The sequence below is a fragment of the Oryzias latipes genome, chromosome 4, assembly GCF_053564925.1.
Source record: "Oryzias latipes strain Hd-rR chromosome 4, Olatipes_Hd-rR_3.1".
NCBI classification, from domain to species: Eukaryota; Metazoa; Chordata; class Actinopteri; order Beloniformes; family Adrianichthyidae; genus Oryzias; species Oryzias latipes.
This window is the reverse complement of record NC_136240.1, coordinates 30,074,567-30,190,275: the sequence shown is the minus strand read 5'-3', so window position 1 is coordinate 30,190,275 and position 115,709 is coordinate 30,074,567. Positions and strand designations below refer to the sequence as shown.

The following is a 115,709-nucleotide window of genomic DNA, read 5'->3' as shown; positions in this document are numbered from 1 at the left end:
TGTGAATCAGAAGTAGATGAAAAAATGCCATTAGACAAAGCTTGTAGGTCTGACATGGAGGTTTCTACGGCAAGTCACAACCTCCCTGCTCCTCTCTATTCTGATGCATCCACTTACAAAAAATAAATTCATGTATATCTTTGTTTTGTTTTTTGTATGAGATGGAATCTGACTCTAAAATGTCTGGCTGGATATCTCTGATATTCCTCGCCATTTTGTTGCACCGTTGATAGCGGGAGTGAGTTTAAACAAAGGCATGATGGGAAATAACCAGCAGCGTACTTTCACACCCGCCCACAGGTCAGAGGTGAATTCCTAATAAACTACTGCCACTCTGCAGAAACTAAGTCCTAAAAAATTACACCGATTTTTTAGATTTTCGCCAAAAGTCGTAATTAAAAGACCACTAGGAACGCTTTTACAATAGATCAAAGATGATCAGAGTGGACCTTAAAGAGCCAGTTGATCTGATTTTTTCCTGAGCAAAACCTACCCGGAGCTGCAAAATTCACTGTGTACGAATATACACTTTATTTAGGTTTTTGGGTTACTAAGCTATTCATTTTTAAGATGTAGTTCTTAAATATTTCAATGACTGAATTGAAACAGTGAAATCTTCTAATATATATTTAACAATATTAACTTTTTGACAACAGTAAATGTAAAAAGAAAAGTAAAAGACAACAAAGTAAAATAGGACATTTTCTGCCATTCTAACGTCTGGGTTTATATTCTTTTCTCAAAAAAACAAAATATAGTATATAATATTTTGTTAATGAGCCTTCTGCACCTGTCGACAGGTATTTTGGCCCCCTCCTCATGAGCAAACTGCTCCAGATTTCTCAGGTTTGACGGGTGTCTTCTCCAAATGGCATGTTTCAGCTCCTTCCACAATTGTTCAATGGGATTCAGATCTGGGCTCATAGAAGGCCACTTCAGAATAGTCCAACACTTTTCTCTTAGCCATTCGTGGGGGGGGTGTTTGGCTGTGTGTTTTGGATCGTTGTCCTGTTGGAAGATCCATGACCTGCGAATGAGACCAAGCTTTCTGACACTAGGCAGCACATTTCTATCCAGAATGCCTTGATAATCTGGAGATTTCATTTTACCTTGTACAACTTCAAGACACCCTGTGTCAGATGCAGCAAAGCAGCCCCAGCTTGTTGGCCCTGTCCTGGGGGGGGGGGGTTGACAGGTCGGGGCTGAGGCCTGAACAGAGCTCTCCCAGGGGTGGTGCCTGGGGGCGGGGGCCGGTGCCTTCTCCGGGAGCGGCGGCGCTTTCAGGCTCCTCTCTCTCTGTGTGGGGTGGGTAGTGTGGGGCCTGGGGGGTCGGCGCTTCGGGGGATGGGACCCCTGGGCTGAGGAGACCTGAGTCCTATGCCAGGGGGGGGGGCTGTTTGACCACCGGGGGACAGTCTACCAGCTTTCCCCGACTTACCCCTTACCTCATATAATCTTTTATTAGGGCGATGGGGCGGGGGATGAGTTCTCTGGCAAGACCAAGAGCCGGGGATCACATCTGAGCCGGGGGTGTCCGTGTCCCTGTGGTGTGGGTTCTGGTCCTTGCCCATGAGCACTGGGCCTCAGGGGCAGGGACAACACTTCTTCAAGACCCCCTCTTCCACTGGGTGTCCTCCTCCTGGGCAGGGATGGCTGGTCCCTGCCTTGCTCACTCCTTGACCAACCGTGGGCCGGGTGGGTGGCTGCCTGGAGCGCGGGGCGGGTCTCCCTTGGGGGGGTCCTGGTTCGTACCCGGGGTTGGGGTGGGGGGATGCCCAGAACTCCTGGGTGGTGATGAGGTGCTCGTCTGGGGCTGTGGGCGGTCTTCTGGGGTGTGGTCCCGCGTTGGGCCCTCCCAGCGCGGAGGGGGCTGCTCTCCTGGTTGGGCTGGAGCATGCACTCTCTGGCCCCCCACATGCCTCCCCTGCTCTTTGGCTTTGGGTCCCCTGCTGGCCCTGGCCTGGGTGGCGGATGTGATCGCTCTGAGGGCGCTTGTTCTCTATCTGCTGCTGTGCGGGTGTTGGGGGGGGTTCTGGCTGGCGCTGCGGTCGGGGTCTTTTACATTCCATCATCCATTTTAGAACATAAACACTCACTATGTACACTCCATACATGTAAATATAATTATATTTCAAGAGATTTGCCTCTAAGTGGCGATAAGACACTGTTGTGCAGCAGGAATTATAAAATGTACTTATTCTAATAATAAACCACTGGGACAGAAGAATAAACCCTTTCACAATGATTTTGCTCAGTAATTTAACATGTTAAACATCTAAAAACAATTAACTTAAGTTAAACTTAATTAACTAAGACAAATCAACCAAAACTACAAATCTATTTTTTAATTCAAACATTTGTTTAAAGCCAAAGAGCCAAAATGGATAAAGGAGCCTCATGTGGCTCCAAATCATAAAGTCGCAGACACCTGGTCTATAGTAAACTTGCTATATTCACATTTATTTAAAAAATAAAATTAAGTGTACTAACTTTTGCTAAGTGATGATGGCCCCATAGTGGGTAAGATGTAATTCAGACGGTCAATATCTGTAACTAAAGTTTAAACTATTTAGTTAGTCCCCCTGCACTTAAACAAATTCATCTTATTTTTATTGGTGAAGTGTGTTGTTTCATGCAGATCTCTGAATAATTTTTCCCTAGATCCTTGCAATTATTTTGTCTTTTTAAAACATAAATATGTAATCTAAACTAAATCAACGAAAAATCTGATACAGTCTTGGATATATTTAATAAATTAAAGTCAAGGTACAAAAAACAAAAACAAAAAATTGTACATTTTGTTCCTCCCACACAGTTCTTCCATTTATCTTAGACAAACACTGGTCAGTTTCTCGTTGCAAGCTAGAACCACAGAACAGATTTGAGGATCAGTGGTGAACATCAGGACATTCATAGATTCAGAATGGAGCCGAACGGCTCACTTCAGACTGGACTCCTGCCTCAGGTGTTGCGTTTTGCGTGGAGTCTTTTGGTACCTCTGTCCACTCTGAGTTCATTTGTCCCTTTAGCCCCACCCACCACTAACACTTACATGCTACATGTCTGCAGGCACCTTGGATAAGACAGAAGGGTTAAGCTGAGAACAGTGATCTCTGGAGCTGTAAAGTAACGTAGGCGCTGAGTGTTACACGTCGTCAGCCGTTTCTGCTGATTCACTAAACAGTGTATATTACAGTCTCAGGTGAAATGAATGAGAACTGAAGGGTGGGGAACGTGGGCTCTGGGAAGGTTCTCCCTCAACTCTTGCTCTTCTCAAAGACAGTGACTGAAATGGGCGAAGGGAAATCTGGGTGGCTCATCACAGGGATTTTGTTATCAGTGCCATCAATAACAGAAAGCCTGGAGGTCAAAGATTTTACCGACACGACGCTGTGGATCGCTGCGGCTGAATGTGCCGACTCAGTTTGCGGCGAAGAAATGAACAAGATGCTTCAACAAAAGAAGAGAGGAAGAAGATGCATTGGTTCTGGTAGGTCCATTATAAGTGCACTGAAGAAGTGGAAAAAAAAAAAAAAAAAAGAGCCACATTTGCTCTCACACATACAAGCATTCATACACTCATATACTCAAAGTGTTCAGCAATAACTGTTAATATGCACAAGTTGATTAATATTTTTGCACAATTACAGTGACTAAGCGGTCCACTGCCAAGTGAACCGATCCGTCCAGAAGCTCAGCTCTTTCTCCTCTCGCTGTCAATTACTGGGATTGCTCCGTTTCCCCTCAGGCGTCGCTCCAGGCAGTCCCTGCTTCGCCTTAGGGAGCGTCTCCGACGCAAGGAGACTGCAGTTTGAAAACGGGGATCTACAGTTCCTTACACAAAGAGTTCGGTTTGTACTTGGATTAGTCCAAACGTTGTCATCTTCTTTGATTCTTACACCAAAGGGTCCTCTTTTAAAAAATACCTAAAAGTTCACCAAAAAAAACATATATTTTGGCAAATGCTGAGATCACATGGCCATAAATGGGAATTAACAGTATTTGACTCATTTTAAACAGCGGACTCCTCCCCTAACCATTGTTCCTTCACCCCCCCCCCCCCCTTTTTAGCAGCAGCAGGACTAAGAACCACTGTCTTTCTATATGTGCATACATATACGTTTATATAATGTACTTTGTTTACCATTGAAATTAATGTAAAGTATCTACGTACAATATTACTACCATTTCAAATGGATGCTAAACACCAGGAAACAACCTAGGAACCACAGGAAGATCTAGACAGGCAGAAAGAGTCGGGTGTAAAGGGGGGGGGGGGCTGTAAGGTACATGCTGCTCAAAGCTCTTCCAGCAAAACCTCTTCCAAGATGGAAAAGAGGGGGTAGCTCTTATCACGGGAAAACAATTGCAGGAGAGAAGGTGGCTGCTCTGGAGCAACCTGGGGTTGAGCGTCTGTTGTTCTAATGGCAGGTCTGTGCTGGAATGGTTCCATACTTGGTCCAGCGGCTGGGTGGATCATCGTTACAATCATTTCATGGTGGATCATGGGGATCGAATTGTTTGGCTGTGGCCTCCACTTGCTTTGCGCTGAGATCAGAGGTCGCAGGTGAGAGTTTCCAGGAGTGAGTTTCAGTAATCGGCGGCGTACTCTGTACCGTGGAGACCTCTGCACAGTAGTGTGAACTCCTTCACTATGTCCTTCACCCTTCTCTTGTTCACCCGTTCTCTGCTTGAGGTAGAGGAAAGCAAACCGTTACCACTACACCCATGAACCTGCTGCCACAAGCCTGAGAAGTTGGCTGTGTCCAAATTTGAGAGCTGCTTTCCTCCTGGGCTGCATTTGAAAGCTGCTTACGTCACCGCGGCGCGACAAGTGCTGTCCAAATTCAACGAATACAGCCTTGATTTTCTTCGATTTTAAGGATTGGTCTGGTGTATCCCTCTGTGCTGTCCATATAGAAGATGCATTGCGGTCAAACCTGGAGATTTTCTGACAATAATGGTGGACTGTGAAGCGGAACCCGGAGTTGGAGATAATTAAACATTTTTAGAATTACACCTCCAAGATTTAAAGTTGGATCAAATAAGCCAGGAACATTTTGAGCTCCACGCCTGGTTTACTAGTCCTCTGTGTTTGGGACTCACAGAGGACTAGGCGACATGACATTCGCCGATGTAACGGCTGGAATTATCGAACGCCTAGACTCGTCCAATTTCACAGCCGGTCAACCCGCTCGACGAAGGACCGGGTTAACGTCGCCCGCAAAGGCTTCGGCCGTCGAAGGATGCAGCCCCTCGAATTTGGACACAGCCATTGGTACTGAAGCAAGTGAGCAAGGATTCTGCTGAGCTACCTGAGTATCTGCTGGGAGAAGTTGACTTTCTGCTCAGTGGTGATGCGTGATGATGGGAATCCAGGAGGCTGCAGCACTTCTTTCAGCCACACAGCCAGCAGGGAGAAGCAGTGCTTGTTCAGGCTAAACAGCACTTCTGCAAACTGGTCCATGAGACTCCGAGAAGCTCCGCCTCCAATTCCCTAGAGAGGTGAGAGAGAAAGTTCAAAGAGGATGCACCGCTATGAGGTCAAATTAGGATCAGCTTAGAGGCCCACTCCAATGAAAAATGGGTTTTTGGTGTTTTTAACATGTTCTTGTGGCATCTTTCTGATGATGTAGGTCATATATAAAGAAATTACGCTTAAATTTGCATTTCTGAGTATTTTTTTATTTAAATTGTTGTAAATCTGGAACAGATGAAAAAATGTTGTAAGAAAAAATGCTTGGTGGTTGTGGTGTTTACTACCACAACCACCTGCTGTAGTGAGTCTACTACAGCAGGCCACAAGCTCCCCGCACTGCTCCATTCTGATGATCCACTTGTAGACAATTTGCTCAATGTAGGTCTTTGTTTTTATCGTCTCTGGCTCAAAACTGCACAGCTCCACTATTGCGCGCAATTTTTGTTGCACCAGTAATGTTAGCCTGGTGCTGTGAGGGGCTGTAAGCCAGCAGGAGAACGTGTGGACAAAGGGATGATGGGAAATGAGAAAGACTTACTCCATGTCAACAGTCTCGCCTACGACTCAGAGGTGAATTTCTAATGAACTTCTGTCGCACTAAAAAAACTGTCCTAGAGAGCCTCGCGGGATTTTGGGATGTAGCCTAAAAACAGCATCATATTAAAAAGATCACTGGGAACGCTTTGAAAATAGATCAAAAGATGATCGGTGTTTGTCCTTCAAGGGAATTTTGAAAAACTAAATTTTAATTTTTGAAAAATAGACATGGCGAAACTGGGAAAATAAATGAATAAATAAAAAAGGTTAAAATTTAAACACTATTTTAAACTCTAAAGTACACATTGCAAACTTGAAGGAAATATTGAAAATTTGAAAAAGACAATTTTAAATTTGAAGAAATACTGAAAACCTAAATAAAAAAACAATGTTAAACCTAAAACTGTAACCAACAGAGAAAAAAAAGTTAACTTGTAATAGCGGCTGTTTTGTAGTTTTAATTTCTGCTTTTTGCCAGGTTTTAAGATAAAATAGATAAGATAGGACTTTATTGACCCCCGGCTTGAGGAGTATTTATTTTTACTCCTCAATTAACGGTTTCCGGTTTTGTTTTCGGTGTTGAACCTAATGTTCTATTTGGGTGGGGCTTTGAGCCCCTTGGATAACGGGACATGGTTGACATGAAGATTATGTCATTTCCGTTAAAGAACAGCGTCTGCTGTTTGCGCTGCCTGTGTCATCCCTCCTCGGATGAACCAAACTTTGGGAAGGCATTATTACTACTGTCTGGCAGTCTTATTTTTATTATTTTTACATTTTTTCTGATCTGGATTTAAGCCCAGACACTGCCCTCCACTCATGGAAGTGCAGCCTGAATTAAGGAAATCATAAGCAGATTTGAGCATTTTAAGCTACAACAGTCCCAAAAAGCATTGCGGCCTGCAGATCCATGTATGCATTGATGCTCCTCACCTCCAACACAGCTTGTATCAACAGTTTACCGTCTTCCTGCATCACTCTGGCGACTGGAGGCACATCTGAGCAATGGGGCAACAGTTCGGTCTTGGGTAGAAACAAACAAATTTAGAGACAAACCACTCAAAAAAACCTGCAGTGTTTCAAATTGAGAGTGCTTACAAAGAACAAGCACGTCGACTTGACGGTTGGAGCTTCAGGAAATTTGAGTGACAGAATTCCTAGACAGAAAATAAAAAAACGAAAGGAGCTCCTGAGTGCTGCAGCAGCAGATTTCCAGACTGTACTTCGGTCAGAAGGGCAGATATTTGAACAAACCAACAGGGAAGGAGAATGTATCTGTGCAGATCTGGCGTGCACTTACCACAGTGGAACACCGCTTTCACATCTAGACTCTCAGACAAGAACAAGTCGGGCTTCCGTTTGAGGGCCTGCGAGGCAGATGAAGCCATTAAACAGAGCATGCTTCTGTCAGATTGACCCAGCTGGTCCTGCTTCAGCACATTCCACTGCATACGCTCCCCCTCAGGTATCAACTATACCTGCTAAGCCTGGTAACCAGATCTGGTACCAACAGATGACCAGATCTGCCTACCAGGCTGTGGTGCTCTCTCCATCGGTTTAGGAAAAGCTAAACCCAAACTCGTCCAGAGATACTTCAGCAGCTATAACAAACATACTGCAAAAAACTCAAACTCAGAAAGGATTTGCTAATTATATAAAACTGCGGGCAACAGTGATTTCGTCTGTTTTTTTCTTCTTCATCCAAATCATTATCGTTTGAGACTTTTCTTGTTTTTGGTTGACTAGACAGAATATGCAACAGAAGTGTGTAATTAACATGTGCAGATAAGGAGAAAGACAACTCATTTCATAATAATGAACTCATTCAGGATGGAGGAGAGGAGAGAGGAAAAGAGATGAAGTCAGATCTATCCAAAGATAGAAAACAAGGGAAGAATGAAGACAAAAGACAAAAAATAAAAAATTAAAAAAATAAAAGAGCCATCAGCCAATTTGTTCAACTGATTAATATTAGCAGAATATTAATGCATGTGGGCTCTGATTGGCTCTGGGCTGGAATGACTTGGCTTGGGCTCAGAGGCTAAGCAGTCACCTGGTGCCACACTGTTGTTGCCGTTTCATCTCGAGCAGCAACAACTAAAAGAATCGGATTTACACAAAGGATGAACGGGTTTCAAATTGAACTTCTCACAAAGGTGCATTTAGAAAAATTCAAGGATCATGACTGAGAAAGTACACAACTCTTCAAAAAATAAGAATACTTATGGTACCTTTTTAAAAAAAATAAGCACTTCCTTCCGATCTGATTGCAGTTTCTGTTATGCTACGTTCACGCTGAGCATATGATGTACATCCTTGAAGGCGTATTCGATATATATGGTGTTCCTAAAGGACAAGCAGGGAGGGGCAATTTCTTCTTCCTCTTTTACTTATTTATCTATTTATTTTTTACTGTTTACCAGCGCATGTCCAGCCCCTACAGTTAGAAGAAGCTCGGTGTGACATGTTGATGCGGTGGAATTCTTCTTAATCTTACTCCAGGTTCTTTCTCCCTCAGTTTTGTTCCAACATATGAAGGATTTGGTGTCATAAAGGCCGCTCGTTTTGTACATAGAGCCCAAAAACGGTTGTAGAAACGTGTGCAGCAACAGAAGACCGGGACTTACGCAGACGTGAACGCGTGTTGCAGAGGGCGGCTTTAGGATTACATCACAGGCTAACCTCAACAATCGGGTGAGGGTTTAACATAAAAAAATCAGTCAAAACCTAAGATCTTTTTGTTAAAAAAAACTATTGCTTCTCTTTTGGTTTGGATTGTTTTTATCTGGTAAATTCGCAGACTTGGGACTTTGTGGAAGGCGACTGTTAGTGTCAAGTGTTTGAGGCGAGACAAATGTCCCGGTTTCAAACGTTTCCCTCAAGTGCTTCATTCCACTGCCTCACACGTGTGACAGAATACCCGAGGGGCCATTAACCAATAAAAGAAAAGAAGAATAAAGAGTAATAGAGAAGGACAGAGAAACAGGGAGAAACTAGAAAAAGAGAGAGAAACCCAAAGTGAATGAAATAAGAAACCAAAAACACACCTGAGCTTGGAGTTGCATAAATGAATCAACAATATCAGGATGATCCCTGGGTCCTATAATATAATAAAGATGAAACTTAAGAAATCATAAGAGAATAGGAATAATATACAAACAGCAACTTAATAGATTCAACAGTCATGTGGAAAATAAAGAGAACTCAAAAATATTTCTTTGAAAGAATTTACACGTGAGTAAGGAACAAAGAGGAAGGGCGGAGGGCAATATGAAGCTTTGGCAGAGTCTTGGAAGAGGAGACCAACCAAAAACAAACAACAGGCAGAAGACAGAGACATGGGTCTGTTTGGAAATAAACTCAAAGAGAAGTAAGGAGAGAAAAAAGAAGAAACCTAAAAAAAGAAATAAAGCAAAGGTGGCTTTGGAGTGGGAACCCAGGAGGCACCTCTGTTACTGTTCCAGTTTGAAGGAAAACACCAAACCTGAACCAGCCATCCTTCCCCCTTTTGTCCAAACACAAAACAACTTCTCAGACTTAAACAAGTTTATCAGACAAAGGGATTAGATCAAAGGGGCCACTAAAACACTATTTTCCATGTGGAAGCTGGACACAGACTACATGATATTTATTAATAGACGATCTCCTGTAAAACCCTCCAAACCAGTGAATCCACTGTGAGATCCCAGACTTTGTGTTTCATTCTGATTTCTGCTGGAGGGGCTTTAGCAGGAGATTTAGAGAGAAGCTGAACAAAATGTCTGTTGCGAGTTCCCAGCTGAGATCCCTGCTCAATACGCCCATCCAACCCTCCAACGCGGCGCCTGTCACCAGCATCCAGGGCTGGTTCAGAGGGCAAGGCAGTGGCTGCAGACGCATTGAGCAGGACCTCTGTCAGTTAAGCTGCCGGTGTCTGTGATAGGACTGTCTTGTTCTGATACTGTCTACTGATGGGCACCGAAAAAAGCAAAAGAAAAAAGTGCTCAGAAGCAGGAGGAGAGCCGTGACAGCCATCACATAACCAGTCAAAACGGAGGAGAGGGGGGAGAGAAAGTAAAGGAGACGACACAAAGGGAGGGGAGCGTCAGACAAATACCCAGAGTCCACTTGAGTGACCCATTAAAGCCCCATAATACAGTCAGTGTCAGCAAATGCTGACTGAAGCGATGCTCTAGCGTTGACAAAGTTTTTGTTATAAAGGAAAAAAAAAAGAATCTTCGTGCAATTTAAACATCTGCATCATTCAACTCAGTCTTAACATCAACTTAGTTTTATAGAAAGCAGCTGTGTAGAAACTAACATGGAATAAGCAAACAATGGACTGACAAAAATGAAAATATTCAACAGCATGTGGATTGCAAAGGTTTGCATTGACATATACCACAACAGAGACTTTGATACAACAAAAGACATAAAAACATCGAGGCTCCATTTAATGTGTTATGAGAGCAAACTCTGACTGACCCGCGGAGAGTTCAGTCATTTTTATCCTTTTTCAATTTTCTTGTTTGAAGAAAAGCCTTTTGGCAGCAAATGAAGATAAATATCCCAACAAATAATAGAAATCCAAAATTAGAATTCCACTTCATAAATACATTTTTGAATATTTCTTCTCCTTGCACTTTATTTGCTTCACTTCAAAAAGACCAAACTTTTGGACTCATCTGAAATAAAATATGTTTAGAAAACGTTGAGCAGAACCTTTCCTCTTTTCAACACCTACCCTGCTGGAAGATGGACAGTGTTACCGAGGTAACCAGTTCAAACAGAGCCTTGATTGGTGGGAAATGGTCCACCTCACTGGCAAAGATATGGACCATCTGAAACAAAAACACCACAAATGTTACACAACCCACTTCACTGAAGGCCAAATTGTATGGGGGTGTCTAACAATCGTGTTTATCGCGATTAATTAAATACAGACAAATAAACGCATAATTCTTTTTTATAATGTTCATCTTATTTTTAATCTATAACTATTACAGAAAACAAGGGTCCAGCTGTTTAGTTGCATTGACGTTGACGTTTTATCTGAACTTGACTGAAAATGTATCTTATATCGCTCTCAGTGCACGTCTTGATGTCCCTGTAAGCCGTGTGTCGCTGCTGTGATGTCATCAAGGTGCCACAGCTATTATCTATTATGCAAGGCAAAAAGCCTGACGAGGTGTTCGTTATCATAAAAATACTGTGGATTTGGATTGCTTTAGAAAAAAATAATGCACTCTGGACCTGATGTTTTGTTTTATATTTTCTTAGTTGTTTAATTTTGAGAAAAATAACCCTTGTTAGTGTAAAAGTAAAGGTTGGAGTCTGTTATGCTGGAAAAACTTTTTAAGCAACTTTTTCAGTTGTATAGTTTACTGTACCATAATATCTCATAATGATAACGTCATAAATCAAAGCAATTATTAGGATAGATTAAAAATAGATTAATTTGACTGATTAATTGATTACAAGTCACGAATAAAAATAAAAATAAATCACGCAAAAACATTAAATCGCAAGACAGCACTACTATTTGAACAATATTAATTAGTATTAAGTGCAAAGGCCAAACGACCCCTTCTCTGCTCCACTCCGATGAATTCACTTGTAGACAAATAGATCTGTGTACGTCTTCACTGTCCTGGACTAAGCTGGCCTCTGGCTGAAAACTCTAAAGCTGGATAGCTCTGATATTGCTCCCCATTTTAGTTGCACCGCAAATGTTAGCTTGGAGTTGCTGGAGGCTGTAAGCTAGCGGGAAAGAGAGTAAACAAAGGTATCATGGGAAATAAGGAAAGGCTGACTCCTCTTCAACATTTCTGCCTACAGAAGAGGTAAATTGGAATTAACTAAAGCCGCTCTGTAGAAACTATGTCCTCGAAAACGACATAGCTTTTCTTGTTTTTAGGCTAAGAACTGCACAATCATAATTAAAAGACCACTGGGAGCGATTTTACAATAGATCAAAGGAAATCAGAGTGCAACCTTAAACAGTGACTCTGTTTTGTTTTGTTTTTCTTGAAGAGGACTGCGTGCACAACCTATGGTTGTAAGATCGCTGCAGAATAGATGGGGTAAATACCCAACTTCAAATGCAAAGAAACTATCAGACAAACAAGCTAAAAGCTAAAGAAAATGAAGCAAATAGATCACAGTTTATGATTATCAGCTTTCACTCTGGTTCAGTTATTTTAGATATAGGATTTTGACAAAGCCCTGTGTTTATGTGCACAGTCTGAAAGTTGACCTGTCGTGTGAGATCGAGGGCTGAGGCCTGGGGAATCGTGCTGTACATCTGCCCAAGCATCTCACTGAGCTGAGACACCATGGGGCCAAACTTGTGAAGAAGAGTCTTCACCGACTTCTCAAAGATGGCACAGACTGCCTGTGAACATCAAAGAAAAAATGCATTTTAAAGACTCTGAAAAACACGGCAGATAAAGTAACAGAATGATGTGAAAGAATAGAATGATTTAACTGGACATGTTACCTCCACAACCTGGGAATCATTGAGCCACTTGCTCAGTACCTTCTGTATGAGAGCAAACACCTGCTGCAAAACCACAATCACCTGAAGAAAAAAAAACACAAAGTCCCTTTCAATGTCACATGTATACATAATTTTATTGGATGCTTTCAATGCTCCACAGACAGCAATGCCTATGATGAGGGCCTCATACAGGTTTCTCATGTTTACTAAGTAAAACATGTAGAGACAACTGAATTATCTCCTCTGCAGTCCATGCAGTTTCCAGACCAAGCCAAAGAAAAGATATTTGGAAACTGACCGGGTTGGGTCCAGGTGAGGGAGGGGGCTTTTCAGCAGGGGGCGCCGTTCCATCTGCTGATTCATCATCCTGCTTGCTGATGTCCAGAGTAGTGAAGAGATTTGACAGCAGCCCCAAGATGTGGATAATTGCCAATTTGTTTGCAGGGTTAGGCTGAAATAAAAACAAGAAAAAAAAAACGTTTGAAAATCATCAGTGGTGGACAGAGAAATTTTTATACAAACACAGGTTTACTTCTGAGCTAATTAAACAGACTGACATACAAGCTAGTTTGGAGCTTCTAATGGCAGAAGATGTCTGAGAGCTCAGACTTTGCATTTCTAGGCGCCTTTATTACAGAAGTATTTTTCTTCCGATTTGGCAAACTGAAGGCAGTCTTCACTGGAGAAACAGCGCTGAGGAGATTGATTGCTAATCTGTTTTCCAGCGGGGAACCACTGTAATTCTGAATCTTTCATTATAATGGGGGAAGTAAACAACATTGGTTTTAAATTACACAGTTGGACCAGATATGGATCTGTGCACTGTGCCTAAAATAAAATAACCACAGCTTATTTTGGTTGTAGGAATACATTTTTACAGAAGCTTTTTACAGAAGATTTTACCTGGACATTTGTAGCATCTTTGTTACCCGAATACGAGGGGAAAGTGAAGATGTAAGTACAGGGCTCGACATAGCCATTTGTCCGCTGGCCCGGTCCTGTTTTTCGAGCAGTGCGGACCACAAGACTTTACTTTTCACTTGTCCGCTCGGGCCACTAAAATATTTAACGGTTTATACATTATTCACCTTTTTCAATAAAGTAAATTTTGAGAAAACGTGTAGATTTACCTCGTCTTCATAATTTAGTTTTTCTGCTAGTCCTGTGTTCAGACTTCAAGGGTTTCTATGGGAAACCTTTGATCACTTCTCCTTCTCTCCCGCCTGCGCGCGCTCGGCTTTCACTGCCGAGCACCACGCGGCACGCGCTCACTACTTTTTTTTTTTCAAACTTTATTGAATGTTACAATTCAATACAAAACAATGTTAAACAGCAACAACGAAGGCACAAGCCAGTGGGTTATTATTACATTTGATTATAAATCCGACACCGTCACTGAAGAGAGACTGAAGCATGTCAGAGATGTGGAAGACATGGCAGGAATAGATAGGAATATGTTGGATGGAGTAGTGGGTATAATTAGTAGTATGGACAGCAAGATATTTAATGAATGCATTGAAGATGAAACTGTATGCACTAAGCTTTAAGCTGAATGTCAAAGAATCAAAGGCAACTCAAAATACCTGAATCTCAGACTCAAATGCAGTATAATGTCAAACTACTTAATTTTGTTTTTCTTTACAACACTGTAAGCAGTAAGTATTTCTAGTTAGCTGAATGATCTCAGTTAGACCTGCACAATATGAGGAAAACTCGCGATATGCGATATCAGAGATTAAAATTGCGATAACGATATAATTTGCGGTATATAAACAAACAGCAAAATAACCAAATAACCATTCCCAGTTTAAAAATTATACTCCAAATGACCCACGTTGACCCAGGTTACAAACATCTAACATAACAGGGCTCCATCTGATTGGTCAACAATGTGAAGGCGTCCATCCGATTGGTCAAATGCATTAAGGGATTTATTTGATTCGTTAAATGGTTCAAGCTGCCATTAGATTGTTTTAACACATTTAAGGTTTATGATTTATTGCGATATTTGCCGTTAGAAGCACCATGAAAACTTCTGAACTAGTGTTACCTACTACACTGCAGTGCTCTCTTCAAAACATCTGAAACAGACTAGAGCAGATTTAAGTTTGATATGGTCTATTTTCAGTCATTGAAAAGTGTAGAAATAAGTGATGTCACCAGAATGCACCAAATTGTACCATATTAAAAGTTTCCGGGGGGGCATGCCCACAGACCCCCCTAAAGTTGCAAGCACCTGCGGAGCGGCGGGTCCCGCTATGCGCGGTGTCGGGCCAGTAACTTTCAGGCAGGGCCAGTAAGTTTCAAAAACTACTGGCCCTGTGGGCCAGTGCAAATTTCTGGGCTATGTCAACCCCTGAAGTAGCTAAACTATGGACAGCTGTAGAAAGGATAATACTAGCATGTTCTTTGACTGATATGCAGGTATTAAGATAGTCCAGTCAAGCTAAAATCTTTAAAAGGATAGTTTTTGGGATACTAAAAATATTAGATGTTAATAATCATCATGTCAGATCTTTAGCTTTATTACCATTTAAAGGGCCTGTATCATGCAAGCTGTATCATGAGCTTTTCAGTGCATTATAATGTTAATTTCTCACAATAAAACGATCACCAAAGCGGTATTTTGAGCACCAGCCCCTCCCAAAGGAGCGACCCACACAGAGCGAAAGGTGGCGCCTCAGAGATTGAGTCGTCTTAGTTTCAGGTAGGAAAAGAGCCAGAATAACTCAGATTTCATTAAAAAAGTGTTCTTTCGGGTGCCAAATGTAATATATCATCAAATATATATGGATATAGTTTACTCTGAATGGCTTCAAAAAATGTATGATATGGACTGGATAAAAATAAAACATTTACCCTTTTTTTCCCCCGTGTTGGATCCTTATTTATTTTTTTACTATGATTTCATCATTCTTACACAGCAAGAGGTCATTGATTCAGGTTTCTTTAAATTTCTTTGTTGGCATAACCAGAGTCCTATGACATTTCCAATCATGTCACAAGGACTGTGATTATTCTTGTCTGTGAAGAGATGGAGAGAACACCGACCCTTGAGCCACAGGGGGAAGAAGACTGCAGTCGTTGCCCTTTACTATTTATTTAAAGGGCATTTTGAAAATCTCAGCCCAGCCCAGTTTTGAGATATTGCCAAGCTTACAGCGCTTCTATAAATACTTTAAACTTAATATCAAGAATTGATGTCACTAGAGGAGGTTTTTAAGGATCAAGACATCAGTATTGTTCTGCAGGATGCTACTTCGACAAACACACGCACATTCCCCAAGGTGAAAAGATTAATTAGGCTTTACTGGCAGTGCTTCAACACTGTTATCTCTGTGGTGTTGTAACATGGCCAGAAGGCTGAAAAGAGGACTGCCACGCCCTGAAAGGGCCACGTCTCTTGCACTGTTCACACAGTAGGTCTCTCTCTCAGCTGAACACACCCACAGCATGCACAAATCCTCCACAACAATATAATCAGAGTGGATTGAACCGTGTTCAGAACCCGTCGCATTAGGCACCAGCCATGATGCAGCATTAAATTAGGTTTCTCCACTAGGTGCCACTATCTTTAAACAGAGCACCTGACTGCTCTGTCTGATGTAATGCAATCACATAAATCCTAAAAAAAACACACGAAAGAAGAAGCAAAGATGAATAGGATAGCATTTGATTATGAGGAGAGTGAAATGAAAGAAATGAACAAACACAGGCAAGTGGAGAGATGACAAGCTTGATCTGAATTGACGTCTGTGTTCATCCCATCCAGGATAACAGGACAAAAAAAGCTGGAGAAACTCTTCTCTGTTCCACCAAGACTAAATATCTGACTATTTTTAGATAAGATCAACTCCAAATTTAAATGATCCCAACTTGACAGACTCAAAAAAGGTAAGCTCTATTAAATATGACATTTACATGGAGTTCAGACATTTCTTTTTAAATGGCTGCCCGCTCAAACACAGCGGCATGGAGAAGTGATTTTGTGAAGACACTTCCATTTAGTGACATTTGCACTGTTGCTACTTCTGCACAAATCACTTCCAAGTGATATAGGGTCAAATCCAATCTGGTTCTGCAGAGAAATGATCCACTGCAGTGATACCACACCGGCACACAGCCTGCTCCTATTGGCCAGGCTCCAAATGTGCGTGCACGGTGTTTGTGCGAGTGTGCATGTGTGTTCTTGATCAGTTGGTGGACTGACCGTCTCATCTGCTAACTTCTCCAGTTGCTGAATGTAGGGGGTGATGAGAGAGTGGAGGTTCCTTAGGATGTCTTCCACAGGGAGAGCAGAGAGCAGGAAGCCGAGGGCCTGCATCAGCCACATGCATTGACTTGTCTGTGGAACGAGATGATTTAGAAACTCTTCTGACAAGTATGAAGCTTTAATCATTAAATATGTTTGCATAAAATAGACATTTAAGCAACAAAGACCAAACTACAAGCAGTAAACAAATTAGAATGAGAAAATTAAAGCAAAACATCAACATTTCACCACTTTACTTCCCACTCTGATCATATTTTTTTTTCCAGTGGTCTTTATGATTATGCTGTTTTTAGCCAAAATCCAAAGAATTGTCTTTTTCTAGGGTAAAGTTTCTGTAGAGCGGCAGCAGTTCATCAGAAATTCGCCGGTAACTGTTGGCCCACTTCTACTTCCTGTCATCTGTCAGTTTACATGCTCTCCTGCTAGCTTACAGCACAGCACAACACAAACCTAGAGTAAGCGGTGCAACAAAAATGGCGGGCAGTAATGGAGCTATCCAGCCGTACAGTTTTGAGCCAGATACCAATTCAGACCAGGAAAACAAAGACGAACATGAATCTACCGTAATTCCCGGACTATAAGCCGCTACTTTTTTCCTGCGCTCACAGCCCTGCGGCTTATTCAGTGACGCGGCTTATTTATGGATTTAATTGGCGGCCGCCATGTACGGACTTTCGGACTCAGTGAATGGTTTGAATTCTTTATCTAACACCAAGCACAAGTCTTTTGTTTTTCAACAAACTAAGCAGCCAAACAGCATGGACCTCACTTCAGGTCTTAGACACTTCAGTCATGGTTCAAAAAACAAAACACGCATGCCCGGCCGCATCCCAGAATCCTTTGGTGCCGTTAGACCCAACGTGCACGTGATCGCCGCTACAGTATGATGCAGCTTTCAAGTTAAAAGCAATCGTTAAAAGCAGCGTGAAAAAATCCACCATCACCAACGGGATTGGAAAAGCCGGTCAGCTGCGTGACGGAGAGAACAGCGCATGTGGGAATAACATTAGCCTTTATTTTGTCGGGACACGACTAGAAACACAAATCCACGTGATCGTTTTAACGGTTTCTGAGGACTGACCGGAATTTTGCATTGAAAAGCTCACAGCCTCCGTGAGAGCTGGAGACATGTTCTCCTGGCTGCTCATCACATAGAGCTGCGGGGCCGATGGCAGTCTGAAGGCTCCCACACGTAACAACGCATCCACCCCTCATCCACAAAACGTACAGTTTTAAGTCCGATTGCTCTGCACAGACACGATTTCCTCCTCCCTGGAGCCGCCCTGGCCAGAGGTGAGAAGATAGGAAGGGGAACGCGCGGGGCGAGCGCGGAGCTCAGAGGCATCCGTGGAGCTACAGTGTTTGTTGTGGAAAGAAACTTCTGACGCACGCGCCGCGCTGAGGCGCGCTTTTCAGTCGCCGCTGCTTTATTTTACTGTTGTTGTTTTTTTTAACCAGCCCTATTAGTACCATAATGCTGCCGCGACACAAGCGGAAGGAGAGCTGTTCCTTTTCACCCCTCCATGCACTGCTGCTACTTGCTCATTCTTAAACACGTACAACAGTGTGACGACCCGGGCGTTGGCCCCGCCTTTAGCCCCTAAGACTCATGGGAAATGGGGGATCGCGGATGTAAATTTCCTCATCATAACTGAGGGATGTAATGTTGATTATATGGTTACTGTTTGTAATTTTATGTGTGATACCTAGATTGTCAATAAGTAAAAGAAACTAAAAAATAAATAAATAAATAAATAAATAAACCATAACTGAGGAACTTGTGAACAGAATAGAGCTCCATGCTGTTTGGCAGATGTGGGCCAACTCACATGCATGAGCCTGAGGCAAAGCTGACTCCTCCCACAGTGTGGTGATGAACCTTACCCATGCTGGGAGCTTATGTATGTTTAAAAATAGTTAAACACGTGAAAATGGGTGGGAGCGGCTTGTAATCGGGTGCGCTTTATAGTCCGGAATTTACGGTATTTGTCTGCGAGCTTGCGTATTGCCGACTGTAGCACCTATGTCACAGCTACGAACTTTTTCAATCTGGATTTTTTCATTTGCTACTGATTCACAACAATTTGAATAATGAAATCCTCAGAAATGCCATTTTGATTTTCTTTATATATGTCCTTCATCATGGGAAGAATGCTAAAAGGTCCTGTTAAAACCACCAAAAACACAATTTTTATTAGAGTGGGTGTTTAAATTGAATTTACAAACTAAATATAAACAAAAGATTGACACACTGACCTTGTGGATTTGTTTTATGAGAACCTCCTAAAAATAAGAAAAAATAAGCATTAGATCACTGAATTATTATTGTGAGTGTAAAAAACAAGCTGCTTTACTATCTCATTCTTTATTTCATCACATAAAATAGAGAGCAGTGATGTGTAAGAGTGAACAAACCTGAGAAACTGCTACTATGTTGGTTGCGTAGGGTGGCAGGTCATATTTGCACTCCCTGCAGATTTTCTTGAGTGTTGAAACAGAAGAAACAGAAAGGTCTGGGTTTCCTAAAGCTTGCAGCACTAAGGGCAATACGCTGCTGAGCATAACCGGGTGGTCTGCCAGCCATTCAGCAAGGGCACCTAAGAGGGAGAGCAGCCATTCACAGACGTCGTCAGATGAACAACTCTACTTCTACAAACCACAAATGCTTTTAAACCATCTAAAATGTCTCACCTATAGTGAACATCACTGTGTCTGCTAACTGGACATTGTTGATGCTGATTCTGGGGATGAGTCCTATCAAGCCTGGTATTACGTCAGAGTAATTCACATCTATCGTCTCTGCGATGGACTGGAAACCATACAGTAAAGCTTCGGTGTGCTGCAGAGGGAGAAGAGGTTCAGCAACAAAAAGAAAGATTGTGACAAAAGAGAAAAGGTGACGAGGAAAATAAGTGAACTCAACAGGTAATCGTTTTGTAATCTTTTCTCCAACTGCTGGGAAACTGTTTTGGCATCTTACTTGTGGCGATAGAACAGAGCTGCTGTTTTTACAACACAATAGGACTGTGACGCACAGCAACATTTAATGATGGCTGTGGGAAACAGTGTAAACAGTCCTATGCTGTTCATAATTAAATAAATAAATATGACCTCGTGCAAATACACAATCAACCAATAAATCTCTCATAAATATATAAAAAGATCATGAAATTGTGAAAAACCTGCACACAGATTTTAAATCAGCCATTATATTATTCAATTTATTTCATTTTTGATTTAAAAACCTGTTCATTATTTTAAAACAGCATTTTAAAATATTAATTTTAAATCATGTTGAATATTATTATAATTCTGTCTTTTTTCAGAAGCTCGGATTTCAAAATCAATATTTTCCAAAGTATCTTTGTTTTTTTTCACGTTGCTGTTTTCCAGAATGACTTATTGTTCATGAAGACCTTTACCAGCAGAACGAGTCTGTCTGTCAATCAAACCAGACAAGGCGGCGACACTTTTGTGATTAGCTACTCCTTTACTCAGAGATAAGCAGCAGCACCCTAACTACATCGATCGAAGATGCTTCAGCCAACCTGACGGAGCAATTAACACCCCTCAACACTAGGGCCGGTATGCACCTCAACATATCCACAGTGTTGCCAGAAATTGGGCAGTTTTGGTTCTAAATTTGTGGATAAAAATGGCTTTGGGCGAGTGTGCATAATGCGGGTGATTTTGTGGTTGGTTCGGCGGTTTTCATTTTCTCGTGAAAATATAGTAGTGGTATAAGTTAGCCTGGGTGGCTGTTGGAGTTCCACTAAGCTTCTATGAACTGGAGTTCCATGAACGCACCATGCCGTGTGTGGGAGGAGCTACCAGCTAATGTTTTTAGCCTGATAGCCACACGTGGAGCGGTGTCTGTGATAATCTCACTTACAATGCATGGATGCACAATGCACAGGGAGAATGTTAAGAAATCAGGTGTATTTATTTTAAATAGTTCTACATGATAACAATGTTTCCATGTTTGAGTTCATGAGATCATCCCAGAGTGAGTCTCTGCTTCAGCTCCTGCAGTGAAACAGTTGATGATGGCCGTCTCAGCGGTTTTGTCCACTTCTATCAGAGGGTGCAGCGCAATAGTGTGTGTGTGTATGTGTGAGCGCAAGTTAAGGGCGTGTTGCTCAGTTCGCCAGAAAAGTAATAATAAAAAAAGGTTTCCTCCAAATGAACAGACTGGTTCTTTTATTAACCCGCTGTGGAGGCTCAGAGGGTTCGAACGGGGAAGTGAACCTCAAATCGAACCCGGGATCTCCGCTGCGTTTTCCGACCACGGTCAGAAACGTCTTCGCAGGAAAGGTTTAACATTTTCCCCGAGAGGGAAAAATAAAATCAGAGGACTTGATTTATAATCATTGTCTCAATGAAAATGGAAAAATATCATAGGGTTCAGGAGGCCCAAGCAGGCTTGTTCCTCTTTCTGCAGCCGGTCTCTGTCTGTCTGGCCGCCACACAGTCTAAGGCACGATGTGACGTCAGACTGGATCTGTGAGCACAGACAGCAGAGCTGTGTTAGCTGCAGAGCAGAGAAGAATGAACGAATGGCGTGAGAACAAGAGTCAGGAGTGTTTCAACAGGGGCTTCAAGATGTGGACGACCGGAGCTCCTTAGTGGTTTGGTCCACACAAACCCTCAAACTACAAAAACTGAGGTGTTTGCATCTTCTGCAGCAGACAGATTGTTGGTCTCTATTTGATCCAAAGCCGTGCAGATATCGCTGAAATATGCCATCTCTCTGACTGGCACACCATAGAGCGGGTATCTAGGAATACGAGTAGATTTCCAGGGATCAACCAATGTGCGTTTAGAACCCGCCCACTTTCTCTGATTGACAGACAGACGCATTCTTTTGTTTTTGTTTTTTTGCTGAAAAAGGTCATTAAGAAATAAGTCATTCTGAAAAACAGCAACATGAAATAAAAACAGTCACTTTTGAAAATATTGATTTTGAAATCCGAGTTTCTGAAAAAAGACAGAATTATAATATACAACATGATTAAAATGAATATTTTAAAATGCTTTTTTAAAATAATGAACAGGTCTTTAAAGCAAAATGAAATATATTTGATAATATAGTGGCTCATTTAAAACCGGTGTGTAGGTTTTTCACAATTTCATGATCTTTTTATATATTTATGAGAGATTTTATTGGTTGATTGCGTATTTGCATGAGGTCATATTTATGTAACAGTATAGGACTCCATAACAGTGCTTCAGCCAACAGCTGAGCTCCAGGCCAGCATGTTAGTCAGTGGAATCAGTTCAATCTGTTAACAAAAAAGTTCAAGATGTGGATGGAAATCAGACGGATCCATGGTTCCCGCTTTGTTTTTTGGGTGTGTGTGTTTTAATACGTATTTTCACTATAGAACAGTTGTGCACTCAGTCAAAAGGCAACCCGATTAAGCCCCAAGGGTTACAAAAGCCTTTAGTCTCAGCATCCACCAGCTATATGCTTTTAGTATCGTAAAAGAACTGAAACTGCAGTGTGTGCCTCTCACCCACCTGCCATGACGTCGGCTGCTCCGTATTAGTCAACAGTCTGCCTAGTTTATCATACAGGTTACTCAGCAGCTCTGCTCCAAGCATCTCGTATACATACATGAGTGTGTCGGAGATATCCACCCTGAAAAGCAGACATCCGCACACAGACAAGCTTAGGGGCATGAATCCTTGAACCTTATTTGTTCATCAGTTTGGCAGGCAGATTTTGCCTCCTCAGCTGCCAGTCCAGATAAGGGTCCATTAGCAAAAGATACGTTCATTTGCTGACCAGTCATCCTGTCAACATATCATCTCTGAAACACTTAGCAGCAACTGAAAACACAACCACACACAGCAGAACCTACCAGGCAGTCCACAGACTCACACACAATGACAGCTGTACCTATAAATCCTGAATTGCTCCTTTTCATCAGAAGACCAGGAGGCGTACTCCTGGTCAGAGGGGAATTGGGCTTTGTGGAGGAGAACATCCACCAACTGGAAATACACCGGCCTGTAGACCTGAAGGTACACCGCCTGCTTCTCGGACTCAAACGACATAATCTCATCCTGAAAAAAAGGGAAAACCAAAATAATAGAATGGACTTGACAAACAATTCGTTTATTTCATGTGTGTTTTTTGGCACACTGACAAATCTGACATCATTGATATGGATTGCTATATCATGTAAAGTATATCCTATTTGAAACTGGAGAAGATGACAAAAGGTGGAGCCAATAAGTATTTGATCTCTTGCTGATTTTGTAGATTTGCCCTCTGAAAAAGAACTCGATAGCCTGTCATCCTAAAGGTAGATTGATTTAAACATTGAGAGATAGAAAATCACTATGAAAATCAGGAAATCAACTTAAAATAATTTATAAACATTTATCTGCATTTCATTGAAGTATTTGAACCCTTGGTTGCCTTAGCTGTATGTTTTAAGGTCATTATCCTGTTGGAAGACCCATCCACGAACAATTTTAAGGGTCATGGGTAGCATTTTTCTTTCTCCAAACATGACAGGTTGGGTTTATGCTAAGGAGCTCAGTTTTGGTCTCATCTGACCACAGCACCTTCACCCAATTCCTCTCTAAATGATGAAGGTGTTTCATAGACTGAATTTAACAAAGGATAGCATATTTTAGGCATATTTTAACATGTCTTACTTGTAGCGTGTACCAAAAAATGAGTGTGAGGGAGCTGGTGGTCTCGTTGACTGGATAGTGACCAGGGATGCCAGTACAGAACATGATCATGTTGACTAAGGCCAGAAAGCTCTGCCAGTGATCCACTTGCTCCAACAGAGTCCTATGGAGATGAAAAGAAAAAAACGAATGATTCAGGATTGGAGGAACAATCCCACAAGGTACATTTACGACTATATTTGATTGGTTTGGCATTGAAAACTAGCTTTCCTTACTTTAAACCTCACTTTATTTTTCCAAATGGGATTTCATGTCCCATTTATTTGTAAAGATGTAAAGTAATATTGCTGAATGTGGGTTGAATAAAGCTTCTTTTATCATTTTTTGGTTTCAAGTTCTATAAAATATGGATCCCCTATGTCGATAATGACACTACGGTTTATAAATGTTTCAAACTTTGCATACATTCATTATGTTTCTATGAAATCCAAGCCACACACAAACCTGGAGTGGTTCTCTCCCAGTGTGACAGCAATTCGACAAATACCGTGGCAGGTTTCCATGTCTCCATTCTGAACAGCTGCTCTGAGCTGATCCTGGAGGGCCAGCACTCGAGGAACCAGTTTCAGCAGAGTGTTTACATATCTATGAATCAACACAAACACATCACACACTTAGCATGATCCGATTAAGACCCTCATGTGCGAAAAGCATTGACTTGAGATCAAATCTGTCTCAGGCAGCAAAGGTTTTGATCCAACACAGCCAGCCTAAAAGCTCCACATACCTTTAAAGAAACCAGAAAAACTATTCACAGCTCTTTCTCACCACCACATTGCTGCCAGTTTTTATTTTGTCTTCTTCCTGCTGTCTCAGCCTTTTATATTTCTCGCTCCGTGAATAAAAGAGGCTCTGCGACACTCTCTGACACAGACCGAAGCCTTGATCTGCACGTGTGATGACATAAGCCATCACTTGTCCTGTTATGCTTCATGACAGCAACGTGCAGGGATGAAGGACAGAGAGCACACTTCCTGAATGTCATAGAGAAGGTAAGTGTGCATGTGAGTGCTCCACACACAAACCATACTACGTCTTTGGGGAGTTCTGTGGTCTACAGGAGGTGTGGTATCTCTCAGGCGAATATCAATAAGGTTACTTGAATATTTATCAATGGCACAGCAAGGTTGTGAGATCTTAGCAGCATTTGGAACAAAGCTAATTTAACATGTGCAACAGGATTAAAATGTTTTTATATAATTTCTTTGATGTAATTGTGTTGCAACTGATAATACGTTTCCTTGTGGCATTGTTTTTTTATTTATTTAAACATTTTAAATGGTGAAATAAGGTTTATTTTTAGATACTGGTGATATTTTAGCTATATGAACCCTTCAGACTTGAGGCTAAAGATAGAGCAGATGACTTCTGCACGACTTTTTTTAAAACTTTTATTTACCTGCAGGCCATCGTCTGAGCTAAAATTACCGTTGAGTGGTCCTGCATTTGAGATACAAGTTTCTCATTCAGCTTTCTGAGCATTCCTTGGAAAAAACCTTCTTCTCACTTAAGTATAATATTATTGAATCAACCCTATATCGAATAATCCAACACCTGTGCATGTTTTCTGCAACATCTTCTGTTTATCAACAGTACGAGCAGTGCCAGAAACAGCCTTTAAGTTTAGCGGCTGAGTAAATGTATGTGCACGCAAATGTGCGTGCACTTGTACATTCATGCACTCTGAAGATTGTTAATTTTTAACAAGGGTCCTTGAGATGGAGGTCATGCACTCTCAGCTCAGGAAAGGAAGCTTTGATTTGGATGCTGCTGTGATCAAAAACAGCTGAATGAACGGCCTCTATATTTATATTCCCGTTTCCACTGATAAAAAACGACATTCCCAACATTCTAGAGAGCACAACAGATGCCGTCTCCTCTTCAACAACTCGTGTGACCCTCCTTCTGCTCCTGTCCTGCCATCGTTCCTGCAACTCCTCTCTTTTTCGTCTCACCCTCTCCCTCCCCCAACGCTCCTCCATCTCTGCTTCCCTCTGCAATTACTGCAACACTCAAAGAGGGGGAAATAGGTTGCCTGGCAACAGGATGCAGCTGGACCAATAACAACCCCCAAATGAGTTGACGGTAATACGTTTAAACGGAAAGAGAATACAGGAGACCAAGGAAGAGGGCTAAGAGATGTTAAGAGTTGAGAAATGTAAGAAAGGTTGACGGGAACAAACAAGGATCAAATATTTTTACTGAAAACGACGGAGCAAAACTTTCAATCGACCTGTATGTTTCTATTCTAAATCAGAGATAAACACATGAAAAAAGCAATGTACCTGAATAAGAGTCATTTGTGCCCCTGCTGCAGCCTCTGAGGATGTGATTAATGACACAATAAGGACCTTTGAAGAGCCTCACTAATGCACGTCAACAAACACGCACATGGTACATTGCTGTGATCAGCTTCCACTGACACAGAAGGGAAAATATACTGAAATTAGGTCTTAAAAAATAAGACGTCCAAAGACGTAAAAATTTAAGAAGAAAGCCCACAGAGAAAGTTCCATCTTTATCTTTACTGTTAATTATATTCACAAGAGCTGCTTGGACGCTAATGTCCGGATTTGGCGGCAGAAGTGCACCTCCAGAGGTGAGCAGACCAAAGTCTCATTTTTTAACACATACATTTTCCCTCTGCCACCAGCTTTGTCTCTAAGGGAGGGGTAATGGGCTCTTGCCATGTCTGAATCAACCGGGGCATGATGACATCTCTCCCTAGCTTCGTAACCATAGAAACGGCAGGCAATCGAGAATTGCTGCTCTCCTCCCCCGGCTGTCAACTTGCCCTGTTTCAAACCCTCACTCCCCGCCTCCCTTCTTTCTTTCTTTCTTTCTTTCTTCCATCCATCCTTTTCTTCTTTCTTTTATCCACTCTTCTGCATCTGTGAAGCTTTTCCAACATCAAAACTACCACTTTTCTTGCATTTTTCCATTAAGTTATTTTTCTCCCCTTTGTCTTTGTTGTCACTCCAGTTTAACTCATCTCGTGACAGAAATAGTAACCTTTAATGGCTTCATATTCATCTCTTACCACTGAACCTTTGTATGTTGAGTTTGTACATGCGTGTACTTTACATGCGTGTGTACATGCGTGTACTTTACATTACCTTTGGGAGTCCGGTTGTGAAATGGCGTTGACTATGGCCTCTACCGCTGTGTCGAAGAGCTCTGGGTCAGGCAGCGCACCAAAACAGTCATGCACCAGGCCTTCACTCTCGCTGAGGGGCACATCGAGCTGTACCCATGATGACAAACAGCGCAGCACGCGAGCTTTAACTGCCCCGGGGCTATCGGTCCTTCTCAGCAGTTGTTGCAGTAGGGGACAGACCGACCCCCACTCTCTCGCCAGAGCTCCTCGGACCTAGACAAGCAATTATAATTGGGGTATACAAATCACATTCAACAATGTGTATTTTCAGCTTAACGACTTTAGAAACATGCTATTCCTTTTGTTTAAATGACAAAATTCAGATTTAGCTTTGAACAAAAACTAAAATAAAGATAATTATAAGTAATTTGCACAAAATAGGGTGAAAAAATCTTTTCCACATAAGTGTTATGATGAAGACTTATTCATATCTACATTTAAAATAGGTTCAAATTAGTCCTAATATAGCCAGAGATTAAAGACATTAGTGTTATGATGGCAAATGCACGGCGAACGAATGAAACTGTTGCCTGGAAACATACCTGCCCCTTTCGGTACTGTGGCAGGCGGCTGGTCTGGAACTCCTCAGGAAGGACTGTGAGCAGCTCCAGCAATGCCAGGCAGCGTGCCCGTCCATCCACGCCTCCCGCTTCCTCCTGAAACACCCGCACCATCTCTGCCACCGCACCAGGCCAGGCCTCTGGCATCGTGTTAAGTGCCAAAGAAGCCAGCGCCACACACAGTCGGGTGAGCACCATCTTGGAGCCAGAGGAGAAGCAGGCGATCTGGGAGAACAACTGGCTCTTCAAAGACTCATACTGATCTGTGGGGATATCTGACCAGTACCTCGATATTTTGGTGTGGAGTGCACTAGCTCCAAAATACTGGATCTCTGGCACCTGTGAGAAAAGGTAATGGGGGGGGGGGGGGGGGGGGGTGTAGCTAAATAAATTTGTTTGATTTTAAATGTACAGTTGAGTATGAGCAGATCCTGTACCTTATCGGGGCTCAGTAGAATCCAACAGAATTGCCAGGCCTGAGGTGAGATTTGGGCTTGCATTAGCCATTTTTGAGCCAAATTCTTGTTTTCTATATTGGGATCATAGTACAACTGGTGGAGGGCCTGGGGGGGAAAACGAAAGAAAATATTAAAACAGCCAGACAATCTGTGAACAGAACGGGCCAGCAAGGAAAAAAAAAAGTTCTTTGGGCGGACACAGTGGACAAATTCCCCCTAAACCTAAGTAGATGGCAGAGGACAGAAAGCAATGACCTGAAAACAGCACACTGAAATAGACAGCTTTTAGTAGTTCGAGTGACGGAGCACGGGAGAAAAAGAGAGGATCAAACCAAAAAGGTCTATGTTGACTTAAAAATGAAAACTACTATCAAACAAAAACCTTGAAATTATCTGTCCTGTGAAGACAGTTATACACATTTTCATATTTTGAAAAATAAAACCATTTGCTACAGTACAAAAAAATAGTCAAAAAGCATTTGATCTAGGCCTGCACAATTTATCGCAAATTTATTGTTATCGCAATTTCAAGCTGTGCAATATCCAGAAAGCAAAAGTTGGCGAACATCGCAATAAATGGTAAACCTTAATTGTGCAAAAACAATCTTATGGCAACTTTAACTATTTAATGAATTGAATTAATCCCTTTATCCATTGAACCAATCAGATGGAGCCATTCACATTGTTGACCAATCGGATGGAGCTTTTATATTAGATGGTGCCCTCCTAATTAGATGAAGGTCATTTGGAGAATAATTTAAGGTATTTTGACTCTTATTTAAATTAAATTTTGCAGTGAAATGGAAATGTTTTTGTTGTTTTGGCTATTTGTTAATTTATTGTGTGTTATATTGTCATCGCAATATTGATCACTAATATCGTGAGTTTTCCTCATATCGTACAGCCCTAATTTGATCCTTAAATTTAACCCTTAATACTAGTTTATATCAGCAAACCAGTAAATCCTTTTTTATTTCCTTTTCATATCCCCTCCTTTTGAAAACAACATTACAGCAAGAGAGAGGAATAAATATATAAATATGATCTGTTCCTTCAGGAGAAGGAGTATCAGGTTGTATACTCTCTCCATGCCAACCTTCCACTAGTGCATTTTTGTCTCCACTTACTGTCTGAGATTAACACAGCTAGCTAGGTGTTAATGAGCTGTTTCATTCACACATCCAGGAAAGAAGGAGAGCTCAAGGTCCACGTATGTTATGAAAAGCAGAAACGAAAGGTTTGCTGAATGAATTCAAACATAAATACCAGATGTGTGTACATCTACTGCAATGTCTGCAGTTCTGAAGAAGAAGAAAAAACATCAGGGAGACTAAAAGGACAAAAAAAAAAGAATGCTGTTTTGCCAACATTTGGCATGTTTTTCATTGCCATGCTAAGATCCTAAAAGGCTTTGGCCAGAGGCTAGTGTTGTTTATGAAGCGTTACTCTGCCGTTGTGATATAGACTTCAAAGCAGCAGCAAATCATTACTGTAGTCCACTGTGTGACAGCCAACCAATCCTTACCCGATTGCAAACAGTGTTGCATGTCCACATTGATGCTGAAAGCCCAAGACATGAAAAGCCTGTTTCTGGTTCAACCCTAAAAACTCAACAAACAATGGCTTTTGTTTACTATTAGCCCCCTCCAAACTAACTTTGGGTAACTATAAAAATCTCCTGGCGTTTGTTTTTTTTAACAACTAAACCAATACAAGATGCATATTTACAGAAGGCAGCATCTTGCAAAAGACTCTTCTAACTGCATAAGGATGATATTCTCAAAAAAAGACTGTGGGGGGGGGGGGGGGGGGGGAATTGGTTTTCATTTTCAAAAGTATTTTCAAAAGTTTTGCTACTTTGAGGTATAACTAAGCTCTTATTACTTAATAACTTTCTTGTTATTCCAAAGGCTCTGTTAGCAAAAGACACTACACTGCTTAATGAATACAAAATTGGAAAAATATAAAGTAACAGATAGACAATTCATTAAACGTGTTCCTATTTCATAAAGAAAGATCACATAAATCCCTTTTCTCTAACTTCTAAAAGGCTAAAGTGTAAAACCAGAGACAAACAAACCTTGGTATTCATATATAGGAGGTTATGCTCATGTGAATGTACATTTAAAGTCATCGATCCTTGAGAAGGCTACTCTCAAAGGTGTTATAAAGGTAGTACTGAGTACAAAGAGTAAAATACAGAAATCAGCATCACATCACAATCAAAGGCTTGAAAGAAAACCAGGATTTATGGGAAAACAAAGAACTATAGTTGTGGTTATTAGCATACAGCCAAGACAGAAATTATTAATAGCACAATGTTTCCAATAGTTAGGAAATCCTGGTACAAGAGCAGAAAATTATCCTTTTTTGAGATGTTGAACACCATAAAACTACCAGAGGCTTGTTTACTGCCTCGTATTTCAGCTCTGCAGCCATTGGGGTATAAATATGTGAATAGGGGAACAGAGTTCAGTTCTTGCGTGGAGATAAACTTTATACAAGTGCACATCTTCTAGCATTTTTCTATAGTTTTAATTAGCAGAGAAATGCATGAACTTAACATAAACAAATACAGTCACATTTAGATCTGTGAGTCTATTATGTTAACTATAAAAAGCTGTATTCCACTTATATTGATCGATAGCTGGAATAAAAAACACTTCATGGACCTTTATGGTTTTAACTCTGCTTTCCCTCTAATGTATTAATCGAGTCATCTTCCATAAAGCCTCAAAACTACTATACTCCAGTCTAATGTACATCATATTATAAATAAAAATACATTCAGGAAAAGGTAACTTTTAGATAAACTTTTCTTATACAAACAAAAATGTACAATTTTTCTGTTTAATTCCTGAATATCAAAAATGTACTATGCTGCCCTCCCTGATTTGTGTGTAGTATTTACTGTACGGTGACCTTGAGAGTCTTTAGAGGGACCTATCCTATAAAATGTGGTAATATTTGTACAAATATAATACTGTCAGTGGCAAACTTGTGTTAAATAAGGCCGCCTTTACACTGCATGGTTCAAGTGACCCAATTCCGATTTTTTCCTCTCATGTGGCACAGATCGGATATAATCGGTGAATGTGTAAGCAGGACAAAAGCGCATGGATTCCGTTTTTCATAGATCGGATACAGGCCTCTCTCATATGTGGAAATAAATCGGAAACGAATCGGAAAACTGCATTTGCGTGTGCCATGTAAGCAGGCAAATCGGATATTCCCCAGTAAATGCGAGTCGTACGTCAGTGACGTCAACTCAGGACACAACCAACTGAGATCACATGACTTATTAAGGTGCTTTTTGTGCGCTGATTTTGCTGTCAGCGTGTTACCTTTCAGCCTCAGGCTTCAGACCGTAGTCAGAAACCGCTGTTATGTCCGGTCCGGACGCAAACGGTAACTAATGAAGCGGGACACCGTTGCTATGGACCAGGCTAGAAGCCGTTTATTTCTTTGGGGGGCGTGTATGATGCGGACCGTGTGTGTGTGAGCGCGCGCACGTGCTTGCGTGTGTGCGTGTGTGTAAGGAGAGAGCCCCCCCTCTCTCCTGTGAGCGCGGGGGTGTGAGCGCGGAGCGGGGGACTGTCGGAGAACCGTAAATTAAAAATAAGGTGTCTCCCCCAAAAGTTTTGGAGTCTTTCTTAACCCACTCTGGAGGCTGAGGGTTCAGAACGGAAAAGAGAACCCCGAAGAAATCTCCCGTGTGTTTCTGACTACGGTCAGAAAAGAGAAGTCATCGAGCAGGAAAGGTTCAACACTTGGATCAAAAGTCCGAAAAAGGTCCGCGGAATGCTGAAATGCTGCTACGTAGTCCTCAGAACATCTACGTTTGATAGTTTCAGCATTGTATAGTGTAAATGCAAAAATCAGATACGGGTCACTTTTAAAAGATGATGTAAGCGGGTCGTCAAAAAAATCAGATATAGTCAGAAAATCGGATATGAGCATCAAGACCTGCAGTGTAAATGTGGCCTAAGTATCCAACAGCAACTGTCATTCCAGCCAAAGATTTACCACACTCTTTGGTAAACTGCACCAAATTCTTATTTTGGGTATATATTGCAATATACATGCAACAATGCTGTATGAAAAAATGGCAGGTGGAGCCACGATAATTGTCAGTAAAACCCTTTGTGCTGCTACAAGAGTTTAGATATACATGTCATACATTCAGTGCAAAACTGGAGAGAAATTGTTATTAAGCAAATTGTACAACTGGTGGACAAAGTCCTGAAGGCATCAAAACCAAGTTTATCACTCACATGTAGTTCTATACTCTTCTATATTCCTGTTTTTAAATAGAATCCATTCTCCAAATATGACCTTATACTGGATAAGGTAGTCAGAAAACCATGTTCACGTTGCATTATTAAACATACAAGGTGGCAAAACACACTTCAATACTAATTTGTGCTTAATTAATAAGGTAAAATGTCTCAATCCTTTTATTTGTTTATTATTAGTAGAATAAGCTTTCCTATGGTCACATCTTACCCCTCTTTACTGAAATAACACTGCATACAGGACAATAGAAGAGTGCTGCCCTGTACTTACACAAATGGTAAGAAATACTCTGATAAAAATAGGTTTTGCAGGTTTAAATTAATTTCTGCAAGGATAAGCAAACTAGCATTTCTGTAAACATAATAGATGAGGGTTGTTCTTCCATTAATATAACTTTTAGTGTTACCATCAGTTTTCAAGATCATATAAAACTCTGAGACAAATGAACTTGACTCAGTTGTGGTTCCTCTAAAAACCCACTCTAATCAACTTCTGATCTATCTTAAAAGCGTTCCCAGTGGTCTTTTAATTAGGATTATGATGTTATTAGCCCAAATTTTAAAAAAACTGTGTCGATTCCTAAGACTCAAGTTTCTGCAGAGCAGCAGGAGTTCATCAGAAATTCACGTCTGAGATGTGGGCGGCGTGACCGTTGGTGCGGAGTAAGCCTGTCCTGTCTTCCCATCATCCACCTATACTTTCTCCTGCTAGCTTAGACGTACGTGGATCTATTTGTCTGCAAGTGTATGCATCCGAATGGAGCGGAGCAGGGAGCCTGTGGTTGTTAGTACGTAACAACTACAAGCTTTTTCAAACGACATTTTTCGTTTTCTCCTGATATACCATGAATAAAAAAAGATTCAGAAAAACAAATTTAATCTTAATTTTCTTTATATATGTTTACCATCATCGAAAAATGCTACAAGAACATGTTAAAAACACTTAAAAAAAAGTCCTTGGAGTGGGTCTATACCACCTTTTTTTAAACTACCTGTATTGATGCAGTTTGGAAAAATAGTTGTGGATGAAGCCTTTTATGTGTAAAGATTTTGATTTTTTTTAAAGAAAAACAAGCCACATTAAATCTTTTTTTAAATAAAAGAGTAAAAACTGGTTAGTTGTTCTATTCTCAAGAGAGAAAATGATAGATTTCCCACATGAGTGTTTTATACCACAAACAAACATCGTGACAGAAAATAGCTCTCTTAAAGTGTGAATAGCTGTGATTAATGAAAGCTAAATTTAAATTTAGTACAAAGTGTAGTTGGAGAGTTGCGTCCCTCCTGTAGTCATGGTGATGGAGATGATGGTTACTGGCCCAGTAGTTGTATATGGTCAACAGAAGGCTTTTTGTTTAGTATTTGGTCTGACACAGTATGACATTGTTAGTATCTTCTAGTTTGTATTGAAGGGGGTTGTTCTTCCTTGGATTTCCTTCCAACTGAAATGCCAAGGAATTAAGAGATTTAAAACTGTAAACTGAGCTATCAGACAGCACGATGTTTGGATTTCGGAATGCGGTTAGCTTCCTCTCATGGAGTTATTGTCAGCAAAATGACACATTTTTGACCAGATTTGCTCGACATCCTGCTCAGCATAATCAGAGATTATGTTCTCTGACTGTAAGTGTCTGAAATTATTCCAACATTCACACAGGATGTCCTTAATGTCATGTCCCACTCCAATGAAAATTATGTTTTTGGTGTTTTTAACATGTACTTGTAGTATTTATCTCATGATGGAGGACATATAGAAAAGTGAGGAGGGTGAGATCAAAAATGCGTTTTTGACTATTTCTTTATTCAAATCATGATGAATCAGAAGCAGACAAAAAATGTCATCTAAAAACCTGGTGGTTTTTATGTACAAACTACGATCGTCAAGCCACAAGCATAAAGCTCCCTGCTCCTCTCCATTCCGATGCATCTACTTGCAGACAGATACCGTGAGGTCAATGAGTATTTGATCACCCTGTGATTTAGCAAGTTCTCCCACTTAGAAAACATGGAGGGGTCTAAAATTTTCATTATTCACACTGCAGCAGGGATTTTGGCCCACTCCTCCATACAGATCTTCTCTAGATCTGTCAGGGCTCGGGGCTGTCGCTCAGCAACACAGAGTTTCAGCTCCCTCCAAAGATTCTCTATTGGATTTAGGTCTGGAGACTGGCTAGGCCACTCCAGAACCTTGATATGCTTCTTACGGAGCCACTCCTTGGTTTTCTTGGTTGTGTGCTTCGGGTCATTGTCACGCTGAAAGACCCAGCCACGACCCATCTTCAACGCTCTGACTGAGATAAGGAGGTTTTTGCCCAATATCTCACAATACAGAGCCCCGTTCATCCTCTCCTTAATACAGTGCAGTCGTCCTATCCCCTGTGCAGAGCATGATGCTTCCACCCCTGTGCTTCACTGTAGGTATGGTGTTCTTGGGATAACGCTCCTTATTCTTCCTTCTCCAAACACGGCAAATGGAGTTAAGACCAAAAAGTACTATTTAGGTCTCATCTGACCACAAGACTTTCTCCCATGACTCCTCTGGATCATCAAGATGGTCATTGGCAAACTTCAGACGGGCCTTGACATGGGCTGACTTCAGCAGGGGAGCCTTCCATGCGATACATGATTTTAAACCATGACGCTTTAATGTATTACTTATAGTAGCCTTGGAAACGGTAGTCCCAGCTCTCTTCAGGTCATTGACCAGCTCCTCCCGTGTAGTCCTGGGCTGATTCTTCACCTTCCTTAGCATCATCGATACCCCACGAGGTGAGATCTTGCGAGGGGCCCCAGTCCGAGGGACATTGACAGTCATCATTAGCCTCTTCCATTTTCTGACAATTGCTCCAACAGTTGTTCTTTTCTTACCAAGCTGCTTGGCAATTGCCCCGTAGCCACTTCCAGCTTTGTGAAGGTCTACAATTTTGTCTCTTGTGTCTTTTGACTATTTAAGTTGGACTATTTAAAAGCAGAACAGCAGGTCTTTGCTGGTCAGAAATCTATCTGATAATCAAGTGATCAAATACTTATTTGTCACAGTAATATACAAATAAAAATAGATTAAAATAGATCAAAAGATGATAAGAGTGGCACTTTAAGTATTGATAAACTGTACTTAAGCTTTGGGTTGGCACATTATAATGAAAACATGGAAAAAAAAGCTGGATATAAAAATACATAATAAGAAAAATATCGCATTTGGTTTTCAGATAAGACAGTTCAGCCTCTTTTTGAATTAGCAAGCTGTGTCGAGGTCCTATACTTTAATTGCCTCACAGATTTAACTCACTAAAATACCATCTTCACTTAAGTGTTGGTTCATATTATGTCAAATGAATACTATGCTTACTTTGAATATTTTTGATAAATAAGAATTTTCTTCTGTTGAAGATGGTATACTCAACATTTAATCATTTAAAATCAAATGCAAAATTTCTCCTTTGGTTACCTTCTACAACATGTATGACAAACCTCTTTTAATCTAAGTTATCTTTGCCTGTCTCCTGTCTGAAAAGACCAGAAAAATAGAAATTCAGCACACGTTTAAAAACTTAAAAAAGGTAACTGAAAAAACATGAACAAAAAGTAAGCTAGGACAAGTAACATGCCAAATAATAATAAGAAAAAGAAGAACAACAATACTACTACCACTACTACTATTAATAATAATAATAATATTATTATTATTGGATTAGATTTATCTGCGCTTTTCTAGACACGCAAAGCGATTATAATGTGTTCATTATTCCTTCACTCCTCATTCATACTTGGTGATGGTGAGCTACAGCTGCCCTGGGGCAGGCTGACAGAGGCGTGGCTGCCCTAACCCCTCTGACCATCACCGGGACATTCATGCACATCCACACACCTGCAGGCCCACACTGGAGGCAGGGAGGGTGAAGTGTCCTGCCCAAGGACACAGCAAGAGTTGGCTAGAGGCAGCGGGGATGGAACCAAAGACCCTTCAATCATTGGCCAACTTGCTCAACCACCTGATGTCCTGGCTATATTTAGCCACTGCCGCCCTAAATATATTTGTAACTAAATAAAAAAAAAAAAAAAAACATATTTACGATAATAAAAATCTAGAAAGCAACAAATCTTTGATTTGTGTGATATTTGTATAAATTAGTGAAGTACTAGCTGATAATTAATTGTGCAAAGGTTGGTTTAAAAAAAAAGTGAACTTGAACAGTTTAGAGAGAGAAATATCCTGGCACAAACAATATATGTTAAACCCTTTGTTGCCCAATGTGATATTTGACATTTTTCAGGTGAAAGAGTGGAAGATTGTTATATTCACTGTTGTGTCACTACATTTACAAGATCAATGCAGATGACGTCATTTCAACTCTTACGAGTCTACTCTAGAGTCTTAAGAGTACTCTTTAAGAGTAAAATATTAGCCTGGCAGTCATTTAAACATAGTAACCCTTATAAAGTTAAAGGGACTGGAAACTCACCCATTACAGTTAATCTGCAAAACACTGGTTGATTTGGGCGATTGACATATCTATCACTCACTTAGGGTCAGAAGAACTAAAGGAAAATGCCCAGATTCACTGTGGAAACCCCAACGAGGATACAGAAGGAAGTAAACATTTTTTGGGGGTTAGAAAATCATGTGTCCATTTTAAATCCCCCCTTGTTTTCTTGACCTGACCTCCACGGTATCTTCTGGTTACCACAAAATTTAATTAAATCACGTATAAGCTCTGAAGTGAATATAAGATGTGTTTTATCTATTGCTGAAAAGTGCTTTTGTTTTACTAAATCCTATTTTGATCTTTAGATCTTTTTAGTTGCATTTCTATCTGTCAGTTTGTTTTTTGCAGGTAACAATTAGTATCTGCGCACTTGTCCAAAAGATATTAATCCAGCACGGTCTCCTGTACAGGGTGTCCTTGTGAAAAATAATCAATAAATGACTGTTCTTGACACTTCACTAATTATTGCATCAATTGTTTTGACTGTACTACTATCCAAATAACCAAAAAAAGTAAAATAATAGTTACACCTGGAGAAAACTAGAAAAACCACCAAAAAAGATGAAAATATTTCTTTACAGCAATAGAAATTTATCAGAAAAATGCAATACCCTAAAACAGATGAGACAATACACAGATTGTTTTCCTATTATCTTGAAAATCAGTGTCAAAGCAAACCAGGCGTCCTTACAGGAGGGTTCACCTCTCGTATCAATGCTGACTTTAATTATTTGTGTCACACTGCCAACCTTCCCAACCTCTCCTCTTTCTTTATTGGTGCCTGTCTCGCTTTATTACCATCTTCAACTCTTCACAGCAAGTCTGCTCTTCAACAAAGCACCTGTCTCATCCCCCCTTCATCTTTTCCTGGCACAGCCATTCACCCTAATATGAGTCAGCAGCCACATTCGCATTGATTCATAGCAAAGACTTGGCAGTCAACATCACCTTTGAAGAATATATATAAATACATATATACATTTTAAAAATACAAATTATATATTTTGGCTATCTTCTGTCTTATATATAATCAGAACAGGTGGTAAAAAATGTCCTTTTAATATCCCATTACAGTACAGAAATAGTCTAAAAGGCTTAAATATAACCGTGTCAAATTAACATTACGTTCAATAGGGTTCACGCATACAAGTGGGGAGAAAAAAAGTCCCCAAAACATAACAGCATCCAGAAGAAGTAAGCGCGTGAAAGATGAAATGACGTAATAATAGCCAACGCAACATTAAGGTGCCTTATAGGAAACTCTGTCCTATGATGTCAACAAGTCAGATATTGAGAACTCACCTTCTCAACGTTTTCCACGGTAAAATCCAGAGGATCCGTTGAGGCTGATATTCTCCCCGGCGTCTCCATATCTCCCGGATACGGAGCTGTCAAATGATTTAAGACAAGAAGATGATGAACTACCAGTGCTGCAAGTTTAGACGCAGCTTTCGTTCATCTGTTTCTCTATAACAACGCGATTCCTATGAAATGCACACATCGGTCATCTTAATGTTTGAGTTATTACGGTATTATTAATTTGGCTTATGGAGTGCATGGTAGGCTAACCGGTAAGCTAACGTTAGCTTACAGAAATTAGCCTAAGCTAACCTCTAACGTTAAAACGCCAAAGAACGGCTAACGTTAGTAGGCTAACTCTAAGCTAGCCGGGCTAGCAATGTAACTTGACGCAGCCTCAACACAAACCTGGTAAAGAAATACCGCTATATTTTAAGGTTTAGTGTGACAGTCAAAAGAACCTAAATGCGATGTTTCTGTGTTGACTCTACGATGCCCGGGCGACTGTCATGCTCGCACCTTTCTGTCCAGCGACGGAACGAGACGATGCGGGCAGCTCCCTGCCGCTTACAGACTGTCCTTCGTCACTGCTTCTGCTACGTTCAGGTGCTTTCGGAAATTCCGTCATCATACCTGAAAACCAGAAGAGATACTTTCAAAAACGTGCAACCTGTGAGGATATAAAAACAAAAACAATGAACATTATTTGTAAAACACTTTGTGGAAAATAAATACTGATGATAAATATAGAGAAGTTTCAATATTAATTTGTTTTATTCATTTATTTTTCATTTTGCTTTATTATTAACCAAACGCACGGTTAAAGATGACCATTAAATGTAACAGTTACCCCTCTAATTTTACCTTTATGTGCAACCACCAAATAAAAACAAGAAAAAATAACACAACATGGTAAAACGAACACACAATGTCACAACTAAGTCTTTTATATCCGATTTTATTTTAAATATAAAAGCTGTGCACAGACTGGCATGCATTGCTATCTTTCTTTACTAATAAAATAAATTTTAAGATGGAGTCATGCCGTAGGTTAATAATACTACTAGTTAATAATGCTTCTTAGCTCAGCATAGTGGACTGATCTTTTACATACAAGAATTTTTGTAAACATGCACCCTATAAAAAACTTAAAACATGTTAAATTCCAAAGAACATAGTAATTTTGAGGTGGAGACCTTAAATGTACTTTATAAGTGAATCAAATAACGATGTGTCATTAACGTAAAGCCTTGTTAAACCATCAGTTTGATACTTTTCCTGCAGTATTGTTGGAGACAATAAAGAAGATTGTGGTAAATCTATTATAATGTGATGATAGACAACAATACTTTAAAATGTTGTAATTTTGCACTATTTTTCATTCCGTCTGTTCTTGACTGACTGAAAAATGCCAGACTGTCATTTCTTACTACAAAAGTCAGTCTTTTAGAAAGTTTTGGAGTATGGACACCACAGTAGTCTTTGGCTGTTCATACATTTTTAGGGTGAACTTAACTTTTTTTAAATTGTTTTCACACCTAGCATAAAGAGAAAGTATCGGTAAATTTTGTAAAACTAAGTACTATTATAGAGTTTTTTTTCTTGTTTCTGGACAAATATGAACTGTGTGCTGCTTTGAGGATAAATGGAGAACTTCTAGATTTAGTGTTACAAGTAATTTATCCTCCTGAGAGCCAGCCCATTAATTTATGACTTCTACAGACTCTATATTATCTCCCTAGGAAACCAAACTTACCATTATCCCACCAAACACATGAGATATCATTGGAAAAGTTGGATGTCCTAATTTAACCCTGGGAAACCCACAGGTTCCAATTTTGTCCTTGCTTTTTTATTTTCTCTATTTTATTTTTTATTTGTATGTTTTTATCTTTACTTTTTTGGCTGCTGTTAATTGCTGATTCCCAAAATGAATAAACAAAAATAAAATTTGTTTAATTAAGTTTAAAATTCCTGAAGAAAATTGTTGTTGGGTTCTCCAGGGTTAAGCTCATCAGGTCTTAGCAGAGAGCCTCAAATGAGTCAGAAGACATAATCCGAAAAAAAATGTTCCCTAGAGAAGACAAAAAATGGGCCTGTTCTCAGGATATATAAAATGTGTTAACCCTTGTGCTATCTTAGATGACCCCACCCTTACTTTGACGTGTTCTCCCTACCATGACAAAGGTGGATAAAGGTGGAAAGATTTCATGTAATCATGGACACCAGTGAAGATCACAAATCATTGAAGAGAAAAAGGTTCAGAGCTCTGTCTAGTGGGTCTAGATGACCCAACTCCCAATGGTAAAGTGCCTAGGATAGCACAAGGGTTAAAGTCCCACCCCCATCATCTTTTGATACTGTAAAAGCATTCCTAATAGTCTTTTAATTATGGTTGTGTTTTTTTATCAAAAGATCCAAGTCATTTTCTAGAAAATAGTATCTGCAGAGCGGCAGTAGCTCATTAGAAAGTCACCTCTGAATTGTGGGCTGAATTGTTGGCGTGGAGTAAGACTGTCTCAATTTGCCATCATCCCTTTGTTTACACTCACTCCGCTGTCTTATGTAGGGTTTTGAGAAATAGAGCAACACCTCCACCACATGGACGATTTAACGCTTCACACGTGTAATCATAAAACTATCTATGTGTATGTAAGCACACTGATCTGAAAAAACCCAGATTGTACTACTTCAATAAATGTTTAAAATAAAGTAAATTTATATGGAGATTTAGCTTCAACTGAAAGTTATATTTATATTTCAACATGGATGCCCAAAAAAGAGGAAGTTATCTAACGTCACATTTTTGTGCCATTTGTCAATTCAGTAGATTACTCTTTGGTTTTTCAAAGAATTGTTGTCATACATAGAAAAACAGTTAAAATTATGCGGACTGATTCTATTTCTTTATTATTTTTCTTGGATGCTACCTTTTGGAGTGAATCATCTGCCTCCATCTCATGCTGTCCTCTGCATCCTCCTCATTCACAACAACCCCTTCACATCCTCCTTCACCACATCCAAATAAGGGCTGAATGTTTGTTCTAGGCTTCTGTGTTGCTTGATGACACGAGGTTAAGGAGACAAATTCGTTTTTGTTTTTGGGAAATGAAAACTGTAGTAATTTATGCTCTTTCAAAGTTTCAAAGTACAGAGTTTGTGTTACGTGGGTCGGACTGAGTCAGATGGCGTCACGGCGCAGAGTCAGGCACACTGACTATTTTGAACTGCAAACACGTGGCAGTTGAGAAAGGGAGACAGAGAGATAGAAGGAGGTGGGGGGAGCAGACTCCCTCCTCCCTCAGTGCCCTAAGCCATGCAGATATTGGTGGAGCCTTTGTGCGCTCACAGATTTTTCTAAGTTTGCTGTGGTGCTGCGAGGAGCGAGAATCAAAGAGTGGAGGATTTAAAAGGGTTTTTATTACTTTCCTGATGACAGCAGTCATGGAGCCCACAGTCCTGGTGCCTCTTCTTTCACTTCTGATCATTAAGTTGGGATATGCAGATCACGGTAGGTAATTGTATATATCAAGAGTCCTCTTTTTCCACTTTTGGAGAGCATTTTTCTTGTTTGCAACAGCAAAACCCTCACGCTTAGGTATAAAACCCAACAAAGAAACAAACAGATTGTTACAGCAAACTTTACCATATCTGGACACAGGTGGTGCCTTCCAGGGAAACTTCACCAGACCTCTGCTGAGTTCTTCCTGTCTTATAATAGTTTCTTGTGTTTCTTGGCTTTTTGTCCATTTGTTTTTTGTCTTTGCCACAACTTCCTTCCTCCCTTCGGTTGTATTCTCTTCCTGGTTTCTCTTCAATGACACACCTTATTCTCTTTCAGAGGCTCACTTTACCCCTCTTTCACACCTCTCTACTCACTCCTTCCTCTTCCCATCTTCTATTTTGGTCTTCATCAGCACCTCAGAAATGAAAGGAGAATGACAATTCTGCTGAGCTCCAACTGAACAGACACCTTTACCGATGGAACACTAAATGTCTGAAAATGAATTAGAAAATATTGACTGTTGCTACAATCTTATAAATGGATTCTCTGATTAAATAGAACAGTCCTCTATTATCATACTGCATTTAAGCTAAATGGCTTTTTCTACAGGAAGGTAACTGTTACTGAGGTCAAAAGGAAAGAAAAAAAGATGTCCGCAAGAATAAATGGTTAAATAATCAAAATTAGTGATATTCTTTAGCAAAAAGTTAAGTATGTATATCTATGATTAATCATTTCTCTTTACAAATGTTTTTTTTCTTCTTTTTTTATAAAAACGGTGGAATTTTTCTAATGAAACTGAATGGACATAGTTCACACGCAAAAAATAATAATTTCTGACTAAATTTTGCTCACAGAAACATTCACAGAGCTCAACTTTTAAACTGTGTTTTGTCACAGCGTCCAGTGTTGATAGATACAGGGATACAGAGTGCATTCAAAAGAGATCACTTGTTGTGAAATTGATGCAACACTGACAAATTAGTCAATATCAAAATATTTTGGTTGTCAAAAACTCATACCCTGCATGTTTTACTTTTCACCTTTGCTGACTCACTTGGCTCAGGTTTCTGCACAGCTGATTCAGGTGTGTCGGACAAAGAAAAACTCTAACATTAATATAAGAAAAGAGCTCTGTTTTTTTCCACCTCTCCATGGAGGCATCTGGACTAGATTCCTGAGCCACCTCAACTGGCTCCTTTCGATGTGTGTGGAGGAGAAGCGGTTCTACTCCAAGCTCTCCGTAGGTGACTGAGCTTCTCACCCTATTTCTAAGGGAGCGCCCAGCCACCTTACGGAGGAAACTCATTTCAGCCGTTTGCATTCTCGTTCTTTCGGTCAGGATCCAGAGCTCATGACCATAGGTGAAAATTGGAACGAAGACTGATCTGTAAACTGGGCTTTCTGGCTCAGCTCTCTCTTCACCACAATGGACCGGTACAGCAAGCGCATAACTACGGACGCTGCTCCGATCCGCCTATCAATCTCATACTCCAGTCTTTCCTCACTCGCGAACAAGACCCCAAAATATTTAAACTCCTCCACCTGGGGCAGGAGCACTCCACCCATCGAGAGATGGCAAACTACCTTTCTCCGGTCAAGAACCATTGCCTCAGATTTAGGGGTGCTGACCCTTTTCTCAGCCGTTTCACACTTGGCCGCAAATCACCCCAATGCACGCTGGAGGTCCTGGCTTGGTGATCTTAACAGGACAACATCATCTGCAAAGAGCAGAGAGGAAATCCTGCAGTCCCCAAATCAGACCCCCTCCGGCCCCTGGCTGCACCAAGAAATTCTGTCCATAAAAACTATGAACAGAACCGGTGATAAAGTGCAGCCCTGCCGTTGTCCAACATGCACCGGGAACAGCTCTGACGTACAGTCGGCCATGTAAACCAAGCTCTTGGATGAGCGAACTTCCATGGACCCTCAAGCCCCCTAAAAAGCTGGTCCACTGTTCCAAGTCCAGTACAGAAAGCCCACTGTTGTTCCTGGATCGGAGGCTTGACTATTGGATAGACTACCCTCTCCAGTACCCTGGCATAGACTTTCCCAGGGAGGCAGAGGAGTGTGATTCCCCCGGCACTTGGAATGCAACCTCCAGTCCCCCTTCTCCAAAAGGGGAACCCGCATCCCTGTCTGCCAGTCGTGTGGTACAGTTCTGCATATCATGTAAAAATAATGCTTTACTGAAGCGGATAAACAATCTTCCAACTGACTGAAATGAGCTAAACACTGAGGCAGGTGACCAAACGAAAGCTGATCGGCTGCTCCTGCTCTGTCAGAGTTCAAATGTGTGCCTTCACGGCCTGACAGATCGCACACGGCCATGTAATATCTACACAGAGGAGCAAACACTGACTCCATTTATTCACACATTCAGCACACACTCACACACACATATGTTCAAAAACAGACAGCTTTTGACCTGACCAACCTAATATAGCTAAAGAAAAGGAACAAGGCCAGCTTTATGCGGTAAAGCACCTACTGGTCTGTTTTTGGGTCTCAGTTCCAGCAGATCTATGTGTGTGTATGTGTGTTGGTGTGTGTGCGCCTCTTTTTGCCTCCCTCTCAGTGAGTTAGTGCTGATGCGCTGGGTGAGTGATTAGCGGAGTAATGAAAGGCATCAGGGAGTGTATTAGCAAACGGTAATGACTTTGCATTACATTAGTGTTCTGCTTTTCGTCAAAGAGCAGCAGGGAAGAACAGAGACTCGCACAAAAGTTAAAAAGACGAGGGAAAGTCCGCCAGATCCTCATCAAACCTGTACAACACATGAAAAACTGAAGATGCTCACTCTATTCAAAAAAAGTACAGCGTAAGAGTCTTGTGCTCACTTTTTTACCCCCCCCCCACCTACACATTAAAGAAAGGTCTATAGACACAAGATAAAGTGTATTGATTTGCTGTTGCTTTCTGTATCAGGATAAAAACGTCCGAGGGAGTTTCGAGCTGACCCATGCTTTCTTCTGAAGCCAGAATAATCTGGTCAAATTGAAATATACCTACTTGGTTCAGAAGTTGTTGTGTTTTTTTGAGTTTGTTACCTTTTGAATTGTCAGATGGACAACTGGTTTGGATTTTTTCTCTCTCTTGTTTTAAGATTCTAGATTTGTTTACTGGTATCCTGTTTTGGGGGTCGGTCAGATTATTTTAATCCGAGGATGTTGTAAAATAAAGTGTGAGTCTTGTCCAGCTCATGAGGATCACCCACGTGTACTTTAGATGGCTTTAAAAACACATAGAGGCTGGGATTGTTGCTGGGTTGAAAGCTTAATTTTTTATACTAAATATAGAAAGGAGTAAGATGTACACTTCAGGTGTTATGTCAAATCTGAGGGTTTAGATTAGTAGGTTCAGTGTTAAAATTCACATAATGACACTGACAAATTTATTTTGGAAACACTTTGATTTGACACTCTTTTTCATCTCAACTCTTCAGTGTTAAATATTTGGGATGAAACTCTACAAGGAGTTAAGTTAACTTAAACTTAAACCCTTTTCAACCCATTAGAATAATCACTGATTGATGAATGACAGTCAGGTCTGTTTAACCCTTGTGCTATCCTATGACCCCACCCTTACATTGGTGTGTTATTCCTACCATGACAAAGGTGGATAGAGGTGGAGAGGATTTCATGTAATCCATGGACACCAGTGAAGATCACAAATCATTGAAGAAAAAAGGTTCAGAGCACTGTCTAGTGGGTCTAGATGACCCAACTCCCAATGTTAAAGTGCCTAGGATAGCACAAGGGTTAAAGTCTGCATTGTAGATCAATCCAGATCGGCTGAGTCTGCCTAAAACATGAATTTTTTAATAAAGAAGTTTCATAAATCATGACAGCGTTAAATGTTCTCTTAAATGTTTCTGAACTCTCTTCACTGCCTGTTGCACATGTTTGTGGGGAACCATGAGGAAACACATTAACAATGACTAAACATTCTCAAAATAACCCACACTTGGCTGCGTTTCTCCATCCGCAGACGAAAACCTCCACACAGCCTCTCCTGTATCAGCAGGAGAAGTTCCCGTGGGTCCAGTCGGAGCTGATGTGCTGAGCTCGAACCAGAACCACAGCATCCAGGCCTGGATAAGGTCTGACACACACTCCAAATCCAGTGCCAGCAGCTCTTTGAGCAACAATGCAACTGTGGAAACGACAAACAGTTCTGGGCTACTCCAACCAGCAGATTATAACGGTAACTCTTCCCGCTTACATTCTTGTGTTTAGTGAGAAAACAGGACAGAAGACTGTTTGTTTAGGTACTTGCCATCTTATGATGTTCTGAGAGTGGAAAGGAAGTTAAGGGTTATTGTCTTTGTCCGTTTAATGTTTGCCAGTGAGGAGGTTATATCCTGCTTAAGAGGAGTAGGAAGTTGAACAGCAGCTGGCTTTGAGTTAGGGTGCTATATTTAAGCCCTTATCACAGTTTTCCAGATTCAGAAGTGGGCCACAGAGCTTGTGACAGGGTTAACGTGGTGACAGTGGCGGCACAAACACAACACAGGCAGCAGCACACAGTTTGACTATTATAATAGGCATTGGGAGTCTGCAGAACAGCAATGCACAGTGGGAATGATGAGAGCCAAAAGAAGACAACAGAAGAAACTGTGATTCTCCTAATTAAATAAGGCACAGTGGCAAAGTGTACCTGGAGGAGTGTTGGTGAAGAAGGGATTGATAAAGTGCCAAGGAGAGAAGTTATTTAAATTCTGCAAGACTTTTCACATGAAGATGAGAAAGTAGAAGTGAGATATCCCCTCACAAAATACACGTTTGCACACAGCAGTGTCACTGCAAGTGTTTAATTCTTCAATCTAAAAGCGAAGCATTTCAAAGGCCCACTCTGATTATCTTTTGATTTAATTGTAAAAGCGTTTCCAGTGGTATTTTAATTTTAACTTTGATTATGATTATACCGTTTTAACCCCCAAAACAACCTTGTCGTTTTTTTGGGACATTCTGCAAAACGGTAGTAGTTCATTAGGAATTCGCCTCTGAGTTACAGGGAGGAACTTTGACATGGAGTAAATCCACTACCCTTCCCATCATCCACTTGTTTACTCTCTCTCCTACTAGCTTACAGTCCATCACACCCCCAAGCTGACATTATTAGTGCAATAAAAATAGCAATATCAGATCCATCCAGCAGTACAGTTTTGATCAAGATACCAGCTCAGGCGAGGAAAACGAAGACGTACATGGATCTATTTGTCTACAAGTGGATGCATCAGAATAGAGTGGATCAGGGAGCTTGTGGCCAGCCAATTGGAACATCTATGTCGCACTTTTTAACGGGCATTTTCCAGTCTGCTACTGATTGTAATCGCATTATAAGCGCTTCGAAGAAGGTAGAAAAGCGCTATATAAGTATACGCCATTTACCACTTACCAAATCATTATTGGAGTGTGTCTTTACAGTTTGAGCTTTTTGGGTGAAGAGGCAGTTTAATTCTACTTGCAAAAGGAAGTAATAGTTGATTTCATTAAAACACTGAAAGTTTCCTCCATCTCTTTTTTGGTACTCATAGAAAACTGTTCTATATATTTCGGATTACATAATTAAAATTGTTTACATTTAATATTTTACATTTAAATTTTTATTTTATTTTCAATCCTGACTTTTATGTAATCTTTTAAACACCTTGGAAGCATCATAGTTTTGTTGTGCGTACAACGACAAGAAAGGAAATTCTGAACATTATTGTATATTCAGGTACAATAGTTAGCAGAAAATATCAATGAGCAACTTACAATAAATATGGATGCCATTTTTAAAATAATAACCAGATTATTGATTTAAAAAAAACAGCAAAACTATTAAAAAGTTAATACATTTTAATTTTTTTTACTGTAAATGCATTGAATGTATAAACAAAATTACATTTTCTCAGGCTTAACCTAAATCCACTTTTGAAAACAGCAATATTAAGTCAAATTAGCTATAGACTCATTCAAAGTCACTAAGTTATCCTCTGGTGTCCACATGCAAGGACATCACTTTGTGGGGTTTCTTGTCACTGTAGTTAATTCTGATTCCCTGGAGCCCTGTGACTATGAAATAAAAAAAAAAAGCTTGTCAAACAAGAGCTGGAGTTAAGGAGGTTCAGGCAAAAGTTTGTCAGGCACGGATGTGTGCTCATATCTGTCTTTCAGGGATTTTTGCATCTTTCACTTTAAATGTTGTGACTTCCTGTGAGGGGAAACTGAAATGTGGTCAAATTACCAACTGGGGAACATTTATATAGTTTAGCTTCTGAAAATAGAGCACAAGTTCTCATCAGACAGCCTTTTTACTGTTCAGACATTGGTTACAGTTTATTCCTGACTCCCATACCTGTTTCTTTGCATTAGATAACTAAGTGAAAGTGCCGACACACTTTCAAATGTCAAACATTACCAAAGTACTCTTTATTTACGTAAATGTGCCAAATTTTTTATATTATTGTTCAGACTCTGGAAAACCAACTTTCCATGTCTCTGAATGTGATGTGTGAGTTGATCTTATAACACTTCAAGCTCAGATGTTTGATTGACTGTCACTTCGTCTTTTTCATTTTCCCTTTCTGCAGTCCCAGATGTTGAAACTAAAGATGTTCCAGACAGAAATGAAAGATCCACAATCCAGACGCCATTGCATCCTCCAGGTGTTCCTTCTGAGAGCCTCTCCCCCAGCTCTCACGCCCCCCCTTCGCCAAATACAGGAGTCACACACACAGCTACCCATGCCACCGTGAACGCCACGCTCCCAACAAATGACGGCAACACTTCAAGCCATCCTGCAGCTTTGGATCATGTCCTGGTGGCAACATCAAAGCCACCCACTCAGACGGACACAGCTTCAACGCCAACAACGGCTGAGCTTAAGGTTTCATTAACGAGCTCTGGCTCTCCTCATGAGCCATCCGGTTCCCCTCTGTCAGCGACTCCGCCATCCAGCAGGCACGCTGAGGCCTCCAGCGAGGCGCAGCTGAAGCCCACTGCTCAAAGTGACACCTTCACCCAGACCAAAGCCCACACAGGGAGACCAGCCCAGCTCAACATGGGCGGAGACAGTAAGTGAAATGAACTTCTGTGCTGGTTTATGTTTTTTTATCTGGACCTCTCACTGTCTGGACATGAACAGAGAAACATTTGAGCGGACTGAACAACAAAGGCCATGCTGTTTATTGTTTTCCATCACGAGCCAGTTTTTGTCCCCCCCCCCCCTTCGGACACACAGAAAACACACTAACCCAGTTGCATCTGCAAAAGGACTGTCACTGCCAAGCACTTCACAGTCATGGGTTTGTTTGAGAAAAAGACACAGGCAGTCATGAGACTCTTGTATTGAGGGTCCTGTTGTTCCACAGGATTTCAGATGTTCTGTACTTACACGTCCCCATAAACAATTTGTTCATCCTGCAAGTTCTGGCTGACAATGAATGAGAAAGAAAAACTAGTCAATCCGCCTCCATTAATGCAGGAAACTCTTGCTGAGATTGTATTAGTGACTCAGAGGACATTCACAGTCCTGCAGTTAATGGCATTTTCTATCAGAGGATACACAAGTGGCCTAGTTTACTGAACAGTTCTCCATAGCGACATCTGCAATCGAGAAAACTGCTTTGAAACAAAGAGAGAGACACTGCAACAAGTTGAGACAACACAGAGCACCTGGAGAAAGCTGAAACATGCTGTTCTAGACATCCACGCTGTTTAATTTAGCTGGGAAATATAGTTTCCCCTTGAATGACATTTCTGCACAGAAACCTCAGGTGTTTCATGTGGACATGAAAAAATAACCACAACACTCAAGACTTTGCCAGCTTGTACGCTCAAGGCAGCACTGATGAGGAGCTGCTGATGGGACTCCTGTGTTTTGTTCCAGCAGTGACGACCAACAAAACTCCCACGTTGGACCCCCTCCTGGCCGGCCTGGTGTCAGCCTTCATCCTCACAGCTGTCATCATCACATTGCTTCTCTTCTTCAAACTGCGGCGAAGAGACAGCCGGCCAGAGTTTCGCAGGCTGCAGGACTTACCCATGGTGAGCATTGCCACACGCCCCAGAGACCACTGCTTCAAACACTGCTGCAACCTGGAAGTGTCAGGCATGAAATCCCAGATAATATTAATAAAACAGATTACCTAACTCTGTTTTACTATACATACAAGTCAGTACATTGGTGCTTTACAACTATAAATTATATTTTAAATAAAAGATCATTCCTGTTTCCTGTCATCACATTTTTCTTGCAGTGGCACAGAAATGTAGAAAATGCTGAAAAAGGTTAACTGTCTGGTCTAAGTCTTGTATATTTTCTTGCAAACACTGGAAGGGAGGGGGCGCATATTTTATTTAATCCCTCCTCGGAGTCTCATGTTACAACCAGGAAAAACAAGATTTTCATGTTCTAATGTTTAATGAGAAGATTAGTGTGGATGTGCAGCAACATTTTCTAAACAAAAGATTTTAGATATTGAAGGTGGATTGGTATGTATAAATATATATATAAAATTGTGTATTTTCATTTGTCCAACAGGATGACATGATGGAAGACACCCCCCTTTCCATGTACAGCTATTGATAGAGGCTCTTCAGACGGATGGGCAGCCAGATGTCCCCTCATGGATCCAGAATCAAGTCACTGTTACTGCAGGACCTGGACTCTTCTACTTCTCTGCAATAAGCAGAGGAAAAGATGGAAGCACGTGGCCGGATCCCTGCTACTCTGATTATTGACATAAACAGTGGGAAGGGGACACAGTCAATGGACTCCCAAAAATAACGGATCCCCTTTGAAAAAGCCTTTTTTTTTGGGTATTGCATGTGTGTATGTGCACAATTGGTGGTAGAGTTCTGTGGATTTGACATCTAAATAAGGACACAATACCATCTGGTGTATCAAAGGAAAAAGACAGAGACTGGGCCTGCCCTGACAGATTCCCACCTGCCGGCATAGATGTCCGCCCCCACCAATCAGAAGAAAAAAAGTGACGAGATTATTTAAAAAAAAAAAAAAAAAAATAAGTTCATAGTTTTTCAAAAGTTGCACTTTACTTATCAGGAGTAAGGAAGAAACAAGTGTAAATTCTTTTTGTGCAGAATTTTTTTGAGAATAGATTTACCATGGGATTGTTTGAGGATGTAAGAGATTCTGGAGATGTTTGCTGTGTTCTTTGAATGTTTCTTTTCTTTAAGTTCTGCTAATTTTAGATCTGAATTTCATGTTTTTATTCTAAAACTCCCTTTAGATTTTATTGCAGGTGAAAGTACCTTCAAATCATGTTACCCCAATTTCTGAATTCTGCTTTTATGTGCCAGATAAACTAATTTTTACCATTACCCCGCTATTGTGAAGGTAATGTCAACGCCATTTAAACAGACTCAAAAGGCGCAGTGGTTCGTTTTGAAACCTTGATCATGTTCACTCCTTCACAGACAGCTGAAACATTTGCATCGTCCTACGCACTGTAAATACGACTGATGAATGCGCCATGAAAAGCAAGTCTAAACTCTTCACCACACATGCTCATTTTAGGAGTGGATCACCCGTTCCCCCCTACTGTGGAAGTGCGTAAGTAAAAAAATAAAAAATAAAAAAGAGTAGGAAAGAGCAGCTGCAGCTTTACAGTCCGCATGTTGTGTGTGCAACCCGGAATTTAAACTGATGGCTGTTCAAAATAAAATGTCCTGCTTTTTAAAATCCTGTAAGTGAATGCAATGAGTTTCCTTTTATGTGAAATATGGACTGCTGTTGGCTTTTCATTAAACTGATTTTAAAAACCATTGCACACCATGTCTTTTCTTACTGCTTTGGAGCTCTGATGTACATGACTTTGGAGCTCATTACAGCTCAGTTATAGCGTAGTAAAACAAGATGGAAACCTTTTTTATTTATTTATTAAATTGGCTTTATTAATGAAGACAAAAAAAACAAACATGTACAGATTCTGAGAATAAATCCATCCACAGTATTAAACAGATGTAACATAGCGAACAAAGACATCGGATTTATGAGCAAATGTTTGACCATATTAAATATATTAGTCCAACTTTCCTATTTCCTGTTTTTCAGCTCTAAGGACATATCCAACAAAAGCAAATAAACTGAAACTATTGAGATTTTTGCATTACTAATTAATAATTTACCGTTTTCTGTCATTTTCAGAAACTCTTGCTTAATAAATAAACTGCTTCTTTCAAAGGTTTAGGATAAAGACTGTTGGGAGACTAATGTGAACCAGTTATCCCTGAATTGGCCCCAGCCTGGTCCTACATGACCTTGATGATGGGAGGGGCTTTCAACAACAGATTACCATGTTCTGCCAGAAGCTGAACATCGTCCATCGATAGATTCTTCCTGCATTACAGGAAGACATGCTTTCACCCAAACACAAGCGAGGGGGTCTCTTTTTTGGACTGTTGCCAGCTGGGATCTGCTGACCTGTAAAGCTTAAACATTTAAACATTTTAGATCCGGATATTTCATCATCTAAAAAAAATGACAAAGACTCTTGAGAATAAGTGAAATAAAAGAATCTTTTTCTTTATTTTGCTTTCCAAGAGTTGGCCTGTCATTTTGATGACTTTTCCTGCTGTTCCAGGAAAGGTCCAGCACTTTTTTTTTAAACCACATTACAGAAGTCTATAATCATAACTTATCAGCCTTAAACCTCATGTTTCTAGTGACCAAACATTTTGGGTTTTCTATTACAGTGCTTCTCTCTGGAAATCTAAGAACCAATTTATTACCTTTACTAGCATGTTACATTATAGCAGGAGCTGTGGTAATGAAATCTACAATTTAAAGAACAGCAACCTGGAATTTAGTTATTAGCAAGAGCCAAATCCTAAAACAAGTGACAGACTAGTTCTGATGAAGAACTTTCCAAAGCTCTTCAGTTTGCTGCGCTAAAGTTTAAGAGTCTGCGGAACATCATTTAAAAAGATAATCAAAAACGATATTGCTTTCTTTGATTTAAAAAAAGAAAAAAAATGTATAAAAAAAAAAGAAGTATATAACTTCTTGTCTAACTAACCAACTGATCTAACTTGTATAAATCTTTGGAAACTCAAAACTAATCAGGTGGTACCAGTTTTAGTTTTCTTTGTTACAAAAAACCATATATACTGTACTCTATAAGCTAAGTCGACTGCTTCCCATAACCTATGAGTAACTTTTCTTTCTAAGGACAGTGAAAAAGGGAAGGATTTGACCTAAAGTGACCTGCATGTCTGAAGTTTATCCTGTATGTTTAACAAATCTCACCTGCACTAAGTAGCGTTTCTGTGCTCTGACTGTTGGCAGGTCACGCCTCTGTACAGTAAACCAAACAGCATGTTAGTTCCTGAGAAGTTAACCAATCAGAAGAGACCGTGTATCAGCAAAACTGCTTCATAACAGGACGAGAAGGGAGAAAAAAAAAATTGTGACTGCGTTACAGTCACAATCCCATTTACACATTCACACACTTATGGCGGCTCCACTGCCAAACATTGGCACCAACCCATAACCACCGGGAGCAGTGTGTTTGCCCAAGGACATCGACACATGGGCGGGCAAGGCGGGAATCAAACCTGTGTTATTCCAATCAAAGGTCGACCACTCAACCTTGGCACCATGGTTGTTTGATTTTCCTACCTTATCTCTAGAGTTCCACATCAAGCTGCCCATAAAACAAAAAAATAACTTTAAAAGTCCCCTGATATGTCAGGTGCTCATTTAGCAAAAACAAATCTGTTTATAGAGTTAACTGCACTCTGGGGTCAGAGGTCATTGAGACCAAGGTCAGATCCTAAATCCAGGTCAACGCTGTCATCTTGAAGATCATCGCCACCGTCGGAGCTTTCCAGATCTGACCCTGGACCAACAATGTCAGGTGGTCTGGACTCTTGGTCTGTGGTCTCTGGCAAACATGAAGGGAAGCAGTTGGTTGTGCTGTCTTGTGGGATACAGTGTAGGAAATTCAAAGGTTTTCCCATAACGACTGCATGCTATTATCCAAGTGACCGTGTAAGTGTGTGTGTGTGAATGCAGTATTTAATGATTCAGGCTTCATGGGCCTGGAAACACTTAGAAGAGATTTGATCTTTGCCGGGAACCTTCTGTTCCTGCTAATCTTATGAATGAGCCGCTTACTCTTAAACATTTGTAGACCAGCGAGACAGTTAAGATGAAATAACAGCTATTTTTTTACAGATGGAAACAAGGCGAGAGGAGGGTCACCTGCTCCTGGGATGCTTTGCCGTTTGTGATTTTTTACGTTAATCATATCGTTTTTTTCAGACCACTATCAAACATGTATCGGATCAGGAATAAATCTTACAACCAGGAAACTGATGGCTTAATTTGGAACTTTGGGGGGGGGGACTAGTCTGCATCTTCTCACTAAAAAGAAAGAAAAAAACCCCGCTGTGGTTTCAGAGGGAGCAGTTATTTGGATCCAGTTCTTGAACAGATGCAGTAACTTCAGCTGGTTGCTCAGCAACCCGTCAAGTCTCCAAAACAGATGTTTTGTCCTTTAACTGCGTTCAAAAGACCAAAGTCTCATTCCCCAAATGGTGGTGTGCAAGTATAAATAAAGGTTTTAATATTGAAGAAAAGGCTATTCTAATGAAGAAACACGTTCCTACCAGGGATTTTGTCATCGAGCCATGATAGATCATCTGAGCTGATCTCAGCGAGGCTCGGTGTTGGACTGAATTCTTCTGAGTCGGACTCCGGAGCGTCGGTCCTGACAACTCGGCTCTGGCTGTGAGGGACTGGCGGCGGTAAAACTACATTGGAGCAGAAACTATGGTAACAGATATGGTGTGGATGAAGAGTCAGACGAGAAAAAGAGCTTACTTGATCCGTGTCCCGACAGCAAAGGGGTCGGCTTGTGAACTCCGAGTTTCAGAGTTCTAACCTCATCTTTCAGTTCCGACACAGCTTCTCTGTTTCAAAGCAAGAAGTATAAGTTAACCCACCTAAATACAAAAACGAGGATTTTTAAATGCAGACCTTATCTGATCGATGTCTCGCTGAATGTGAGAATACTGAGAAACGGTCCTCATCAAATCAGCGCTACGAGTTCTGTAAGAGTCTGTCAGCTCCTCCAGCAGCTGTTAAAAGCCAAAACAGAAAGAGTGAAAATAAATGACAGAAACAGTCTAAAACGTAAATTAAAAGTGAATGGAGCGACATTCATGTACCTTGCAGCTGCTGTCATATTGCCTCCTGGTCTCCCTGGCTTCTGATTTTTGCAGGAGCGCGCCGTCCTCCTGCCTCCCTTCCAAGAGGAAAAGACAGATGAAAGTTGTGGAGCCCCAACATGTCCCGTCTCGCCCAGTCAATGAACAGGATGAGAGTTTCTATGACTCACTTAGCCTCGCTTTCAGCTGGTCCACCTCTCTGCGCACGTGTTCCAGGTCCTCCTGACGAAGCTTTGCACCGAGACTGGGAGACCAAAACAAAAAGTGGAGAACAGCTCAATTTCTATGATCTGTCCGAGTCATATTTCAACCAGTTTAGTCTGCAGGCCCAGAGGTAAACACACTTTTCCTCCAGGGTGCCTAGAGATGCAGCTCTAGCGACCCGTTCCCGCAGACGACCCAGCTCACCGCCAACCTCTCTCCTCCACTGCTCCATCCTTCGCTCAAGTGCTGGCCCTTCTTCTGTTCTCAGGAGGTCCCTGTTTTTCAACTTTTCACGCAGGCAGCAGACTTCCTCTACAAAGAAAGTAGGAGTCTTCCCTCATTATTTAAATAAAATTCTAAAGCTTTCCCATAAATACAAGTCCTCAGTTAATTACGGTATATGATTCTTTATAAATAAGAGGCCCATACTTTTGGGACATGGTAATAAAACCTTAAGCAAAAGCAGGTTACTATGTATCAAAAATAGAGTGGCAATGTAGTTCAGATCAAATGTCACACTTTCAGATGTCTGGCAAAGTGTTGTCATTATTTTTTAGTTATACTTGTATTCAAATACCTACATAAACTTCTTAATTTTGGTGAAAATGGCTAAAAATAAAATCAGAGACTCAATATAAACTAAAGAAAGTGTTCAGATTCAGTTATACCAGACCTTGGAGAGCCTGAATGTGATGCTGCTGACACTGCTTCTCCATTTCTAAGCGGTGGAGTTTCTGGGTTAGCGATTCAATTTCCTTAAAGGAGAAAGCGGGAAAATACTTTTTTTTAAATGCTCGTCACTCATAATTTAAAACTGTTTGAGAAGGGAACACACTTGGCTTTGCATCTGGAATTGTGACTTGATAAAAGCCAAGTCTGCCCACTCTACACTGAGACTGAGGGCTGGAGAGGGCTGATGTTGAGACACAGCGGCGATGGCTGGAATGTTAGGAGCACAGTCCTTCACAGGAAACAAGTCTGGCGATGAAATAGAGCAAATGCTGTATGAAATTAAAAGAAGAAAAAAAAACTATTTGACTATAGCATGACATTGGAAAACAACGGGTAAATTCAGTTGGGAGTAATTTCCCCTTTGAGTCACATTCAGAAAAAGAAAAACGAGTTTACTCACCTTCTGCAGCCTTAGAAAATTTCCCAGGGGAGGTCAGTCTCTCCTGCAGACACACATTTGTATCATTTATTTAAAAAAAAAGTATAATCAAGACATATTAGGTCAAATAAAATAAAAACAAGTAAAACTTAATAGCTCATTACTGCCATCTATAGGCCATTGTGATAAATACAGTCTGCAGATGTTCCATCTATGGTTGCAGCTGAAGCAAACGCTGCTCTGCTTTTCTCTGTGAATGCTTTTTTGGATCATCAGACTCTGGTACTCAACTCTCATCTTTGCAACGCTGCCATCTGCCGCGGACAGGATGGCGCTCAGCTGATGGTCCCAGTTCATGGCACAGCTGCAGAAGGGTCTGCAGAAGTCATCCGGGGTGTCCAACTCTAACAAGACAAGTGATTTCAGACAGATGGGTAAGGCTCCCACAGTCACCTCGGTGTTTTTGTGGTTGGGTCACTAAATGAGGATTAGACCTAAATAGGTATATGGGCGTTTTAGCGCATCGGGACAAAAGATGGATCGCTAAACAAACAAGTCTGACCGTATATCATTCAGTTCTGTCGATTTTTTTTAAACAGTCAAATACAGACACCTTTCTTTTTTCAAGTTCGCTTTTTTTCCCCCTTTGAACCGGCGCTAGACTTCTACCGATTCTTGCGTACACGAAAAAAACAAACAACAGTATAATAAACAGTGCTTTAGGAGGATTTAAAACATCTTATATTTCACCAATTCGTTATTATGATTATGCACAAAGTAACTAATTAAAGACATACATTACCTTAATGTGGTTAAAACATTGGGTTTCTAGACAATTTCTATTCCGAACGAGAAAAATGTTATTTACACACCCAGATCAGCCGTAAGTACGGAAGATAGCTAGCTAAATAGGCTACACACAAACCGTTACGACTCCAGTTTTAAATCCTGGAGCTTCGTAAAAGCTACGTGATTGCGTAACACGTAGAGACAAAGGGCTTCTGGGTATTGTAGTATTAGTCTTTAATAATAGCTTTTGAAAGCAATTTTATTTATTCATAGATAGATAGATAGATAGATAGATAGATAGATAGATAGATAGATAGATAGATAGATAGATAGATAGATAGATAGATAGATAGATAGATAGATAGATAGATAGATGGATGGATGGATGGATGGATGGATGGATGGATGGATGGATGGATGGATGGATGGATGGATGGATGGATGGATGGATGGATGGATGGATGGATAGATAGATAGATAGATAGATAGATAGATAGATAGATAGATAGATAGATAGATAGATAGATAGATAGATAGATAGATAGATAGATAGATAGTTGCCATATTTGTCAACCAAACCTAATTAATTGCATTTTTTCTTGGGTTTTGGTTTCTTTAATTAAACAATTCCTCAAGTAAGCTGCTCTTACATGGGCACTGTCATATAGCTGTTATTTAGGTTTCACATTTTGGTTTGAAAAAATGTCTTTGAATAAAAGCCTATTAAGTATGTTAAGGCCACCATTCTTAACAAATCATCATGGGGATGCTGGCTTCATCTCACCGACTAAAGGTCAAAAAGGGAAGTTTTTACATTTTTTCTTAGAATGATATCAAAGCATAGTGATGTTTGTATACTATGCCAGATTAAACAGTGCCACTAATAGACACATTTAATTTAAAAAAATAATTGAGTTGAGGTCATTAAAAAATCGACCTCAGGATAAGCAAAATAAATTGATGGATAAAAATAAAAAAGCATATATTTCACACATTAATAAATACATTAAAATCTACCTTAATACCAGATAGTCAAAGCAAGTTATTGTTTAAATAATTGGACACTTTATGACACATTTATTTATTTAATTCCAATTTAACTGATTTGAATTTGTCACCTTTGGTTGCAGTGTCCTCCAGAACAGCAGGCGGCGCTAACACTGACAGGTCACTGACATCTAAAATCCCAAAGGGCGAAAAGAAGAAGAACGGCGCACTTAAACAAGGACGTAGACCCGCCGCGATGACAGAGGCATTGAATGCGGACAAAGTTAAATGGTCACTGGACAGTTGTCTGACCAAATTAGGATTCGAAGTTTACCCTTTAAAGGTAACAATCCATCTGGGGTTTTTTATGTCGGTGGGGAAAAAAATGTTCCAGCTATGTTGGGAAGTTGAAAAAAGCTCAACACTCCAGAACAGATACCATGATTGATTCCCCTTGATTAAGTCCTGAAATTAGTTACAAGTGCAACATAAACTATGGACGCACGTGCTTGTCCATCATATTTTCTTGTTTCTCTGTACAGGTTGGTTGGTATAACGCTCTGCTCCCTCCTTCCCTGCACCTGGATTACCCAGACGCCACCTTGGCTGTTGTAGTTCTCAGCACTCCTGACATGTTTGAACGAGCCTTCCTGCCCTTCTTGGAGAACAGGCTCTTCCAGAGGCTGTCTGACCCCGTGGACCAGTGTGTCAAACACTACATCACCTGTGCCATCTCCCAGGTATGAGTGAAGTGAATAATAAAAAAAAAACACTGATATTTATGTAGATGAGGCTGTTTATCGAATTCCAAGACACACCATCATGTGCAAACAGTGAGACACTTTTCTACCCCTGCACTGTTCTCCTCTCATCACAGACTTTCCCATCACAAAGGGTTGATGTCAGGTATGACTATGAGCTGCTACCCAGTCGGAAGCCCAAGTTCTTAGCCCAGACCGCTGCTCATGTATCTGGAGCTGCGTTCTACTACCAACAGTCGGATGTCAAAGATCAACCCTGGGGTGACAAGGTGACCCCATTCATTTTGTTCGTCCAAAAGACTTTCCCTTTTATCACTAACCTTTGCGCGATGTGTTTTCCTGCAGAAAATGTTTGGAGTGTGTGTGCATCCTAGGTTGGGTGGATGGTTTGCCATCAGAGCCCTGCTGGTGTTTGAAGATTTGACGATCGGCTCTGAGATGGTGCAGCAGTTTCCCAAGGACTGCGTCCCGTCAAGAGAGGAAAGGATCCGGTTGCTGGAGGCTTTCAATTTTTGCTGGCAGGTACATCCACAAAGCTTTTTTTATTCCCGTGGCTCTGAAAGCTGCAACACACCAGCAAACAAACACTCTTTAAAATTTAAAACAGACTATTTCTTTTATTTATTTATTTTTATGGAGAATGTGTGAGCATAGTTAATGTTTTTTTTAATTTCTTTTAGAGTAGAAATCCTCCAAACTATTTTAGGCCATGGACAGGTTTAATGCTTAATTTAGCTTAACTGTCCATATTTTGTGGAAAAACTCCTGGTTTTGTCTGTAAATAGCTGCTTATTTTGTTCTATGAAGTCAAAGATTTATTTGTTTCCTCAATGGTTCCTTTTACTTCAAAGAAACTTTCCAAATATGTAATTTTTTTTAATTGAACTTTTTTAGCTTTGGGCTTTTGGGGGTCAGAGGAAACCCCTTTAGGAAGGTAGTGGTTGTATTTAAGATATGAGGCCCACAAGAACGACTTGAGTGACTTGTAGACTGATGAGGTCTAAAACTTCCTACAGAATCGGAAAAGAAACGAAAATAGAAATGATGGAGATAATGTAAGTTATTTCTATAGATATATTTCTTTTTAACTGAGTAGGCAATGGACCTTTACTAGCCTGACCATTCAGCTGTTTGTTGGTGTTTGAGGTTAGGTTAAAAATACGTGAAATGTAATAAATTAAGCTACAAAAACTGAAGTGAAAGGAAAGGTAACATGAGGAAAACGGCTAAAGTTTCTTACCATAAATGTAAAAGCTTTTTCATGATTTCTATCCTATTAGAAATCATATATATATATATATATATATATATATATATATATATATATATATATATATATATATATATATATATATATATATATATATATATATATATATATATATATATATATATATATATATATATATATATATATATATATATATATATACGTTCAAAGACATCAGTGTTTAGTCGTAGGGACGCTGTCATTTTTTCCACCAAATAAATATATCTGATTCTTTGTTTCCATTCTGTTAAAGATGGTGATTCAACCTTTTTCCAATTTCCTGTTATGGTTTTTTGGCATTAATCATATTTTGTTTTATAGGACTGGAGCTATAGAGATATCGTCCCTCCAGTACAGACATACTCCCAGAAACAAAAGGACTACTTCTCCACCAAGCCTGCAGAGCGCTTCAAGCTTCTAAAGACTTGGGGTTTCCTGTTAACCGAGGAAGATCGGCCTGATCAGACCTTAGACACGCAGAACCAGACGAACGGACACGGCTGAGCTGCACATGTGCGAGTTCTCCTCTTTGAGCAGAGCCAACAGAGGCTGATCAACTGCACTTAAAAACAGACTCTCATGAAAGGCATTTTTCATTAATTTCAGAAAATCTTTTATATAAGGCTACTATGTCTGTAATACTTCTTAAAAAAAGCTCTAATTTATTTCAATAAAAGCAAATGAAACGCAATATCTCAGGTTGAAATGCTTAAAAAAAGCCTGTCGCTTTCGGGTTAGAAAAATATTCCTGCAGATGTGTTTAAACAGGGGTTGCTCTGGTGAGCCAAGCACAGTTTATACAAAGATAGCAGTTGCACTGAAGTTGAAAACACAATTGGTTTAAGATGTCCAAAAGATCTTACATTTCACACTTTGACATCAAGACATTTCAGGACGACACTGAACACAGAGGTAAAATCTTTTTCCCCCTCAAAGTTTTATTGCAATTGTTGGATTTTTAATAGCAAAGAGGCACTGTTTTAAGAACGAGTGGTTGGTAACTCCTTTGTGGACACCTTTGTTTCCTTTCATAGTACATTGTTGTAACCTAAGCCCAGGAGGATTGTCTGTTGTGTTCTTGTCTCAGGTTAACCTGACGCTCTGCTCAGTGCATTATAAATGTGGATTCCTCCACCTGCACGCACGTACGCACACACACTGGATAAGAGCTAACCCTTTTGTGTCCGGGACACTGGCACACAAGTGTCTTAGGACATATTCTTCCTCTTTACATGCAAACTTTGATTTTTGTATCAAGTTATTAAATGTTTGGGATTTCTGCATAAAAAAACTACCATGTTGAACTGTAGGTGTCACTGTTGTCCTCTTAAAGATGCGTTCTGAGGCTCTGCTGCTGCTGCTGTTAGTGAAGTATCTGCAAGTATTCAACGCATGATGAAGTCCAGCAGTGACTGCAGATAACCCGTCCCACTCCATAAGGTGCAGCACTTCAGCTGCTGCAGCTTCTTCAACTTCAATCAGGGTCTTTGAGATATTTGGAGTTATCCTGCAAGTGCTGACACTTCACTGCACCTCTCTGTCATCCTGCAACCTATAGTGCCCTCCCTTCTTTCTCCCGTTTTGTTGGATTGTGTCCTGAATCAGCAGTTTGGGGCAGTATGCCGCAGACCTGCAGGACTCTAACAGTGGGGTTGATTACATTCCCGCATATGCAAGCCCCCCCTTCTCTGCTGCCCCATTCCACATCTTTCTCTTTCACATTATTGATTAAAATACTTATGATGGATTCTTTTTGATTCTGAGCCACAAAAAGCTCTCTTGAAACTATTACAGTTTTTCTACAACAGCATTTGTTTTTGGCTCAAAAATTTTCAAAGGAATTTTCAAAATAATTAAAAATTTAACTTTTAGGGTTAAACACTAGGAGATAAAATGCTTTACATTTTGAAAATATTGTAGATTTTTTCAAAACAAATCATAGAAGAATATGAAAGCATTTGGCCATGTGCCCCAAACTGTCCATTATGGTAATGTTTTCTTTTTTTTTTTTTACTTTGTCATGCAATTGCTTTGCAAAGAGGAAATAGTGAAAGCTGATTGTTTCAAATGTCCAGAAAGAATACATTGAAGCCTCATGTGGAAAGAATGTCTCTGCATCCTCTGCCTGTTTCCAGCAGGAGCAGAACGTCTGAAGTTCAAACATGCATTTGCTCTGCTAAGCTGCAATGATCCCCGTGTGTGTTACCTATTCATTGGGGGTTTGTTTTATGTCCCAGAGCGTAGCAGGTGTACAAAAATCTTACTTTTACAATTTTAATCACAGTTTGTGGGTTTTGTTTACTCGTGTCTCCAAATCCTGTAAGATCAATTGGATAAAAGTTTCCAGAGAATTTGGATGGAAAAGTGAAGTTTTTTGGGAAATCCAGCTAAGACCTCCTATTTTAAGTGTTTTTGGAGGATGGGTTACAGTCAGGGTTGGTGAAGGTCCCAAATGCAGCAAAATGGAGAGTTAATTTATGAATGAAACAGGACAAGACAGAGATTTTAACTGAAAATTCAGTACAGAAGTGGTCACATAAGATTACAAAGAATCTGCTTTAGAGTAACAGGAATTATAAATCAAAGAGCTAAACATTTCAAAGATCCAGTCCAACCAAAATCCTGTTTTTAGTGTTTTGACATTTTCTGATGATGGAGGACATATATAAAGAAAATTAAGCTTAAAAATGCACCTCTGAGTATTTCTTTATTCAAGCCACAAGCTCCCTGCTCCACTCCATTCTGATGAATCCACTTGTAGACGACTAGATCCATGGACAACTTTGTTTTCCTCGTCAACAACAGTAATGTCAGGTTGGTGTTGTGAGGGGATGTAAGCTAGTGGGAGATGTGTGTAAACAGAAAGGTGATGGGAAGTGGGGGGTGGGGCCTTGCTTTGCACCAACAGTCCCGCCCACAACTGAGAGATGAATTTCTAATGAACTACTGAGGCTCTGAAGAAACTGTTATAGAAAGCGACACAATTCTTATGAATTTGGCACCAAAATCATATTTGAAAGAGAACACTTTTAGAATAAATCAACGGATGATCAGAGTGGGACTTTAAATGAAACCAGGTAGACAGTATAAAATCCTCACTGGTACACTATCCAGTCCGGCTGTCATAGCGTTCATTAAATCAATGTTGCTAACTGTCAAACTAGAAAGTGTGGTTCCACACAGACAACTTTGGCTTGTTCAGTGTTATTGATTAGTTTATGATGTATCAGCATAATTCTGAGGCTGACTCCATCATAAAATCAGAGGAAAAATATCAGTCACATTGATCGTCATTCCGCCTGCTTGCTATTGAGGATCAGTCCATCAATGTTAAACTGAACTTCATGGATTGTTTCTGTTTAAAGTGAAGTGGTCGCAGTTTTGCGAGTTAATGGATAAAAAAAGCTTCTACGTCTTCTAAAAATGATATTGGGCTCAGTTGGTTTTAGGCAAAGATGAAAAAGAGGAGAAAGACAGGCGGAAAAGAGTGTCGTTTCATGAGTTGAGGATCAGTGAAGCAGCGATATCCGCCCACAGACATCAACTAACAAGATGAGAGGGGAAAGGCCAGCATCAGAGCTGGAAGATGAGAGCGGAGAGGAAAGGAACGCCATCCAGAGTGTGTGGTTAACATTCCAGTTCAATACTGGTTGTGCTGTTGTGTAAAAAGACAAAAATGTAGTCATGAGAAGAAAGAAAACACAGTTTCAAATAAAAATGTGAAAAGGGCCTTCTGATCTGTTTTTTTGTCTTAGTATAATTAATTAGTATTCTGCCTCTGAATTTACCCTGCAGTCATTTGTCATAGGGTTCATCAGAAAAGAAGGTGGAGTAATCTGCCTAGTTTGGAGGAGAAACAGAGGAAGGATGAGACACAACATAGCATATAGTCGTTTAATCACAGACTGAAATAGTTTAACTGCAAACTGTTGATGTCCGGTAACGTCTTCAGCAACATTTGTAATGTATTTTTCTACTCTTCTTTTTTTTATTTTATTCATTATTAAATATTTTTTGTCAGGGCAGCTTGAGTTCTTGCACATAAAGATTATTGGATTTTCTTGCATGTTTTTCTTTTTAACACATTTACTTTAAACAAATGGTTAAATTAAATAGTGCTGTACTGAGGTTTTTTTTTTTCCTGAAAAATAGATCTATTATTTGAAAATCAACATTTTTGCCCTGGGAATGTAATATTTTTTCCTTTGAAAACGGCAGCCTCGAAGACAACAATAAAAGGTACCACAGGAAAAAAACTTCAGTTAAAAGTTTTTTGGACTTTGCTTGATTCAGGATTCAGGTGGCATGCATTGAAAACCTTCCAGATGCATTGTGGTATAGTCCAAAAAAGAGGATCCAATGACTGTGACTAATGAGGATAAAAAAAACAAGCACCTGCACATGATGCTTTGCTAGCGCAAGGTCCAAAACAAAGCTGATGAATTATTTCTTGCAATGAAAACAATGCTCTGCACAGGAACGTATGGGAGGACTTCCCCGCTTTCCTTATGAATGATTGCACTGAGTTCCATCCATCAAATGCTCTGTGCCAAGCTTTAAGTAAGGTTCACGTGGCACCACACCTTCATTAGTTAATTCATAGCTATGCATAAAACATTACATCACAGCTGCAGATGAACTCTAAATCTTCCCCTAAATGAGATTATTCCTATTCTGCACGTCCCCAGTAGAGATTATCAGAAGAAAAGTCCTTACATTTTTGCCCGCCTTTTTTATCTTCTATTTTTTGCTCCTTCAAGCAATTAATCCTTTGATGGTAAAAGTAGAGAAAATAGAAGAAAAGTCAAGTTAACTCTCACTCTTTTGATATTGTCATCTTTTCTCCCTATCTCTCTCTGCAGAACCCTATGGGCAATTTTTTTTGCCAGTGCAGGGGCATTTATCTCCAATCTCACAGCTACAGCTGTATCAACCCGTGTTGCAGTTGACCTGTTGAAGCCAGTTTCAATATTGTGTTGGACAGAAGGTGTGCGACATGAAAACCCAGTCTCACCTTCCAGCCTCTCGCTATAGTCTGCTGGTAGGTGAGTAAGAATTACCAAGTAAAGTATCCCTTGTAATGTAGATGGTGACCAGCTGATGTAGAACCACATCCAAGCAGGCAAGAGGAGACTGTGGTCTTCACTTTCAGATTTAAGAGTTCCCTGAGCACCAAGCGTCCAACAGTCAGCATCAGTAAGTGTAACGGGAGAAAGCATGAATTCATTAGGCCCACACTGACCTGCTATCAGAAGCAATATAATTTCAAACACAGTTTGGTACCTTCGGGAGAGTGGAAATTAGCATTTTAAATGGGGACGATAATAGGCCAGGCCACAGTGTGTGTTGGTGTGCGTCTTTGTGCGTTTCCACACAGGGATTTCCAGCCTCCTCACTTATTGGAATAACACTGCTATAGTTTTAACTTTCTAAAATATTGAAATATTGACACAATGCTCTCCTCCCACGCTTCATGCACTCTTTATAAATAGAGTGCTGGAGCTGAACGCAGCTGGAGAGCACTTCTGTTAAAACACTCAAATCTGACAAATGACCAAAAAAACACTTTTTGTGGTTGCTTTATTAACTAGGGAGCCTTAATAAAATAGCTGCTATCTTTAGAAAATAATTGTTTTGAAATAACTGTTATAAAATGCAGTGATATCAGTAGCAAAGTAAAGTACAGGCCTTGTGATAATACTGGCAGAAATGTTAAGATTTGATTGAAGTGACCACCTGCTGATATCAGCAGTCAGCCGGAAATAAACGCTACTGTTGAAATTAAAGCTCTAATGATTTATTAGATGTATTTATTTATTTGTTCATGTATTTGACAGTGACATTGCAGATTAAAATGCATTGGTGCCTATGTACCGGAGTTAGCTACAAAGCAATTTTTCATCTGCTGTCCCTGGACTGATGATTAAAATATCTCCCTAAAAACATAAAAATTCGTTAAAACACATAACATTTGAAAATAAAAAACAAATTAGCATCATGACAATGAAAGGTAAACACAAATGAGCCATTGGTTGACAATAACTTGGTAAAATTGTAAACAAATTGACTACATTGCAGATTTCAACATGCAGACATGTATAGAGGCAATATCAAACTCTGAGTATTAATAAGTTATATATGTTGACATGTCTGATGCACCATCAGCCAGTTCTTAAGATGTTCTTTAAACAATCTTTGTGAGTTCAGTTCTCCAATTTACAACATTCACATGTGAACTAATGAGATACAAGAATTTTGTTTTAGCTGAAAGCATGACAAGGATTGTCTGTAAGTTTAAAAATATCTGGACTTTTGGGAAGCTCCAGTAAGCAGGTAGTTTTGCTTTACATGTGGTAGACATGCATAGGGGGGGTAACAATAAATGATTACATTTTTATGACAATTTATGACACCACTTTTCTATACTTTTTGTTTTAAGATGAAAAAAACATGCATTACTAAGCTCCATGAACTGCATTCATTTGATGACTTCTTTTTTAGTAAATTTTTTTTTTTTTTTGGTAAAATATGTCGATGTTCGTTCTAAGGATGCACAGTAGATTTGGCAGGTAAGTATTGGAAAATACGAAGATTTTAACTAGAAAATATAACTTTAACAACTACAATAAAAAAACATCAGATCCAGTGTTCACTGATGCAGCAGTGATGGATGAAGGGGTTGCAACAATATTTAATACTTAAAATTCATCATAACTGGCAAAACAAAAGGATCAGATGCAAAATATTTGAAATAAATAAGCTTTAAAATTAAATAATGATTATCAGTTATCACCCAACATATTGGATTGAAATACTCTGCATCACATTCACTTTTACTTTACTTCAGTGAAAACTTTGATGCACCAAATAGATTGGAAACAAGAGGACTTTAAATGTATACAAATTAACAAATTGGGGCAGCCGTGGTGCAGCGGTAGGGTGGTCGACCCATGATCATTATATTGCAGGTTCGATTCCCGCCTTGCACACCCATGTCTCGAAGTGTCCTTGAGTCGGACACTGAAACCCACCTCGCCTCTGGTGGTAGGTTGGCGGCACCAGTGTGTGAATGTGTGTGTGAATGGGTCTGTGACTGTAAAGCACTTTGGGTCTTGTAGGTAGAAAAGCGCTATATACGGTAAGTATCCGTCATTTACCAAATAATTCTAGTTTCTATTTCAAAATCTGAAAAAGCCAGGATGTATAAATTATTTAAAATAACACGAAATAGTAGGGTATATGTTTTTAACCATTTACTTTTTTACTCTTATTCAAGTAGTTTTCAAATCACAATTTTTTATGGCTTCTGTAATAATAATATTCATGTTTTTGCTCTTCTTGAGCACAATTTTTGGAAAGTTTACCATCAGTCATCTTATTCTCACAAGATAAGAGTGGAAAAATGATTTTGTCCAAACATTTATATAAGGCAGTCTGACAATTGCGGTAAACATGTATTTTTTACAGAGTTTTACTTGAGAGTACTGGTGTTTTTTTTAGAGATTACCAACTCCTTCACTGGAAAACTGCTGGACTGCATGATACAAAGTTGCTGCATGTAAATAAATACCAGGAACCTAGATTTAAAATGATTTCTGCAGTGGAGTGGGTCTCCCTTGGGGGGTCCTGGCTCGTACCTGGGGTTGGGGCGGGGGGATGCCCGGAACTCCTGGGTGGTGATGGGGTGCTCGTCTAGGGCTGTGGGTGCCCTTCTCGGGTGGGGCCCTGCGTTGGGCTCTTCTGGTGCGGCGGGGGGGGGGGGGGCTGCTCTCTTGGTTGGGCTGGGGCACCGCTCTCTTTCCCCTGTGCTTCCCTGCACTCTGGCTCTCGGGGCCTCGCGGCGGTCCTGCTGGCCCTGGCCTGGGTGGCGGATTTGGTCGCCCGGGCGGCGGTTGTTCCCTGCCTGCTGCCATGTGGCGTTGGGGGGTTCCGGCTGCCGCTGCTGCTGCGGCGGGGGTCTGGGTGTGGGGGTGGCTGGGCGCTCCTCCTCCTTCTTTTCACATTCAACCATCCATTTTAGAAGAACATAAACACTCACCTGAGCACAGGTGTTAGCTCACCTTTGCACTAATAGTTTGCATGATTGAATGAATGAAAGATTTCACACTAGTTGGTTCAAAGGCATAGGTATGCGTGTGTGAACACTATCTGTTTTGTGTACATGTTGACATGTGGACATTTTTGCAGCTAGCAGGTGTGTTGATAACATTTCAGTGTGTGTGTGCGCAGGCCCCGCCCTTTTTGTACTACATTTGAACCTTACCGTAATGATAAACAACCAGTAAACCTGTCTGCTCTATGCTGCTTCATGGTCTTATCCCCCCCCTCCCACTATCCCCCCCCCCCCCCTCTAACATCCCTCTTTCTTCTTCCCTCCTTTCCTTTTCCGTCCGGTCCAACACCAAAGATTTTCAAACATGATTGAAATTAATAAAGTTTGGCCTCAATTACAAGAGGGGTTTATTCAGACATACCTTTGGTTTGTCTGAAGATTAATAACCCCTATTGTTAAAGTAAAATATGTCCAACACAAGAGGCCCTCAGTTCTCATCTGTCTGCCCAGCTGTTGGACAGGACAAGTTAAAAAAAAAGAAAAAAAGAAAATGATTTCTGCATTAGGGGCTCATTTACTCTAAATAACTTAAAGGAAATGTGTCTCATCTCATTTTATGAAGCCTTTGTGATTGTTTTTTTTTTTTTTTACTCATGTGCTTGATCACCAGGGCTGCTAAATTGTGCACAATCTCATAGTGAAGATATTCTGGGTCATAAAAATAACAATCTTTCATTTCTTTTTGCTCTATGTTGCTGTGATCCATAGAGGTTTACCTTTGTCTTTTGAAGTGTTCTCTTCCTTTTTTTATTGCCTCTCTTCTTTATTGGTTAATCAGGTGAGTTAATTTGAGGTTAAGAGGGTCACATGTGCTGTCCATTTGAACAATTTATGACGTGCAATTTTAGCTTAGACGTGGCACCCTTCCTCGGACGGCTTCAACCTTTGCGTTGTTTGCATCATCTTTCCGTGGTGAAGGTGGGAAGTCTTCACGGGGGTTATTAGAGAAAGGCAGAGACGGGCTGCTCTCTTAGGAGGCAATTAATGACGCAGTCAAACTCATTGCCACACTGCAGCATCTGCAAAGGAGCAGTGCTGGAAAGTGTTGCGAGTCCCTGAGTTTTTGCCAGAGCGCTGCTGGTGTCAAGCTTCACTTGCAGCTTGATCCGGATGAGCTTTTCCATTATGATGCATGATTTCACTGCCCTGCGTATAGGTTGCTGCTCTGCTGTATTCAGAGTCTCCTGGCGGGAGTCGGGCTACACCTTCACCTGGAACAGGTTCAAGAGGCCATCCATCACACCAGCACTGCTACAGAACCACAGGAGCTGAGCAAGCACCTTCTGTGCGAAGGGCGTGTGAGGATCTCTTCTTTATTTGCGTTTGGACAAAAATGTGTTGTAACAGTAAACAGTTTTTCATTTCCCAAAAGGGTGGAGGAGTTTCCGTTGTAGGAGATGCAGTTTGAAGCTGTTTACTCCATTTACTCCAGAAATCCACTGCAGCATCTTCCACCTTGTTCAAGAGCTTTGTTCAAGACCTTAAAGTCTTTTTTATAATCTTCATAATCTTTTTAAAAAGTTTTTATTTTAGCACAGGGGAGGAGCTATGAGGGGGCAACAGGGCACCCCCCCCCCCAAAAAAAAAGCTTTGCCCTTCAATTTATGTGGCAATATCAATATCCTAATTGGCAAAGGTTAAGATATTTTCCATACATGCTTTGCAAGCATTGCAAAAACAACAATGAAAATAAAATAAACATTTAATTGCCTTTTAATTTACAGTAAACTAAATTAACAATAAATACATCTGCCCGCTCCCATATAAAATGTTCTAGCTCCGCCACTACTTTAGAGCCCTGAAGTAGTAAGTATTTCGTGTAGAGACGTCTGTCATTACTTACCTGTGTGTCTTTTACCTCAACTGAACCAAGAATTCATAGAAAGTTTTCAAACAGTAGCCAAATATTTCGGTTGATGCTGGGAACTGACTCCTTTTGCTCAAGGGATACCCGCTCATGTGGTCTCTTCTGGAAAACTAAGATAAGGAGAGTTCTCTATAAAAGAAATTCTGAAACCAAAAAGTATGTCTTAGTCCATGAGTCTGCAACCTTTAATGGAAAAGAACCATTTGGTCCAGTTTTTTACTGATCAAAACCTTACAAGTGCAGCAAAGTTCCGCTTCACCATTTGGAAAAGTACACTTTATTTCTTATTTCTTTATTTCTCATTTGTAAAATTTAGCCTTTAAATGTTTAAAATAATAACATCACATCAGTGTAATATTTTTCAATATAGAACAATTTCAGTTTCTTTTACTAGACAACAGCACATACAAGTTTCTTTCAAAATATAATACATCCTCTCAGATTACTAACCTGTTACTTATTAAAAATATTAGCTTTTTTTTTAAAGCTAAAGAGCCATAATGAAGGGGTAAATGAGCCGCATGTGTCTCCGGAGCCACAGGTAGCAGACCCCCTTAGTCACAACTGCTCATATGGAAGAAATGTCACAGTCGTGGATTGCTTGGTGAGCTTGAAAGGCTAAAATATATGAGCAAATTTTTTCCTACGCGCATGCGAGTGTAACTACTATGGACATCCTATGGACATCTTCTGAAACTTGCATATCACATGTGCAGCACTTGTGCCCAGTCAGTGAGGAACCCATATAAATGCACACACATTTTAAAACGTACGTTAAACCAGAGAATACAGTTGAAAATTTGCTTCTTCTTTTTTATTAAAGTGTTGGTAAAGTTAATCGAGCGTACATTTGTTTCCTTTGGAAAACCAACGTCTTAGAATATTCCTTAAAATATCATTTAGCTCTGAGTAAATGATTCAACCTTGACTCTGATTTGTCACTGATGCTCATCGTAAAGTAAGATCCAACTCTTCCTGACAGAGTTCATCCATCATTGGAGTGTTAATTCATAAATAATCCTTTAGAAGCCTTTTCCACTGTAAACAAGTTTATTTGATCTATTTCTTTTAATTTTTCACATTTACGTTGGTTCTTCTGAGTCTGGTCTATCATGTCATGATTCATCAAGCTCTGCTTGCACTCTTCCCTGTGTGGCACAGACTTAAACCAGACCACATGTATTCAAATTAAACAGGAATTTGCAGCATTGGCTTGAAAAACATCCATATGGTTTGAACTAAATGTTCCTTCTTCACTTATGTGCTTCCATGAGTCATAATTACATATCAGTTTACTGATACAGAAAGATAAAAAGGAAGTTTATAGAATGGGGTCTTTTTCTATTATGGGAGATCATGGGATGGAGATCTTTTCTCAAATTCAGTGGAAATGCTAAAGAGTTTTTATTCTGAGGATGCATCTTGGGCTCTGGTGTGAGTTAAGACGATCCAGCACCTACACGAAATATGACATTCAACATATAAAAAAGAGGAGACCTTATTAACAAAGCAAGTACCTGCACACTCACGATCCAGTCATTTCTGTGTGTTAGATCTCAGAAGCCCCTGGGAGAGTTAAGTAAGGAAACTGAAGAGATTAAGTTGGGGAATTCTCATCAAGCTGCCAAATCAGGAAAGGTGTCGACAAAGGCCGCCCTGCGAGGGGACGGACGGTACAGAGGAAGGGAGCATGAGTGCAGCTGTGTGGGATTTTACCGAAAGACATGTGAAAACCACTTTAATGTTGGGGAGAAAAAATTAAGGCGAACTGCAGACATCTTTGAGCGGAAAGGATGTGTAAATGGCTCCTTGTTTAGTGTTAGGTCGTGTTGGGAAGAGGCTGAGGAGCTGCTGATGGGGGACACAGGATCCTCGGGGGCAGTCCTGCGGTAATGAGCTGTTCGTCTCAGAGGAAGACGAGCTCTATTAAAGGAGCGCTGAGCTGCTATTCTGAGGTTTCATCTAGCTGGTTCCCCCTCTGCCACCGCTCAGCACAGATCCTCGCTCCACCTCTGAGCCCCTGCCAGATGTAAGTTGGACAGGTTAAGACCATATTTCAGATTCTGCTTCAGATGTTTCTCTTTCCTCCTGTTGTTGTTCCCAAGCTGGTACAGGAATTCCGCCTTAAATGTCTGCAGAAAGCCCCCACAGGGGCAGTCCTCTTTTTTTCCTGTCACTTCGTCTCCAGTCCTGGAGGGAGAGTCGTCATAGCACCAGAGGTCAAAAGGTCATGTGTCTGCTGGGGTCTTTTTCTCTTTGGAGAAAACTCCTTTGTCTTTATGTGAAGATTTTCTTGATGCATTTTTGTCACCCCATTTCTGTAGTTTTGCACTGAATATGCATTAAACGTGCTTCCATGTCTGCCAGATGTAGAAAACACGGCCCCAGTTTTTTTGTTTTTTTGCTATTAAAGGTAAACATTGCTTCAAATGTTAACAGTTTAATGTTTGCAAGAGGAGAAGTTTCAAAATGGGCTTGGAAGTATTTCAATTTACATGTTTTTTTCCTTTACATCTACTAGGAGGCAATGCAAGGTTAAACCCAATGAGCTCCAACGACAGAAAAGGACAATTGAATGTACAAACCTGATCATGTGATCAACTCCAATCTTGTTGTGGCTGAGAAATATTGAGGTTGGCAGCTTTCAAATAATCAACATGTTCAGGTTCTGGCTTTTAGTGGCCCACTCATGATGAAAAACGAATACCAGTATATAACAAATTAAGTTTAAATTGTGGACAAATAGATCCATTTACGTCTCTGTTCTCTCCTCGTCTGAGCTGGCATCTGGCTCAGAACTGTACGGCTGGATAGCTCCAATATTGCTCGCCATTTTGGTTGCACCGCTAATATTATGTTGCGGTTGTGAGGGGGTGAAAAGCTAGCAGGAGAAAGTGTAAACAAAGGCACGATGGGAAATGACTGCTGTTGTAGGTTATGTCCAAATTCCTTCACTACTTTTTGTTATAGTATACTATATGCAGTACGTTTTACTAAGTACTGTAGTTTACTGCAGTACGTCATTTTTTGGTGCTGTCTGAATGTACATTTCCAAAACCAAGTCACCTTGCATCGATGCCCACTAGATTGGGGAATATAGACCACAATGCATTGTGTTTGAACAATTTTTGGAGAACAAAAAAAGTTGAAATGTATTTTTTAATAAACCCTCAACGTTTTCTCCTACAGAACACAGTGGATTTATAAACAGTCATTGTAATTTGATAAGGTTTTCTCTTTGCGAAATCTGTGACATCATATTTTCCACAAAAAAAGAAAAAAGTTGTGAGTATTGGTGTCCAAATTGCTGTTTAAATCCAGGCCACTAGCTGGTCCCGTACTATGTAGTTTTTTGGTAAGTAGGTGGGGAGGGGATTCGAACGTAGACCTTTCTCCGCACAAACTCGAAGCAAATTTCTAATGAACTACTGCCACTTTGCAGAAACCATGTCCCAGAAAATGACAGAAGCTTTTGGATTTAGGCTAAAAGTGGCATAATCATGATTAAATAACCGCTGGGAACGTAGAATAAAAGACCCTATTGCATTGTTGAGTGTACTGAGACATGTTTTTGTGACCTGGTGACACACTAAGCTGTCAGGATCAATTGAGGTTCGTCTGAGCTGGCAGCAGAGACCAGGCGTGGCATTCTGGCTCGGCGGACCATGTCTGCTCCTCCAGGACGCCCTCGGCCACAGCAACTCTCCGCAAACCAAGTGGAAGTAAAGCAGTCGCTGCTCAGAAACACGAAGCAATATTTGCACAAGCAAATCTACAGATGCATGTTTGACAGAATTAGATAAGCTGCCACACACCTGCTGTGTGCAGAAGATAGATCAACTCCCCATCTGCTCGTCATCCTTTCTTCTTGCTGTCTCCAGACTTTCCGCCCTTATTCAGCATTAAGTGCCAAGTGAAGATGGCTCTACTGCGGTATCTGACCCATCCTCACAGAAGTGACAGCAGTTAATAGAATTGCTGCACCTGCCAGAAAGACGAGCAGAGATAAGGCAGGTGGAGCAGAAAGCTAAAGAGAAGACAAATAGGGAGATAGGCTGCAGAAAATAAACTGCAGGAAACGTGGCAAGAGGAGACACCGATGGTCTTGGGGAAAGAATGACACAAAGTAAAAAAGACAAATGGTTGAGGACATCTGCATGCATCTCTGTTACTTGATCCCTATATGTCCATTTGTATCATGTTTAATACATACATTTCTGAGATCCCTATCTTAGTAGCATGATCCAAACACCCCTAAAAACACATTGTAAAGTGTATCACTTGGTCCATGTTTTCTGCTCTGTAGTTCATTATTTTTCCACTAGGGGAAGTAGAATTTTTCTCTCTCTGCTTATTTCAAAATGCCTGGCCCCCTTTAAAACTCAATAACACTCATACTCATACCCCCTCAACTTCATAATAGGGTGAGGGGGTGGGGGGCTTAGCCTACGATGAGCCTTGGGGGGGGGTTTACTAGGCAGTGGCCCCCCTCCTGTGGTTGCTGTATGGAGTGGGCCCCCCCTCTTTCGGTTTTATTTGCACCTTAGACATGTAGGGCCCTTGGTAGGGGGGGTGCTTGGACATCACTGCCAGCAAGCAGCGGATGTCCTCCTAGCACCCTACCCGCCAATTTTAACCGCACCTTAGACATTTAGGGCCCCTTGGTGGGGAGGGTGAGGGGACATCACTGTGAGTAATCAGGAGATGTCCCCTTAGTGCCCTACCCGCCAATTTTAACCGCACCCCCCTTAGTACACACACCCCTCCCCCCTCAATATATACATCCCAACATAAACACACACACATGCACACACACACCCTTTCAAACACACATACACGCACACACATTTTGCAAGGAAGGTGGGACCTGGGTCCGTCTGTCCCCTGCCTCTTCCCTGGTGGGGGCTACGGGCCCCTTTGCAGCGGCGGCCGTGTCCCCGGGGTGCCGGCTTCCTGGGCCCGGCGGTGCTCTCTCCGCGCGGTGGGGGGGTTCACATTACATCTGAGCCGGGGGTGTCTGGTCCCTGGGGGGTGGGTTCTGGTCCTTGCTCCTGAGTGCTGGGCCCCGCCAAATTTCCAACTGTGGCCGAGCCTGGTCGGGCCATATTTACAACACCCCTTGTGGGCCCTCTTTTTTCCCCGGGGTTCCCCCCTCCTGGGCGGGGGCGGCGGGCCCCTGCCTCGCTCCTCCCTGGACCAACCGTGGGCCGGGCGGGTGGCTGCCTGGAGTGCGGAGCGGGTCTCCCTTGGGGGGTCCTGGCTCGTACCTGGGGTTGGGGCGGGGGGATGCCCGGAACTCCTGGGTGGTGGTGGGGTGCTCGTTTGGGGCTGTGGGCGTCCTTCTCCGGTGGGGCCCTGCGTTGGGTTCTCCCGGCGCGGCGGGGGGGCTGCTCTCCTGGTTGGGCTGGGGTGGCGCTCTCTTTCCCTCCGTGCGTCCCTGGCCTCTGGCTCTGGGGGCCTTGCGGCGGCCCTGCTGGCCCTGGCCTGGGTGGCGGGCTTGGTCGCCCGGGCGGCGGTTGTTCCCTGCCGGTTCCCGTGTGGCGTTGGGGGGATTCCGGCTGCCGCTGCTGTGGGGGTCTTGGGGTGGGGATGGCTGGGCACTCTCCTTCCTTCTTTTCACATTCCACCATCCATTTTAGAAGAACATAAACACTCACCTGAGCACTGGTGTTAACTCACCTTTGCACTAACAGTTTGCATGACTGAATGACTGAAATATTTCACACTAGTTGGTTTTAAGGCATAAGTATGCGTGTGAACACTATCTGTTTTGTGTACATGTCGACAGGTGGACATTTTTGCAGCTAGCAGGTGTGTTTATAACATTTGAGTGTGTGTGTGGACAGGCTCCGCCCCTTTTTTTTTTCTTTTTTCTTTTTTTTCTACATTTGAACCTTACCATAATGATTAACAACCAGTAAACTTGTTGCTTTATGCTGCTTCATGGTCTTATCCCCCTTCCCCTCCTATTATCACCCCCTACCCCCCCTCTCTCTAACGTCCCACTCTCTTCTTCCCCTCTTTCCTTTTCCGTCCGGTCCAACACCAAAGATTTTCAAACATGATTGAAATTAATAAAGTTTGGCCTCAATTACAAAAGGGGTTTATTCAGACATACCTTTGGTTTGTCTGAAGATTAATAACCCCTATTGTTAAAGTAAAATATGTCCAACACAAGAGGCCTTCAGCTCTCATCTCTCTGCCCAGCTGTTGGACAGGACAAGTTAAAAAAAAAAAAAAAAAAACTCAATAATACTTTTGGCTGGAAAAGTTTAACTAATTTTCAAAACTTTTTTGGTGAGACTACTTAATCTATTGTTAAAATGCCAAATGTGTTGATAATGATTTTTTTATATAATACAGTTTCACCATGTTAGAAATGTGTGGATCAAATTCAAACAGTAGTAAATAAGGTGACCCCCCCCCTCCCTGAGTACTCATATCAAAATGTTTCTATCTGAAACTGTTGCAAGACTTCCGTTTTGTGCTGTGCTTGGCGTGGTTGCGTGCGACTACCGTACATTAAAGGCTTCACATTTGGAAACGGCGGTCTCCAACTTTTCATTACACCCAGCCGGACGTTACAGTATCATAAAAATTGATAGTGCAACATTGTCTGTGGATTTTATCAAAGATAAAAAACAAACAAACATCCTAATTCCCCAAAAATTTGAATTTCCCGTCAATACTTGGATATAGTGGGCTTTACTGGGTTATATCACGACAAGACACAAAAAAACCACACAACATGAGTTTAGAGTAAATAATGAGATCAACACCAACATTTAAACATCACTCCAAGATTTTAATTGATAGTAAAAGATCCAAAATTACTTAATATAAGTTACTGCAGTTTCACATAGCCAGAACTGCCAGTCACACAGAGGAAATTGCACAGTAATGTTTTGCTTGAATGTGTAGTGGCAAGGATAGGTTGGAGCTCACTAATTACCAGGTACGGATGTATGGTTGTGAAGATGGTGGAGGCTTTTGTTTTCTTCTCAGGAATATGTCTTTGAGTGTGCATTGTGGTTCTCAAGCATAGGGTCATTGTCCTTTAATTGTGAAACATTTCTGCTCTTCTGACCCTTTTATTTTTAACTTCAATGATTCGTGGAAGTTTGGGTCTGCAGAATAGGCTTCACCCCGATTCACAGCATCAAACCCAATTCAGACTCCTCACTTGGCTGAGTTTTTGGAAAAGGAAAGGAATTGTTGAAACCCAGTTGTCTTTTAGTGTTCCATATATCTACTGACCTTTGTAGAATTCAGTCTGAAGATCATTTTCAGCACACCGTCCTGCTTTATTACACAGTGCACTCAGCGGATGTGAAATGAACTTTTTTTTTTTTTACTTGAAAAGCTTGATTTATCAGAATTTAAATTTCAAGAGCTTAAAATGTGTTCAAAAGGGGTATATTTGTCTTGATTTTGATTTATTTGAATCCTAGTGTTTTCTCAATAAGGACCATTTGCTGAAAAGTCAGTTGGAGTGTTTCCAGAATAAGACTCATCCTGATCATTTTGGAATTTTCTGCCTATTCTAAAGTGAGTAAGGGGAAGTAGGTCCTGGCATGCTGCACTCCTGTGATCCCACACAGTCATCTACAGAATCACTGTCATGAAAGGAAGTGTTGTGTGGGCACTGTTATAGTGCAAAACCTGTAAGTGATGCAGAAGCCTTTTCCTTTGCCTGCACAGCATTTAACAATCCACAAGTGTTTTTTTTAAGAGCATCTGCTCTTCTGCAGCTTGGCTCACTGTTGTTCCAACAAGTGCAAAGGATACTGCATGTGAAGCAAAACTGTTCAAACTGTTTAAAGGGAGGAATCTACAAAAAGGAATAAGTGTTCATATTTTTTTTTCCCTGGAAGGCAGTTTGTGCTGTGTGTGCAATGATGGGATGTAGTATTGACTTATTGCATTAGATGGACTATGTGCTTCATGCTCCCCCTCCAACATCGCCCTCAGGGAAATAAAGGGTTTAGATCAGACTGAACCACGCACACACACACACACACACACACACACACACACACACACACACACACACACACACACACAGAGCTGCATAGTGATAGCTGTGTGAACCCAAAATGTTTTGGCTCTCGCCTCGCGGTTGTGCTTTTGGGTTTTTGTGTTCCTTGCACCCGTCTGTCTGTTTGTCTGTCTGTCTGTGTCAGTGTGTTAGTCTGCAGTCAGAAAACTTTCAGAAACCTTCGAGATCCAGCAGGCGGGACTGAGGCTCGTTTGATGGATTACAACCTGATGATGTGAGCAGAGCAGCTAAGCAGTGGGAAGAAGAGGGGAAGGAAGAAAGAGGAAGGTCATGGGCTTCACATTAGTCACTGGTAAAGGGGGATGCAAGTTTGTGTGGTGGAAAAATGGCTTCCTGGAAATGTTTCTAACTTTTTTTTACTGAGAGAAGCTGAGCAGCTCAGCCAAAACATCACAAAGAACAGATGTGAACAAGTTCATGTGTTTGATTTCAATCTAGAGAATCCTGATGGAGCTACTGCTCAGAAACTACAGAGAAGGTTGTTTGTTTTGATGGAAAAACAGCTGAGTGAAGCTTTCAGGTATGTCACAGAGTGAAGACCTGGAGTTGGGTTTCCTTCAACTGGAGTAGCTGTCACACGAAATATCTGAGGGAGGAACTCTGAAAACTGGGTGTGTTACTGTTATTAGTTTTTTTAATTTAACTTTTGTTCTGTGAGAAATCTGGTTAAAAAAGATGGAGAAACTCAGCCGTCAGTTTGCTAACTTAAAGTGTTACATCTTGAGTTAAAGTTTAGGACAGTGTGCTTGCAATGCAAAGTAAAGATTTTTGGAGGCAGAAAAGCAGCGCAGAATCTGTCAAGAAACAAGTCAAAGACCACTGAACTGATTTTTGTTCACCTGTTCAAGTTTATATGTGGATTTGATAAACACAGTTCAAAGACTTTAAGTGGACTTTATTCTTTTAAAAGATGACCTGTTTCTGTTTTTCTCAAAGATTTAGATCTTTAGTTTTTGCTGATGCAAACTTAATTTAACCCGTTTTACTCAAAATCAGAAATATCTGAACTGAAAGAATTATTTGTGAGGAAAAGGCTTCAAAGGTCAAATAAAGCAGAACCTTTAAAATAAAGAGCATATGAAAACAAAAGCTATAACTATTTTGTGTGGGGTTTTTTTTGAGCCAAAATGGATCAAAATGTGATGAGGTTAAAAAGTTAGTTTTTATTCTGTTTTTTTTAAAGAGGCATTAGATGCCAAGTGATTGGGCTTTAACTGTAGTTATTTCATAGTTGCCTGCTATAGAATTCTTTAAAACCTTCTTTAAACCTGTTCTACCAGCTTTAATAAAAGCAAAATTATCCTGTAAAGTTTTTATTGCTAACTATGTTGTACAAAACCTATAAAAAAATCTTAGTCAGTGAGAAGGCTCAGTATGCTGGAGTCTGGGTCAGAAAACCTCTTACTTGCTATGTGCACAAAAAGAACGGATTCAATCAACCTCAAGGACTTATCCAATCTGCAGCTTCATCATCAACCATCACAGCTTTTCTGAAGACAAGTAAACACGATATTTCTTCCTCTGTGCAGTGAAGTGTTAATTATCTGAACTCACATTCAGAAACACCCGCCAACTGTATGTGACAGGAGAAAATGAGAGGTCAGAGAAGTGCTAAAACGTTGCTTCCTTCATATATGACTCATTTGAATTAGTCCTTCTTGGATTACCACTGTCATTAAAGATTCCAAGTAATACATTTAGAGTTTTGAATTCATTTTTTATGTTCCTCTAAAAGTTTTTTTTCCAGAAATAACAGACAAGTTACTGGTCTGTCTTTGATCCTCTATCAACCCCTCAATAAAACACTTTGAAATTCAACATTTTAACCCGAAACTGTTTTCAGTTCAGGAGTGCTAACTGATTAACTCAAAGTTGTTCAGTCAAGATTAATCAGATTTACACTTTGAGTTATAATTTGTATGTAGGTCCTAGTGAGGCACATTGTTCTAAACTGGCCTACACACATACCTGTGAAATAAATGCAAATATGTTTTGTCACAGTCTATCCAGTTTACCCATTGCTTGTCCTGACTGACCCATTAACCTTTTTCCTACTTACTAATAGTAAAAAACTAAAACAGCTCATTTTGGTAAACCAAACAAAACAGCAACGCTCTCCCAACAGGGAACAACGGGCGCACGGTCCGGTCCAGGCATGCAGCTGAGGTCCTGATCTTGTAGGTCACATGTCTTTCTATGAATATGATGTAACTCAAGAAGGATGGAAACCCAGCAATCTGCAGATCCCTTAAGCTTCCCTTTGAGTAAATGGCCCGATAGTGACAGCCTAAAGATTTAACAGGTGAATTATGGGTCCAGGTGTGTGTCAAGAGTTTGTGCTGGCATTGTGTGAAAGCTGATGACGGTGTCAGATTGAGGATGGAGGACGGTGGGGCGTAGCGATGCATGGTAGGACAGACCAAAACAGGAGTGTTAATGTTCTCAGGCCTGCGGCTCTGACTTTAGCTGTGCCCTTGAGTTTCGTTGTGCATGTTTGTGTGCTTGACAGCAAGGGACGACTTGATTCCTGTTTGTGTGTTTCTGATGGAGATAAAGCAGCTCTCATATTTCCACAACGGAACATTTTGCGAATGGCAAAGTCTGATAAATCAAACCACACAATGTGAGAGACACATTGTACACTAAGATGGACTGTGTGTACACACCTGGTTATCGCCTATTTTAGGTATTCCATTGGGGCCAATTACCACCAGTGTATAATAAACAAGGATTTGAATGTTTTCCACTGTGAAGAACCAGTTGACTTGCAGGACACCCCTTAACATTAAGACAGCTCAGGAAATTTCACCTCTCTATGTTCAACTGTGAGTAGCCCTTTTGAAAAGTGTCTCAAATAAGTGAACATCTCAGCTGAGATGTTTGTGACTACCTAAAGTCAAAGATAATCTTTTCATCAAAGAACTGAAGAGTTTCATGCTAACAGGGGGCTAAACCCTGTGGTGGGAGCTTCATGTAATAAATAGATGTGGCCAAGCAGCTGCACACCCCCGCATCATACTGGTAGGGGTCAAATCTCTAATTTTGTCCAACCTAATGCTGCGGGCATATGACGTGTTCGAGAACACGCTAAAAGTGAAATCTTTTACGTGCTATTACCATATGGTGGTCACACTGGACTGTCACTACCCGATCCTAACGCATATATCAACCTACAGTTAGAAGAAGCTCGGTGCGGTAAGTCGAAGTGGTGCAAATCTCGCCAAGCTTGCTCTAGGGTTTTTATTTCACGGCTCTATTCCGAATAAATAAAAGACTTGGTGTCTTAGAAATCCAGCCGGACACAAACCGCAAGTGTTAATTTCTCAATCAATTTTTTAACGGTTGGCACTCTCATTAATTAAATGGGATGCTATCCATAAGTCGCCACCAAATCCGAGTCCCTGATTGCTTAAAGTTCAACTGGTTTAACTTTCAACTTGTGTTCAATAGATACACATTTTGCACGTAGAACCCGAGAACAGTCTTAAAAATGGGCATAGCAAGTGTGAACGTGAGGGTTTTGAAAAAACGGAAGCCTGAAATGACTTTTCCTTGGAAGTGGTCTCTTGAACACGTGATTCCGAGGCCGGTGTGAACGTAGCTCAACACATTTAACCGGAATTAGGATTGACATTCTCTCTTCCAGGACCAATCACAGACTTTGTGAAAATTAATTTTGCTGAGTCATTATTATTGCTGAGTCATTATTGATGTAATGGTCAGACATCACCAACGGTCTGTCCATACATAGTGTGTGCACACACAGAGAGGCTCAGTTAAGCCTGAACCCTTTTTGCTCTCAGATGCTGCGTTAATCCACTCGGATCATAACTATCAATGAATAAAGCTACCGAATGCCTGCTTCCCTTAGTGACCCTGCTCTTTCTTCGCGTCACTTCTACCACAAGTTTGCCCCTCATCATGTCCTCCTTCCACACTGCTAAGTGATGGACATGGCATAAGTGGAGCAGGGTGGGGGACGATCATGGAGATCTCGGAAATGCTTCATGAAAGCTCTGCTTCGGTGAAATGCACTCATTCACACAAACCCCAACACGCACACATGACCAGAAAGGCTCCACTTCTGGACTGGCACCTATCAACTGCAGCATTTTTTTTTTTATTTACTGCAACATGAGTTACGTTCAGAGCAACGTCCAGTCACTGTCTGTGGAGTCTTCAATGAGTGCTCGGCTCCTGTAGTCCCGCCACCGTGAACCCAGACCATTACCACCGCAGCGTGTTGGAGCTGTAGGTGAGAAGCTGCAGAGCGGCTCAAACTTTGACCACAGCCATTCAGAAACCTGACGTCGGCCATAAACACAGTACACACAAGTTATGCCAGTCACTGGGTGTCATTGTGGGAAGTCTTTTGCCTGCGGGGGAATGACCTTTAAGAGGAATTTAACACCAGACTGAGAAGCAGACCCGGGAGCTGGTGAAAAGCAAGATGACTTTTTGGATCATTTTCTCCGCAAGTGAATATTCGTGTTGAAAAGTCCAACTGAAGAGAAGCACTGCAGAAGCACAATGGAACTAGATTGTGTAATTTTGGTTTATCTCACTATTGCTGTTTTAGGGAGAAGTGCCAACACAAATGGTTTTCTCTGCGCAATGTCAGTTACAGACTAAATGACTGCTTTAAATGAGGTGAACAGACAGAACAGGTTTTAGCCTCACAGCCTGTGTGACGTTACATCAATCAGGACCCAAAATTCCCTTATTATGTTAGCTGTTTCTGTGATCATTTAGGACTAAAAATGAAAGAATTTGTTCAACAAGCTACTGAAGAAGTTGGGATGGTTAAGCCTTGTCAGAAGCATTTGTCGCAATGTGTAATGGTGGTTTAACGCTTTAACACCGTGCATGTTGCCGGTGACACATAAATAACACAAGCTCTTTGACACACCGTAACTCCGACGGGTTACGCGATCAACATGAATCAGGTGATTCTGATGCGTAGAAAAGCTGTTTTTCATAGTGGCTTTGCAACGATAGAACGGGGCAAAGCCGCTTTTCTCCTAAACAAAATCAGCTTATTTACGTTAATTGCATAAGCACTTCCCTACTGTAAAGTGTTGCATATCGGTGCAAGGCTAGAATTAAGTTATTTGCATAAATGATTGAAGAGTTATGGTAGACGAACAAATATCAACACAGTGTTAAAGGGTTAAAGGACAGGATCAGACTCTGTCGTCTAATAGAAAACAAACTCATTTTCTCGACAAGCTCTTTCTGATTTCCAATGGTTTTTTTAAGGTGTAGCTTAAGGTGAACTTAACTTTATTTTTCCACAAATTGACAACTCGATTTTTGCTGTTTTCTGCTAACCTCATCCAGCTGCGGTAACTGGGGGAAATTCTGCATCAGCAAAGCGAAAACCAAACAAAGAGTGAGATGAGAAAGCTTTGGGATGGTACTGGGTTACTGGTAAGGTACCCCATGGAAGTTTTTTCCTTTTTTTTTATTTTTTTTTTATCCTTGAGGACATTCTTACATTCATGTTCCTTAAGTTGATATGTTTGTGTTTTTTGTAGTGTTCATTCGCAGACAGGAACTGTTGCTGTACTCGCACTACAAGAAGAAACCTCCTCAGGGATTCTTTAAAAAGAAGGAGCGATGTATGGGTGGGACCATCAATCTCCGATCTTGTTAGTTCTGTTCAGTAGTTAAAATCCTTGCTTTCATTCCTTTCGTGTACATTCACACTATTTTGTCTTTTTGTTGTGTCGGTTTTGACTGAATTGTGTGTGTGTTTCGGACACATTTCATCTATAAGTGACAACAGTGACTGTTGATTATTTCAAGTGAGTTGCCTTAAGGCATTCAGGGAGGAAAAAGGGACATTGAACAACTGAAATGTACCAGTTTCCCATTTCTACTGCAGGATAGATAAGGCATCGCTTTCTTCACATCCTCTCTGTGTCAGTCTCGGATGTGTGTCGTTGGATATGCCACTCATACATCATGTCATGTTATTTTCATCATTTGCAATGTGTTGCAAAAGAGCACTTTACAGTGTATGCAGGTTCTTCCACGCCCTTTGTGTGTGTGTGCAGGATTATTGCTCTTGATAAACCCAGAGGTCATTCTGTTCTCCTGAAGTGAAGGCATTGTCGTCCTTATTGCTGTCTTTCTGTCTCCCTTTCTCTTTCACAGTCACGCCAACGCACAGCCACACACACTCACCTTTCTAAATGTTAAAGAGAATACTGTGATACCTAAAATCTGTAACAAAGACAGACAGGCAGATCTTAGTTCAGAGCGTAGCATTTGATGTCACACTCCTCCCATCACTTCTGGTTCCTCTCCACTTCCTCGCTTGTTATTTGTCGTCCTGTTGTCTCGCATCAGCCTGTCACACCTGCATGCCAGGCTTGCTCACATCCCCGTTCCCCTGGTTCCCTCCTCCGACCCCGCAGACGCCTCCCCCACCTCCACCCCATTGGTCCTCGTCGTCGCTGTCGACCTCCTCGCTCTTCCTCTTGGTGTAGCGCTCATAGAGCACCATAAGGATCCCCATCACCCACGCCGACACCGTGCCGGCCGAGAAGATGACGAAACCAATGGCGATGAAGAAGAGGTAGTCCCAGTAGCCGAGGCCTTGGTGGCAGTCCACTCTCAGCTGCATGCCTACTTCCGCCAAACGCTGGCCCGCCAGCTCAGGAGGATTGAAGCAAACTGTCTGTCCCTCGTCTGGAGGTGGAAGACAAGAATGACAGAGAAAGAGCAATCAGAGGGGAGATTTATCAGGAAAGAAAATGTATGTAAGAAAGCACAGTTTTATTAGCATATGGTTGAGGGTAAAGCAAAGGGGAAAGGGGACAAAACACTGAATTATTTTGGAGAAATTGTAGAGAACTATCAACAGTCAGTGCTCAAACAACAACGCTGAAAATGTACCCCAGGAGACTATAGATTTCCCCTGAGTAATAAAGGTCTTTGGTTTCTAGGACAGGGAAACATTGTTATGCTCCACACACTCACACATGCATGCAAGCAAAGGTGACAGCAAGTCTCTGACACATCACCCCTCCCACCTGCTTCTCCACATCAGCACAGAGTCTACAGCAAGCCAGAGATGAGAAGATGAATGTCTTCTCTGACAAAACATCTACTATGAGCAACTGCTGACCACGAAGAGATGCACGTTTACTGACAACAGTACGTTTGCTTTCTAATGCTGGTGTTTTAAAACAAGTAGGTCAAAGGTTCCTGAAGGCTGGGAGTCTAGACTGTGCTTTTAGAGTCTTGCTGAGGTGCTCATTAGCATGAATTCCTTCTGCCACAGTGATTCAGCATCAAGCACATGCTTAAGTTCAGTGACTACTGTTTTGCTGTTAGGTGCGTGCCCGATTCAGGTGAGCTCTCCAAAACAGAAAAGGGAATAGATGGATATCAAAGTCAAAAAGAAGGAAAAGGACCTCATGAAGGTTTTCAAATCATTATCTTGGTTTCTGTTTGGCCCTTTTTCACCAGCTTCAAAACATTAAAGTCCCACAGCAATCATGTTTTGATCTATTCTAAAAGCGTTCTCAGTGCTCTTTTAGTTATTATGGTTATGCCATTTGTAGACAATATTAAACAAAAAGTCCTTTTCTAGGACATAGTTTCTGCAGAGCGTTAAAAGTTCATTAGAATTTTTGCCTTCGAGTTGTTGGCTGGCCTGTTTGCGAGGAGCAGGCCCACCCCCACCTCCCATCACCCATCACACATCTATTTACACTCTCTCCTGCTAGCTTACGGCCCTTTACAACCCCAACCTAGCATTCCAGGTGCAAAAAAAGTGGCACGCAATACTGGCGCTATCCAGCCATACTATTTACACCAGATACCAGCTCAGATGAGGAAAACAAAGGCGTACATGGATTAAGTTGCCTACAAGTGGATGCATCAGAATGGACTGGAGCAGGGAACTTAGTGTAGTATTTTCTACATCGCAAGTACAATCTTTTTTAAACTGCATTTTCGTCTGCTCTTAATTCACAACAATTTGAATAAAGAAATACTCTAAATGCAATTTTAAACTTAGTTTTTTTTTATGTGTCCTCCATCCTGAGAAAATGCCAGAAGAACATGTTAAAACACAAAAAAAACTGTTTTACTTTTAATCTAAAAATTCAAAAAAGGAGCTGAAAGTAACGAAAGTGATATTATTGTGATGTATTTAAAAGAAAAGGTGTCAACAAGGATGTCAGGTGGAAATTTGAAAGTGCAAGACAAGATCCAAGATGATTAGTTTGTATCAGTGAGTGTTAGCACAAGGTAAGCCCTGTTTATCTGCAAAAGGCCTTAAGAAGATTTAGGAAACACTGGAGTGAAGCTGCTCTGCTGTGCAGAGAATCCTGCAGATGTGTCTCTTTAATGGATGAGTCATGGAGATCTCTGCAGCACTTTTACAAAAACATCCTGCATCAGAAATGTGAAAATAGGGTCAGATTTTAAAAGGGACACCAAGCAGGAATTGCAGAAAATGGAGAGTAAAGATACTTTAGTGACAACTCAACTCATGTACATTTTTAAACAATACACTTTGTGAAGAATTGTAAGGTACACAAAATGTTCTTTGTGATTGGAAAACTAATGTAAGTTAATTATCAATGAAGTAAGAGAAATACATGACCTGCATACACTGACAACTGAAACTAAACATGCCACAAAAGGAAGGAAATATGTATTTTGTAAATATCTCAAAATAAAAAAAAAAAAAAAAAAAATGTAAAAAAAAAAAAAAGAAAAAGAATATGTGTTTTGTAGCTCAAGTCAGGGTTAATGTACGAATTATGTAAGGGTTAATAGCTGATGAAGTGTGCGTTATTACTTTTTAACGCACGCCGTGGTTAAACGCTTCGCGTCGGACGGTTCAGGCTTCCACGGCGTGCGTTAAAAAGTAATATCACACACTTCAAAGGCCATTAACCCGCTTATACCATAGTCACTTACAAAAGCAATACATATTAACCAGTTTTTAGTCCTTAATTCTTGTTTTTTTTCCGATTTGGATCGCTTTTCTCACAAAAAGCGGACTATTTGTTACGTGATGCGCCGCGATCGCCACTGACTCATTTTGATTTTAAGGTCATAGTTGAGTTATGTGGATTATGGAGTAAGTTAAGGCTCTTATTTATCCAGGTGACGTCTTGAAGTTTCCATCTTTTATCTTTCTCAAAACAATTAAGATCGGGGCTACTGGAAAACCAAACTTGAACTTAAAACCAACATAGGGAAACTGCCATATGGTTCTGATTTGGGCGATTTTTATGGATATATACCGTGGGGAACTAAGTATTTTAAACCTAATCCTGCGTATTTCTAGTGTTTCTCTTTTTTAGAGCACTTCACACTGTTTTTGTATGCATTGTCCCTTTATTAAATAAATACAAAATAAAAATACAAGTTGGATCATAGCATTTTGATCCAAGAAGTCTTTTTTCTTAAAACATTTGCAAAGCATGGAATTATCCAAAACTTCTGCTGAAACTTTTACTACAAACATTTACTTTCTCATTAAGCTCCTATATAAGGCGTGGCCTTCTTGTGTTCAGTGTCTGAGCGTCTTTGAACCTTCTCTGTTTTTGGTTCTGTTCATTCTGGTTATTAAAACCGCCGCTTTGGTCGACGACTACAGACCGACTGCACTCACTCCAATCATGACAAAGATTCTGATTAGAAGTGCTCGCTTGAATGCACGTTTTCATGGCCGGCGTGTACGTCCCTTAATGTAAGTTACATTGTGAGATTGACAATAAAGTTCACTTTGACTTTGACCTATATTTTTATTAATATTTGATATAATAAATAGATCTAATGTCAACACATGCAAGAAAACCAAATATTAGATTTTTTTTTTTTAAATAAAAAAGTAACAAGTAGACATTTTAAAAGAATTGTATGTTTGGGTAGGTTAGTTAAAAGCCATAAAAGTTTCTCTCAGATCTTAAACACTGTTGACGTAAAAACTATAAAAACAAAAGTATTGGGGCTTTTAAGTCAAGCAAACATCAGTTGATATTGTGATTTGTAAAATATGATTTTATGGATTTTGGTGCAATGGGGTCAAAAAGTGGTGCATCAACTAAAGAACCCAGTTATAAGGACCACAGTGCATTAACAGACAATAGTGTGGACAGGGGGGCATGCTCTTTAACAGAGTGATCAGAATTAGGAAGATAGAGCAGCCAATGCCACCTTCAATCACTTCATCTGACCTAACCAGGTCTGCTCCTCCACTCCCAGCCTCCTTATGAGCCTAATTACATTTCTACTCTCTTAAAAGGGCAACTCTTTTTCTTTAAGCAGCGCAAAATGAGAGAAATGACACAGACTATAAGGGGATAGACAATCAGACTATGACAGCATTTTAAAGATGAAGGGATGAGGACAAATTATTATGGTTCAAACAAAGTCAAACTTAGATTTGAGCGAATTAATGAACAGGTTCATTATTTTTTTTATATTTACTTTTTCACGCATTTAAATGAAAGTTTCAGATAAAACACATCCACAGACAACAGAAGTCCTTTGCTGTAGTCTTGTCTTCTGGTGCATTTTCTGCAGAGCTGCTAATACTGTTAATTAAACTGCAATGAGCTTCAAATGGAGGCAAAATCTGGACTAAAGACACAAGCGATACTAAAGATAAGATCTATAGTTTTCATAATGGCATCATACAGAGCAAAGCATTTGGGGAGACACAATTATTCTCAATTATCAGACTTTTGTTACAAATCCAAATTTGTTTATTTTTTTTTATTTCACATAAGAATTGATACTAGAAATAACTTCAAGATGAATTATTCTGGTGATTGGATCATTATAATATATAATTTGGAATCAAAGTCTCAGATTCTGTAGCAGGGGGGCTTTGAAGGACAGTGTCCTTGATTTAGGCTTTCTAAATCAACTTGCCCTTCTCCCTACAGATGGCCTGGATCACGTATGTCCAGCTAGTCAGAATATGCAACAACAGGGTTTGTTGGAAAACAAGAAGGAATGCAGCCCTTATTGCCTCACCCTGGACTGGAGGAAGAGGGAAGGAATTTATAATAAAGAAAGCCCAACTGAGAACTGATTTGTGGAAATCCAACTCAATTTTTAGAATCCTGACATTTTTGCTAAAACATCCTTTATTCATCATTTTGAAGTGATATTCTCACTTTCTCAGACACTGCATTTTAGTTTTTTGTTATCTGTAGGTCATCGTCATCAAAATGACAAAATATAACTGTTGGAAATTTACAAATAATAGTACCAAAGAAAACACATTTTAATTTAGCCAACTAATAGACAAAAAAATAACTTTTTCACAACATTCTAAAGGCCTGTTCACACCGGGACGGATTTCGCTGGCGATTTTCGCCGACGTTTAACGCCTCGTGACTAAACAAAGGGCACCAATGAGAGTGTGCACACCGACGCGAAAAAACGCCACGCGTCAAAGCGTCAAAAAAAAAAAACGCCTCGGCTTCGTTTTTTTTTTTTGACGCCTCGCGTCGAAATCTATTCGACCAATGAGAATGGCGCTTTTGCACACGTCTCTGGAGCTTCTGAAGTTACAGTAAAACACAACTTGGGGGCGCTCAAACACAAAACTGCCTTGCTGAGCACACATACCAGCGAAGAAGTTAGACGCCAAGTAGCGTCTACACTGCCGCGAAGAAATAATGACGGACATTCTAAAATATCCCCGAACCATGCACCAGTTGGAGCTACTGGTGCTTGAAATATTCATGTTTTCTTTGTTTGATTCTGACAAGCGCATAAATACTTGCTCTCTTCTTCTGAGTGAAAAGCCACTTTAAGAAGCGTAAAGTTACGCGGCGCCACCTTGTGTACAGGAGTATTTCTGTTTTACATTAAGCGCCATCTAATGTCAGGGAATGAAATTGCATGTTCACTCCGCTCATCTTCAGCGAAAATCGCCTGGGTGTGAACACAAAAAACGTGGCGAATAACGCTGGCGAATATTCGTCCCGGTGTGTACGGGCCTTAACATAGTGAGATGTACCTCTTTAGTCTTTCTGTTGTCTGACAACATGCCTTATCTGAACACTAAGCGAATTGACCAAAAAGCCCACGACACAGCTGCTGCAGTCTGATAAGGCTTCTTCTGATCAATACGACATAACAACCCCTCACCAGAAGGCCGTGTCTCAGTCAGGAGAAAAAAGGTTGTGTTTTGTCTGCAGGCCCTGCTGCAGCAACCTATCACTGTGCTTTAATATAATAATATAATATAATATAATATAATATAATATAATATAATATAATATAATATAATATAATATAATATAATATAATATAATATAATATAATATAATATAATATAATATAATATAATATAATATAATATAATATAATATAATATAATATAATATATTATTTTAAATATCAAGGATTTCTCAGCCTCAGCCAGAATTAGTTTCTGCACCTTTGTGCCACTAGTTTAATGTAATTTCTATTTTATTTCTTTTAGTTTTATTCTGACATTTATTGTTCATTCATTTATTGATCAACTGAAAGAAAAAGTTCTGTTTAAAATTGTCCCTTTGGAAAATAACCAACTTGACGTTATTTAGAAACAATAAAAAGATAAATGTAATTTTAATTTAATTTTTTGCAATGTATTTGCTGTATCAAAATTCATCACTTCCAATGTGAAGAGGTAATAGTTTCCAGCGGTCCTGAGTTCAAGCAGCATCTTCCGTTGTGACGACTGCAAACACAACAATTTACAAAAGGACATACCATGAATCCAGTTCATTCTCTACTTCAGTGTTTTTCAACCAGTGTGCCATGGGAGATGGTCAATTGTCCCATAGGAAATTGCCCTCATTAACTGATCCAAAAACATTTACCATCTCCAGGTTATCAGCTCTTTGTTCGTCCAAACAGGCCCTGATAAAACACTGAGTAGTTAGGAATATCTCAGATCATAAAATACTTTTTTCTTTGTGTTTATTTGATTCTATTAAAGATATTTTGATAAGGATGACGGTACCGCGATTTAGCTGCAGCTATAACTGTTTTCTGAAAAGTCCCGCCCCTTTAACTGTCTCCACCAATCATTCTTGGAGGCTTAATCACACGTCATCAGTCTGACCAATCAGAAGTGGTTAAAGTCCTCACTTCCTTGTTCCAATTTAGCTCAGAAAGTATCTAAGTTCCAACAAAAATAACATCTAAAGCTCGTCTTTAGCGGTGTAGCTTTCCACAGAATCCGGTATCAGACCGTGGAAAAAGTGAACAAAACTATGAAGCTCAGAGACGCTGGTCTGTCTGCCTTCGGCAGCTGTTTGCACTTCATCTCCCATGATGTATTGGGTTAAAGTGATAGCGTCTCAGCACACAATGAGTTGTCCTTGTTAAACGTCTTGAAACCACAACAAACATACATCAAACAGTTTTTAAATCTTTTAACTTAACTTTTATTACATCTTTTAGAAAAAAACAGCTGCAGCTTCCAGCTTTTTCTGCTACAATTATCACAAAAATGCATGTGAGATTGCGGAGGGGCTGTAGATCAATACTGTAACGACCTGGGGGTTAGCCCCGCCTTCAGCCCCTAAGACTCATGGGAATTATAGTACTGTATAAGGCCAGAAACGATTAATTAAACAAAAAATGTCACTTTTTGCAATGCAGAATTGTACTGTGAATGTTTTGTAACTATCTGTAAATAGCAATACGCGTGTTGAATACGTACATCATCAGGTTTTGTAAAAAAGGGGTGGTAGCAGACAAGATTTCTCTTCAATCCACTCCTTTTTAAGCACACTGTATGATTTTATGTCTTTTAAACCACTGTGTGTTGACTTTTTCATTTGTTTTGTGTTTGAAATAAACTAAACTAAGTGGGGAATCTTGATGTGAAAACCATGAGTGAGAGGGCTGGGAACACAAGTGACCTCCATGCTGTTTGGCTGTTTGTGGTGTATTCAATTAAATGGGCATTTATGCTGAAAAGGAGACTCTGCTTCTCTGCCTACTTCTTCCTCTCTGAGACTATCTGGGGTCGTGCGGTGTATGGGTCACAGACAGCTGTCCAATGAAGCCGCTTTATCAGCAGTTTGGCTATAGTGACGTTGTGGCTGGGTCATTATAATACAGACTGAGTTTTTCTTTAATTTAGGATACTGGTGTGCCAGTGGATTTTTGTCAAGGTTAAAGTGTACCATAGCTCAAAAAAGGTTGAAAAACACTGCTCTACTTCATGGTTCCTGTCTTGACACAGACACTGTTGTCAGGACATGAAAATATCAATGCCAGATTTACAGGCATTGATATTTTCATGTCCTGACAACAGTTTCCACTGAGTATTAACCCCCCAAAAAATCCAAAAGGTTATTTCACAACACGCTTTTAGTTTATTTTATTTTTTAATGTTAAAAAATGGGTTTGCTTAAATCTGTGAAAAATCAAAATTTGTATCTAATGAACTTACTTTTTCCACGCAGCTGTTTAATTCAGCATGTCTTCCTGTTTCTTTCTGTGTAACATTCAAGTTAAACAGAAACTTGAATGTTTTGCATATGACAGAAAATTCAAGGCTGATTGCCATAATAAGGCATAAAAGCAAATTGTGTCGTCACAGTGCACAGGAAAAGGTGGCACCAAGGATGATTCACTTTGCTCTCAGGCACTCACTCATCACCATCTGTTTCTATGTCGCGCACAGTTTTCTCACGCATCCCATCACTCAGCCTGGCACACCACTCAGACATCACTTTGGCAGAATGCCCTTGACATTTTCAGTCTGCCCGTTTTTCGCCATCTCTGTTTTTCCCCTCGGTTTTATATATATATATATGCATTTTATTGAGTGCCCCCTGAAATCACAATACAGCCCTTTAACTTTGCGAAATAAAATGTTCTTCAACCAACCACATTCATGACCTTGTCTAGATTCAGGAGTGGGGTCTGTTCGGACCAGGTTGAAGGTTTTTTTCACTGAGATAAGAAAACAGTGAGGATAGAAGATTTTTTAGTTGAAACTTGCTAGATCTTTTTTCTTTCATAAAAAAGCATTTCAGTCCATGAGGTCCCAGCTGAAGATGCCTGATTTTTTTTTACAGTGCTGTAGAGCAACATCTATAGTTACAGTGGACACCTGATTACTGTTTATAAAATTCCCAATAGCTTAAAAAAGTACTACTACTATTTGTTGTTAGCGGTTTTTAGTGTCTACTTATATATATAAAATTTCCTCTGAGAGTCCAAATTTTGGACAGCTAGCCTTTGCAAATTTCAGCATAACTTCATTACATACGCTTAACTGGCTAATTATGCATCATTATGCTCACAAACTTCCTCTAATCTTTACATCTGCAGCCTGAGGAAGATGTTTGCAGATCTTGAAGGGAGCATTAGATGAGAGAGACAAATTGAAGTGGATAGAGGGCTACAGCAATACATAGATCTGTGCGTGTGTCCTCATTGTTTCTGCAGAGTAACTTGAACGTTTGGTCTGATTCCAAACCTCTCAGGACTTAGTTTGTGTAGCCTCAAAGAATTCCCGGTTTATGCATGGTTGCTGCACTGCAGAAAATCCTGCAGCAAAAGATGGAAACTGGACAAAAAAAAACTTTAGGCTGGCTACTCATGACACCGTCTGGATTAGAGGAGCATGACTTTAAGGTGTTGTTTTTCTTATAGTACTTGTTAAAAAATTAGGTACTCAACCACAGGTTTTCCTTCAACAGAAGGACCAGAGTCTGAGAATTGCGGTTGCCTGTCATTGCAGTTATCTGTGCCTCATATTCATGCTTACAACACTCTGGTGAAACTCTGTGTTTCTCCAGAGTGTGCATGACCTGAGGGTGCCAGGCTGAGGCAGTATTAAGAGGCACATTGAGAGATTTGCTACTGACTGCACACACAAATCCTTGCAGTTCAGTGACACATTACAAGCCAGTGGCTGTAAAGATTAAAATAGTATTGTAAGAATTAAACAGCAACAACCAGAAAAATAAACTCTGAAAAGTACCTTCCTTCTTCACACAAACAGGCAGAGAATTAGTGATGGTAAGTTCTGTATCGAGGCTTCTATGCCTGTGTCGAGCAGTGGAGGAGGAGTTTCTGTGAAGCGCGTATCAAGGCTACCTTCATTTAGGGAGGAGCTGAAGATGATGATGTATGAAGCTTCACCTCCTGGCTGTACCACATGACTGATTCATGAAGTGATTCAGATTATGCCGCGAGTCAATCCCGCAGGCTGCATTCATGATGTGGGCGTTTGATGATGGAAAATTACGGTCACTGAGAGTTTGGAGTGCAGAGGTAGAGATAGTTTGGAGAGAGTGTGGATATTTAGAGGAGTTATTATTATTAGTAGTAGTAGTATTTTTTTGGATGAAACCAATAATACAGTGGTGGACAAAATTGTTGGTACCCCTCAGTTAAAGAAAGAAAGTCCACAATGCTCCCTGAAATGACTTGAAACGTTCAAAAGTACCAATAAATTAAAATGTATTGAAAATTAAATAATCAAAATCAGCCATTAATTTTGAGTTGTTGGTTAACAGAATTATTTAAAAAAACAAACTAATGAAATAGGGCTGGACAAAAATGATGGTACCTCCATAAAAGACTGAGACCTAATTGCCCAGGGAGTCATGATGAACTCAGGTATGTCCTTTAATTGACATCACAGCTGTTTTCAAACCCAAAATCAGTCAGTCTGCCTATTTAAAAGGAGACAAATAGGTACGTTGCTGTTTGGTGAAAAGGTGTGAACCACACTGAACATGGACAACAGAAAGCGAAGGAGAAAATTGTCCCAGGACATTAGAAACAAAATTATAGACAAACATGGTAAAGGTAAAGACTATAAAACCATCTCTAAGCAGCTTGAAGTTCTTGTGACCACAGTGGCACATATTATTCAGAAGTTTAACACCCACGGGACAGTAGCCAACTTCCCTGGACGTGGCTGGAAGAGGAAAATTGATGACAAATTGAGGAGACGGATAGTTGGAACTGTATCCAAAGAGCCCAGAACAACCTCAAAAGACATTAAAGGTGAACTCCTAGATTAAGGTACATCAGTGTCAGATCACACCATTCATCGTTGTTTGAGCCAGAGTGGACTTCATGGGAGACGACCAAGGAGGACACCACTGTTGAAAGGAAATCATAAAAAAGCCAGACTGCAATTTGCAAAAATGCATGTTGACAAGCCACAAAGATTCTGGAAAAATGTCCTTTGGACAGATGAGACAAAACTGGAGCTTTGTGGTAAGGCACATCAGCTCTATGTTCGTAGACTCAAAAATGAAGCATACAACAAAAAGAACACTTTCCCTACTGTGAAACATGGAGGAGGCTCAGTTCTGTTTTGGGTCTGCTTTGCTGCATCTGGCACAGGGGGTCTTGAAGTTGTACAAGGTAAAATGAAATCTCAAGATTATCAAGGCATTCTGGATAGAAATGTGCTGCCTAGTGTCAGAAAGCTTGGTCTCAGTCGCAGGTCATGGGTCTTCCCACAGGACAACGATCCAAAACACACAGCCAAAAAACCCCAAGAATGGCTAAGAGAAAAGCCTTGGACTATTCTGAAGTGGCCTTCTATGAGCCCAGATCTGAATCCCATTGAACATCTGTGGGAGGAGCTGAAACATGCCATTTGGAGAAGACAGCGTCAGACCTGAGACAACTGGAGCAGTTTGCTCATGAGGAGTGGGCCAAAATACCTGTGGACAGGTGCAGAAGACTCATTAACAAATACAGAAACCGTTTAATTGCAGTGATTGCCTCAAAAGGTTGTGCAACAAAATATTAAGTTATGGAGGTACCATCATTTTTGTCCAGCCCTATTTCATTGGTTTGTTTTTTTAAATAATTCTGTTAATCAGCAACTCAAAAGTAATGGCTGACTTTGATTATTTAATTTTCAATAAATTGTAATTCATTGTTACTTTTGAACGTTTCAAGTCATTTCAGTGAGCATTGTGGACTTTCTTTCTTTAACTGAGGGGTACCAACAATTCAGAATCAGAATCAGAATCAGAAAAGGTTTTATTGCCAGGTTCAGTAGAGCGCACTTTACAAAACGAGGAATTTTTCTTGGTGTATGGTGCAATTAAGAATAAGTTAAAAAAATTAAGTTAACACAACAACACACTATATACAGTTGAGTGAGGTGGGAGCACAGGTGGGCTGGGATGGTGGGGCCTGTAAGTAGCAGCGATAGTTCCAACACTGTATGTCCCTTAAACACAGTGGCGTGATCTGAGTGTTATAAAAGTAGGATCATTGTCCAAACACAAACCACCTTCACATGGGGATGGGTGCTGAATCACCTAAGTGATGTCAGTACTGTAGAAAAAACGTGGATTTTGGTGCTTTGGTTCAGACCTGTCAATCACTTTCCTCTCCAAGTTTGCTTTACAATTGAATCGGTTATTTCAAAAGGGGCCCAAGTCCAAGAGGTTTGTTTTTCCAGGAAATGATTTTAATTGCATAGCTTAAAGGGAGGCTACACCAAATGATTAACACTTTACCCAGATTTAGCACCAGTTCATAGCTTACAAATGCTGTAATATGAAGCCCCTCACTTTTATAATTTCAGAGGACTAGCAAACTAAAGTCTCTGGACTTGGGCCCTTCTGAAATTAAACAGGGGCGCTGCCATATTGGATAACTAATGCTGCCATCTATGGGATAAAGCAAAACCCATGCAAGAGAGGCCCAAGTCCAGGAATTTTGCACTTAATGCATTTTACATGTCAAGTCAATCCATTACAACGGACTTGGGACTTTTTTGCACATAATCAGATAGCTTATCCCTCGAAGACTATAGAACATATAATATCTCTATTTTGAAAAATTGTGGACTTGGGCCCCTTTTGAACTAACCGATTCAATTCTAGCCAATCATTTTACCATTCCAGCGATTGTAGGCGGGCTCATATAAGAAGTGTAAGGGAGCTTTAGTCCAAATGGGTGAAAGGAAAGGGAGCGGGGAAATACGTTGTTTCTTCTTCTGCCTTTGTGAAGACGGAGATGCAGAGCTGCAGTGACTATCAGAAAGAATGAAATAAAGCATCTTTAACACATTTATGCACTCTCCTTCACACTGTGACACTGCTTTGTCACATTTATATGATTTTGAAAAAAAGAAATCATTTTATTTTTCATTTTTGAAGCACCTGATCCACCCTTTAGAGACCAGAAATGTTTTATTTAATTACCATTTTTAATTTATAATCACACTTTTCACACTTGGTGACAAAAAAAAGTTCTGTACAACAAGAAAAATGTTACTAAACAAGCAAATTAGTTTATAGATAGAGTCACCCTCCCACCCCCAAGTCCACACACAACCCCTCACCTTTAAAGTACTGGTTTTTCCTAAATCTCCAGATTCTCCCCAAACTATCTCTACCTCTGTCCAAACTGCCTCCAGTTTGGCACTTAACTCCTTCCACAATTTTTCAGCTATTTTAATCATTCAACTATTAAAATGTTCAGCTCTTTCAGTTTTTTCCAGTTATGACTTGTGGTCCTTCAAATCCTTGAACTTTTTAAGATGTTCCAGGATTATACACTGACCAAAAATATAAACGCAACACTTTTGTCATTGCTCCCAGTCTTTATGGTATGAACTCAAAGATGTGAAACATTTTCCACATAAACAAAATAACCAGTTCTCTGAAATATTGTTCACAAATCTGTCTAAATCTGTGATAGTGAGCACTTCTCCTTTGCCAAGACAATCCATCCCACCTCGCAGGTGTGCCATATCAAGATGCTGATTAGACAGCATGATTATTGCACAGGTGTGCCTTAGACTGGCCACAAGAAAAGGCCAGTCTGAAATCTTCAGTTTTGTTTTATTGAGGGGGTCAGGGGACTCAGACAACTAGTCAGTATCTGGTGTGACCACCATTTGCCTCATGAAGTGCGACACATCTCCTTCGCATAGAGTTGATCTGGTTGTCTATTGCGGCCTGTGGAATGTGGGTCCACTCTTATTCATTGGCTGTGCGAAGTTGCTGGATACTGGAACACGCTGTCGTATACGCCGATCCTGAGCATCCCAAACATGCTCAATGGGTGACATGTCTGGTGAGTATGCTGGCCATGCAAGAACTGGGATGTTTTCAGCTTCCAAGAATTGTGTACAGATCCTTGCAACATGGGGCCGTGCATTATCATGCTGCAACATGAGGTGATGTTGTTGGATGTATGGCACAACAATGGGCCAGAGGATCTCATCATGGTATCTCTGTGCATTCAAAATGCCATCAATTAAATGCACCTGTGTTCTTCGCCCATAACATACGCCTGCCCATACCATAACCCCACCACCACCATGGGCTACTCGATCCACAACATTGACATCAGAAAACCGCTCACCTACACGACGTCACACACGCTGTCTGCCATCTGCCCTGAACAGTGTAAACCGGGATTCATCCGTAAAGAGAACACCTCTCCAACGTGCCAGACGCCGTCGCATGTGAACATTTGCCCACTCAAGTCGGTTACGACGACGAACTGGAGTGAGGTCGAGACCTCGATGGGGACGACGAGCATGCAGATGAGCTTCCCTGAGACGGTTTCTGACAGTTTGTGCAGAAAATCTGTGGTTATGCAAATCGATTGTTTCAGCAGCTGTCCGAGTGGCTAGTCTCAGACGATCTTGGAGGTGGACATGCTGGATGTGGAGGTCTTGGGCTGGTGTGGTTACACGTGGTCTGCGGTTGGATGTGCTCCCAAATTCTTGGAAACGCCTTTGGAGACGGCTTATGGTGGAGAATTGGACATTTAATTCCCTAGCAACAGCTCTGGTGGACATTCCTGCTATAAGCATGCCAATTGCACGCTCCCTCAAAACCTGCGACATCTGTGGCATTGTGCTGTGTGATACAACTGAAGATTTCAGAGTGGCCTTTTTTTGTGGCCAGTCTAAGGCACACCTGTGCAATAATCATGCTGTCTAATCAGCATCTTGATATGGCCCACCTGCGAGGTGGGATGGATTGTCTTGGCAAAGGAGAAGTGCTCACTATCACAGATTTAGACAGATTTGTGAACAATATTTCAGAGAACTGGTTATTTTGTGTATGTGGAAAATGTTTCACATCTTTCAGTTCATTCCATAAAAAATGGGAGCAATAACAAAAGTGTTGCGTTTCTATTTTTGGTCAGTGTATCTCCTGTTAGCTATACCTGTTGGTGGTGTAATGGCATGACATGTGAGCTGTAGTGCACAATGTTCCTGATTCAAGACTTAGTGCTGGCATTTTTTCACAAAAATAACTTTTTTGTTATTGGGCTGTTTTTACTTTATTTATGCCCAACTTTGATCATTTGTTTCTTTCTTTTTGCCAATTATTACGCTTTAAGTTTCAATTTTATTCAGCATTTTTCTTCTGGAAATGCAGCTCATTCTAGTTACAAGTTAGTTTTGTTTATCTCAAACTCTGCAACAATCTTGAAGCACAGCACTGACACAGGAACACAGTAGACCTGCAGAAAAGATGATGACGCTACAAAAACTTTGATCAACTTTGGGCTCGATCTCTGCATTGCAATGGTCCCCGTGCAAAAAGTGATGTAATAACAGTGTGTGTTGTATGAAGCTGCAGGGCAGATAGTCTGAGGACTGAGCTATTTTTAGGCAGATTAATTATGCCAGTGTATATTAACGGTAATCAGCGTGGGTATACAGGGGAAGAGGCTGGGAGCGGCAGACAGAAGAATCTTCTACCTTGCTTACAAAGCAAACTAATTAAAACTGTTAACATCTGACTATCATCGTGCTTTGCCTCTGCACTTCCCACCCCTCCCCTTAATTTCTAACCTCCAGGTGGACACAGGTCCTTGAAAGGAAAAAAGCAATTTGTAACCACGTGGAAGCATTTTATCTCTGTGCTGCATGACCTTTTTTTAACACATGTGACCTATTTTTATTATAAGCCAATTCATTTTGTGTGAATCCTTGACAAATGATTTCTGTCATATTTGATTAATGTTAAGCAAAGTACGCTCAGAAAGTAACGGTTATATCATTTTCTCCATCCATCCATTCATCTTTCGTCGCTATATTCAGAACCAGGTCGCAGGTCTATAGACACCTCCTACAGTGATGTCGGGGGTACACCAATTTGGCCCTCCATTTGACTGCAAACTACCTTAGTGCACACTGAAGGTTCTGGTTCTATGAGGCCAAAAGAACATCATTTGCAAACAGCATAGATAAAATCCTGCGTCTCCTAAACCAGATTCCCCCCTGGCTGTGCCTAGAAATGTGTCCATAGAATTATGAACAAAATTATGACAAAGGACATTACAGATGGAGTCCTCCTTGCATTGGAAACAGGTTCAACGTCTGCTGGCAATATGATCTCATCTCTGGGTGTTTAGAGACTGGATCCCCCTTTGTAGGAAGCCCCAGACCCCATATTCCCAGAGTACCTCCCACGGAACACTGTGGCGGACATTATGGACACTTTCAAACTTTCTCCAAATCCACAAAACAAATGTGGATTAGATTTGTGAACTCACATGAACATTCAAACAGTCTGTGTAAAGTGTAAAGCTGATCCTCTGTTCTACAACCGGCCAACCCAGATAATTTTCTAAGTCACAAAATAGGTCTTTTTCCACCGGGGGACAGTCTACCAGCTGTCCCCAACTTACCCCCTTCCTTATATAACCTCATATTAGGGTGAGGGGGTGGGGGGTCTAGCCTGCGATGCGCCTTGGGGGGGGGCTACTTGGGAGTGGCCCCCCTCCTATGGTTGCCGTATGGAGTGGGCCCCCCCTCTTTCGGTTTTATTTGCACCTTAGACATGTAGGGTCCTTGGTAGGGGGGGTGCTTGGACATCACTGCAAGCAAGCAGCAGATGTCCTCCTGGCACCCTACCCGCCAATTTTAACCGCACCTTAGACATTTAGGGCCCCTTGGTGTGGAGGGTGAGGGGACATCACTGTGAGTAATCAGGAGATGTCCCCTTAGTGCCCTACTCGCCAATTTTAACTGCACCCCCCTTAGTACACACACCCCTCCCCCTTCAATATATACATTCAAACATAAACACACACACATGCACACAAACACCCTCTCAAACACCCATACACGCACACACATTTTACAAGGAAGGTGGGACCTGGGTCCATCTGTCCCCTACCCCTTCCCTGGTGGGGGGTGCGGGCCCCTTGGCGATGGTGGCTGTGTCCCTTGGGTGCCGGCTCCCTGGGCCCGGCGGTGCTCTCTCCGCCATTGGGGGGGTTCATATTACACCTGAGCCGGGGGTGTTCGTGTCCCTGGGGGGTGGGTCCTGGTCCTTGCCCCTGGGCGCTGGGCCCCGCCAAACTTCCAACATGGCCGAGCCTGGTCGGGCCATATTTATAACATCCCTTGTGGGCCGCCCTTTTTTCCCCGGGGTTCCCCCCTCCTGGGCGGGGGCGGCGGGCCCCTGCCTTGCTCCTACCTGGACCAACCGTGGGCCGGGTGGGTGGCTGCCTGGAGTGCGGAGCGGGTCTCCCTTGGGGGGTCCTGGCTCGTACCTGGGGTCGGGGCGGGGGGATGCCCGGAACTCCTGGGTGGTGGTGGGGTGCTCGTCTGGGGCTGTGGGCGTCCCTCTCCGGTGGGGCCCTGCGTTGGGCTCTTCCGGCGCGGCGGGGGGCTGCTTTCCTGGCTGGGCTGGGGCGGGGCTCTCCATCCCTCTGCGCCTCCCTGCTCTCTGGCTCTGGGGGCCTCGCGGCGGTCCGGCTGGCCCTGGCCTGGGTGGCGGTCTTGGTCGCCCGGGGGGCGGTTGTTCCCTGCCTGTTCCCGTGTGGCGTTGGGGGAATTCCGGCTGCCGCTGCTGCTGCGGCGGGGGTATGGGTGTGGGGGTGGCTGGGCGCTCCTCCTCCTTCTTTTCACATTCCACCATCCATTTTAGAAGAACATAAACACTCACCTGAGCACAGGTGTTAGCTCACCTTTGCACTAATAGTTTGCATGATTGAATGAATGAAAGATTTCACACTAGTTGGTTTAAAGGCATAGGTATGCGTTCGTGAACACTATCTGTTTTGTGTGCATGTTGACATGTGGACATTTTTGCGGCTAGCAGGTGTGTTGATAATATTTGAGTGTGTGTGAACAGGCCCCGCCCTTTTTGTACTACATTTGAACCGTACCGTAACGATAAACAACCAGTAAACCTGTCTGCTCTATGCTGCTTCATGGTCTTACCCCCCTTCCCCTCCTATTATCACCCTCCTACCCCCCCCTCTCTCTAACGTCCCTCTCTCTTCTTCCCCTCTTTCCTTTTCCGTCCGGTCCAACACCAAAGATTTTCAAACATGATTGAAATTAATAAATTTTGGCCTCAATTACAAAAGGGGTTTATTCAGACATACCTTTGGTTTGTCTGAAGATGAATAACCCCTCTTGTTAAAATAAAATATGTCCAACACAAGAGGCCCTCAGCTCTCATCTGTTTGCCTAGCTGTTGGACAGGACAAGTTAAAAAAAAAAACAAAAAACAAAAAAAAAAAAAAAAAAAAAAAAAAAAAAAAAAAAATAGGTCTTTTTCCAACTACATTTCTTCATCTGCCCCCGATTCACATCGATTCGAATAAAGAAATACTCAGAAATGCTATTCTAAGCTTAATGTTCTTTATATATATGACCTCCATTGTGACAGAAATGTCACAAGAACATGTTACAAACACTAAAAACACAATTTTCCTTGTAGTGGGTCTTCACAACAATCCCAAAGAGTGCATAAACAAACATTTTTAGGCTCTTCTCATCCAGCAAGACACACAAAATTGTCATTAAAAAGCTCAATCACTTGTAATGGGGTTGATGAGGACTAAGAATAGACTAAGACTAAGAATAGCTGCCCTTTCTTCTTTGCAACCTCCATAATGACTGAATCCTCTGCATCCTGAGAGGCCTTCTCTGTTTAAAATGGCAAAAGGAGAATTGCTCCCATGGCCCAATCTCTACTTTTTCCAGGGTTTTTCTCTAATGGACGGCAGAGAGTGGGATAAGTGAAGGTCAGATAGCAACAATTTGTGCTTCCTCTTATCCTGGCGCCTTATCGGTCTTTCTGTTTTTATCACCTGTTCCTTTTAAATCCCGTTCTGGCACATTTGCATTTATATGTGTCCCTCTCTCACCATTAATCAGCTCTTTTCTATCACATCCACACTTCTTCTCTGCCTGCCATCTTAACACTCACACACACGCATATATGAAGGCACAAGTCAGAGTCCTGAACTCTTCCCAGTGCCACAGGTGATCACGCCCCAAACACGCCCACACGAGCATCACATCGCTCTCGGGTTCAAGTTCACTCTGTGAAATGTACAGGGACACTAAAATGTGTACAAGTTACACCGGATAAGTCAAGCGGTTGAATTTGATATGCTTCCCCACACCAGATGGGTCTGAAGAATGATTCCAGCTCATAAATAATGGATCCTCTACCTGCATCGCACTGAGTTGATCCCTGCTTGTCATAATGACTGTTTTAATGGGTCTGAGTGACAGATCCAGGCCACAGACAATTAGTACCATCAAGTTTGCTCTTCCTGTGTTTAGGGTTCGGTTGGATCTCTTTGTATATCTTTGCTATCTCGTCTGTCTTATTTCACGTATTTGTCCTTTTCGTGCCTTTTCAGCCACAATCTCAGCTCTCCAGCTTTCTCTGAATGCCATGTGAACTCATCCTCATCCTTTCCGTTTGTCATCTTGAACCTTTCGCCCTCTTGTTTTCCTCTTTTATGAATATTTAACTCTTGGCCCATGCATGCCCCCTCGGTTTTGGCTCTCTGCCTCCCCGTCTGTGAGCTGTCCAGAGCACCAAGGGGCAGCCACAAATACTTCCCCCCCTCAACACTGAAACCCTAACACCAGAAAATGTGACAGCCAGGAACAGCTCAAGCCACCAACTCAAGCCACCAACTGACTTGTTTATTTTGTCTGGAGTTAGCCTACAAGTTGTAAAATCATGAAATGAAACCAAACAGTACATGCCTTCAAAGCTTTTGGAGTAAAGACACTTGAAGCTTCAAACTGTCATAGCTTCATAGATCATTTTTCAGTTTAAAAACATTCAGTATTTGCAAGCTCACACCATTTATAAACCAAGCTCCAAAATGTTTGAACTGTGACACATCTAAGTCCAGAAGAACCTTTTACTCTGTTTTTCAGTTAGATGTTGACGAGGCAGCAGCAGAGAGATGCACCCTCCTCATTTACACAACGGAGTGACACTGATAACGGTGGAGATGCTGAAAGGCTGGTTGCAAATCACTACCAATTACAAGTAAGCTGTAAAAATTGGAGAACTTTGTGTCAGGATGCTTCGTTTTAACCCAACCATTTTTTAAATTATATTTATCAATTGAGTGAATCAGGGTTGGCACCTCCAACATCCTTTCTCCTTACACCACTGGTCCCCAAGCTGTTAGAATCAGTTAGAGTAGTTAATTCAGATAAGCTGAAATGGGATAGGAATTTCTGTCAAGATGTTAGTCCATGTGGTGATAAATGGATGTGCAGGACGTAAAGCAGCAGCCTTTAGTTAAAAGATCATTAGTTGATTCTTGTTTATTGCACTTTATGGGCATTAATATGCATGTGTGTCAGTGGAAGCACTGTGAACCCTGGAGTCACATCTGACCAGGATGTGTCTCTTAACTCACATTTCATCAAGCCTCCAGAGTGGCCTTTTTTCCATTTGCGTAATGCTGCAAAATTAGAAACATCTTTTCCCAAAGTGATGGCGGAAAAACTGGTTCATGCAATTATTTCATCAGGGCTTGAGTGCTGCTAAACATTTCAGCTTAATGTCCAAACAATTTGTGCTGAACTGAAACTATCGACTCTTCATGCGTCTTTCTGGTGACATCAGCACTTTGTTCTAATTTCCAAACATTACTTTTTGTGCTTTCCTTGATCTGTCCCTTAAATTACTTTGTTAAATGTTTTTTTATTGTTAGTTTTATTGTTTCTTTAAATGTAAATAACATTTGATACTGTTCTTTGTGATTTTTGTTTTTTGCTCAAAAACAACTTATAATAGCTGAAATTGAATTTTATTATCAATTTTGTTGATATACTATTCTTTTTCTAAAAGATTTTTGTCCATCTTACAGCAAAACATGTCATGGTACATAATTTCTATCACAGTTGAAATATTTTTTACTACCGAAGTCTTTTTTGCTAAGTTTTTTTTTTGTTTTTCTATCATTTATTCCCATCATTTATTCCCAATCCGCTCCAGCCTCTTTGCTTGCACATGTTCTCTTTCTAATGGACGGCTGCTAACTATCTTGAAGCTTTGCTTTAAACTTGGTGGCTGCCGAACTCCTAACATGTCAAGTTTTGTGACTCACACAAGCCTTAAGACAGAAAACCTGAAAAAAAGACAGAAAAATGAACAACTCAAGTGTTTTCTGTGTGAAGACTTAAGGAAAATAAACAGGCACTCTCATAAAGTTGATTCATTCAGACTGAGAGGTAGCGGCAGCTGGAATCTGCATTCACTCACAGCCCCGCAGGTAGAACCGAAGGCGTCCGCGGCCACAGACAGCCTGTGTTATCTAACACATGCTCATTTGACCCGGTTCATGTCCACAACGCCGCTTACAGCATCTGTTTAAATGAGCTTTTGCACGTTTTTTTAAGAATGAGAGGCAAAAGATGTGCTCCATAATTGACAGTACTCTGAGTGCAGGCTGATGCAAAAAAAGAAATGTTGTCACGGGTTAAAGCGGCCCAGGTGAGCATGTTCCCCCTCTCAGCATCAATGGGGGCACTGAGATGTGATGCCTGTTCAGTTCTGCCAGAATATTTTCTCTAATGTTGTTGAAGACTGTGTGTATCCAACCACACACGCTCCATTCTCACAGGAAAGCGTTCATGTCTTATCGCACCAACAATACCCATCTGGACTGGGGAGTAAATGTTCAGCACAGGGATGCCAGCACTATTCTGCAAAGATTTGTGTGCAGAGATAGTTGTTTAGCTAGAAAAAAGGTTTGATACAAAACTTTCACTTCCTGTTCGTGGGCATGTGAGTTTTTTTATTGCTTATTATGTATTATCACCTATTTTCTGTGCATATTTGTACACTGTTTCCAAAAATAACCCTGATTGAAGAGAAACTTTATGCTTTGAAATGAACATGACAATTTCAGCATTATTTTATTTTTTATTTTTATAGAAAGGGTCATTTTCCAAGCATGTGACATGCATTATTTTAGTTAGCGTCTGATCTTCATTCATTTCTCATGGAGGCGCACTGACTTTGCTGCTAAGCTTCATGAGATGGTTAAAAGAGGAAGCTAAAAAGCACAAACACAGTTGGAAACGCCAGATAGGTTAAAAAATGAAAACAGTGATGTTTCTTGCACATAGATCTCAATCTCGATAGGGGAAAATCAGGTGAATGCCCTTTTTCACTGCTTCAAAGAAAAAAAAAGAACCAAACTGTTGGGGGACAACAAAGAGATGCCTGGAAAAAGGGGTCGCATTCATCCATGTGTTTTGTTTAAGCTAATATACAGTTAAATTTGAAACTATAAACAGAACTTACTCCGATCATCTTCTGATCTATTTTCAAAGCATTCCCTGTGGTCCTTTAATTAATATTATGCCATTTTTAGTGAAACTCCAAAAAAGGGGCCATTTTCTTGGACATAGTTTCTGCAGAGCGGTGGTTCATCAGAAATTTTCCTCAGAGTTGTAAACGGAACTGTTGCAGTGGAGTAACCCCGCCCCCCATCTCCCCTCACCATTACTGAGAGCTCTCTGTTTACACTCTCCTGCTAGCTTGCAGCCCCCTCACACCCAACATAAGCAGTGCAACAAAAATGGCGAGCAATATCGGAGCTATATGCAATTGAACAGTTTTGAGCCAGATACCAGCTCAGACGAGGAAAACAAAGACGTACATGGGTCTATAAGTGGATGCATCAGAATGGAGCGGAGCAGGGAGCTTGTGACCCGCTCAGCATATTTTCTTTGTGACAGTAAAGTTCTTTTTCAGATGACATTTTGTTTTTAATCTGCTCCTGATCCTTATTTTCCTTCATATATCTCCTCCATCATAGGAAAAATGCCACAGAAATGTTTTAAACCCACCAAAAATATGATGTTCATTGGAGGGTAACACTTATGCTAAAGGAAGTCACACAAGGTTTTAGAACAGTGTTATGAAAAGGCATTGTGACTAACACCCACACCGTTCCAAGTCATAAGCCTGCAGTTCGGTTGCTCACAGCTGTAAGCTCACTGAACCTCAAAAAGCAGCCTGGGCTCATCCTCCACAGCCAGATTCAGTTCTCTGTGTTTTCTTCAGTCAGTGTGGCTTTAAATTTGCTGGGTGTAAGCCTGAGATGTTTTTGAGAATGGCGGCCTGAGGGGACTGTAACTTCAGCAGGGGAGGAGAAGGAAAATCTCCAGATTTCTCCGACTCTGGAGGTCAAGCTGTTTGATTCTCGGCCCGTGTCAGTGCTCGCCAAACATCCTGCGTCTGATTCTCATGAGCGCTCATAAAAGTGTGTGCATCCAGGAGCAACAGCCAGATTCCCATCATCAGGAACTAAATTGACCGAGCAGAAACACCTAAATTACCCACATGAGCTGAGGAGGATGAGGAGGGTCTTCTGCTCTTCAGGAATAAAATGAGTTTGCTTGGAAAGCTGGTCAGAGAAATCTGAGAGCCAAGGAAATACTTCAGGAAGGTGCAGCATAAGTTTAGAGGAGGCATGGATCACGTGAATGCCATGAATCAACAAATAACAGAAGTCAACCATCTTCATTCGAAGACCCCCTTTCCATTTATTCATAAATCTGTCATCATCCATGCTCACCTTGAAACTTGAACCCTTCTATTTTCACCCAGAGACAGAGGTCCTCCGTGTCGCAGTCGCATCTCCAGGGGTTGCCGCTGAGGCCCAAAGAGCGCAGAGCGGGCAGGGCGATCAGGCTGCTGATGTTCAGGGTGGTCAGGTTGTTCCGGCTCACGTCCAGCACCTGCAGAGCCATGTTCTCCAAGAAGGCGTCCGGGTGGATCTCCCCCAGGCCGGGATTATCCGTCAGCCGAAGCATCACCAGAGACGCCAGAGGCCCGAAAGTCCGGTCTTCGATCTGCAGCAGCGTGTTGAAAGACAAGTCCAGGTAGGCGAGTTTCCGCAAGTTTCCGAACGTAGACTCGGAGATCTCTGTCAGTGAGTTGTTGCTACAATCCAGATAGACCAGGTCAGACAGGTAGTTGAGCTGCAGCGCAGGTAGGTCCCCGATGCGGTTGTTGGAGATGATGAGCTGCCGGGTGGCGAGGGGCAGGTCGTTGGGGAACAGGGTGAGATCCTGCCCGGCGCACTGGACCACCAGCTGGTCGTCGCACACGCATCTGTCTGGGCAGCCGGCAGTGAGAGCCGGAGAGGGGGCCACCCCCATGACGAAAACAAAGAGGAAGAGGAGCCGGAGGGACTGCGCACTGGGTTCGGGCAAGAAACGCATGACGAAGCCGCCCAGGAGGGCGTCATGAACTCGGGCTGGGCTGGAGCAGCACTCCCCGGAGCTCCGCGGGCATCCTGTCTGTTTGAGAGGAGCTGGAGGCGAGGAGGGGAGTCTGCTCCGCGCGCCTGGCTGTCGCTGCCGAGGATCCCAGCTGCTGTTTTTATCCAGCCTCTGTCTCTCAGAAAGACTGTCGGTCAGTCGCTCACACGCACGCTGGCGCGCCCCGCACGTCTCCACAGCTCATCATTTCAGAAGGTGACCGGAAAGACGCGCGAGACGCCCAGACTTTGTCCCATCTGAAGAGCAGAACCACTGATTGCCCGCTGACACCCCGTCTGTGTCTCATCTGGTCTCCAACAGAGTGCATTATAGTTTCCAAACAAATGTCCTGACTTCCTCAAATTCTCCCAAATCTCCCTCCGAATTCTCCAGACGCAGCGGTCCACCTCTCCACGGCTCTTTTGCTGCGTGTTGATGAGCGCGCGTGGGTCCGGAGCGTGCCGGCGTCCAGCAGACTGGTCGAGTTCTTCTCCACAGATGAGAGCGCGTCCTTCTTCTGCTCGGCTCGGACTGCTCGGTGTGATCATGCGCTGCCGCGCTCCTCTCCCTCTTTCTGAGCGCGCGCTCCCTCCCTCTCTTCTTCACGCTGCAGCGCTGCACGCGCTAAAGTGACTTTCTGTTGGGAGACGAGGTCATCACCAGTTTGCCCTTATTTGACCAAATAAATAAATAAATAAATAAAAAAACAAGCGCAGCACTGACAGACACGAAAAAGAAAAAGAAAAAAACACTGGCGCATGCGCCACCGAGCATAAAAACGCAATTCTAAATGTTTTGTTGACAGAAGGAGCTTATGAAACCACAATCGCCCGATAAAATAAGGCATTCAAAATGTGTTGAATTAATTGTCAAATTTAAAACCACACAATAAATTTTATTTCATTTCATTTGCCTATTCGCAAACCAAGTCAGGGTAAAACATTGAAGCCCCACTCCATTGGCAACTGCATTTTAGGGTGTTTTTAGCATGTTCATGTGGCATTTTTCTTATCATGGACTACATATCTGAAGAAAATTAAGCTCAAAATTGCATTTCTGAGTATGCCTTTAATGAAATAGTTGTGAAACAGGAGCAGACGAAAAACTGCAGTTTGACAACCATTACAGCTCCATTCTGATGCATCCACTTGTAGACGACTAGATCCATGTACGTCTTTGTTTTCCTCGTCTGAGCTGGCATCTGATCAAAACTGTACGGCTGAATAGCTCTGATATTGCTCACCATTTCTGTGGCACAGCTAGTTGGGATTGTGAGGGGCTGTAAACTAGTGGGCGAGAGTAAACAATTTGATGACAGGAAATGAAGGCAGGCTTACTCCATGCCAACAGTCCTGCCCACAGCTCAGTGGCAAATTTCTGATGAACTCCTGTCACTCTGCAGAAACTATGTGTTACGGTTTTAGTTTCTTTGCTTTTGTGTTTTGGTTCTCTTTTGTTCTGTCATGTTTTGAGTTCCGTTTCCTGTTTTATTTTGAAAGGTTTCCTGTTTTGTTGTAGTATTGTGTTTTATTTTTGGTCCCCATCTGTCCTGAACGTTGTCACCTGTGTCTCGTATGTATTTAAGTCTTTCCCTTCCTCCTGTGCTGGTCCATATTATGCTGTCCCCCTGTTTTAGTGTAGTTTGCTGTTTTCCCATTTGAGTGTTTTGATTGTTCGAGTTTCTAGTTTGGTTTGCCTGCATAGCAGTGGTTTTTAGTTTTGGATTAAAGACTTTGTTCCTGGAACCTCCTGCTTCCTCCGCTCTGAGCCTGGGTCCTTCCATACCCCCCACCGTGACACTATGTCCTAAAACAACACGGGTTTTTGTGATTTTTGTCTGAAAAAGTACAGTCAAAAGACCACGGGGAATGCTTTTGCAATAGATTTAAAAGATAATCAGAGCGAGTCTTTTACCAAAAATTGGCATATTACAACAAAAATAGCAGAGTGAAAAAAGTAAAGTATGAAAAAAATGGGGACAGATGCAAGGCAATGGAAAACCTGAAAAACAATGATTTTGAAAAACTTTGATCGGTTATTGCTGTCTTCTTGATCATGTTTGAAATAGGTTAAGAGACTTAAAATAATCAGAAAAGAAATAAAAAGATGCTAAGCAAAGGACATGTGTTTTTTTAATTTATATATAAATTAAGCATTTGCACAAAATAATGACAAGGTTGATGACATCAGAAACTTCTGAGTCCAATTTGTCCATGAAGTGGAGAACATCAGTTTAAAAAAAAGTGAAAATCATAGAAACTGAAACCCATTTATGACTATCAGACCACAAGATCTTTATGTGTTTACTTTAACCCAATTCTTGGGTTATTCCTTTTTGGATATGCTTGTTTTTCTTTTTTCTTTTCCTGAGTTAAAATAGCCCAACGAAAAGTAAAGTAAAAGTAAAAGTTATTCCCTTTTTAATATCTGAGTTGGGTTAAAAACAACCAAACGTCCATGTGTTCTTTTTAACTGTTGGGTTTTTAGTGTGTAATACCACATGTGTTTTTTGGAGGATGCCCACATTAATTAATTAAATTCATGAGAATTGAAGCAGATGGTCACACGGTCATCTGGACCATAAAGCATCAACTTTGTCCTGTCTTTGGCCTGACAAAACTTTGTTTTAACTCAGTCAAAAAACTTTGTTTTGTCAGGCCAGTGTCCTGAGTATCTATCAAGTCAACCAACTTCAAACTGGTCAGTTTGTTTTCAATTCTATTGGAAAACTTCCTCCCCAACATTTCACCAACATGTTCAATTTTAATTATTAATTTTAGGAATTTCCCACTCAGGGTGGCTGTCTCATCAGAGCACCTTTCTCTCGTATAACTCAGTCACAGTTTAGTGTCCTATACAGAGGATGTAAAATTTGGAACAGTCTTCCTTCCTCTTTCAAAGTACTTTCACAAACTCAGTTTAAAAAAGCTCTAAAAGGCTTTCTTCTTAACAATGGTACTTTTCCATATGGCATGTATTTTTAGTTTATAAAAGAATGTAAGTGCATTAGTTGAATATGTAATGATTTTTTATGTATTGTATTTACTGAACAGCATTGTTTTTTTAGCTTATAGACTCATTATAGGGGTTGCCACATGTTAAGCCCCTTGTGGGTTTTCGGCAACCATCCATCACATCCGCATTGTTGTATATTCTGTTTTTACTTCTTTGATATGTGATTAATGAAATAAAAAATAAAAATAAACACGTGAGGTTTAGAGGAGGGACTCACAAACCAGGAACCAGCCGGATCTTCTTTCTGGCATCCTTAAACAGAAATACATAACAACACTGGAAAAAGTAGGGCGGACGACAAACTTTTTTTTTAAAACTTCCCTCAGATTAGGAGGCCAGCAACATCTCAAACGGCCAGCAACATCTCACTCTACAGCAGAGTAACTCTTCTAGCTGATGTGAGCGGCAGTAATTTCTCATGACAGCAGGGCAGACTGAGGGCGAGGCAGGGCACAGGAGTAGACGTCTGCTGGGAGATTTAAATCTGAGGGTTTTTTTTCCCTGCTGATATTTCATCAGTCCACCTGATGTAACCTCTATAATGTTACCCCGTGCTAGCTCTCTTACACTGCTCCTGCTGCCATATAGGTTGATTCTGTAAATGGCACGGGAACCTCAGCTGTACAAAGGTCAAAGTCGCCTTTAGATCACCTAAAACCTAAAAAAAACATTTGTTTAGTATTTTTTCAAAAACTACTTCTTGTAAATACATTTTATTGAATTAAACATCCTGTTTGTTTCCCCTAGCATTTGCATTTGTCGGAGACAGTGTCCAATAAAATCCTCTCTGTTGAACCGTGTTGTCATGGATGACAGTTTGGTCCCAGACTAAGTGGGATTGCAACTGGTTGCAGAACTTTTTCGTTGTATCTGCCTGTTCCAGGTTTTCTGGGCAGAGAGCCTTCAGCTTGTTCCTCCGGCAAACTTTGACAATAAATCTGTAGAAAACTATTTACAGCACCTTAGAGCTGACAGGGGGAAGAAAAGGTGTTGGGATACTACTATCTTTCTGGGACATCCATTTCATGGCTGTAGTCTCACAGCCCCATGTTATATGGAACTAGGCCTTTAGTTTGAAGGAGGTATATTGAAACTCATCCAAACATAATTGGTTTTGAGGGAAGCTAGCTTCAAGCTGGCGTATCGGGCATCTAGGTCAGAGATATGATTCTTAGAGGAGATTCCTGACCAGAGCGACATGATTGATGCATGTTACGAAAGTACACAAAACCAGTCTAAATGTTGTTGTGTTTTGGCAGAGAACATGCAACAAACCCCTTAAATCTGCTGCTCAGTCCACAAACACATGTTCTTTACAGCTTTTTACAAAGCGAATTAAACAGACTTTCCTGTAGTTCATTTTTGGTTGCCCATGGGAGTTATATTAAAACTACAATATAAATAAAAAATAACCAAAAGAACATAAGATCTAAGACGTTTTGTAAACTTCTGCCTTCCGATTATTTAAATCCTTTCCTCCAGTCATCAGGTCTAAGTTTTGAAATATCCCAGCCTTTTCTGTTCATTCACCTTCATTTTTGGTTTTTACTCTGAACATGATGTTTTAAAAAGTTGTTGTAATAATGGTGGTGAAAAAATGTGATAAATAATCCGTAAAGAAGATGACAACTTACAAACCAAACAGGTGTGTCTCATGCATGCAACTGAAGCCATCTGAAAAACACCAAACCTTTCCTTTAAAGTTTCCAGTGAGCAATCAGCCCTGCTCCTCGTGTAGAAATGAATTTTTAATGGGGCATGAACTGTAAAAAACTATCCTAATCTGCAAGTTAAATCTCACTCAAATTGCATTTCTTTGACCTATTCTTTGATTTTGCTGGTATTTTTGTGCACAATGAGAAAAATGGGACACCTAAATGAAGAGACGATCATTGTGTCTTCATGCCTCTCACTCACCAACAAACTAAACCTTTGCTTGGAGACACAACCCACACGGCGGCGCATGTGGAGAAGCATTACAGCTCTGACATGGTTATCTGTGTCCAGTCTGATAAATCACGTTGAAGCGAAGCTCCACTGACAGAGCAAAGACACCTGGAGAAAAACGAGCCCAGTTCATCAGTGTTGGTTTCCTCCGACTCGTCTGTTCCCTCTGTCATGACTTTGCAGCCTAAATGGCTCCACTGAATCATGTCAGCAGACCATCAGACTCATTAATGTAACTTTCCTCTCTGACTGCTCTCAATAGTGTCAGCTTGCGGAGGAGCTTGTTTGTCCGTGTGTGAAATTGTGCATGAGCCTACAGTATGTCAGGGGTGCAAGACCCGGGAGGTTCTGAGCGACCACGTGAGAGCAGCACGTGGAAAGTGTCACGGTTGTTTTGTGGATGCCCTCTGAGACGCCCGTCTCAATTCAGGCACAGATGATTTTTTAATAAGTGTACGTTCAGTCTCACCTAACTGTTAGACGATCCTGTCTGATCCTCCGTCTATAGGGAAGGCAACCTTTGAACTAAAGGTGTCATATCGATCTCTTCCTGAGATCGATGGACTCAATAATGAGGAGTGGAGTTCCGTCCTCTTTGTAGATTGCATGCACAGGTCTCTTTAGTGCAAAAGCATCATAACTCTTTCTCCCCTTGCTTTCCTCTCTTCAGGTCTTGACGTGGACATAATTCTTCTTCCTCCCGATCTTTCAGGCCGTGACTTGGACGCTCACTTTTCAGCGCCTAAACAGAGCCATCATTCTAATGTAATTGAATCAGGAGCACAGTGATCCATCAATCAGTCTGGAGTCAGTGCTGAGCTCTGGATCTGCGTGTGGGATCAGGGAGGAAATGAATAAAAGGAGTACGTTTTATGATCAGTATGGAGAAGAATGTGTGGAAACAAAAAGATAAAATAACTGTCATTGTGTTTTTGTGAAGGCCCCCTCTCAATCAGCAGGGCAAAGGTGGCTTTGCCCAAAAGCTGTTTTATTCCTTCTTGTCTTTTTTATGTAAAAAAGCAAAAGAAGTTAAAGAAAACTTCTTTTTTTGGGGGGGGGGACAACAACAAAAAGAAAAGTGAACAAACGAATACGAAACTAAAGGGACTGAGCTGATCTAAAAACAACAACACCTAGTTAACACACTGAGGAAGCTTTAAAGCTTTAGACAAGTCCATACCAAACACAAAGGGGGCAGGAAAACAGCAAAACGAACATTTTAACCGATTCATTTATAACTTTAAATTAAAAAAATTAAAACAATTAATTTAATTCTCCAACATAAGCCAAATAAATCCAAAACAACATAAAGTCTATAATGAAAGACTTGGCATAAGGGGTTCGCCCACATCTTCTTCCTGATTGTCAATGCTGGTTAAACTGCACTGAAAACTCAAAACAAACCATAGTAATCAAGTCACACTTTGTTTGTATAGCACTTTTCCCGATGCTGTGCATAAAAACCTCTTCCAATTAAACAAACAAAACAAAAGCAAGACACCAGCTCAGTGACCTTGTGGTAGAGTGTCCCCCCCCAAGTCATACCAATGACCCTAAAAATGGGACCTAGTGCTTCAGCATTGAGGGGTTTCATTGGGGGTTAAACCAAGTGAATGGTTCGTGAGCCTGGCTGCAGCCTCTGCAGACATGGACGTCCATGTGGTTTGCTGGCTGTGGTGACACGTTAGTTTCACGGTGACCTGCTCTTCTTTGAGCGCTGACGAGAGAAAATTTCTCTTGAGTGAAAAGGGTTTGGTTTGCACATAATTTTCAGTTTCAAGAGGCAACTTTTTTTTTTTTTGCAACTATTTTTAACTTACAAGAGTAAAATTGTTTTGTTTGCATTTTTCAGTTTCAAGTGCAAAATACGTTTTTGAACAAACAATTTTTCATAAGGGATGGGTCAGATGTGGTAAACACGTCTGGTTTAAGACATCCTCTGTTTTCCACTTAAAACAAAAATAAAGATGTGTGCACCAATTATATATTTTAAATTGTGTATTTTTTAATAAAAATAAATAGGTAAATAAACAAACACCCAAGAAGTAGTGATTCATCTGTTACAGTTTTGATTGTACTGAGTCTAGTCTTACAGCTTTAAGGGTACATAATTAAAAAATATCAAATGTATTTCTGAAGAGCAAAAGCAAAGCAAATTAAGTTTCACTCTGAACAAAGTTGAATAAGTAAAAAGCATCTAAATTCAGAGTTATAACATTTGCTAATCAATTTTTTCTTAAATGTTTGAGAATACAGAACTACGGCCCACATTTCCTTTTCTTTTCCAACACACCAATAGAAAAAATGCTTCAATTTGTTTTTTTATTTGTTAATGAAGGAGAGAAAGATGTTTTTATGATTTGGTTTGACCTTTTATTAAATCAGCCTGACTACTTACAGATCTACACACACAGCTCATGTTAGTATTAACAGACACAAAGGTCAAGTGTGATGCCCCTCGCCCTGAGGAGATCACTGTGCCATCTCGCTCTTGATGGGCACTGCTGAGGAGGAATGCTCCGTCTGACTCAGGCTTGACCTCATGCCCTGCCACCCACTCAAACACAGCCCTGAGCTTGGATGAGGTGAAGAATGAAGGGCCGTTTTTTGACCTCTCATGTCAACCAGTTAATATGACTGAGGACA

The 115,709-nt window shown here is 41.0% G+C and overlaps 5 protein-coding genes across 9 annotated transcripts; 2 read left to right on the top strand and 3 right to left on the bottom strand.

Moving 5' to 3' along the window:
* Nucleotides 1-2,730: 2,730 nt before the first annotated feature.
* On the bottom strand, nucleotides 2,731-41,509 carry ipo13b (importin 13b). 3 transcript variants are annotated; one of them, XM_004068183.5, is made up of 24 exons: nucleotides 41,378-41,509; nucleotides 38,251-38,364; nucleotides 37,735-37,820; nucleotides 27,630-27,755; nucleotides 27,175-27,531; nucleotides 26,592-26,845; nucleotides 23,920-24,060; nucleotides 23,437-23,578; nucleotides 22,670-22,836; nucleotides 22,288-22,408; nucleotides 19,459-19,606; nucleotides 19,183-19,364; nucleotides 19,024-19,050; nucleotides 16,705-16,839; nucleotides 12,793-12,945; nucleotides 12,495-12,575; nucleotides 12,252-12,389; nucleotides 10,740-10,836; nucleotides 9,064-9,116; nucleotides 7,317-7,383; nucleotides 7,115-7,173; nucleotides 6,950-7,039; nucleotides 5,316-5,497; nucleotides 2,731-4,687 (listed from the first exon to the last, which is right to left on the bottom strand). In XM_004068183.5, the coding sequence occupies exons 2-24, from the start codon at nucleotides 38,360-38,362 to the stop codon at nucleotides 4,591-4,593; spliced, it is 3,015 nt and encodes a 1,004-aa protein (XP_004068231.4). In that variant the 5' UTR covers nucleotides 38,363-38,364; nucleotides 41,378-41,509; the 3' UTR covers nucleotides 2,731-4,590. The 3 variants fall into 3 exon arrangements, with proteins under 3 accessions (XP_004068231.4, XP_020558270.1, XP_078802390.1); XM_020702611.3 differs by lacking the exon at nucleotides 41,378-41,509 and having other exon boundaries at nucleotides 2,731-4,690; nucleotides 38,193-38,319; XM_078946264.1 differs by lacking the exon at nucleotides 41,378-41,509 and having other exon boundaries at nucleotides 38,193-38,319.
* LOC101160475 (uncharacterized) lies at nucleotides 40,971-51,015 on the top strand. Of its 2 annotated transcripts, none has more exons than XM_011474363.4 (5): nucleotides 40,971-41,242; nucleotides 45,227-45,442; nucleotides 47,817-48,299; nucleotides 49,118-49,272; nucleotides 49,769-51,015. In XM_011474363.4, exons 1-5 carry the CDS (start codon nucleotides 41,164-41,166, stop codon nucleotides 49,811-49,813), a joined length of 978 nt encoding a protein of 325 aa, XP_011472665.2. In that variant the 5' UTR covers nucleotides 40,971-41,163; the 3' UTR covers nucleotides 49,814-51,015. The 2 variants fall into 2 exon arrangements, with proteins under 2 accessions (XP_011472665.2, XP_004068326.2); XM_004068278.5 differs by having other exon boundaries at nucleotides 40,980-41,242; nucleotides 49,115-49,272.
* A 100-nt stretch (nucleotides 51,016-51,115) lies between these two features.
* Nucleotides 51,116-56,566, bottom strand: LOC101155342 (uncharacterized). 2 transcript variants are annotated; one of them, XM_078946266.1, is made up of 13 exons: nucleotides 56,541-56,566; nucleotides 56,030-56,142; nucleotides 55,760-55,802; nucleotides 55,463-55,605; nucleotides 55,301-55,382; nucleotides 54,768-54,939; nucleotides 54,594-54,667; nucleotides 54,424-54,500; nucleotides 54,233-54,333; nucleotides 54,077-54,165; nucleotides 53,863-54,006; nucleotides 52,499-52,546; nucleotides 51,116-51,681 (listed from the first exon to the last, which is right to left on the bottom strand). In XM_078946266.1, exons 2-12 carry the CDS (start codon nucleotides 56,093-56,095, stop codon nucleotides 52,539-52,541), a joined length of 999 nt encoding a protein of 332 aa, XP_078802392.1. In that variant the 5' UTR covers nucleotides 56,096-56,142; nucleotides 56,541-56,566; the 3' UTR covers nucleotides 51,116-51,681; nucleotides 52,499-52,538. The 2 variants fall into 2 exon arrangements, with proteins under 2 accessions (XP_078802392.1, XP_004068229.1); XM_004068181.5 differs by having other exon boundaries at nucleotides 51,116-53,135.
* Nucleotides 56,033-60,236, top strand: mmachc (metabolism of cobalamin associated C). Its single transcript, XM_004068182.4, has 6 exons — nucleotides 56,033-56,172; nucleotides 57,658-57,857; nucleotides 58,057-58,254; nucleotides 58,392-58,544; nucleotides 58,621-58,797; nucleotides 59,867-60,236. Exons 1-6 carry the CDS (start codon nucleotides 56,094-56,096, stop codon nucleotides 60,047-60,049), a joined length of 990 nt encoding a protein of 329 aa, XP_004068230.2. The 5' UTR covers nucleotides 56,033-56,093; the 3' UTR covers nucleotides 60,050-60,236.
* A 23,346-nt stretch (nucleotides 60,237-83,582) lies between these two features.
* Nucleotides 83,583-108,638, bottom strand: lrrc52 (leucine rich repeat containing 52). The gene is made up of 2 exons (XM_004068277.4): nucleotides 107,414-108,638; nucleotides 83,583-84,280 (listed from the first exon to the last, which is right to left on the bottom strand). Exons 1-2 carry the CDS (start codon nucleotides 108,060-108,062, stop codon nucleotides 83,943-83,945), a joined length of 987 nt encoding a protein of 328 aa, XP_004068325.1. The 5' UTR covers nucleotides 108,063-108,638; the 3' UTR covers nucleotides 83,583-83,942.
* Nucleotides 108,639-115,709: the final 7,071 nt, after the last annotated feature.

Bases quoted from the DNA above. Each gene is read 5' to 3' on its own strand.
- ipo13b (XM_004068183.5), bottom strand. From the start codon at position 38,362: ATGATGACGGAATTTCCGAAAGCACCTGAACGTAGCAGAAGCAGTGAC. The intron at 12,390-12,494 runs GTAACATGTCCA...TGATGTTCACAG, and splicing joins ATGATTCCCAGGTTGTGGAG to GCAGTCTGTGCCATCTTTGA. The intron at 5,498-6,949 runs GTGAGGAGCATC...TCACCTCTCTAG, and splicing joins TGATACAAGCTGTGTTGGAG to GGAATTGGAGGCGGAGCTTC.
- LOC101160475 (XM_004068278.5), top strand. From the start codon at position 41,164: ATGACAGCAGTCATGGAGCCCACAGTCCTGGTGCCTCTTCTTTCACTT. The intron at 45,443-47,816 runs GTAACTCTTCCC...CCCTTTCTGCAG, and splicing joins CCAACCAGCAGATTATAACG to TCCCAGATGTTGAAACTAAA. The intron at 49,273-49,768 runs GTGAGCATTGCC...TTTGTCCAACAG, and splicing joins GGCTGCAGGACTTACCCATG to GATGACATGATGGAAGACAC.
- mmachc (XM_004068182.4), top strand. From the start codon at position 56,094: ATGGCACAGCTGCAGAAGGGTCTGCAGAAGTCATCCGGGGTGTCCAAC. The intron at 56,173-57,657 runs GTAAGGCTCCCA...CTTTGGTTGCAG, and splicing joins AAGTGATTTCAGACAGATGG to TGTCCTCCAGAACAGCAGGC. The intron at 57,858-58,056 runs GTAACAATCCAT...TTCTCTGTACAG, and splicing joins TCGAAGTTTACCCTTTAAAG to GTTGGTTGGTATAACGCTCT.
- LOC101155342 (XM_004068181.5), bottom strand. From the start codon at position 56,095: ATGAACTGGGACCATCAGCTGAGCGCCATCCTGTCCGCGGCAGATGGC. The intron at 54,334-54,423 runs GTACATGAATGT...GGCTTTTAACAG, and splicing joins AATATGACAGCAGCTGCAAG to CTGCTGGAGGAGCTGACAGA. The intron at 54,166-54,232 runs GTCTGCATTTAA...GCTTTGAAACAG, and splicing joins CGAGACATCGATCAGATAAG to AGAAGCTGTGTCGGAACTGA.
- lrrc52 (XM_004068277.4), bottom strand. From the start codon at position 108,062: ATGCGTTTCTTGCCCGAACCCAGTGCGCAGTCCCTCCGGCTCCTCTTC. The intron at 84,281-107,413 runs GTGAGCATGGAT...TTCCACCTCCAG, and splicing joins AGAAGGGTTCAAGTTTCAAG to ACGAGGGACAGACAGTTTGC.